At 41.2% G+C, this 144,179-nt stretch overlaps 3 protein-coding genes and 1 long non-coding RNA gene across 6 annotated transcripts; 1 reads left to right on the top strand and 3 right to left on the bottom strand.

The window, feature by feature from the left end:
- Positions 1-26,172: 26,172 nt before the first annotated feature.
- On the bottom strand, positions 26,173-54,631 carry zgc:162952 (PKc_LIMK_like_unk domain-containing protein). Of its 3 annotated transcripts, XM_042420182.1 has the most exons (10): positions 54,376-54,631; positions 52,683-52,755; positions 38,946-39,139; positions 38,357-38,478; positions 36,457-36,505; positions 35,947-36,096; positions 31,056-31,229; positions 30,637-30,720; positions 29,537-29,623; positions 26,173-27,925 (listed from the first exon to the last, which is right to left on the bottom strand). In XM_042420182.1, the coding sequence occupies exons 2-10, from the start codon at positions 52,711-52,713 to the stop codon at positions 27,821-27,823; spliced, it is 996 nt and encodes a 331-aa protein (XP_042276116.1). In that variant the 5' UTR covers positions 52,714-52,755; positions 54,376-54,631; the 3' UTR covers positions 26,173-27,820. The 3 variants fall into 3 exon arrangements, with proteins under 3 accessions (XP_042276116.1, XP_042276117.1, XP_042276118.1); XM_042420183.1 differs by lacking the exon at positions 52,683-52,755; XM_042420184.1 differs by lacking the exons at positions 52,683-52,755; positions 54,376-54,631 and adding an exon at positions 45,271-45,293.
- A 4,605-nt stretch (positions 54,632-59,236) lies between these two features.
- Positions 59,237-61,026, bottom strand: b3galt8 (beta-1,3-galactosyltransferase 8). Its single transcript, XM_042420185.1, has one exon. The coding sequence runs from the start codon at positions 60,832-60,834 to the stop codon at positions 59,854-59,856; it is 981 nt and encodes a 326-aa protein (XP_042276119.1). The 5' UTR covers positions 60,835-61,026; the 3' UTR covers positions 59,237-59,853.
- Positions 61,027-61,651: 625 nt separating this feature from the next.
- LOC121903303 lies at positions 61,652-64,506 on the top strand. Its single transcript, XR_006098015.1, has 3 exons — positions 61,652-61,742; positions 62,782-62,901; positions 64,418-64,506. It is a non-coding gene; the product is annotated as an uncharacterized LOC121903303 (long non-coding RNA).
- tncb (tenascin Cb) lies at positions 63,008-109,454 on the bottom strand. The gene is made up of 23 exons (XM_042420169.1): positions 109,368-109,454; positions 97,010-97,565; positions 94,606-95,826; positions 92,468-92,731; positions 92,256-92,371; positions 91,588-91,741; positions 86,804-87,073; positions 86,269-86,454; positions 83,568-83,657; positions 81,190-81,453; positions 76,205-76,480; positions 72,430-72,702; positions 70,856-70,978; positions 69,269-69,412; positions 69,011-69,130; positions 68,625-68,768; positions 68,295-68,425; positions 68,019-68,151; positions 67,531-67,682; positions 67,235-67,331; positions 66,527-66,688; positions 66,172-66,335; positions 63,008-64,501 (listed from the first exon to the last, which is right to left on the bottom strand). Exons 2-23 carry the CDS (start codon positions 97,491-97,493, stop codon positions 64,391-64,393), a joined length of 5,079 nt encoding a protein of 1,692 aa, XP_042276103.1. The 5' UTR covers positions 97,494-97,565; positions 109,368-109,454; the 3' UTR covers positions 63,008-64,390.
- Positions 109,455-144,179: the final 34,725 nt, after the last annotated feature.

The following is a 144,179-nucleotide window of genomic DNA, read 5'->3' as shown; positions in this document are numbered from 1 at the left end:
ACCTGATCTAAACCCAACAGGTCCCAAAAACCTGTGTGATAGGTAGGTAGGTACGCAATGCCCGCTGGGAAGTGGGAATAGAGACAGAGCATAACCAAAGCGTTAGCATTAGCCTGTCAAGCTAGTGGTCACTAATAGATTAAATCAGGAAGCTCCTTAAAATCCTCACTGATTCAGGAAAGGCCATTGAATTGTAGTAACATTCTGACCTTGTTGTGACAACAGATAAAAATCTCCAACCTTCCTCCACAACTCTTAAAGAGCATCACATTGCCTGTACAAAGGTCTGTTCTGGATTATAACTGTTTGGACTGTTGACAAGTTCAGCTGGGAAAGATGTTTTGAGTTTACCAGCCACATTCATCTGGCTGATAATGGGAAAGTGCAAATGTAGCCCAGTTAAAAATATGTATATAAATAGTTGTCTGTGATAGATAAATAGATAAATAGGGTTTGTTAAAAGAGTATGGTTAAAATACACATTTCTCATTGTGTTTAAAAAGGTCAAGTTCATGAGTAAACATGTTAAGGATGTTAAAAATGCATACATGTATTTTATTTTATTTCCTTTTGATAAAAAAGCTGCTAATTAAATAGAGTGGTATCTTTCTGGAGAGGTGAATAGGGTCAAATAGGTTTGTGTGTGGTACTTGGCTGACGTGTGTGTGTACGCAGACAGGGGGAGTAAGAGAGAAAGAGGGGAGAGACTAGAGGAGCGGAAGAAAAAGCAGCAGGAGGTAAACGAGCTAATGCGGGAGTTTTTCTGGTGGATATCCGAAGTTGTGCAGAAAAAAGTATAGATGTACCTGAGTCTTAGATTGTCAGCTCGATAATCTGTAAGAGGACATGTTTTGAGAGTAACAGATAACTTCTATCCGAAGTCTGCTGCACTGTAGCCAATTTGAAAGAGGCTGCTCGTTAATGAAGCGAGCGGTGAGTTAGCAATGTGAACGGACTGTAGGCTGCTGCTAGCTAACCCAGCTCGACAAAGTAGCTTCGTCTGGACTTATTCCGACCTGGAAACGAGAGACAACAACCAGATAGCGCTCTGAGCCACCCGGGGATGCTCAGAGTTCCTCTGGCAACGCTGGATAACCACCAAACTCCGTGAATATGCCCGAGTGCTGCCACCCTGCTCATGGACAGACACCTGTGGACTGTTAGCTTTCTCTGGAGGATGCCATAACTCTGAAAAAGGTACCGACCTGCTTATTTGTTTCATGCTCTAAACCTGAGTGAAGCGACCACTAAGTTTCTGGTCCCTACGATCACAAGCACCGCATCAGGCCTGCAACGCTTTTATTTTATTTTGTTATATCCTTTTTGCCGGCTTAGCATAGAGTGATAATGTGTGTGTGTTTGGTCACTAAAATAATTCAGTGGACAAGTAAAAGAACATAAGTTAAAGTTGGAAAGGTAAAAAGGGAAAACTACTGTGTGACTTGTGAAACAAAAGCAGTGAACACTCCTGGTGTTTAATTTAATATTAATTTCATTTAATTTTGTTTAGAATTAAAGGAGGAAATAATTGTTTCTAATTTTAAATGGTTTCTGAGTGTGTTTATTATTTCAGAGGTTAAAAGCTATATAGCCTTCATACTCTATACCAACTTATATTAGAGTGTGGTATTGTACTGTGTTAAAGGGTTAGCACACTCAATTGTTTGTTACACTGTGGTCTCACAATAAGGTATATTCAAGAGGTATAGGATTTCTAAAGTGACCCAAGCAAAAACATTAAATTAATCAGAGATAATATAACAAAGGAAATTAGGATAAAGAACTCAGGGCCCCATCTACATAATATAGAGGGTAGACGGGCTACATAAATGGAGGCACCGCTGGGATTTGTCTTGGGTCCCCAGTGAGGTTAGAGTAGTTAATTCAGGATACTGAAGCAGCAAACAATTCCAGAAGATGGCAAACAGAGCAGAGCTAGCTGCTGAGCTGAAGAGATGGTGCAGAGGGGAGGAGTTGGATGAGGCTCATGGACTTATGGTCCTTGTCCCTGAAGATGTGGAGATCCACCAAATCGAAGAGACTCTTGAAACTATCAAGTGCTTAGGTCGAGTACGTGTCAGAGGAAGGATCTTTAATGCAGGACTAAGCAGCCTGATGGTCTTGTGTGAATGTAAGGAAGCCTTAACTGGAGTAAGTGTTCCTCCAGAGGTGTTTCTTTCTGAGGGTGGAGGAGCCTGGCCTTTAGTCCTCATAGATAATGCCCCAGCTGCTGCTGATGACTTCAATAACAAATTGAAAGCGCTGTTGCTAGCTGAGGGAAGGACAGTGGAGGACCTCAAAGCTCTACTGCCCACTACACAACCCCCCACTAACTCTACTGAGTCCATTTTACAGGCGGTTGGTGACTTCTTGCAAAAGACCAACAAACCTCCATCTGAAAGTGGTTATCGTCGCCTACGCATCTTCTCAGGAACACAGCCTGTTCCAGCAGGAGAGGAGCAGTTCGACTACTGGCTCGAGCAGGCATGGCTCATGGTAGAGGAGAGTGAATGTTCTGAGAGAGAGAAAAAGCGAAGGCTAATGGAAAGCCTAAAGGGGCCAGCACTTGAAATAGTCAAAACCGTGCGAGCCACCAACCCTGATGCCAACCCGGCAGAGTACTTGGAAGCCCTTGAAAGTGCTTTTGGAACTGCAGAATCTGGAGATGATCTGTACTTCGCTTTCCGACTGATGCAGCAGCAACAGGGAGAGAAATTGTCAGATTTCCTTAGACGACTGGAGCGCTCTCTCTCTAAAGTCATTCAGAGAGGCGGCCTTCCTCCCAGCTGTATGGATAAAGCTCGTGTAGAGCAACTACTGAGAGGTGCAGTTGCGGCTGATTTAATGCTAATCCAGCTACGCTTAAGAGAGCGAAAGAATGCACCACCAACTTTTCTACAGCTCCTGAGTGAGATCCGTGCTGAAGAAGAATATGAGGCTTCAAGGATGAAGCTCAACACTTCAGTGCATCAGGTGCAAACAAAACAGACGATCGATGTAAAACAGGCAGAGATTCAAAGCCTAAAAGCTGAAGTCAAAGAGCTCAAGTCTATAGTTGCCTCTGTGGTAACTAAGCCATCGGACACTAAAGAGGAATATTCTAATACTGTACCTGCAACCCCATCACACCCCTGTGAAAAGTATCAAGACTCTGAGCTGACAGCTTTAAAGAAACAGGTTAAGCGATTACAGAAAAAATTAAATAAGAAAGTGACTGCATCTGATACGACAGCCAACCCAACAGTCAATGCAGTCTCGGCAGTGGAGGCTACCACTAGAGTTGCTAACGCTCCCACCAGACCATTAAGATCCCCTGCGGAACAGTTCTGCTACCGGTGTGGAGAGAATGGACACTTTGCAGCAAAGTGCCAGAATTCAGAGAATCAGAGCCAAGTTATCAAGAAACTGATTCAAGCTCTGAAGCTAGCAAAAGAGAACCAGTCTTCCACCAGTTTTGCAGGGGCTGAAGTTAACTGTGCTGTTAAGAGAAGTCTTGTGAGTACACAACAAGATACAGGAATCCCTGAGGGTTTAATTGGCCCACCCAGCATAGTACAGTTAAAAGTAAATGGACACCCTTGTGATGCTGTGTTTGACAGTGGCTCTCAAGCTACCATTATTTTTGAGTCCTGGTATCGAGAGTACCTACCTGATGTCCCAATACATCCTGTGTCTGGTCTTGCTCTCTGGGGTTTAAGTGAGTCCAATCTTAGCTATCCCTACCTTGGCTACATTGTGGTGGATCTTGAGTACCCAGCAGAGGTCACTGGAACCTGCCAGACTGTAACAGTTCTTGCCCTTATTTGCCCCAGTCCCCAACATGCAGAACAGATCCCTGTTATTGTAGGGACGAATACCAGTCATGTCAGAAATCTGGTGAAACGATGTAGAGAGAGTGGCTTTGATATCACGAGAACCCTACGCATTCAAGTTGACTGTGGGGATAAGTTTGTCACTCCTGACCATACATCACCCATCTGTGAGCAAGATGGCAATGTTGGCTGTGTGACATGGCAAGGCCCAGGCCCTCTGACTATACCACCTGGGGAAGACCTACAGGTTGTCTGCAAGGTTGACTTCACGCAGACCATTGGAAAAGAGATCCTGATGGTTGACTCATCTCCCTCAGCTCCACTCCCAGCCAGCGTACTGTTGCAGCCCATGGTAGTGCCAGGCCCTGCAGTGAACGTCAACAATTTCAGAATCCTGGTCCAGAACCAGTCCCTAAGAGAGACAGTTATACCAGTGGGAACAGTCATGGGACACATGTATCTCACTGAAAGCGTCACTGCTGTTCCGCTGGACAAGTCAGCATCATCAGACTTTGATGCCAACCTGATCAACTTTGGAGACTCACCTGTTCCACAGGAGTGGAAGGAGCGGCTTAGGCAGAAGCTGTCCCAACGATCTAATGTCTTCTCCCTGACGGAATGGGATGTTGGGTTAGCTAAAGGCGTAGAGCACACAATCCGCCTGTCTGACCCCAGACCCTTCCGACAGCGTTCCCGCCGTCTGACTCCTGCGGACATTGATGATGTGAGAAAGCACCTGCAGGAGCTCCTGTGTGCAGGCATCATTAAAGAGTCTCGCAGCCCCTACGCCTCACCCATTGTGATCGTCAGGAAGAAAAATGGAACCATAAGGATGTGTATTGATTACAGGCTACTGAACAGCCGGACAGTTCCTGATCAGTACACCACACCTTGCATTGATGACGTGCTGGACTCCCTGTCTGGAAGCTGTTGGTTCTCTGTCCTTGACTTGAGAAGTGGCTATTACCAAATAGCTATGGCCGAGGAGGACAAGGAAAAAACGGCATTCATTTGCCCCCTGGGGTTCTTCCAGTTCGAAAGGATGCCTCAGGGAATAACGGGAGCCCCAGCAACCTTCCAAAGATTAATGGAAAAAACTGTTGGTGACATGAACCTGCTCCAAGTCCTTGTTTACCTCGATGATTTGATTGTCTTTGGAAGGTCTTTGGAAGAACATGAGGAGAGACTTCTCAAAGTCCTCACCCGACTTGAAGAGGCTGGGTTGAAGATATCTCTCGACAAGTGCCAGTTTTGCCAGCCAAAGGTGAAATACCTGGGACACATTGTGTCAGCTGATGGTGTCTCGCCGGATCCAGAGAAAATCGCAGCAGTCACCAACTGGCCTCAGCCTACTGACTTGAAGACCCTGAAATCTTTTTTGGGCTTCTGTGGCTACTACCGCAGGTTTATAGCCAACTATGCTGCCATTGTCAGGCCGCTAACAGAGTTAACAAAAGGTTATGCTCCAACACAGAAGAGTAGGAAGCATAACAAAGACCTTACAAAGAGCTACTTGAGAGAATCAGAGCCCTTTGGAGAAAGATGGGACCGGTCCTGTACTGATGCATTCCACCAGATCATCTACTGTCTAACCCATGCACCCGTGCTAGCATTTGCCAACCCTGAGAAGCCATACATCCTGCATGTGGATGCAAGCTTAAAAGGAATTGGGGCTGTCCTCTGTCAGGAGTACTCTGAGGGATTAAGACCAGTTGCATTTGCCAGCCGGAAATTGAGCCAGTCTGAAAAGCGATACCCAATACACCAGTTGGAGTTTCTGTCACTCAAGTGGGCCGTTGTGGACAAGTTCCATGATTACCTTTATGGAGCTCGGTTCACAGTGCGTACTGACAACAACCCCTTGACATATGTGCTCACGACAGCAAAGCTCAATGCTGTTGGACACAGATGGCTCGCTGCTTTATCGACATATGATTTTGATGTTCAGTACAGACCAGGCAGGCACAACATAGATGCTGACCTTCTATCAAGGAACTTTGCTGATAATGACAACACTATGGAATGGGAGACCATACCTCAGGCTGGTGTAAGGTCCATCTGTCAACATGTCTACATCTCGAACTCTACAGACAGTCTGCCAAGGTATGTGGATCAGGTGGGAGGTTCTCCCGATTGTGTTCCAGACATCTACACTTTCCCAATTCGCATGGAGTTGAAGTCTCTGGAGCACATGGCAAAACCAGACCTTGTATGTGCTCAAAAGGAGGATGTGGCGATTGGATCAGCTGTCCAGGCAGTTCAGCAGAAAAAATGGCCTGAGGATGCTGACAACAACCCAGAGCTCTCTCAGCTAAAACGAGAAAAAGACAAACTGATCATGAAGGATGGACTTCTTCATCGTTTGAGCAAGCGGCCCTCAGGTGAAGAAATCACTCAACTTGTTTTACCCAAGGAGTTTCGTGAAGCCGTGCTAAAGTCATTGCACGATGACTTAGGACACCTTGGAATTGAAAGAACTACTGATCTACTAAGAAGTAGATTTTTCTGGCCCAAAATGTCTAAAGATGCTGAGCAACATGTAAAGAACTGTGGAGAGTGCATCACTCGCAAGTCCCCTTGTCAGAGAGCAGCTCCATTACATCAGATCATGAGCAGTGGACCAATGCATCTCGTATGTATTGATTTCCTTTCAATGGAGCCTGATTCTAGGGGCATGAGCAATGTGTTAGTGGTCACTGATCATTTTACACGTTATGCACAAGCTTTCCCTACAAAGAACCAGAAGGCTCAGACTGTGGCTAAGGTCTTGGTTGACAAGTTCTTTGTACATTATGGCCTGCCCGCCAGGATCCATTCAGATCAGGGAAGGGATTTCGAGAGTCGCCTGATCCGAGATCTCTTGAAGCTGATGGGAGTCCGTAAGTCGCGGACTACCCCATATCACCCACAGGGAGATCCTCAGCCGGAGAGGTTCAACCGAACCTTGCTCTCCATGCTTGGGACTCTGAGTCAGGAGAAGAAACGTCAGTGGAGCCAACATGTAGGATATCTGGTTCATGCCTACAACAGCACTAAGTGTGATGCCACCGGGTATTCACCTTATTTCCTGATGTTCGGTAGAGAAGCCAGGCTCCCGGTAGACTTGTGTTTTGGTACGTCTCCAGATGGGAAAACAGATAGTCATTCACACTATGTGGCAAAGTTGAAGGAAGACTTGCAGAGAGCCTACCAGCTAGCCTCTGAAACAGCCAACAAGACTCACCAAAGAAATAAGAAGGCATATGACAAAAGAGTTGGTTACCAGGCTCTGGAAGTTGGTGACAGAGTGTTACTCAAGAACTTGGGGTTGAAAGGCAAACACAAGTTGCAAACCAGATGGAGTCCAATTCCCTACCTTGTAGTGGGAAAGATGTCCAATCTACCTGTTTTTAAGGTCAGACAGGAAGATGGAAGAGGGGGCATTAAAACCATTCATAGAGACCATATATTGCCGATAGGACAACTGGTGAGACTGCCAAGGACAGAGTTGGATTGTGACTCACCCCGAAAACCAAAGACCAGAGCTATGACTTCCAGGAGGCGGAAGCAAACCTCACCTGAGATTCAGGAAGTCTTACAGGAGGCACAGGATTCAGACTCCTCCACTGATTTTGAGTATTACAGATCTCCAAGGCCCAACCAGATATGCTTGGAAAGCATGGAGCAAAGGACTCAGGATAATGCAGGGCCGCCAGCTGTTTTACAAGAGGATGAAAATGCCTCTCTGCAGTCCAATGAGGATCCTGAGGAAGATAGTTCTGAAGAAGAACTTCTGACTGTTGGAGATCAGGAAATTAACCAGAATTCTGCTGCTGAATCTGAAACTGGTACTGAACCAGAGGACATGGGACAAGAAGAAGACCAAAATACTAATGCTGCCATGACTACCAGAGAAGCAGACAATGTTAGTATATCAGAAGGCAGACTGGATAGGAAACCTGAGACCCGTCCCAAGAGAACAGTAAAACCAGTTGTTAGGTTAACATATGACGAGCCAGGTAAAGCCAGAGATCAGCCAATCACTATCATACATAGAGGTGTTGTTATAAAGATTGGAAAGGGCTAGAGGAATAGAGAACACTTAGCCACACTTCCCACTTCCTGTTGTAAAGTTAAAATGTTAAAAGTCTGTTGAGGACATCAGACATTTAGAAGGGGGAGGGTGTAGCCCAGTTAAAAATATGTATATAAATAGTTGTCTGTGATAGATAAATAGATAAATAGGGTTTGTTAAAAGAGTATGGTTAAAATACACATTTCTCATTGTGTTTAAAAAGGTCAAGTTCATGAGTAAACATGTTAAGGATGTTAAAAATGCATACATGTATTTTATTTTATTTCCCTTTGATAAAAAAGCTGCTAATTAAATAGAGTGGTATCTTTCTGGAGAGGTGAATAGGGTCAAATAGGTTTGTGTGTGTTACTTGGCTGACGTGTGTGTGTACGCAGACAGGGGGAGTAAGAGAGAAAGAGGGGAGAGACTAGAGGAGCGGAAGAAAAAGCAGCAGGAGGTAAACGAGCTAATGCGGGAGTTTTTCTGGTGGATATCCGAAGTTGTGCAGAAAAAAGTATAGATGTACCTGAGTCTTAGATTGTCAGCTCGATAATCTGTAAGAGGACATGTTTTGAGAGTAACAGATAACTTCTATCCGAAGTCTGCTGCACTGTAGCCAATTTGAAAGAGGCTGCTCGTTAATGAAGCGAGCGGTGAGTTAGCAATGTGAACGGACTGTAGGCTGCTGCTAGCTAACCCAGCTCGACAAAGTAGCTTCGTCTGGACTTATTCCGACCTGGAAACGAGAGACAACAACCAGATAGCGCTCTGAGCCACCCGGGGATGCTCAGAGTTCCTCTGGCAACGCTGGATAACCACCAAACTCCGTGAATATGCCCGAGTGCTGCCACCCTGCTCATGGACAGACACCTGTGGACTGTTAGCTTTCTCTGGAGGATGCCATAACTCTGAAAAAGGTACCGACCTGCTTATTTGTTTCATGCTCTAAACCTGAGTGAAGCGACCACTAAGTTTCTGGTCCCTACGATCACAAGCACCGCATCAGGCCTGCAACGCTTTTATTTTATTTTGTTATATCCTTTTTGCCGGCTTAGCATAGAGTGATAATGTGTGTGTGTTTGGTCACTAAAATAATTCAGTGGACAAGTAAAAGAACATAAGTTAAAGTTGGAAAGGTAAAAAGGGAAAACTACTGTGTGACTTGTGAAACAAAAGCAGTGAACACTCCTGGTGTTTAATTTAATATTAATTTCATTTAATTTTGTTTAGAATTAAAGGAGGAAATAATTGTTTCTAATTTTAAATGGTTTCTGAGTGTGTTTATTATTTCAGAGGTTAAAAGCTATATAGCCTTCATACTCTATACCAACTTATATTAGAGTGTGGTATTGTACTGTGTTAAAGGGTTAGCACACTCAATTGTTTGTTACACTGTGGTCTCACAATAAGGTATATTCAAGAGGTATAGGATTTCTAAAGTGACCCAAGCAAAAACATTAAATTAATCAGAGATAATATAACAAAGGAAATTAGGATAAAGAACTCAGGGCCCCATCTACATAATATAGAGGGTAGACGGGCTACACAAAGTTGATCTACTAACCAGTAAGGCGGATAATTTATCATTTTGATTTGCTACAGTGTGGTAGTCTGGCAGTTGACTGAAATGTGTGTGTTGCCACTCAACCTATGGCTATTTGCAAGTAGAAGTAGAAGAATTCTGTGTTGGTTTATTGCTGTTGTCAGATTATTTCTTATGTGTGAGAAAGCCTGTCTAGAGCAACATATTAATTTGTCTTAAGAAATAACAAAAGGTCAGGTTTAGGCCTCATATTCTGCACCAAGCCAGTTCAGTGGGGTTGGGTCTGAAAGGTACAATTATAGCCTGCGTTCAGGTCTCGGACTTAGGCCAATGCAGTCCTCCATGACACATAATATCAACAGCAACTTCCTCACACCTGCCAGAGCTGAGCTTCAGTGGTAGGGTTTACCAGCAGGAGTCATGAGTGTAGCGCAGACGTTAGCCTTCACTGGCTTCCCCCCTGTGAACACAGCCAGTAGTGTTGAAAGACACAAGTGCTGCTACTGGGAATCAAATCAATAAAACTCCCATCATAGACAAGAACTTTCCACACAGCCAGTGCCAATGCAGGAAATGTGCCCTTTATGTAACGAGGTGAGTAATAGTGTGGAGGTCAGGGTGGTGGATGTGCGTCCTGTCCAACTTTTATACAGGAGACCAGAGTTTGTGTCCTGAAATTAATGTTTTTAAATGTTTAAATTTTGTTCATCACAATTTACAAAGCAATACATTTGCATTGGACATAAAGAATATAATCACTGAATGTAAGGTTTACAGAATTGTCCCATAGTAATGTTCTGTCAAAAAGTTTTCCGGCCATTATGTGATGTGGTCCTTTTAAAGGGAAACTCCACCCTAAAACTGAATTTACACTGTGCTATTACAGTGACAATGACCGTGTGGTAAATCAGAGCATTAAGACCTGAATTTATGTTATCATCGTGCAGCACCTTTTCAAGTTTGTTTATTGCCCTGAATTACACTCTGAATCAGATCTGTGTCCCCATAAGATCACCACAGCCTCTGTCACTGTGTCTCTGGAGTCACTCTGTTATTCACTCTCTATGGATCAGGTCCAGGAATCGTCTCCGGATGACATCATCACTACGGTCTGTCTTTGCTGTCCGGTTAAAGGAGAGCCTTGTTCAAAATCACAAGTAAGATTTTGAACAAGACCGTGCATGTGCATGAATTCTTCGTCAGAATCAATTTCCCTTTACTAACTTTAAGACAGTGACATTGTGGATTATTGTGTGTGTGTGTGTGTGTGTTTGTATGTGGAATGTAAGGGCATCCACTAGATGCCACCATAACTGATGAACAACCAGCAAACTGCCTTTATCACTCTCACTCCCCCTCCATCTCCTTCCTGCTGCAGCCACTTTAAAATCCCTTCTTGCCTGCAGTTCATCACTGTTCGCTCACATTTCTTTCGGAGCACTCGTGCCAGCATCGAGCCGGCTCTGGCTAGTGGTCAGCAGATAACAAACAGCTCTGTCACCAAGGCCCAAAAACAATCTGCTGCCGCTCTGCCAGCCCTGATCTATCTTGATCTGATCTGCCCTGATCTGCCAGCATCAAGCCAACTTTGGCTAGTGGTCAGCGGATAACAAACAGCTCTGTCACTGAGACCCAACAACAATCTGCTGCCGCTCTGCCAGCCCTGATCTATCTTCAATCATCTGCTATTGGCACACCAGTAAATCCTCCGCCAGTGACCGCACTCCAATTACAGAAAACACCAGTAATGTACAGCCCTGTTTACACCTACTGAAAGCAGAAGGAGAGCTTTCCCAGAATACTGATGAAGCTCTTGTGGCGGGGGAGACCAGGGGGGGGGTGTCATCTGTACTGTATGACCTCCAGGATTGACCAGATTCCCTCTTTCCCTTCCCCTCCCTCCCTTACGCCATTGTGTGCTTTACAGATATCTCCTTCCAGCTATCCATTAACAGCACACCTCCACAGTCAAGCACGTTCACTCTGTCTTCCAGCTCTCTCAGCACTTTAAGGGTCAGTCATTTGCTAGAAGACAAATGAATAGCCTGGGCCCTCATGGGGCCCCTGAGCTTTTAATTGAATGGCTGGTCTGCTGAGGGGCTCAACACCAATGACTCTTCCCCAGCATGTTGGCTAGTTCCTGGAAAAACCTCACTTTAAGGAGTTCATCCACAATTAACTCTGATTTAATGGACAGGTGCTTAACACTTAAAACTGCAATGAGCGATTTGGTCACAAATTACACAGACGTGTGCTGAGAAAAGGTTGAAATCAACACACTGTATGGCCACAATTAGTTTGTTGGAATTACTATTTAATGTGTTTATTTAATGTGACCTTGAATCTCTAGATGAAGCGACGCAGCAGCCTCATGCGTTACACACGCTGCTCACGCATCCAGTGTGTCCAAGGCGTAACATCTTTTGGTGGAGGCAGTGTGATGGTGTGGGGCGGCATCTCCCTCACTGGAAAAATGAGGCTTGTCATCATCGGAGGCAATCTCAATGCAGAGAGATATCGAGATGAGATTCTGCAACCAGTGGCAATCCCATATCTCCAGAGTCTGGGACCGAACTCTATCCTCCAAGATGACAACGCTCGCCCCCACAGAGCGGGGTTCATCAGAGACCACCTCCAGAATTTGGGAGTGGAGAGGATGGAACGGCCTGCAAGCTGTCCTGACCTCAACCCCATTGAACACTTGTGGGATCAGCTTGGGCATGCTGTTCGTGCCAGAGTGACCAACACAACCACGTTGGCTGACTTGACAGATGCTGGTTGAAGAATGGGATGCCATCCCACAGCAGTGTGTGACCAGGCTGGTGACCAGCATGAGGAGGAGGTGCCAGGCTGTTGTGGCTGTGTATGGTTCTTCCACATGCTACTGAGGCTCCTGTTTGTTAAATGAATAAATTGTTAAATTGCCAATATGTCTTGTTTCTTCAAACTTCAATCATCCAATCCACCAAACACCAAACAAGAGTCAATGGCAGAATAAGCTGTTTGGCATTGGCAGAGAAGATTTGGCAAATTTTTCATGGGTGCAACCCACATACTCTGCTTTGCTGCTCATCTCACAAATGCATGTTCCTTACAAATGTGGCACCATTTAAAAGGGAAATAAACAGGCTTTCCAATGGTATAAGATTTACTGTTACAACAAAGAAATTATCTACCAAACAAAACATTTCCTTACTTTTTGTGCTAAGTTTATATAGAGGTAATTACTGAATGTAAATACATAGGATGGCTATTGTTGAAGAATAGTAAAAATTGAAGTTTTTAGTGTTTATACTCACTATATTTTCACTTCCATCTGGCAAAGGGAGCGCATGTTATAATCAGGCTCACAGGAACAGCTCTGGGCAGTGAGCTTAGTTTGATATTGTGGCCACAGTTGGTACTGCAGGATGGTGTAATGCACACTGGCCCTACTTTTACCAACACATAATTATTAAAAAAGGAACACCTCAAAATGAAAATTTGGAAAGTCTGGAAAAGCTGCATCATTAGATCATTTCATGCCATTCATGTGTGCTGGGAGTCAACAGGCTGTAACACACGGTCTCTCAGCCAGTGAAGAAGTCTAGTGTGCATTCTCTATAGGCCCAAAAACGTGTAAGCCTGCAGAGATGTTTTCAGCATATGCACTCAGTGAGAAAAGTTCATAATAATGAATGGGGTGCCATTTTGAAACTGAGTGCAGCATCTAGTTCTCTTGATAAAGCACATCCATTGCTGTGATTGCATTACATGACGCTTCTGCTCTTCAGACAGAACAGATTGATGGACAAACACAACTAACATCTCCTGTCTTTGTTTTCTTGTGTATAAAATAATAAAGTGTGTTATCCCATCAACTTACTCTTAAGGACGTGTAAAGCTTGTCTGATTTCATTTTGTGACTTTTTGTGACATTTTGAAGTTTTTTGTTAAAAATTGTATGGTATCAGGTATAAAAGTTGGTTTTAAAATAAATAAAATGGCGGCCTGAATATCTTTATTTCCAGAGACACCTGTCTTATTACAACTGTTAAGCAAAGAATGGTATTAAATGCAATGAGGGAGAGCATGTGTGAATTTTGTGGTTAGTGTTGCATTATATAAGATATTTCACCACAGTAAACTGGAAAACAAGTTGTAACAACATGTTTTTTCCTGTCAACAACAAGACACATCTCCTGTTCACAGGTAATTCATGCGTGAGGCCTGCTACATTTCTGATAGCCGATCGTGTTGTATTGGGGAATCTGTACTTGGTAGTTTGGAGAGATTCCAATCAGATTTCACATTCATGTGCAAAAAAATTGCTTGGGAGGTTTGGGACCGCATGCCTCAGTGCTTGGCACTTGCACATTTTAGGCGGGTAGGGAGTTGGCCCCCATGGTGGACTGGCTTCCTGTCCAGCGGGGTTTAGGGTTACACAAAAAAAGCACACACTGCTGGTATGACACAAATGTCCTTCCAAAAATCCATCCTCCAAAATCGATTTGCACTTCATTCTTTGATATTAGGTCACCTTTACCAGTCCCCTCTCTGCAGACCAGAGAGTCTCCTCCTGGCCTACTTTAGTCACACACACACACACACACACACACACACAGACAATAGCAAATTGTGACTCTTGACTTTGACCTGAAAATGAAAACTACTCAAAAACCTTCCGTCATGAAAGAAACTCTGCCATCTGGGCCTCAAACAGAAAATAGTGTGTGACATGTTCCTGTCACATATTATCATACTTATGAAACAAACAAAATAACCATCGCAAGACATTCAGTTATTGGTCACACTGCGCACATCACTGACATAACCCTCTGCTTTACCTCCAACTATTGATCTAAGGAGCCATCTCCCACAACACACCTTCATGCACTATTTCACTGACACCCTGTCTGACTGAATGATGCAGGTTATTCATTGTGAATCTGCAGGGAACTGATATGATGCCATGCCGAATCCCGCTGCATTCCTCTGGCCTGCTTTTTCCATGCCTGGGGTCTGACATTTCCAGGCTGTTCATCGATCAAAGGCTCCATGTGTTGGCTGATGTGTTGGAGGAGCCAAGCACATACTGGTAGAGTTGGACAGACTGCTAAAATATGTAAATGGAGGTATTCAGGTTGTACAATCTGTCATTCTGAAGTCAGATTGACATCTGCAAATTGTGTGCAAGGAATTCAGGAATATGTTAGTCAATATACATGCTAAAGCCAGATTTTGTCAATTTTGGCAGTGCTTGTTGGCAAGACTGGAAACTGGCTGAAAATGCCCATGGATATCTACAGATATGCCAACGATGACTGTATGTATGTATGTATGATCATAGAAACAAAGGAGGGGGACCTTAAAGAGACAGGAGCTAAAACCTTTTTGAACTGTAAATAATGCAAAGAAATCGCAGTAGAGCCCCAGATTAAAACTACAGATCTAAAAATGTGTAGAATATGTCCCTTTTATGACCCAGCCAGTCACGGTTTGAACCCAAAGGTTTCAAAAGAAGCCAGTATGTCAGATAGAATAAGGAAGTATGTATGAAATAAGGCACAAGATACAGTATCAAGAATATTTCCTCTTCGATATTTGACATTTGCTTATCTCAGATACATCGGTTCCTCTCAGCTCTACGAAGCGTTTTACTGTCTTTCAGCTTGTTGTTGTGATTTTTTTGGTTCCATTTCACTGCTCTCATCAGCCTGGTAGGGTGGAATCTGATTACTGACCAGCAGTGTGTGAACAGGTTATTGCAGTACATGTTAACTCATTCATGCATCATTTAGCTTTCCAGAACCTCATCAGCAGAAAAGTCTTTCTCAGAGGTTAGTTGTCCCGCAAAATACCTGCATAATTCCTGAAGGACATATTCCTGAGGGACTTTTTTGTAAGTGTCCTCCAGGAACGATATCATCTGCCCACCCTGCCAACCCCCCATCCAGACTCCCATTATCGCCTCCATTCTACACACAACATTAAACTGGAATACGTTCTGTCTGGCCTGCAGTGATTACTGCACTGATAATGTCCCAGAGCAGGAAGACTCATAAAAAACCTGAGCAGTGCCTTTTATATGGCAATCTAACTTCAATTCCAGGCTGTTATGACACACATTGATACACATTAATACACACACACACTCACAAAGTCAATCTATCGGGTGAGGAAAAGCATGCACTTATGCATATGAATATATATCACACACATACACTCTCATACAGTCATGCATGCACAAATAGCCCACACACAAGTTCAGGTCCACTCAGGTATCCTCACAAACAAACACACACACAAACCCCTCATATAGTGTGTGCACATCATTGAATGGCTTTTTGTGGCTTTTTGCGTTGAGCTCAGTGAGACAGAAGAGTGATTAATCTTTATAGTCTCATCCAGAAGTCCAGAAACTTATTACTTCGCCAGGTGTGGGCTCATCACATTTAAATCCATGTGTCATGGAGGCAGTGTACATGCATCTTTACCTTCACGTGCACACACACAAGGCAAGGCAAGTTTATTTATATAGCACATTTCAACAACAAGGCAATTCAAGGTGCTTTACATAAAACACAAAATCAAGACAGAATGTAAAAGCAACAAAAGGCAATAAAAAAAGATATTTAAATACAATTAAAAAGTGTTAAATTGGAAATTAAAAAAAGCTAAAATAGAATAAGACAGTTAAAACAGTAGAGTAAAAGTTACAGTGCAGTGTAAGATATTAATCAAAAGCCTCAAATTTGATTTAAAAAAAAGCCAGCGGGAGACCTGCAGTTTTCTGGGTGTTTGTTCCTGATATGTGGAGCATAAAAACTGAAAGCTGCTTCTCCATGTTTAGTTTTGACTCTGGGAACAGAAAGCAGACCTGAACCAGACGACCTGAGAGGTCTGGATGGTTCATAATGTAGCAGCAGATCAGAAATGTATTTTAGTCCTAAACCATCCAGTGCTTTATAAACCAACAGCAGTATTTTAAAATCAATTCTTTGATGACAGGAAGTCAGTGTAAAGATCTGAGAACTGAAGTGATATGATCCACTTTCTTGGTCTTAGTGACTCGAGCAGCAGCGTCTGGATCAGCTACAGATGTCTGATCAGTTTTTAGGGAGACCTGTGAAGACGCCGTTACAGTGGTCGAGTCTACTGGATATAAATGCATGGAAAAGTTTTTCCAAATCCTTCTGAGACATAAGTCCTTTAATCATTGATATATTCTTACAGTGATAGTAGGCTGACTTTGTAATTGTCTTAATGTGGCTGTTGAAATTCAGGTCTGAGTCCACGACTACACCAAGATTCCTGGCTTGGTTTGTGGTTTTTAACATTACCGATTGAAGCTGAGTGCTGATTTTTAATCATTCTTCCCTGGCTCCAAAAACAATTACATCAGTTTTGTCTTTGTTTAATTGAAGACTGGACCATAGTCTCCTGGTGATATAGTTGTGTAAATTTGTGTGTTGTCTGCATAATTATGGTAACATATTTTGTTGCTTTCCATAATCTGAGCCAGTGACAGCTTGTAGATGTTGAACAGAAGAGGCCCCAGAATGGAGCCTTGGGGAACTCCACGGGTCATTTTAGTCCACTCAGATGTGTAATTACCTATAGACACAAAGTAGTCCCTGTCCTTTAAGTAACCAGTTTAGTACTGTGCCAGAGAGTCCCACCCAGTTTTCCAGTCAGTCTAGTAATATGTTTTGCAGCACTGAGATCCAGTAATACTAAGACTGAAATTCTGCCACTGTCTGTCTTTAAGTGGATGTCATTGTAGACCTTAACAAGAGCAGTCTCAGTGCTGCGATGTGGTTGAAATCCTGACTGGAAGACATCAAAACAGTTGTTGAGTGCCAGGAAGTTGTTCAGCAGTTGAAAAACAGCTTTTTCAATGATTTTAATTAAAAACAAGAGGTTTAATATGGGCCTATTATTGTTCATTAGTGAAGTGTCTAGATTGTTCTTTTGTTTGTTCGTTCCCAAACAGACAAACACACACACACAAAGATATTTTGTTTTACAAACTTTAATTTCCTCAAACACCCAACTGGGACAAACACCAGACCCACTTGTAGGTAATAACTAGGACAGACTTCATAAAGGCTAAATGTAAGCAGTGCTTGTGTCTTACAATCAGAGTGGACACACACACACACGAACACACACTAAACTAAACTACACATAGACATTTATTCCCCATGGAAGACGTTGGCATTCAGTATCAGCAAATGAGAAACGAAGGCAACTGAAGGCTGTGATGTCAAAGAAAAAGGTTTTAATGTTTCAACTTTTTGTAAAAAGTCATTGATATGGCCTTTTACAGATAAACTAAGAAAAATATTTTATTTTAAACCATACTGTTTATTGTAAACATTACAATCTATGGGAAGTTGGGTTCAGATGAAAACTGGTGCACACTACATTGACATAAAAATGCTGTTTAAGGTTAAAGATGATATTGCAAATATATATTCACTGTCATTTTAGGTCTTTGTTGATCTCCATCAACTTCTCAGGAAAACGTCTAGATCTTTTGCTGCTGAATGCTCCAGTATGTTGCTGGGGAAGGTAGTGTAGTGATACTGGTGACAGTGTTGAGACTGAACAGAAACAGTAAGGGTGCAGGCTGGGAAACCAAAACAATGAGCTGAAAGAGGCTGAAATGCTCCACAGAGCTGAGGGGAACTGCATTGTCACATTAGTGTCCATAAGTTCTATATTACAAGCTTTTCATGTAACACAAAGTCATCTGACCTATTTTAAATATAGAAAGATTGATTAGTGCAGCTTTAATACTTTCTTCTGTAGAGACTCTGTCTACATGTAGTCCAGCATGTTACCAATACATTTGTTTCTTACCATAAACAAGTGCACTCTTCATTAATGGCCATCAGTGGGAAGCCTGCTGTTTTAGAGCATTAAATAAATTTTGCTGCTTGGAGCTTGTTGAAATTCAAAGTGTTCTCACAAAGTGGGTTTCTCCTCATTAAAACCAAAGACAAAAACTGGCCAGAAATATGAAGATGAAGCAACAGGAGGCAGGATTTGTGTCTTTAACACAGTGCTACAACACAATGTGGCTTCTCTTCAATTCCCTCTAATATCTTGACTTTGCAGGTACCACAGATTGACAATGATTTAAAAATCCTACACAAAGCACTGCTAAAAACACACGTAAAGGCCTGGATGGTTACAGAATGATAAAGCAGTTGGTTTAATGATGGAATAAGTCATTTACTGTGTGTTTTCATAAAGCAGCAGCCTCCATCCAGAGCAAGTCTTGGTTGAGTAAATACTTCCACTCTGTGGACAGTCAGTGTAACGTCACCCCTAAACACACAGTTTCCCTTTTCTCCACTTAATTAGCTTTAAAGAGCAAGTTGCGGGTTGAATTTCTTACTGGATTTACCGTCTATATATCATGAAAACTATCATGTGAAAGGTTAATGTATGATCTTATTAATTTAACGAGACATAAAGGCAGGATGTTAGAATCATCTTATTCCACCCTGTCTGCCCCAATCATATTTCTTGAAGCTATATAATGTACATCGAGTTCGTTTATGACTTCACCACTCAATCAAATAGTATTTGATACGTCCTGTGCATTATTTTATACACATTTTCTGGAAATTCAGACATGCAGCATTTGATATATTTGGAAACTTTGGGATCTCCACATGAATTTAGAATAAGTTTAAGTTCTGTAGGTTCTACCACATTTCTGCTGCACAGCGTGAGTTTCTTCTGACAGTCAGTGCACACTTTTATTTAAGAGGTTAATAACCCAAAGAGCAATTTGGTGCACAGCACAAATTATAACCATAAATAAAGCTTACAAACTATGTCGCTATGTAAAGAATGCTGTAAGACAGACTACACTTTTTGTGTAGCTCAAACTTCCCACATAATAAAATATAATTCAGACAGACACCAATGAGCTCGTGGCACGTTTTATACTTTTCCCCAGGTCAACCTGAGTTCACTATCATCTCAAATATAAGCACTGTTAACATTTACTCTTACAAATAGAATCCCTAACATAAGACCTTTTTATTCAGATGAGTTCAGTTCCTCTCTGGACAGTTTTGGACAACAACGTCCACTGACTCACCGCTGTCTGAAGGAGAGTCAGCAAAGTGGAAAATAAAGGGGCCGTCTTACCTCCTCCACACTTCCTGTAAGCTTTTTTACAGGTCACAGATTCAAAGCCTTGTAGGCTAAAAGGAACTGTTTTTAGAAAATATTTAAACTGATCGCAAAGAGCTCAGCTCAGTGCTACCGAGGGACAAAATGATGCACAGCAGGACCTTTCTCTTCCGGCAATGTCTTATTACATTTTAAACCTGATTTTAAAGGCTCTTTATTAATTGTTTCTTATTATACTTCTGCGCCCTTTTAATTGAAGTGAATAAACTTTATTTCAAACATAAAAAATATATTAGTAGAAATAAAAAAATGAAAATGAACAATAAACATATACAACAGACTCTCAATAAGCAACATAAATAACATTTCATGTCTGAAAGGGAGTAGTACCCCTGTTCTATATCAATCAACTTCAAGATTCACATAGTCCACTATCTGCCCCAGTGTTCATCATACACAACTAAACCTCTATGTTCATCTCTTCATACATAATCAAACACTAGCAAATCAAGAAAAAAACAAAACCAATAACAACAATGTCACCATCAGCGAGCGTTACATTCCCCTTCCTCATTTCTATACTTGGCAAAAATTGGGGTTTTTTTGTACATCTTTTTAAACTGTGTGATATTTTTACTCTGATTTCTTCATACAGACCATCCCACAAAGTCACCCCACAAATGAGTGGAGCATAATGATGGACCATAAATGAATTGCAGTGATGATCTCCCAACATTTTTGTAATTTCAAATTATTTTGGGAAGCAAACTGAGCCCATGATCCAGTGGCTTTATATCTGAAACCATCTCTTCTTCACTGTCTGAACTTCTGCAGACAGAGAGCCACTCAGCCTCCTCATCCTCCTCATCAGACAAAACACAGCACACAAAAAACAAATCAACGTTTGCATAATTCATCCTCATCAAGCCTATTCTTTATATTCTGATGTTGTGGAGGGCAGAAGAAGCATGTTGTGAAAACCCTAAATGGAGCCACTGAATCTTTCATGACCTTTTGATGTGTCTGTGCTGTGCCTTTATGTCAGGTAGGCTGTGTGTGTTTGGGAGTGAAAATCTGAACTACTAGGTGTTTCATAATGGCTCAAAAGGGACGCCTTGCTTTGGTCCATTAATTGGAAACATTTCCATTGTGTATCCACTGTAATTATGCTAAAAAGCTTAGCTTCAAAGACGTGTAATTAACATGGTCAACAGCTCCCAGGAGGGTACTAAGAGGCCCAGTACCCAGACATGAAAGCTGTTCGCCTGTAGCCACGGCAACAGATGTTTGTTAGATCCCAACTTTATTTAAAATCTGTGTGATAATCTGACAGTTTGAAAGCTTGTGTTGTTTTCTCAAATGTACTGAGAATAGAAAGCTCCACAACAGCTATGAAACAGCCTCTGTACAAATAATCAGGTCAGGAACGAACTTTGAACGTCAACCTTTAAGAGAAAATGGACAAGAAATCCTTAAGGAGCTCAGAAAAAATGGAAACTTGAACATTTACAATCTAATTGTCCAAACTCTATCTGCTGTTGAAGATCATGTGTACTGATCCGAATCTCCACAACAGCTATTAAACAACCAAACTATTTTAGTTTATATTGTGCTGAAAGGGTTTATATTCATTAATAAGCTGTGTCAAATAACTGACACACAGAAAACTTCTGTCACTGGTTTAGCCTCAAGCTAATTTTGTTCACACTGTCTTATTGTATTCTTCATCAGCAAATAGCATCGCTGGCAGACGAACAACGGGAATCCAAAGATTTTCCCCAAACATTTTATTGTCATTAACCTTTGTCTCTCTGTAGTAAAGCAACATCTCTCCTTCTCTGCTGCTTGTAGCCCATCTCTCTGTGAGGTTATAAAACAAGAATATTATCAGAGGTCAGTCCCACCCGTTCTTAAGCTTGACCCTCTCGGTTTTGCGCGTAAAAGGTCAATCAGACTGAACTTGCAGGTCAATTCAAAAGCAAACGTATCTCACCCCATTCCACATAGACAAGAATGGTCTGAGTGCTCTATTATTGTTAAAGCTGTTATCTCTGCCTGCCTGCTGGTGTTGAACCCAGGCTGCTCTCGGTTCCTTCCTGCTTGCTGCCTACTGTCATTTATTCCTACTTGGCCCTCCGAATAGGTTCAACCAGCCAAGGACTCTTTGTAGAGTTGTATCTAACGTTGCTGTGTCCCCACATCTCAGCCATGAAGTTAGTGATTAAATCGTTTCCTAACCAAAAGGTCATGATAGCCAAATCTATGTAAAGAGAAGACAATGCTAATTTCCCATGACCACCATCTTAGTTTAGCATGCTAACATTTCCAAATATAAAAAAAATAAATTACAGCTGAGGCTGAAGGAATGTTAGTTTTGCAGGTCATAAACCAAAGTACTGGACAAATAGAAATATTGACTTTTTGGTGGCGTAGATGAAAGGTCGGGGCATTAAACTCATTACAAGTTATCCTCTGGAAACCATGAGTGTGTGTCCCAAATCAGTCCAATAGTTGTTGAGACATTTACCTAAAAACAACAGATGTCAACGCCATGGTAGTGGTAGAGGAAAAGTCAGAGGAGATATTTCAGCCTGGACCGACAGATTGATTGATCGACAATCACTAATAAGACCCAGATTGTAAAAAGTCTACAAAGTCGCCCTTTTAAAAAGTATTTTCTGGTGTTGAGACCCCAAAAACCAGACTGTTTAGAGGCTGCGCAGATGCTGCAAGGAGACACTTGGAGGGTGAATTTACGAGTGCTCTCTACCCATTAGGAGGATTTCGGCCAGACGGATGCTATTTTACATCACATCTCAGTTGTTGTCAGTCTGTTGTTCCTGGTCCAGGTGACTCATCAAGATCAGGCTGAAACTACAACAAGCAGTTTCCTTCAGAGAAAAAAACCTCCAGAGATCACTGCTGTTTGTGACGGTCCATAAAACAGAGTTCATACAGGGAGTAACTGTTTGGAAAATGTGCTACAGCCTTCTGTTGTAGAACCAGGCTCCTCTCACTCTGGGACATGGGAATCAAACTTCATCACAAAATTAGTCCTGAAATGAACTGGAGATCACATATGGATGATATAACATTACAAGAGTATCAGAGGGAAGAACAGGTGCAAACTATTCACACAGATATCTACAGTCACAGTTGGGTTGTTGGATGCAGGGCCGCTGCTAACCATTTGGAGGCCCTAAGCATAATTGGTCATGGGGGCCCAGTTTTCTCTTCTTCCGTTTTTCAGCTTTTTCTCAGAGATTCATGTTGTCTCTTACTTGCCATTATGCCTCTTTCAGGGACGGAGTTCTGCACAGAGGGGGCGAAGCATTCTCAAGGGGCCTTTCTAAAACAGTCATTTTAAAATTTGCAACTGTAAAATAGCTGATATATCCTATTCATAATCACAAATTGTTATTGAGCCATGCAAGCCTATATCTCAGGAACAGCGAAGCCACTTTGTAACAAACTTGTTCTGAAGAACAAAAAAGAAAACAGGTTGCCAGCCGCGATCAAATGTTTCAGCACTGAGGACAGCAGGCGGCGCTCTACATACATCGACTGACTTACAGTTCAGCACCACCACCAATAGACAGAGACAAGCCAGGTGCTCTGTCTCCACAACACGGGAATAACATCAACATCAAATAGACACAGCGGTCTACAACACTACAACGTCTACTCAAATACAAAGAGGACAGTCTACAACACCACAGGCAGTGACACAGACAGGTGCTGAGATGCAGTAAACATGGAGTTAAACCACACATTAATCTAACATTATGACTCATTTCTTCATAACCAACTTTTAAGTTAATAAAGACTAATTATGGATGTTTCACTCATCAGTTGTTGTCCCTGCTTAGACTGCTGTAGTTTAGTGTAACGTTAGTCCATTTGTGTATTTCTCCATCCTCCATAGAACAAAATAATCCAAACAGTTTGACAAACTTTGTACATTTCACGGTCCCTTTTAAAACTTCTTCCTCCTCTCCTTCATGGTGTCAAACCTGCCAACCACTTAGTCCTTATCAGTGTTTATGTCCCGCTCAACACGCAGCAAAGTGAGGTTGGATAGTTTCATTCATGCACGAACGCAAACAGCTCTTAATGAGCCTCAAAAGGCTGAAACTTTTTCTGGCAAGTTTCATTCATCATAAACATAAAAAGACGCGAATATGTCATATTTTGGATAAAGTTTTAAGCAAAGTTAGTCATAAACTTTGAATCGCTGCTTCTGCGGTTTTCATTTCCCGCAGAGTTAACGGGCAGAAATACAGACAGCGCCACTCTGCCATTGCAACCCACATTGTGGTGGGAGGAGGTATTACACCCATAGCGATGAAAACTACCATAGAGAGTGAATTAATTCGAGAAAATTAAATACATAGAGTTTTTCACCCTTAGGGGTCTTCACATACAGTATTTCATATCTTTAAAAGAAATCCCTCTCCTCCTTCAGATCTTTGTGTGATGAACAGGAACTTGTTCATCACGTCTGAGTTGAGTCTGATTGTGTATAACCGCTTTTTGGTCTTTCTCTTCTTTGGTATGATTTAACCACTGGACATCATTCAATTTCAATAACATGAGCTAATACTTTCAAATAAGCAATAACAACTTGGAAGACTTCACACTTACAGGATAATGTACGGTGAGCAGGTCATTATTATCACAATAATGACCCGCTTACTGTATATTACCACTTATTACAGAAATACAGAATATAAAGAAATCAATATTCTGATACAAAATATTGATTTAAAAATGATTTTATTGATTTAAAAGTGATTTTATTGCTTTCGCTAAGTTAGAAGTTAGATTCTACAGTTGGAACTGCGTGCATACAACGTAAAATTTGCCTTATTAAGATTAGTCTATTTAGCATTATAATTCATGTTCAACTGAACATTTCCATTGATGGTGAAGTGAGACAAGGTGAATGTGACTTCTTTGGGAATATTGGTATTGATGTTTCCTTCTTGCTGAAGCTTTGCAGATGCATTTTATTTAATCTGGATTAGGCAATGGTCATTTGTATTTTGTATATGTAAATATAAGTGAGGGTAAATTGTAAATATGTGTTCTAAATTTATTGTGGGAGTGTTCATGTGCCCTTCACTGTGTAATGGTGCTGGTAGAGACTGTGGGTAGATATGCCAGGTGGGAAAGCAGGGTGGAGGGTGGCTGTAATCTCTGCTGCACCTGCAAGACTGCTTTTGTTGTTCACCAGTCTGTTACATGTGTGTTTTGGGACTTTTTTTATGGTCACAAGTAAAAAAAAACAGAGCTCTAAAAACAATCCCTGCTTGACTGTTGCTGATCATTCCTCCGTTACACTTTACACCTCAATCCTACTGGCTTTCATCCTGTTTGTAAGGGTTCACTATCACCAAAACTTTACTACCAGGAATTGAAAGTTTTGTGCTCTCCAGATATATTTAAATCAATATTACTGATGGAGTAATGGAAAATGTTTTTTGCCACAGGGTGTCGCGATTGAGCTGCAGTTGGTAATCTTTGCCGGACTTCTTTCTGAGGATTGATATGATTGGTCGTGGTCTTCCAGAGTCAATGAAAAGCCATGTAATAAATATAGTATATACAGTATATTTGTCACGCACCTGTACATTTATATAGCTATAGAAATAAATAAATTCAGGTGGATGACAAATTAAGGATAAAATGAGTAGAGAAACATAATGAATGTGGATGCTTCCATACAGGGGGTCACTGAACGGTTTCATGAGTATGAAAATGATGCTCATAAACATCAAATAAGCAAATATCTTTTAAAAAAATAGTAGAAGAGTTTATCTTCATCCCTTCAGTAGAGTTCCACATACACTGCTGCTGTTGGTTTTTCCTTTAATTTGTCATCTGTATGTTCCAAGAAACTCAATTTCTGGCCACATGTCATCATCCACAGACCCATCACAGTGTGGTGTGTTGATTCTGATGACAAGACATTAGTTTGTTTTACTACCGGCACTACAGCTCTTTCAATTCATAGCGGCCATGGTGAGTTTCCACCCAGTGGCAATGAGGAGGAGTCATCCCATCAGTGATTATACATATAGTATGTAATGTGTTAATGACATGCTAAATTCACTTGTAGAATAAAATAAAAGTTGCCTTTGGCTGGTTTATCTCTGATATGGACACAGTAAGGAATGAACTAAACAGATTAATTCTATTAAAAATTCACATTTTGGAGATTTTGTGACTGGACATGCTTTTCTCCTCTCTCAGTAGGAGGCACTGCTAAATCTGGTGGTAAAGTATATCCTCGCAACCCCTTTACCAACACTAACCCTTAATAAAATCTGCAGAATTTACCATGAAAGATGCTGAAATCCATGTGTGCAACAACATTTTTCTACAATTCCTTTCCTATAACTGTTTAGGGCCCCTGTCCAGTTCTAGGTCCCCTGATCTTTCAGAGTTATCCCATGTAGCGGTCCCTCTGGTTCCCCCCAAAATTCATCACTCAACACTCATAGAGCAAAGACCAGTTTGTGTAAACCAGATTTACAGAAATCCACCTAACAACCTGTTAGTCTGCCAGTGCAGCTCACAACACACAATACACACAGGTATTTATATGAAATATGGGACTGGAACTTTATTTTTCAGTTTTTTATTTAAGTAGATTAAAGAAAATTGCAATGAAAATGGTTCAATTAGTTTTCCATGATGGAATGTGAAAACTGACACAGCAACTTCTGAAAAGCACTCGGACTGCAGTATCTGTACAGTCACTCGGAGCAGATGACCTTCCTCGAGTGGAGAAAACTGTCTGCAAAATAGGACCTAAAGTTACAGATTAGCCTTTTCAGACATTCTCCTCTGTGGTGAATCTGTTTTACAATTCAGTTTTAGTTCTGTTTGTCTTTGTAAAAGCTTGTTGGGGTTTCTGGGTTTCAGCTGCAGTTTCTGTTTCATTATTCTTTTATATTTAGTTTCAAAACTTTTATCATTCATGTGCAAGAAAACTAAACCTGTATCTCTGAAATGTTATCTTTTATTCATCTGAAAGCCTGAAATATGGCTTTCGTGAGAGTTCCTTTTGTATTGTAGCTGCCTGAAAAATCATTGTGAGACCAGAAAGTAAATACTGGTAAACTTAAACCAATGTGGACTCCTTCAATCTCAAAAAGGTGTCAGTATTTTAAAAAGAGCAAAAGAGATAAGCATAAAATTTTTACACACACATTTTCAGCTCAAAGTAACTTGATGAGCTCAGACAAATAACGACAAAATATGACAACTACAAAGCAAAATGAGATGTGAACATTAAATTGTGCACACCGCTATTGAAAACAACCACTTTTTTGTGATTTAATTGTTAAGAAATGAATGGGTCGACTGGAGGACTCAAAATTGTCATTATGCCAAATAAAAGCTAGAGGGCTAGAAACTTTTTTCTTTGTTCCTGAAAAGCTTCAGTATTATTCAAGAAAAATATAGTTTTATGGAAATAATAAATAGCTTAGACTGACACCGACATGAACTGCGACTGTGAATATGAATTGTTTACCTGCACACAGAACAAATTAGGGGTTTGACCATGGCTTGTTTGAGGTTTCCACACTTCAAAGTCAACTTAAAATCTCTTCAGCCCCTGATTTATCAGCCCTGTATTTGTTGCTTGTATCCACAGGCTGTTTTCTGAAGTGGTTTTGTTTTGAGTCCCATCTTGTATGTCTGGTGGACTTGTTGAAGTCCCAGTATAGGGCAGGCTGTTCTCGCTCAGTCAGCAATTGCAATTTCCTGTTGGAGAGGCACTGAGTGAGAGTCTAGGCCTGCAGAGGCCGACCTGAATCACAAAGGGGACGGGTAAGCAGATACTGTAGAAGAGGCAGAAAATACATCAACAGACTTGATCATCTGTATCGTTGGTTACGAAACAAACCACTCACAAAGAACAGTAGGAACCAAGGAAGGAAGAGAGGATAAGACCTTTCAGTCAAGTAAGACGTGCGGCAAAGAAACAAAACATATTGTATATTCACTCCTATCAATCAAACCACTATTTATATGTACACAAATGTGTCAAAGCAAAATGTCCATGAGAAGTCAGCAGAGTGTCCACTGCTCTCTGAAAACACATCTAGTACATCTGCACCACCTCAGTTAAGACAAGTTCAACCATCGTCGTGCGTTGTGCAGTGGAGGAGAGTGATGCCACAGAGGGCTGAAATACTCAGGTTTCTTCCGCTCAGGTTCAGCTTCCTGTCCACACAGTGACAAATCCCAGAGCCAGACAGCTCAACTCGTGGTCAGATCAGATTTGGGCGGCAGCTCCAGACTCTCAGCAACCTCTCCTAACTCGTCCAACAACTCCGTGAACGCTGGCCGTCTGAAAGACTCCACCTTAGATCGGGAGAGTAAAAAGTACAATATTTTACTTTGAAATGTAGCGGAGTAAAAGTACAAAGGACCAGAAGATTATAACATTTCAAAATTAACACACTAAAGTAAAATTGCATTGAAGTACAGTAGTTGAGTAAATGTTCTTAATTATTGGTATCATTGGTAATGTTTTGAATGTATGCAGACTTGTTGGTGTACAATATATTTATTGATCTCAAGCATTAGCACTGATATGGAAATAACAATGTAGCTAATTGTTTTAGTTTTAAACATTTTGTAATTTATTAATAACATAAGGTCTAAATTATTGTCATTAATTTAGGTTTGCACTTTCATTCAGTAACTTTTAAGCTTTGGAGTTGCGACAATTTCTCATTTTCTATTGACAAGTAAACAATCTGCCTGGCTGAGGCACATTGTAAGTAGTGTCTAATTGTGTCCACCAGGGGGCCACAACAAGAGCACAATACAACTGCAGAGTCTATATATTTAATCAAGGAAATACCAGAGTTTTAGGGTGTTCACTGTCCCAATAGATCATCTGGCACTTTAACTTATACATGATGCAAACACTGGAACTGTACTGGTATAGTGTACTACACTCCACCATGGCCAGTTCAAGCTTAAGGCATTTTATTACATTTAAAGGTGTTTTGAGAGATAGAAAACTCAAACAACAGCTGTTTAGTACAGTTTTCTTTTAAAAGAAAATGCAAGAGCCTCACATCATTAACCTTGTTCTCCATTTATTTAGTCCATCCCAACCTTCACCGACCTCACATTTACTTAACATATCCTGTGATTTAAAGTGTAATTATATTCTTACATAATACATTTTTTTTTACCATTTTCTAACCATATCTAAACCATATTAAATTTTCAGCAATAAAGCTGTTATAGTACTATATTTGATATGATTCACAATAAAATGTAATTCACTTTAATAACACATAAACAACATACAACACTTACACACACAAACATAATAGTAATTTGCAGAACAGAACAGATCAATGCCATGACCCCATTTTTTTTGTGTTTTGTTTCCATGTTAAAGGTATAATATGGAACTTTTCTGCATTAAAATGTCTAAAAACCTCTAGACCTATGTAATATATATTTATTGAGTTGTGTGCTTACAGTATCCCAAATGCCTCCAACAATGTTCAAACCCAGAGAAATCCATTTTTTAAAATTAAAGTAACAGTCGGTCTCATTTGGTCACCTTTGGTCAATGGCGTCATATCCTCCCTGTGTATGTGCCAGAAGCAGCGTGCCAGAAGCTGTCACAAATGTACTTTTTATCCACTGTTAGGCCACATTTCTACAATATACTTTTAGATCTTGGTTGTTTTTAACTATATTTTTTAACCAGATAAAGGATTTTAGTCATCATATGTCTGGCTCTTAAGTTATCAGAGAAACAAGCTGTGCTCTGCAAATAATTTGACTCCGGTAAAAACCTCATGAACGATGAACACTGAAGGAATCCTAACCAGGAGAAGCTGACTGCAGTGACGCTACTACATGACGTTTATTTATGGTTTTGACTGAGAGACACCTTGCAGCCGAAGATTACATATTGTGCGTTTAACTCTTTTATCTACCTACCATACAGCAGCTGGCTGCTAACTCCAGAAGACGCTCAGGACAGTCAGTCACCAGCTCCTTGAATGCTTTCACATCCAGTCCATAGTCCTGAAATACATGAATGTCAACAGTCACTACAGTGACAGCACACTATGTACAGTAATATTACACATTTTACTAGACGCTTGTAAAGGATGTGTCACCTTCAACACATCCATGTGCTGCAACAATGAAGATTTGTGTCTCTTTCACAGAACACACATACTAACACAACATATGCTGCTATTCACATACTGTTTGGAAGTGAAACTTGTATTGGCTCATATATGATACATAAGGGTTTACACACCAGTACTTACAGTACAGTAGCAGTAAACACTGCTAATGGTTGATTTATACCAGTGCTGAATATTCATACATGTTATAATTTCCATATCCTTAAATCAAGTGCAATTCTGGTTTAAAGCAATAGTTTGACATTTTGGGAAGTATGCTTCACTTTCTTGCCGAGAGTGAAATGAGAAGATCAATAGAGACACCGAGAGAGACACAAGAGACAAGAGGTGATAAGCCGAGCTCAGCATAAAGACTGGAAACACCTCTCTCCAAAGTTCAACAACACCTCTGTAGCTCACTCATTAACACGTTGAATCTCGTTTCTTTAAGCTGTACACAAACAGAAATACAAACAAAAGTTGTGGTTTTACAGGGAGTCGCACAGACTGTTACAATTTTTTCTTTGTTTGTGTGCAAATTAAATCAGTGTTAATTAGTAAGATGTTGGTAGACAAATGTTGAACTTTGGGAGAGTCAGCTGTTTCCCCTGCTTCTGCTCTTTATGCTAAACTAGGCTAATAGCCTCCTGGCTATAACTCTGTACTTACTGCAGAGATAGGAGATTGGTATTCATCTTCTCATGTAACTCACAGCAGGAAAGCAAATAAAAGTATTTCCTCAAATGAAAAACTATTCCTTTAAGGCTTCCCCTGAAAAACTAACTAATATCACTGTAATGTAATATTTGAGTTAGAGCTTGAGGTTTAAAGTGCAGTTCTCCCTTTAGAAGCATCCTGACATGAGCTGATGTCTGCTGTGACGACGGGTTGCTTATTGAGCTCTACCTGTGTTCTGGGTAGTATCTCTGGGTCAGCAGGGATCCTGGCCAGGATTTCACAGAGCACAATGCCGAAGGAGAAAACATCCACCTGGAACAAGTAACAACATTAAGATACAATAATCTGTGTTGATCTCAGACAGATTTGTAGTGTAGACATTCCACCTGCAGCAATATTGTGTCCAAACACCTTGTATTAGACCTCGAATGCGTAAAAATATACTTATCTTACACTTATATTAAGAATTTTAAACAACATAAATATTAATAATATCTGCAACATTTGGTTTCACACCCATTCTTTTATATGGTAATGCCTCTCTTTCTGTCCTTGTCAAACATATGAAACACTGACTATGAATGAAGACTTTTGTGTTTCAGAAGTTTGCAATGAATGACATCAATACAACAAACTTCGTCTGGTACCTTGCGGTCGTACGGCTCTCCTCGGAGCATTTCTGGGGCCATCCAAAAGGCAGAGCCCACCAGTGAGAGCTTCCTGCCGGGGTCTTTAACCGGCAGCTCCACCACTTCTCTGGCCAGGCCGAAATCTGTCACCAGGGCCTCCCGACCTCGAGACGTCACCCGGATCAGACAGTTCTGGAGAAACACAAACAGGTGAGACAAGTTATTACAACTGCAGTGTGATATTCTGCCAGCAGAGGGCAGTGTAGGACTGATATCTGAAGCAGCAGGAGTCATGAACAGTTAGTTTTGTCAACTGTCTACTTTATCTCGTCTTTTAAAGTCTTGATCTTTGAATGTGCTTCCATTGAGTAAGCATGTGTTTCCTGGAACACCAGCTGCCAGACAAACAGTCTCTCTGTAGTCTCTTCACTTATCAATGGGCTCAATAGGATCTACTGTCAGCACCTTTCCAGCACACTAAATAATTCACCCCCACATGTGAGAGACTCAGTGAACAACAGAGACTCAGTTTGGCTGCTTGTGTGCTACAGAGGAGCCTCCATCACATCAGAGGCAGACCACACTGACTGAGTGACATCAGATAGATTTTAATAAAAAAGTTCATACTTTCTGTGGAAAAAAACAAACTGAGATTGTACAGAGCTGGAGGTGTGAGGAGAAGCAGACAGCGGGGGAGCACAGAGAGCTCAGAGCTGTGGTTGCATAACAACAGCGCCTGGCCCGAGGTGTGTGTATATGTTTGTGATGCTAATACATGTGTATAAATCACTTTTTTTTCTGTTTTTCTGTGCACAGGTTTCTGTTTTGTGTTTGACTGGGTGTGTGTGAATGTGACGTCTCAGCATCTGGCTTCCATTGCACCAGAAGCCTTTTCCGTCCGGCAGCCTGTCATTACGAGGCTCTCCTGGGAAAAACTTCAATCTCAGACATCACCTCTAAATTTAGCCCCGGTCCCTAATCTTTCTGCCAAGGAAAGCAACAGTGTGGGGAACAAAAATGGAAAGCGTTAGTAGAAAAGGAGAGAGAAGAAAAAAGCAGCTTGTAAGCACTAATTAAATGGGGCCTCGACTTCTCTAAGAGTGTAAACTGTGATTGAAGTTAACTTGTGGGGTTACTGAGGCGTATTCACAATGACTGCATTTTGGTTCGGGGGCTTTGGAATGTAATTTGCCTTTTGGACGTCCTTAGACTCTGGCGTCAGAAGCTTCTCATGTTCAGCCACTTAACTGGATTTGCTATGGATGACTTAATCCCAGCCAAACTTTCCTCACCCAAATTTAAAGCGTAAAAAACATTCTCCAAACTCCTGCTTTTCTGATCAGATTTATGTAATGTAAGTGTGGGTTTGCATTGCAATGATTACAGAGTGACAATCATTGTGACCATTTGTCATATTTCATCAGAACATGCCTTACTGTACCACAGACAAACCAGGGAATACATAAAATGACTAGTTAGCTAAGGTTTATTATGGTTTGATAAGATTCCAGGCACACATCTACATGTCAATATTGAGTCAGTCATAGCGCCACTTACTGACAACAGGAAGTCAGCCTTATATGACAAACAACATCCAATTTACATTTCATGCAACGTCCGATATTCATGAAAATGCATGTCAGGTGACCTCCACTACTGCTGCATTAAAGACACACGTGTAAAACCACCTACTGGCAACAGGAAGTCAGCCCTATGTTGCAAACTTTCTTCGACTGACATGAATTTTAAGCTGGGAGGCTAGGGGAGCGTTAGCTGCAGCATGGCTCCCATAGCCTCTGAGCTAGCCCCGGTTCTCCATCTGGATCCAAACGGAGCATCAAGTCCTGGTTTGTTATTCAGGTTAAAGAGGGAAAATGTGGATTTAATAAAATGAAATGGATTTGATTTTCTTGTATCAGTATACCTTTCACATATTCACTGGGAAATATGTCACAGTACAGAAGCTAAAGACGTTCTAACCTCCATTTAAGCTTTTTTTTTTGGTCTCCACCAATTTCTGAGAGAAACAAGAGGCTTTGAACAGCTGCATGTTTAACTCCCTTGTCTGCAGTTTGGTGCGGAGCAGGTAGGTATCAGCACTTTTTCACTGCAAACAGCTGCCTGCTGCTGATGTAAACAAGGTTGGTGAGAGTGGTCAAACTGAAGCAAAGTGTAAACTGTAAAACCAGAACAATAGCGATCCCTTTCACATTACACACAGTTACTGTTATATTTAGATAGTTTGAGATGAAAATATTGATTAGTGCAGCTTTAACTATATATTAATAATGCTGTAGTTACCAGGACATTGTGTGAATAAATAATTTAAAGAAAAACATTGGCTGCACCAGTTGCACCACCAAACAAAATTTTATGTCATCAGGATAATTTCAGAGATGCTATAATCACATAACATTTATAAACATAGTGGCTTAAAACTTAATCTGAAGTTTGGGGGCCAGGAAACCAAAACAATAAGCTTAAAAAAGGCTGAAATGCTCTGTAGAGCTGAGAGAACTTATGTGTTATTTGATCTACTGTTTGATAAAAAAGATTGATTAGTGCAGCTTTAACTACCTCAAAGATTCATTCAATTATCACCATTCATGGATCCACATTACGGATGGATCAATCCCATTTATGCAGCCAGAGCGTGACGTAAATCAACTATGGTCACCATGTGAATAAAGAGAATTGGGACAAAGCCAAATGAGTTGCCTCGGGGTGACGTGCATGGTGAGAAGGTTTCGTGGCCCCTCTTCTCATACAAATCCTGTGCGCATGTGAGTGTGGACAAGTTATGTGTGTAGCAACAGCACTTAGTTAGCAACAGTCTATTAGCATGACAATAGAGTGACTGTCATGTTGCCTTGTCCCTTTGCATTACTGACTGTTTCTTCTGTGAAGCCTGGCAACCATGAGAGACAGACATGCACCTACACAGTGTATTCACACACACACACACACACGCACACACATGCATAAGTGTGTGGATGAGGATGTCTTCAGATGATTTTTCACATGAGTTAATGAATAAGAAAACTGTGTTTGATTTTACAGAATGTTTGAGGTTTACCACACGCACAGTGTGTCGGCTAAATTGTAGAGAAGCATAGTACTTTTTTTTTCCTTATTTTACTGTGACAGTGTTCCCTCTGGCACTCATTTGTCTTTCCTTTGGGACAAGCCCGAGACATTTGGTAGTTAAAGAGACTACAAACAAACCTCAAATTACATTTGTGGGAAAAAGCAGGTTCTGGGATGGAGGCATGCCAGAGTCCTCTGGGCCTCGTAAACCCCCCACGGCCTGTCAGGCTTTTCAAGTCTATAACGAGAAGTTGGTCGCTTCATTTACACGACAAATGATCTTTTTTAAAAAGAAAACTGTTACAGGTGAGGAGATAAAGGTAATGCGAGTGTATAAAAGAGACTGGTTAAGCTACTTGTTTTGCCATTCGGCTAGCAATGATGCACAAAACATTTGTTGCTGATTTGCTCTGACATTTCACTGCAACTTTCAGGTCTGAATGAACAAGCATAGAGTAAATAGGATACGATGCTGCTGAATTTATCTGACAACACAGCAAATGCCGTGCAAACTAGACTCCTGCTAGGAAATTGAACAAAGGAGGGCACTGAGGTAATTCAGGCAAAGTGATATACGGCGGAGATCCTGCACCTCCCAGATGGTGAGAAAAAACTCATTAGATGAAAAGAAGCAGGGGAAACTGAGGAGTCCTTGCCAAATGACAAAAAGCACGACCAACATTTGTGTCAGTGTAATGTGTAGTGTATCAGAATTTTTTAGCAACGATAGCAGCACAGACTGAAATATCTCCACATCTAGGAGATGGATTGTTATGACATTTGGGACAAACATTCATGATCCTAAGAGGATGAATCCCCTGAATTTTCCTCTAACACCACCTCCAGGTGAACTTTTTTGTTCTTTATTGAAACACCTCAACAACTATTGGCTGGATTGCTGTGACATTCATGTTCCCCAGAGCATGAACTGTAATAACTTTTTATCTAGTGGCATCATCTGGTCAAAATACTCTGCTTTGTGACCAAATACCTGCAAAACTAATGACATTCCCATCAGCATCAGCTTTACTTTGTGAATAGTGCTATTTAGAAAATGTTTGCATGCTAGAACAATACGGTGAACACAGCAAACATTGTACCTGCTAAACATCAGCTAACGCTAGCATTATCATTGTGAACATAATGTCACATGGTGTTAGCATGATGATGTTAGCATTTAGCTCAGGTACAGCCTCAAAGAGTTGTTAGCATGGCTGTACACTCTTGGTTTTGTTGTTACAGATGTTATTCGAGCAAAGGTCACACATCCCATAAAATAACTTAAAATTTGCTCAGTTTTCAGATTATTCTATACAGGAAAAAAACATTTTGATGGTGTATTTTGTTGATAATCTGTCCCTGTGGTCAGTGTACAGAATACTCAGGGGTTCTGGGGTCCCTTAGTTGACAACTTGGACCCCCTGAAAATCTCAACAATGGGCCTAATTGTTTTCTATTTATCTACACAGTAAGGTTTATTTTTATGTAACTATTGAAATCTTTGATTGTTTTCATGATAACACAGTAAGACTATATTGCAGTATTTGCTCCGCCTCCGCATAGTTAAAACGTCCATGGATCCATTTGTGTCCGGGACCCCCCCGATCGTCACACAGTATTTTGCACACTGCCTGTGGTGTTATATTTTAGTTGTTGAGCTGTGGTAGTGCATCCCCCCCTGTGAGGTCTCTGTGGTGGAGCAGTAGTGATAGCAGCTGATGAGAGATGAGGTGAAACTTTAATGATCCCTGTGGGGACGCGTACTGGACCGCCGCAGCAGCGAAATAACAGGACAGAGTGAAAGACGGACTGAGGGTCTTGCCTTAGAGTTGAGGTCTCTGTGGTAAATGTTCTTGTAGTGCAGGTAGATCATCCCTCTGCTTATATCACAGGCCAGGTCCACCTTCTCTCTCCAGCACAGGGGAACATCTTTCCTGGCCAGAAGCTCCTCCAGACATCCACCATTCACATACTGGAGTTAGGATGATATGATATGAATATAGTTGGATTATTTCAGATTATATAAATAGGAGGTTGATGCAGGTGGACAATATAAAAATATAAGATTATCATATATTATACGAGTCAGCCTTATTACTCTGAAGTAATGACTAAGATCTGATAAGACTGTAGATTTATGATCATTGCAAATACTGCTGGACCCACGTCTGGTTATACAATAAATATCTGACTCAACTTGTCAAGCATTTCATTATCACTATCAACTCATATCAGTGTAATCTGTTGTGTTTTTCACTCAGAACAAAGCCTGATTGTGAACAAACACAGCAACGATGACTCACAAGTGTCAAAAAAAAAGTGTTTGACTCACCTCTAAGATAGGATAGAGTTTATCTTCCTTCACACAGATTCCCAGATATCTAGAAAATGATGAAATACATTTGTTATTACTTTTTTATTAAAGTTACATGTTCCAAGAAAATCTATTAGTGTAAGATTTGTTTTAAATGAATTTGCATGTCTTTTTATTAATTAGATTATTGATATATAAAGTACTTTTTCCCTTAACAGAGATCTGTATTATAGGCCGCTTGATTAACAGAGTACTAATAATAACCATATTTTAAACGCTTAAAGTTAATAAAAAGAAAAGGCTAGCAATATTCTACAACAAATCAAATATTTATTAGTCCGTCAGTACAGAACTGTGTCCTTCCTCTTTCTGTAGCCCCAGGCCTGTTCTACTGCAGACTTAAATATTTAAAGCAGTTCATAAACACACTTTAAAAAAAACAAAACTGGTTCCATAATGTCGCAGCTGGTCACTGTAGTTGTTAGTAAATATTAGTCAAACGGGAGGAAATAGTGCATTTGTTGGGGACTATTTTTACAGGTGGATTAATACACATTTGGTGCTCTAGTGAGTATTTCTTGCAGCAGTGTGTGTGTGTGTGTGTGTGTGTGTGTGTGTGTGTGTGTGTGTGTGACATACACTGCAGGTGTCGTGCAGGGATACAACTGATAACATTAGTAAGAAACCTAGACGTACTGAGCCGAAATAACAAAAAATGAGTATTGAGTATATCCTTTAACAGTTTTATCCTTCAGACATGAATTTTACACTTGATCACAGTTTATTATCAAAGCTGATATTTAAAAAAAGACAGAGCAGTTGAGCAACAGCATTGTGTTCGGTCCTGGGAATAATGGCCTCAACAAACATCATTAACACGCACTTTGTGTTTGGTTTCAGTCCACACAGAGTGCGCAGGTTTGTGTGTACCAGGTACTAACAGTGTGGACTGCTTTCATCACAGTCTGCTGTACTGTAAGCCGTGACCTCAGCAGATAAGCTGCTCTCTGATAACCTTTCCGCTGTGACCTTGCTAAATGGCTAAAATAAGATTGCTTAGGCAAACATTATGTCTGCCTGGCTTCACACTTTATGTAACTGCTGTAGACAACAGGGACAGTGTTAAATAGCACCAAAGTCTAATTTTATTTGTGTTGACTGCAGCTGCAGCATCTGAGTCTCAGCCACGGCTAGACTGATTTTTTTTCATTCTCACACTTGTAGTTTTCATCATGTGAGGCAATTTATCAGATTTCACATAGCTCCCTTTGGAGCCACGAAAGGCTTTATACTACGTTTTACTCAGTAGCACTCCTAGAAACAAACTGTAAAATCAATGGAGTTCTGCTTTAATAGTGCCGCTAGTGGTTGTATTATCGCAGTGGAGTAAAGCAGTGAAAACCTCACTTCAAACGGCAGCTCGCTTCATTACCATTCAACAACTATTATGTAACTTTTAGCATTTAGACAGACGTAATGGTCACTGTGATACAGTACACGAGTCAGTCAAGTCAGGAAAAGTCCATAGTGAAGTGTCAGTTACACAAAAATGGTTTAGCTGTGATGTAATGAATGTTTAATTTGAAGTAAATAGACTAAAACCTACAGAAAACACTGGTACAGTCCTTTAAAGTGATTATGGCCATAAAGCTCTGAATGCAGTAATGAATATTTCCTCTTATTGAAATACATTTAGACCATCGTATAATGGAATATAAATGCATTTACCATTGTACTACTGCTGTCATATTCCAGATTGTGAAGTTGAGATGTGGGGAAAAAAAGAGTGACATTGAGAGTGTGATGTGTGGGAGGGATGAGAGGCCTATATAAGTCACACTGAGAAGCTCTCTCGCTTTAGATTAACCATGAAGGCTTCAGGACAGAGTGGAACTAAATGGGACATGAACAGTTGTACCTGACGATGTTGGGGTGGGAAAGCTTCTGCAGCAGGCTGATCTCACGTACGATGCTGTCCTGGTCCACGTCGTTTTTGTAGATCTTCACCACCATCACCTTCCGACTGGTACTGTGCATCACCTGAGGGACAGACAGAGTGGTGGTGGTGTCTGTTAGTAGCACTGACTGTGGAAGCAGAAGCAGTAGTTGTAGCAGGACTGGTGGATAGGCTAGCAGAGATACTGTGGTGACAACAGTTTCCAAGAAGATCCTCACTATTTCATTCAATCCAGTCACATGATAGCTTTGACTTCCCCAATTACTCATCATCCTGTGGCCTCTTTCTAGCTCATTTCATCAGGGACAAAGCCTAAATGTACAGAAATCAGCTCTCCTTGTTGCTCTGCTCCAGCACTGGTTTTATTAGGAGTTATGTAAGGTCTCAGCTGGGGATGAGTATTGCGCCCCCATGGTCTTCAAGCTGGTGGGCCAATCAAGGAATGGCAAGAATGTCCCAATTAGTGGCTGGAACAAAGCGAGCTTTGATGGTAGCACACACGTAGGCCGGCAACAAGGCAGAAAGTGGGGGAGGACACTAGAAGGAATACCTTATAGACTTTGGAGAAGAAGCCGCTCCCGATTAGCTCAGCGGTGAAGTTTTCCCAGAACTCCAGTTTGCGGACGGCGGTGCGGAGTTTCTGCCAGCGGTCCACATGGTAGTACTTGTCTGAAGACTCACCACACAGGGTGGGACTGGTGGGCTCTGAGGACACGTCCACATCACACATCCTGGAGATGTCAGCTGGGACAAAGTAGAGACACATGTTAGCCTTTGAAAGCTGATATCATGACTCTTTCAATGAACCTGCGACATGCAGATGTAGAACTGTAGAGAAGCAAATACCACAGACAGGCACAATATCAAAGGGCTAGTTCACCAAAGCTACAAAAAAAAACACATTTTCTCACTTACTGTACCTCTAGTGATATCTGTAGTTAATTTTTTACAATGGAGGTGAATAGAATTTGGTTTGTGGCGCTAAATCAGCAGCGACATCTCTTTCAGAAACAGTCTTCAAAGGTCCTTGCCTGGTAACCAAGACCCAACCCAGGACTCATGCTGGGCCAGTGGGGTCCCAATGTTTTGCCTTGGGTCTGTGTCAGCTCTGATAACATGGTGAGTCATGATCACACATTTTGCTTTTTGGATGTGGTTTTTGGTCCTCTCTGTATTTGGGACTGTATGGTCTACTTGTCCTCAGTAGACCTGGTCCAAAATGGATTTTTGGACCCAACCTGTGAACCACAGTATGTGCCTTGAACAGTTCATAGGGACCATTTCTTTAGTAGAAATTAGCTCCACTGGACATGTTCATGGTGTAACTGGGAGTGAGAGGGACATAATTATGTAATCTTTTATTCTAATCTAATCAAAGTTCCTTCCACCTCCATTGTACTGGAGGTGTGGCATAGATCGGAGACAAATATTTCAAAATTCATAATTATCTGCATAGCTAGGTAGTAGGGCTGTCTCTCATTATATGAAATAAGAGCTACTGTTTGACGCAGGAAAATAATTGCACTGTGTTTAATCTGACCCACTGCATGCCCTGTTGTTCTATCAGTGACCATTGTTGCTCCATTAGCTAATGCAAAATTGAGAAAATGAGCAAGTCTTGCTGAACAGATAATCATCTGGGAAGTAATGTGAGGAGCGTTTTGAATTCTACACCATGTATGGAAAAATTGTGGATAAATGTAAGAATATTATTATTGTCAACATGTCACACAAGTGACAAGCGAACAATAGTGACAAGCTTTTGTAATTTGATAAACCATCCTTTTATATCAAAGGGATAATGAGGTGCTACACTGAGTGAAAAATGTTCCAAATTTAATCAGATCAAAACATCATGTATTCAAGTGATTGACTGTTATTCACTCACAGTTTTAAGCTCCTGTATCTCAAAGACTTGCAACACTATTCATATTCTATGACTATATCTGCTACACACAGTTGCTCAGCCCAACTATATCTAAAATAATAAATGCACTCTGCTGCTAAACCCATCACACCAACGCAAAAACACTGTGTGACAACCAAAAGGGTGATTTATGCATTTAAATGTATGAAAGCAACCCTGGATGAAAGGGAGGCTTACAAAAGGTCTAATCTCACTCTCCTACTTATTAGCTGCATGGACGAGGGAAAGTGCTTCCACTTTACACAGTGAAACAAAGACGGTGAATAATGTGAAGCTTAAAATAGAGGTAGGACCAACGGATAACAGACACTGTCCAGAGGGGTCAAGTGAGCTGTTTGTCCTCAATGTAGGTATAATCTCATTTATGACAAGGGCTCATAGAAAACACATATTGTGTATATGGCATCAAAGATGTGTCAGTAAATGTGCTGCATTGATTGGTGTACACTTTGGATGGTTATGAGAGAGCTTGCTTTCAATGTTAATTATATTTCTTAAATTATTTCTATAACAAATCTCATTATTTCTCATATAACTCATTCTTTTTAATATACTCTACAGTAGTGAATCCCAACAAGAGGTACTTGTACCCCAGTGGCTACTTCTGCAGTTGCCAGAGGCTACATGGAAAGATTGTGGAGCAGCTGAGCTAATTTGAAAAATAGAAATTACAATTTAATTATATATAAATTGAGTGAACTGTAACACCTGAACACCAAGTGTCGAGATTCAGAGGGTATGAAAACCAATTAACTAGCAAGCAGATGTCTAAATAGTTAGCTGAAAGTAACAGAAAAATAGTTGAAATAGGAACAATAAATGGATAAATGGTTGAAATATTTCCACTTGTGGTTCCATATACTGAGACTGTTCTTTTCAATGTGTCCAAGAAGTTAAACTTTTGAAATGATCAATATTTGTATGTTCATAGATTCTGGATTTTTCAGTGAGGGAGAAGGATTAGATGTAATTTCTGACTAGATAACTGAACTTTTTGTGTTTTGTATCTGTTTTAAAACATGTTTGGAGGATCTTTTATTATACTATTGGATAACTAATACATGTAACATGTAAGCAGTATTTTAATGTTGTAGCTGGTTGCTGTAGAGGAAATTTTAACAATTTTATATTTATTGGATAGTTTAATTTATTCTATAATCTCATTTACTTGCATAAGTTCTATGCTCTGAAAAATGTAACGTCCCCCTCCACTCAGAAAGATGTTTTTCTTCTTGTTCCTACAGTTGGATGTTTGAGCTTCAGTTGCCACCAGAAGGCTGTTTTCACATCCATCTGCTGAAAGTGGAAAAGTTTCTCTGCGCTCACTGAAACTCTGAGTTTAAGGGGCGGGCCTACGAGTATGATTTGTGACATCACAGCTAGCTTGGAAGCCAATCCTGTGTGATGTGGAAACTTTAAGCCTCCAGCGCACAAACACTGAGAATATACAGTATATCTGGAGGGGATCTTTAAGTATAGTGCAAGTACCTCAGAACTGTATTTAAGTAAGTACTTAAATAATGCTTTGTTAAATGCAAATATTCAATAAAGTATATTCCCCAAGACACTGATTCCAGACAAACAAGCTTCTTCTGTCAACTGAATAAACCCAAAAAATATTCAATTAAAAAGAGAAAACTGGACAAATCAAACACAAAATAACAGAATCTGGGCAGACATCATCAATTCAAACTGGCACTTCCTCTTACAATCAGACAGTTACTGACTAAATGAATGTACCTAAGCATCCTGTCTTAGAATTGCTACAAACTTCCATTTTTTTTCTCACAACAAGGGTAGTCCTGACCTAATTTCAGCCACAAAGGACTGGTGTGATAACACTGAAGGTCAGAGTTTGTTTTTTCCACAACAACAGTCTCTTTCGCCTTTACACTGACGCCGGTGGAAAGCACACGCTGACACGCTAACACAATTGGCAGGGTTTTGTCAATCAAGCCGCAGGGAATCAACCCCGGCTATTCATGCTGCTTTTGTTCATTCGGCTCCGGACCAAACAATCATCACAGTCTCAGCTCCAGCGCTGTCATAGAGAAACGCTTACAGTGCAGCCCTATCATCTAGCTGTCACTGTCTCTGTCTCTGTTTTCTACTGTCTCAATCCTTCACCTCTCCTTCCTTTCCCTCTGCACCGTAGAAAACAGGCCTTTATTCCTAAACTCTTTCTGTCGTACTCCCCCTTTGGAAGTGTGACTTTGGAGGGGACTAAAATGTTGGAGTAGCAAAAAGAGCTCTGTTAAATTGAATAAAAATAACATTACAGTATTAAGAATGTTTCTTTTGATGCATGTTTCTGTTTTGCTGATGAAAAATGCAAGTTAAACTTTGCCCAAATTGCTAAAAAAAACTTTACACACAAAAGACAGAAGTTTCTCATATATTGGCAAGATGGGCTTCTTCCTATTTTGGACTTGACTGATGTGTTGCTTGATAAGGATCACATGGTCTTAAATCTGTCCATCTTGCAGTCACATGATCCTTTTTGCTGTCTGAATCAGTGTCATTGGGTTTCCCAGCATCACTTCATACATCACTTCATACATCACCTGCAAAGCTGATTAAAACAAATCTACCCCTACGTTGTTTACATTTGCTAGCTAGCTTCTTCTTCTTCTAGCTTCTTCTTCAGCATAAAATCTTTGTCACATGCATGCCTGTATACATGCAGAAGAAGAACAGAATCAGCTGGAACTTGCACAAAATGTCTTTAACTTTTTTTCTGCTGAAGGTGGAAATGGGCAACTGTTTGCTAACAGACTGACTACATCGACTTTTGAAGGTGATAATATGTCAGTGTCGTGTTTACAGCTTGTTTCGCTGCTGCCACGTGGTCAAAATTTCAATCATGCAGGTTGAAGCTTTATCAGTGACAGAAAATGGAAGTGAGCTCGTTTCAACTGCCTAATATGCTAATAAAAGATATGTCAGTGAAAACAAACACTAATGTCAGATAGTTAGGGTTAGGGTTTGACGACTGAAGTTAGCAATTTGTTTCTCCTTTCCTGTTTCTCGCCTTAGATTTTGTTATTCCAGGATTTGTTTCTTACTCCATCTCTCTCTTTTTCCCATCCGCTGTTAGTACACGAGTCCCATCGTGACCACACACTGCAGAAAAGCATGGATATCCCATCTGTGACATCATGCAAAGGTTTCTGAACATTTTGAAGCCTGCAGTTTGGGTTTACCACTAGTCATGATCTTTCTGGAGCCAGAAACTCCACATTTAGGCAACGTAATAAGAATCTAGCCACACATATAACATCTTTACACAACTGCATGGATGTAATGTGGTATATGTACCAGCAGCACAGACTCATCTAGCTGCTCTGTTGTCAGTTCTGACACATTAGCCAAGAAGTGATTTGTCAGCAGCCCTGGTTTTGTGTTTTTTCACACATGGGATGGGAAGGTTATATCAGCAACATCCAGGAAACGTGTCTGTCTCTGGTGAAGGGCAGTTATCACAACCCGCTGTGAGTTTGACCTGCGGCAGACCACCAGAAATATCAGGGCTGACCATCGCCACGCTGACGTCCTGCCAGCTGATAAGGAATGCTGTTCATGAAAGTTTCACAGTAAAAATCAGTTCACACCAAAGCGAGATTTTTTCCCCAGAGAACCGTTCTCTAACACAAGGCCTCTCTCGGGGAATGTCCAAAACATCAGACTAGGATGTGATGTTAGCTCAAAGCAGAGGCTGTGTTTGTATTTGTATTTGTGTGTGTTTGTGCACTTACACCAATGACTTCTGAGCAGCGATGAAGGCTCGCATCACTTCCCAAACAGGGAGACTTGCGTCATTAGGTGACGTCAAGGTGGTGACTCACTCAGGAGTTCACACTGAAGTGATACACATCACAGCATCAATGGCTCAATCTGCTCTCTCCTTTTTACACCAAATATGTGTTAATGAACTCGATGAGGTGCTACTCTCCCAGAGGACATACACTACTTAAGACTGGTAATCTCCAGGTGCAATAATGAGGCAAATGAATGCTAACCAAGTCTCTTACTGAGATTCTAGACGGAGTTTGGGTGTGGATAACAGCATCCTCAGAGTCCCGGTGACTTCAGGGATAAAGTATGTGGACGACGCGGGCAACTGCACCACAGCAGAACATTAATCTGCCTTTAACAGCCCTCTAGTCATGACATTTTTGGCGGCAGCCTAATGCTTTAAAGCCAAGCACTTAAACTGGCCTGAGCCAAGCCACACTAGCTGTTAATTGCTTCATGGATTTTCCAAAGCGAGGTGACGCTCAATTCAGAGCCACAGCAGCCCCACAGCTCTGCTTTCGTCTGCAGGTTTGTGAAGGCAGCGATGGCGGAAGGGGATCTGTGATATGTCGGATGGGTTGACACCAGATCAATCAAGGACAGCCAGAGCCGGACCACACATAGCTGTGGCTCCTCGCTGGCGTCAACCACACTCGGTGGTCGACAAAGCAGTGATCTAGAATAACGTCACTATTGCAGAACATTAACCATGTATTTACACATTAGGGCACAAATAGTACAATGCTGCTTTTGAGTTATATCACCTTCCCTGTCAAGGGAAAGGTAAAGACATTACAGATCTTGCAGGGCATATTTGTGGTTGTTTAAAAACTGAATTGAACTCATTCTCATAAGGCATGAAGCATCTGTGAGCTCTCACTAAATTACAATGATTATCATTGTAGTATTTACAGGGTCAGAGGGCGGGAATGTTTTTGAAATGTTTTCATTCATGAAAATAAATCAGAACCACAGTGGGCCTCTGTAGACTATGAAGCATATTAGGCTATTTCTGTAACAGTAACATTTATAAAACAATATTTAACTTTAATAAAACAATTACGAAACTTGAACTTGACCGCTGCATTTGCAGGAATATTTTAATCCATTTTTTAAAATTTAACTCATCAAGAAGAACGATGTTTTCACTCACAGCGATGAGATGTCAGGTTGTCCTTTTCTCCTCATCGAGAGACATAGCAGATGTGATCATATGTAACCAAACAAAAGGCTAAATGCTAATTTAACACGCCAGAATGAAGTCCCCCAACATTCCTTTCATTACTGCGGTTAGTTCGGCCAGACGTGCCAATACTCTTAATGTCATTCTAGCAAGTCACTCTTTAATTCAGCTCTACGTGTAGCGCGCAGCAAACTTCAATACTGAATAGAAAATAATCACAACATGCTGTCATCATAAAAATAAACAGGCCTCACTACATGCCTACTTGACAGACCGAGAAAACAGTCTTTGATGACAGACTTCCGTCTTCATTTCACGCTTTCCTGTGGAGGCGTCATCTGCGGCATCTCTGCAAATCTCCGAGCAGGGAAGGAGGCGACCCCTGCTCCATTTACTGCGTCATCACGTAGCCTAGACACCGTGTCATCTCTATTGTCACACGAGTGCTGACAGTAAACATCCATTTTTGATTTTATTGTTGTTTGCACTAATGACTGTTCTCATGTTGCAATGCTTTATTTTTAATAGCCTATTTTATGGTATATGGGTAAAGCAGCATAAATCACTATGAGGGGATACATTTTTGTCCCCACTGGGATAAAAATAACTCAGCAGAGGCTGCGATATTTAGACCAGAGAGGGGGGAAATCCCCACCACCCCGCCCCACTGAGTATTTAGCACCATAAATAAAGTTTTATGTACTGCACCATAATGTGAAACAAACCTGAGCAGTGCAGACCAGGACAGAGTCTGTGTCTGTCATTAACGTCTTTCCAGGTTTGAAACTCTGTACTGTATCAACATGAGCCTGAAGGTGGTGCAACAGCTTATCAGTGACACACAACATTACGTAGGAGATGCCATTTCGCACGCTAGACCTTCATGCTGGTGTCATCCAAAAATCAGACTGCATTACTAATTTGTATGACAGCTTTAAAAATAGCAATCCTCCTGCTCTGTGCTATGAGCCTGAGGCTGTATCCAACTGTATGTGTAAGGATCCATGCAGATCAATCATTTTACATCCCATCCCAACAAGTGTGATACTGACCCGGTTGTGTTGACAGTATGGCGAGTGATCACCCTGGTCTACTATGTGCAGGAGATCACAGTGCTGTTCCTGTTCTTCCACAAAACTCCAGTGAGGTCAGTGTTTTGTAATTTAGAGCTTCATTTCAGTTAATGAATAGGGCATGATGCAGGTCACAGGTAATGCAATCACTTCTCACCATGACTGAAATACTGTAGGTTAAGATATACTGTCCCAAAGGCTGCTGCTCTAATGAGCAACCCGCCAGAACATACTATAACAAACCTTAATGGGTAAATCATTTAAGGTCCTTCACATAGATTAGAAACAAACATGTACAGTCTAAAAATGGCTTAAAACATCCACAATACTGTTTCAAGCTTGTGTTTGTCCTGTACTTGATTTATCAGCCGGGGTGCAAAAGTGCTGTTAGATATTTTTGGATGTGCTCAAATATGCATTAAAGTTGGCTTTAGAGGGGAATATGTGAACAAGGTTTGCTTGAAGATATAAGTAACTGACTTATTGTCCTTATAAGACAGAAGAAAGCACCGTGACTAGAGAGATATCCATATGGGATGAACAAATCTAATGTGTTTTTATAGACAAAGATCAACATTTTTATGTTAAGTGGAGCCATGTTTTCTAAGAGTAAAGAACAGATGCCTGATGACATATGGAGTTAACCAAAGAAGCAACATTCAGGATTATGCGGTACATCATTTATCTTTTCATTTATCAAAGAAGCACAAATATTTATGTGTCCTGTTGAAAATCTCGTATTTAAACACTCACTCACTTTTTACAAGGGACACTGCAATATATTGTTTTGTAAAATAAAAACAAATAGTTAAAAAAAAAACATGCATAATGCACAAAGACTGATTGGCTACATATGAAACATTTTTAAGCTAGCAGGTTAGTCGTAGGAAGTCTGGAATCTGAGCCTTTCTTTCCTTTCTCCTCAGTTTCATGCACAATTTATTAGATATTTCAAGTGTTTTATATGTTACTAAAACTCCAACAGTGACACTTTTTTTTCAAAGAAATTGTTGGAATAATGCTTCACATTAGAAATGATATTTTTGCTACATGGATTCATGTACACATTAAGGGTTAGGGTCTCTAAGAGGAGATATTTCTTGAGTCTGGTAGCATACAGTCTGAGCCTGGGTCTGCTGCTGTACATATTCACTGTGAAGTTTCATGTCTTCAATAACTATATTAATTTGTTGCAAAAGTTTTTTTTTAAGTAGCAGTTTAGATTATACAAATAAATATCATCCAGGTCATCAAAGCTTTTTAATTATTCTGAACTCTGGCTCTCTTGTTTGTCTTTCCTTCGGAAAAACCCCCTTGCCTCAGGAAGTGGTACATTATATATTTCTTCTTCTGTGTTTTTCCGCTCCGCTGACCTCATTCACGATCTTCGTTTACCACGCTTAAGCTCAAGTTACTCTATTTTGTTTTTGTTCTTACCTGGAAACAGTTTCTGTGGTCATATCAGCTAACTTACACTGTCTGTTTGTCTTCTTTCTCTGTGTACTGGAACATCTGAGCGTCAAATCAAACAAGTAGGATAATTAAGGGAACAAATAGCGAACAGTGTTTACTGTTTTTATTGCACGATGCCTAAGCTATAACTGTCATGACGATGGAAACACTTTCAGAGACAATAAACAAGCTGTTATTGCTGTAATGTGCTCTGCCCTGCGGTACACCTCCTAATACTATGGTGAAGTGGAAATGTGGTTATTGTTGCAACTCGAGCCCTGAGGAACAAGACGTCACAGTTTTGGACATACTGAGTTAAGGCTGATCTCTTTGTGCTAAGGGACTGTACAAAAATTATTAGACGGGGAAGGTGTGATGGGGAGTCATAAAAGACGACAGACATTTTCTAAACCTGGATTTATATTTGACTTCATTCTTTTTTGTGTTTAATTAATTAATAATTAAATGTTTTTTTCATCATAAATATATTTTTGGTGCCTATTTCACTGTTTCAGTTCTGTTCATCTAGTTGCTCTTGGTTAAAAAAAATAGAGAATGTCTGGCTGTAATGTTTATTAAACAAGACAAACCATTTTGTTGTGTTTATCATAATTTTGCCATTTGCTAATTCTACTTTGAACATAGGATTTGGTGGATATTACTAAATTATATTATATATAATATAATATATTATTATATTTTTTTACATAAGGTTTAAAAAGGAGTATACCATCTTAAAATTTTAATTGGACAAACAAATTGTAATAATTCAAAAGGTATTGGGACAAAAGAATTAACAATGTTAGGGAGAGCCTTGCTGTTTCACACACTAATAATTTTTTGACAGTCCCTAAAAAACACAGCACTGTTGGACACGAAATAAAATATGAGGATCTTTGTATAAAGTACAACAACATGACAGTATTAAAGAGGGAGACGTAGATGCATTACTGTCCAGGAGACGGTAATCAGCGCTTCAATATTTTGCTGAGCTACCAGAACAGCACTGGAAATACCAAAGTACAGTATAACATCCAAAAGTCTACATGTATATTAATATGACATCTTAAAATAGGACTGCTCAGCTAAAACCAGCTTGGCACTGAGGTTGCTCAAGCTTGCTCACGCTTTTGAACACCCTCAATGCTCGACTGTAACCATATATCCACTGGGCCCCTTCACTGGCACATGTGACACAAGAGACCAAGCACCGACTGCATGGTTACCATGCAGGCGGGGGCTGCTCTGTAAAGGGATTACACACCACATACATTGAAAACTCATGTTAAGAACTTAAATCATTGGATTTTTTCAGATGCATTCAGGGCATCTGGGAATTCTCCCCCATATCAGCCAGTATATCCGTCTGTGGTTATGTGTGGCATCCAAACAAAGTGACACTCTGACCACTTGTGGAAATGTTAGCAACTCTATATTTTTTCTGAGGAGAAAAATCCCATCTGAGAACAACATACCATTTGTAGAGATGGGCGAGTGGGCTGGAAACAGTGTTGGAGGTCATACAAAATGTGGAAACAGCACAATGTATCTCTGTCCCTTTCTGCTGCCTCCCACCACCACAACACTGAACTCATCCAGTGTCTGAGCCGACTCAACGATGTTTGTCAAGTTCATGCTATGTGAGAAAAATTTGAACCTATGAACCCAAAGAACCAACATTCCTGAATGCAGCGTTTGAAGCAAATCAACATCCAGTGACAGGTAGTTCAGTAGTAGCTGTTAGATGTTGTTAGCTCTGTTAGCTGTAGCCAGTCATTATAATTAGCTACTGGAAGCTTCCGCAGAAGTATCCAGAAGTTCACTGAGAAAGAGTTTCAGCACATAATTTCCCCTAAAACCACAATTCATGTTTAACCTTCTCTTTATGTAAGGGTTAAACAAACAAAGTTTTAAATTACTTACATTTACATATGTAAACATGTGCATCTTTAGACTTTATGCTAAGCTAGGCTAGCCAGCTAGCCATTTGGGTATTTTCCAGCCTGGGTATTATTCACATAGAGTTGCCAACTCTCACACATTAACCGTGAGACTCATGCAAATGACACTTTTCACACACTCTCACGCCACACATCCATTTACTCTTGCAGTGAAAAACATATTATTCATAGCTGATAACATTGCAGCGCGAACAGAGGACACTGACAGCACATGGACAGACAAGACAGAGCAGCACAGTGCAACAGCAGCGGGGGAAAGCGAGAAACATACACAAATCTATTATATTGTAATTTATTCCCATGCATGCTGCTCAGAGTAACCTCAGTCAGCAGCTCTTCGGACAGAGACACAGCACCTAGTCTGGGAGTGGAACCGAACCCGAATACTTGTCTCTGAGTCCGGCCAAGAGTAAATTCAGAAATTTGCCCCCTCAATTAGCTGTTGTAGCTAACTGCATAGGGATATACAGTGCCAGTCAAAAGTCACTTGAATATCTAAACTTTTGACTGGTGCTGATACTGACTACAAATGAGTAAACAGCTACTGTAGTTTAGTTAGTTGGCAAGTTGAATATCTTTGGACAACACAAGAAATTTGATGACATCACCTTGTCACATTGGTTAATTGATTAATTGAGAAAATGTTCTTCAGATTAATCAATAATGGAAATAATCATTAATTGCAGCCCTAGAGGAGATTCCTATGAAGCTAGCTAAAACAGCTAATCCACTATTCTGTGTTTACTTTCTGCTATTTCAGAAATAATTTATGTAAAATTATAATGATGTTTATTTGGAAAGCTTTAGTAGGCTATATGTTTTGCCGGAAATATCTTTCCTTTTCCTTGAAAAATACTGGACTCATCCTTTAAGGCACAGATGTGAGCTTTGATATTTATCTCCTCATCTTCACTCTTGAAAAGAAAGTCAGTGTATATCCCCAAAATGTTGAACTACTCCTTTAAGCTACAGTATGTGAGTCTTTGATGAGTGTGGTTTGTAAATAGGAAGGAACTGCCCTGTAACAGCATGCTGTCAGCGAGGGTTACGCCCAAACTCCTGATGGAAAACACAGAACACAGACGGCACACAGCAAGAAATCACAAAGATGCTAAGATGTGAAGTTCACAGGAATGATCTGTGTTTTGCGGTGAGATTATTCTCAGCTTTTACCATCTGCGAGGTGAGGGCTTAGAGATGCGAGGACATGACGCTGGTGATGATAAGTATGATCCCCGGCCAGAGGGAATCCCTGATTAATCCCTCACATCAGCATCAAAAGCGGGAGAAGTGTATAGAGGATTCATCAGGATTCCCTCTCTATCCCTCCCTCCATCTACCACACAGACTCCCACAACAAGTCTGCATAGAAATCCGACCGCCCGTCCTCAGCGAGGAGTGGAGGCAGACGACACAGATGGCTCGCTAAGAGTTTTCAAAGGCCTGGTGCAACCTACACAGCCAGTCAAACACGAATCTTGTAGCTAAGGAGCCGAGCTTTATAGGCAACAGTACCAGTATGAAGGTAAATCAAAACTCAAAGATGAATTACAACTTTGAGTCATTGCTCAAACATAAAAATCTAATATCTTTTCAGGAAAACATGAAATTTTCTCACAGCTTGTTATTACTTAAAGTCTCCCCTCCACTAAAAATATATTTTGCTTATTGTTGTTTGACTTGGATGTTTGAGCTTCACTGTGCAGAATGACATACACGCAGAGTTTTACACTAGAAGGCTGTTTAAACATTCATTCGTGCAAAGTGGAAAGTTTCTCTTCGCTCACCTTAATTCTGTGGTCCGGTACGCAACTTACACGTGTGATGTGGAAACTTCCAGTGCACATGCATTGAATATAGACTTGTTGAAGTAGGAGACAACTTTTGAAATGAAAAATATTTGAATATTCCTGGATTCTGGATTTTTCAATGTGGGAAGAGGAGACATCATTTTACAGGAAGGATTTTATCGAGATAGTTGAGCTTTTTGTGGTAAAACCATATTAGACACAGATTATTATTCGAAGCAGAGTATTTATATATATTAAAACATATCTGAAGGGGATCTTTTATACTATACATATTTTAAATTTACTTCATTTGACCCACACAATATTATGAACTACTGATCTGGAGCACAAACACAGAAAAACACACAAGCCTGGTAAACTCAGATATGTCTTCTTCAGTCAGCTTTGAGTAAACAAGCACTAAAAGATCATATTGTCTTTTTTTTACATTTACATGTGGTTCTCGGTGTCAAATGGAAATTCTCAGATGCAGGTGTTTGTTTTGGCCTCTGATCAACACCATCTTTTGTACCACTGCTGCGGCTGTATTTCTAGTTAATCAAACAGCAGGAGAGAACAACAATCTATGCATTTATCTACTACAAAGAAATGTTCTCTATAGATTCTCTGAACAAGAAGACATTTGTAAGAGGTAAAAAGAAAGAAAGAACACAATAGCCTAAGCCTGTAGAGGCTGTGTTTCCCATGGAGGGCAGGTAACAGGACACTCATCAGGATGCTGAGAGACAGTCTTTCTATTTCAGAACAATGCAGACCTACGCACAATTACTGTACAGCAGATTCACCTGCTTAAAGCCCCAGTATAACATACAGGAGACACAATGATTTACCAAATAACGCTGTAATGGAGGTGAGACACTGACGTCAAGCGATGCACACACAGCTCAAGCCAAGTGAAGAAGTTGTGGTTTCTCAGTTCAGTGTCAGATAACTTACTTTTGAGTGAGTGAACATATCTTATACAGATATAAGACATCAACATCTTTTCCTCTTGGTTGTGTGTAATTGTATGCATTTACTGACAGATATACAATTTAAACGCTATGAAGAAGAGCTGAAAAATATCAGAATCTCTCAATACTTACTCCATTGATTTAATAAGCTATTCATATGCATCTTGTGGACGCTGGAACAAACCCAGAGGTCTCTGTGCAGAAACTGAGGAGGAACCACATACATGCAACAGCAAATGAGCAAAAGCACAGACAGGACTTTCCACAACAACAACAACAACACATGTGCTGTCAAGCAAGCAACACTGAAAACTAGCATGAAGACAACAAACAATGTTTATTTCAAGTAAGTCACAGGTTAGTTTGTTTATCTCCAGGTGACAGATGACAGTAGTAATGTGAGACAGCTGTTGCCTGTTACAGGAAGAAGAGCATTCTCCCAAAGCTTTCTGCAGTCAAACTAAGTTGATGTCTTCAAGGAAAGACAACGCAGATCAACAATCTGATCTTCTCCTGTCAAAACTGCATACAGCATAATAAAATAATCTCTCTGTGACCGTGGTTCCCAACTTTGGTTTCCTCATGACAGGTTTGTGAGGAGGAATTTTACCTCTCAGATAGTTTCGTTGGAGGGATTTTAAACATTTTTTGACACAGTCCCTCCACATGTTCCCGCAATTAATTTTGATCATAGTTTTCAGAAACTGACGAGTGTTTCTACGCTGGAATACCTACGCTGTGTCCTGTGTCTCCTATTTGTCAACTAATTAAACACAAATTTGTTTTAACATGCATTCATGTATTTTTCTTGGCCACTTGGTGGCAGTGCAACAAGCTCTAGTATCGTAGATAATAGAGATACTGACATAGCGAACAGTTGCTTATTTACATATCCAGCAGATGTGGAGTAACGTTATCATGCATTTCACATCGTGTTTCTGACCACTCCACAAATATAAGTCCAATGTTCTCTCTCTTATAAACTACTGAGAAAAATCGTTTTCCCGATCTTTAGCTGCTGAATGATCCACTATGTGCACGGGGTTTATAAGACTCCTGGCTGTGGCTGGAAATCAGGTTGATGACAGTGGCGAGAATCTACTAAAACAAGGAAGTAACAGGCCATGAAAACAAAGATGATTAGAGAGATGCCAAAAAGCTTTAAAACAAAAAGAAATCAATAGAACTGCAATAACAATTATTATAATTAACAATTATTTTCATTATCGATTAATCTGTCAATCTGACGTTTGGCCTATAAAATGTCAGTTTCCCAAAGTCCAGGATGCAACCTCAATAGTCCACAACCCAAAGATATTTAGAAAATATTCATATCTGAGAAACTGGACTCATAGAATTTGGATTTTTCTTAAAAATTACTCAAAATGATTAATCGATTATCAATTAATTTTCTGTCGATCGACTTATCGATTTATCGACTAATCGTTGCAGCTCTAATAATTAATTGAATTACCACAAAGTAATTGAGCCCCTGGAGATCTGGATCGTCTGCTATGAAATATATTCTTTTTCTGCTGTTCTTATCCCTGTAATCAGCTGGGACCCCTCAGAATTATCTTGCGACGCCTTTGGGAGTCCCGATCCCTAGGTTGGGAACCACTGCACAGCTGCACAGTAACACTACAATATTTGTCGTCAACCGTGAGTTTGTACTGACTCTGCTGAGCCTTATTTACCATATGTGCAGTAATATCACTAAACATACGTATATAATATCTGTCAATCATTTTCTATGAAGCAGTTGTAGTTTTTAAACTTTCCACCAACATAGTGACAACAATGAGCAAGACTGTGGTTTACTCACATGGATTCTGTCCCGGCGCCGTTTGCAGTAAAAAAGGGCAGATCAGGTTTATATTGTCGATGAAATATTATTCATCATAGATCCGTTCCAGTAAGTTGTCTGTGCAGGAAGTACCAGTGGTTTCAACACTTTTGCCCACACAGTTAACGCGTCTGTTGCAGCGTTCAGGCGGTGCAATGAGCCTCCTGCAGCCCACCTCACTGTTGATGTGGTGAAACAAGCCTCGCTATTGCAAATGCATGTTTTTATGGGTTGTCTTAGGAACCAGCTTCACCAGCACGTCGGTGGATGTGACTCCACCCACGATGAGAGGAGGCTGGCCGGAGCTGAGCAGCAGGCAGCCGGAGAGATTTTCACACAGGGCTGTTTTGTTTTTATTTGTGTATAAATATATGTATATATTTTTATTTATTTATAACAGATGTTTTATGATGTTATCTGTTTGTACACAGTTATTTTTGAACCACTTGATTCCCAACCCTCTCTTGCCCCCAGCCCCACTTTGGGGACCACCGCTTCACAATAAGAGCACTGAGTCAAAACATTTGTATATAATGACTTATAATGACAACATGAAATGTATTCTGAAAGCTGTGTGTGTTGATCAGAAGTATCTCGATAAAGCACAGCGCAGAGGTGGGAGTGTTTTGAACAATGGGGAGCTCTGGCCCAGAGCACAAACTCCCACTCAGTCAGTGTGGGAAATGAATAGACTGGAACAGAAGGCACACAAATAACAGACAGAATGGACACTGTATGGAGAATGGAGCGGAGCTTTACATGGTGAAATGGGAAGAGGAACACAACAGTACATGCTAATTTAAGGCCTTGTGAGAACTCCTGTGCAGTCAGTTTCAAAAGTTTAGATTTGAACATATTTTGTACATTGCATGCTAACATACAGTAGATTGCATGCATATCATTATTTAAGGACAGCCCTGGAAACATTAGAGTAAAATGTAAACTCAATGACCCTGACGTGGCTTTTGTCTATTCCTGCAAAGCACACACCGTGAGCCCTGCAGTGCATAATGCAACATTGTGTCATATAAATGTTGTTGGTGCCCCAAACAAACCCTGATGAAATCTGTTTCTACAGGCTGACTTCAGAAGTCAGTTGTTAACCCACATTTGTTCATTTTCATCCCACAAACTTAAAAGTATTTCGAGTTTCCTTTGAAGCTTATAGTGAAAAAAGGTTTCTGAAACAGCATTTAAACCATTATGGTCAATTAGTTTGCAGATGTCCACCAAAACCATTTATTCTTTAAGAAGAACTACACGTAATGTCGGCTTGAGTTTGAAGACAACATTTTATTTTCAAAAAAAGCCTACGTTACAAACGGAAGGTATGGAGTTAAAAAGTTGAGTTGCATTATGGGAAATGTGGGATCAGCATCTTTGCTTGCCCCACAGGTACGACACAGTTAGGATATCTCAGCCTCTGCTGCTTCCATTTTGACCTTTCTTTTTTTAGGAGACCTCAAACTTTATGAAAGTGTAATACTTAATCATTGGAGTGCTCTTTAAATATCATATGTATTACTCTTCATGTAAACAATGTGATCAGTAAGTCGCATTAAGGCTCCATAGTAGAAGAAAAACTGCTGTGCATCTCATTCACTTCTGCTGGACTCTTCTGATTAATACACAGCGGTGGAGAACTGGCTGTGCATAAATTATGTCCAGATACAAACTACAAAAAGACAACAATAGGGTTGTCATGGCGCCGGTGTAGGTCAGTTCAGTAGCATCAGAGAAGTCTCTTTACTGCCATAGACTCTCTACATACTCTGTAGCTCATGAGTCAGTTCAGTTAGGAATGTGTTAGATTTTTGTTTTGTCAAATTTATCAAACAGCAATAAAGGTGTAATTATTCTGTTTTTGATGAGATTTTTTTCCAGATGCTTCTGGTCTTAGGACCTCTAGTTACATGAGAGCAGATGACCAGATGATATGATTACTCATACCTAAACTTACGAACTTTGGTAACCAAGTTGTGCACTTTGACTTGACCACAAAGAGACCAAATATATCACAATATCACAATATCAGAATAACTAAAATCCTTGCTGTTGTCTAGTGTTATATCATAACAGTATACTGATACAATGGATATCTCTAAAGTAAATCATCTGTTATGTTTGTGAAAAGGCTCTATTCATCCAGCTCCTCTTTTTGCCACATGGTGACAATAAAACACAATTTTGTTATTTGCCAGCAGCCATTAAAGCTGCACTAATCTGTATTATATATATATATATATATATATAAACAATGGATCAAATGACTGTGCGTAATGAGAAAGTCATCACTTGTAGTATTATCACCCAACAGTGCACTTCCTCTTAGCTCTACAGAGCATTTTAGCATCTTTCAGTTCATTGTTTTGGTTTTACAACCTGCAAATTTACAGCTTTGGTTGAGTCTCATCACTCTCATCAACTTTGCTTCAAGTCAAGGGACAGTTATAAAAAAAACAGATAAACCTGCCTCACACTACTTTGGGAGCACCAGACAGCTGACAGACAAAACTAGTAGCTAGCTTGTGAACATAGCGGAGCATTTAGCAGCTAAAGAGTCGGATATTTTTCTCGGGAGTTGGTGGAGACCAAGACAGAGCTAAAAGGAAAGTGATATTGACCTTATATTGGTAAGATGGATAGAGACACAACTAAAAATGAATGCTAATGTCATCCTGTGTCTGCTGGATATAAAAATACACGACTGTTTGCTAACACGTTAGCTATAACACCAGTTAATGCTGCTTTAAAGTAAAAGAAGCAGAACATTTCACCCTGTTTTAACACTTTGGTCATTGTAGTGTGCACAGTTTGACACAAGGGCTAAAAATCTATTTTTAAAGGAAACATTTGGCACTTAAAATGTATTCACAGTGAATTTAGAAACTCCACTTGTTCACAGCCTCATTGCCCAAGAACTGAGGAATATTGACATGACCGCAGGAGGGTGTGTTGTGTTTCCTGAAAGGGTTTGATCTGATTTATGATAAAACACTATCAGGCTTCTCCTCCCCTGTGATTAAGACGCAGTGATCAGTTTAGGTAACACCAAACCAGAAGAAGAAAAACCCCAGCTGTGGTTTGGTTTCTGCAGAGCTGTAAGGCTGCTGCAGGTGTTGCAGGTCGCTATCTGCTGACGCTCGGCCACACTGGTGAATCATGAAGCATCAGCCGTCTATTTCTGTGCCCACTCACTGGCTCTGCTGCAGTCATCATCCAGCAGGCCAGTCATTACACAGCAACTAATGCTATTACCTTCTGCTCTCTCCAGCTCGCCATCATCCAATCTGTTGATTTAATATGCAACATGCATCCTCAATCTCATGCCACACTGTTATAAAAGAAGACGATTTATACTTATATATACATTTTTATCCTTTAAATGTCCATGTTGTCATTTTTGCATTGTAATGTCCCATAGTGCTCCATGTTTTATATCTATACATACTGCACTGTCAATACTTTGCTTTCACTCCTTGTTTTTCTATTTTCTTTTACCTAATTTTACCGATTTACCATTTTCTCTTTACATTGTTCTTATTTGAAAAGAAAACATCTTTGTATTTTTCTCTATTTTATGATCTTTATTATTTGAATCTTTAAAAAAAATGAATCAATCTCATGGGGAAAAAAATCCATGTGTTTAATGTTTGCCCAAGAATTTTGTTTTATTTTATTTTTTCAGGACGGAAACAGTTCAGCATGGTACACTAAAAATTCTCAAGTGATACCAAGTTAGCAGAAGTAGTGACAGCAAAACAATAACAGCAATAATCAAATAGTAATGGCAAAATTTCACAGAATTGCACTGGAAAATTGTGAGGAATAAACTCACTGACAAACACAAATATATTTTCTCACCAATATGCAGTAAAAATATAGCTTTAATATCCAGAGATGAGGTAAAAATCTAAGAGGCATTTTGGTGTCATCAATGTGAAACTTACATGAAAACAAAGTATAAGAAAAAAAAAAAGTTATGTTTTTATGAAAACAGAATTGCTTACATATAGATACATCACCAGCACCAGCAGTATCAGTCTATGGTTTGCACTATGAAGTGTGAACTATATTTGCTGTCAGCTGGTGCATACTGCCACCAGCTGGTTATGAGTTGCAACTACAACACAGACGTAAATAAACAGACACACCGTCATGAGATACATCCATAAATAGGCACAGTAACCTGACAAATAAGCTGCAGGTTCTTTATAAAGTCATTATGCAAAGCTTTTTACATCATGACGCAGCAAGTGTAACATACTACGTCTATTTTTTTCATCTTTATTTTTTACATAATATTTTGCTGGGTAATGCGGATCCATGTACTATACTTAACAGTACATGTGGAGCCCTAACCCAGCAGGCACTGACTGAAGATTAAGTACAATGGCAGTAAAATTGACCTATTTTTAAATAGTCTTTGGTGTAAACTGCAAATCCTGATAATATATTATATTAATTAAACACCTTTGGTACAGACCTTCAACAGGTTTCCTTTCAATGCACTTGTCCAGCACTTTGGATAAAGAGGTTGAAGCACCTTCACTTTGACTAATCGATGAATCCAATAATTGTCTTAATACATTCTTTTACATCTCTTTAAAGTGACCCAATAGTCACGTTTCCTGACATTAAAACAGAGATGAAATCAATAATTGATTAACTGAGTAGTCAAACGACTAATCGTTCAAGTCATTTTTCAAGCAAAAAATCCAAATATTCTCTCGTTTCAGCTTCTCAAATGTAACAATAAGCTTTTTTTCTTTGATTTGCAAGACATCTGAAGACGTCACCAACAAAATAATCAGCAAATTAATCAATAATGAGAATAATGGATAGTTGAAGCCCTCATTTTATTATTGATTAATGTGACAATTGTCTTTTTAGTTAATTGTTTGGTCTATTTCCAAAGAGCGTAAGGTGACAACTTCAAATTCCTTGTTTTATTCCACCAACTGTCCAAAACTGAAAAATATTCAATTTATGATATTAAAGAGACGACAGCAGCATTTTCTCACATTTGAGGAGGATTTCTGCTTGTGGAATAACTTAAACCAGCAGATATACTCACAGTTCCATGAAACAGGTAGTCTACAATTTGTGAGCAGTTTAATTTGAGTGATGTTACCTTTTCTTATAGTTTTATTTGAAGAGATTTTAGCTACTTAAGAATTTATCGATTATCAAACTTTTTTTTGTCGATTAACTAAGCAATTAATGAACTCTTTAAAGTGACCCATTTGTTAAGTTCCCTGATATTGATCAGATCTAATTTCCTGTCCAACCCTTGAGTACATCTCTCCATAATTACCAATCACCCTTTAACCTGAACAGCTATACTTCCACACCGATGGCTGAGTCTCTAATGGCTTTGTTCCTTTACAAAAGTGTCCTTTTTTATTTTTTCCAACCTTGTTTCAGGCTCTCATGCCTGTCCTAACTGTGAAGCACTTAGTGCTGTAGTATATAGCAGCTAGTATGGCCTTGTGAGAAGTCCTGCCAAGCATGCAGCAGTTGTGACGGATTAAATCCGTTAACAAGGACCAGTTTGGCAAAAGTGCACCTGTCATACTTCAGGTTTTGGATTTCGAACAGGTTCCTCAGGGTCAGCAGACTTCTGGAGTACACCGGCCGGACGCCGAGCACGTTCAGACACAACCCCACGTAGACATCCTCAAGAGGGATCATCCGGACAAACCTGGATGCCCAGGAGATTCTGGCGGCCAGGTCTGTGGAGAAGACATACCCAGCTCCTGACACATACGGAGGGAAGCTGTCCTCAGGGTACAGCTCCTCTGTTATTTGCCATTTGCTGTTGCTGTCCCTCCTGGGTTTTCCATCGCTGATCACTGATCCTGTGATGTAGCCCTGCTGAGGGGAGCTACTCAGCCGCCTGATGAGGTAGAAGACGTTCACAAAAATGTCAGCATCCACCTTCATGGTGTATGAGGCATTGGGGCAGTGGGTCGCCAGCCAGTTCATCATCATCATGGTTTTGATTGTCAGATTCTTGTAACTGTCCACAAAGTTCATCTGGATGATGTCTGCGTGTTTCCTACTCTCCTCCTCCAGCTTCTCCTGGATGTTTGATACTTGCCCCCCCTCAGGGAGACCCACATAGAACAGAGTTAGAGTGTCCTGAGCTGGAGCACCCCATGTTTTCCTGATGGCCTCCCTCGCTGCAGCCTCCGGAGGGGCAACCGGGACCATAAAAACCAGGAAGGGGCTTCTGTCTTTGCATACTGCAGGCTGATTGAGAATATACTTGTAGGTTTCAGGGGACAGGACCCTGTACTCCTCGTCAGGGAGGGGACTCGGCTTTGGGCGGTGTTTACTAAATGTTACTCTACTTACTAAGACCTGAGCAGACAGGACAAGCACAGCAGAAACGGCGAGTAACTTCACTAACCTCCAGGAGAAAGTTATCCTCATTGCCTCAGAGTCTCCTGTTCAGTCCTGGTTTAAGTCCGAAATGAAACCAAGAAATCCAGGAAGTCACGTTGTCACGTTGTTTTCTTATCGCAGAGCAGCAGCAGCGGCCACTCCCAGCAGGGCGAACCAGGAAATATAAATCAGCCTGCCGAAGACCGTGGATTCATGCCGGAGACTGCCGACCGAGCGAGGGGCAGGTCTGCCGGCGTGTGCACTGCTATCAGAGGCTTCACTGTGATTGGGGGATTGTACTGTACATGTTTATAATAGAAGGCGTGCCCGTCAGATTATTATTCCCCTGCAAAAAAAGTCATTAGATATAATTACAATGACCTTTTTTAATGATTGATTTTGTGGTGATATCATAATTAAATAATAAGAATAAAATAATAACAATATTAATCATTAGTATCGTTATAACATGTTCAATTTGAGTGGAATAAGTGTGTGTGTGTTGATAGCCAAGCACAGCTGTTGTTATTGTTATTGTGTTATTGCTGAATGTCTGTTAACAAATAACATTTTTCTGTCTTGAAATATACCAAAAGGTTGTATACAGTCAAATCAGATTTAAAGGAATTTAAGGTTAAATGAGACAATACTTGAAAGCATAAAAACTATTTAAAATAAAATATAAAAACCTGCATTCTGATTTTTGGCCACTTGATGGCAGCAGATACATGTAGTGAACACAACATGACCTCATCAGCTTTTAAGTTGACATGTTGAAACAGTTGCTTATTTCCACATCCAGCAGTTACGGAGCAACATTATCATTCATGTGGAGTCGTGTTTCTGTCCACCTGGTGAATCTAAGTCCAATAATCTCTCTCTTTTAGCTCTGTTTTTGCTCTCTACCATTTCCTGAGGGGAATATCTGGCTCTTTAGCGGCTTTAAGGAAAGCCAGGTACAGGCAAGAAGGAAAATATATCCATGGAGGAATAGATACAATAACAGGAGCTGTAAGAGTAGCAAGAACAAATGGAGAAAGGGCTCTGTCCAATGTCCAAAGATATACTATGAAGGCAATTAAAGAAGTCATTCTATTACTCTTTTAAATCACTTTTTATTGTTGAATGTCTACAGTATGTCCTCCAGTCATGTTGACTTCATTGTATTCAGTAGTCAATTTACTGAAAACTGTGAATCAAGTAAATGTACATATGGATGCAATTTGGATTCAACAGAAATATCTCAATAAATATGTTTGTGAAGAGAAGTGTTAATGCTAAAGTAGGCCAAAGTATTATCAATACTAGTGTCAAGATACTCAGAGGCCCCGGAAGCCCCATATTCACTGCATGTCAAATTGTTTTTTGGGGGGGAGTTGCAAGTTTGTTATTAATGTTATGTATTAATCAATGTATGCACCACTAACATACCTGCACTATTATTACCTGATCCTGTGGCCCTGTGCTTAAATCTATTTTTAAGTATATGTATATATATATATATATATTTTTTTTTTTTTAAAGATCCCCTCCAGACATGTTTTAAGATGTATATAAAATACTGTATTTTGAATAATAATTGTGTCTGATATGGTTTTTTCACAAAAAAGATCTATTAAAATCCTTAAAATTACATCTTCTCCCAAAATTCCAAATTCCAAAATCTATGAATATGCACAGATATTTCATGTCAGAAGTTTAACTGCTTCACAGAAGATGTCTTTTACTTCACTGTAAAGTCCATTCTCAGTGTTTGTTCACTGGAGGCTTCACGTTTCCACATCACACACTCACTGAATGTAAGTTGAACGTTGGACCAGGATTGCCTTCCAAATTATTTGTGAACACAGAGAAACTGCACAGTGAAGCTCAAATATCCAACTGTAGGAACAAGAAGGAAAACACATACATACACATGTATATACACACATATATTTTTGAGTGTATAAATATTTTGGTTTATATTGTGCTAACAAGTTCCATCCACATCAACAGGGACCCACTGACACAACCCAACACTTCAACGTCTAAGCAGGTGCTGATTCCTTGTGACTTGAAGAGTCAACTGAGCTGAGGAAGACCATAAGATGTGGTTGAAAGCTCTGGAAAAAGCTTGTAAGTTAAGTTTTTATTTGTCCGGTTTTTTGTGTATCAAAAAATAAGACACCTGAACATCTTCCTTTTAAACAAACTGTTTTATTGTAATACAGTTTACAGAGAAACACCTGTTGTTCACCCAGTTATAAACAATCAAAACAATAAAAACAAACTTAATTTAAACAGGCATTCTCTAGAGGGTCAGTGGTTTAGTATCCTGCCAGAGCAGGGGACGGGGAGGGTTGGGATTGGGTGGGGTTGAAAACAGTTACTAGCTCTCTAATTTTGGCCTGTCCAAACACTAGTTTCATCAACATAATCATAGTGACCTTACTATGTCCACTGGAATTCATATGGAGTTGGCCTTTTTTATGTTCTGAGCATCAACATCTTTTGTGTCAACAACACATAACATTCTCTTGTTCCACATATACTGTATGTACTGTATTCACATTTTGCAAAAAAAGAAAGAAAGAAAATGTAATCACCGCATTTCATTATATACTGAATAATAGGTCCTGCCTCGGATTCATCGAACAAACAAAACAAATGAAAACACATCAGCTTTTCTTTTCTCTGTTCTTTTAGCTTTTTAAAACACAATACTGTGGCTGTAGCATGATGCCTTCAGGGGCTCACATAATGAATGGAAAACACTGCCATCCACATGGACATGGGATGTGGTGGGTAAAAATACTTTTCCATAGGATTTTTTTTTTCTCTTTTCATTTCCATCTCTATCACTTCAGATGTTGGCTTGTGTTGAGGGAGATGAGGGAACCCGGGGAGGATAAAGTGACACTGAGACGAGTTAAGTTGCACAAAGACAAACAAATGGCAAGTTAGATGGAGATATCTGACATCTGAGCAGTGCCATCTGAGAAATATCCCTTTTCAAATCTTTCAATCAGATGTATACATGTACAGTACTGTACAGGGAATAGGATTTCTATGATAATCCAGTTGGATTATCACTGTATTGTTGGTTTTTAGGCCCTAAATAAGACCACATTGTACTATAAATAGCCTGTCCTTTCTGTGAAACCCCAAAACTAAACGTGGCTTGGGTGTGAAATAGGGAATTGTATTAATTACTGTACACAACATAATGCCCAAGCTGCACACACGCCTCTCCACAAATGCTGCAAGACAAGAGATCAGGATCATAATCAGGTGTGATGGAGTTGTTTTTGCTCTCTTTGGTGCGTGAGTAGAATCTGTGTGGGCTTGGTTTAAGTCCAGTTTGTAACATGCACTTCAATTTCCGCACTAGCAGCATTTCCACAACCGCATCACAGGAGAGAGGGGGGCAGGGAGTGGAGGCTGATCTGTGAGCAAATGGGAGGAAAGATGGTGTGTTGGTCTGCGCGGAGACAGCAGGGCTCTTGGCAGTGGCTTTGGTCGCTGCAGGGTGGGAGGGTGGGTGGGGTTGTGGGAGTCCAGATGGTTTATGGGGAGTCCAGACAGAATAGTAGCAGAGTTGTTGTTGTTGGTGGCGGTGGAGCGTTTATGATCGTTTCCTCCTTCCTTCCAGGTTTCTGAAGTTGGATGGTCGAATCTTCATCTCGGCAAACTCGATTGAGTGCTCGTGGCCTTTCCAGTGGAACCAGTTCACGCCCTGGAGTAGAGGATGTAGACAGATGATGTTAGTCAGTCAAAAGAGACGTACTGTAAATAGTCAAGTCACATATAATGTAGAGATGTCCCAACCCAAACCTAAGGATCAATATCAGGGCCAATCGGTATGGGCAAAGATAAACCTTTGTTTTGTTTTGTCCACCTCAGCCTGTTGTTGCAGCGCTGCTCTTCTTTACAAACATTTTGCTGCGCATATGAGCATAAACTAGTTTGTGAGTGTCCACAGGTGAAGTGACATAATATTTTACTCAAGATGATGACAACTCTTGTTACCATATGAGCAATAAAACCTTGCAAGTAAAAAGATGCAAAAACGTCTGTTGAACAAGCAGAAACTTGTAGAAAAAATATACTTATATAATAAATATATTTGAAACTGCTTTGCCCACAGTCTTTTACCTACACTGGTATGTTTTAGTGTGCTTGTTACACTAACAGCAAGTTGTTATGAACAAGCTAAAACAATCTTATAGACTCTCTGGCTGAAATGATAGCTTCTGTTGGCAGAATTTCAGTAGTAGGGGAAGGATTACAGGACAGTATGAATGAGTGATTGTGACTGATTTCAGTGTTCTTCACTATTTTACTTCAACCAGTGTTTTGATGTCCGAAATATTATTTTTATTTTATTGAGATTTTAGATTTGTTTTTGGGGAGATATCAAGTCTGTAAAGTCAGTGTTCTATTGAAAGTTTAAATAAGTTGTAATCCTTCTCTAAACTTACTCTGTAACACCCATAAGTGTATTGCTAAAGTACTGGACCGATAAGGAGTATCAATAAGAGTATCGATAAAATCCGAATACACATTCCTAATTAGCAAAGATCATTGTAGCCTACAAAACATTCATCTAGCAGCATTTTTAGTTGGGGCTGGCCATCGCCTTTGTTGGTCAAAAAGACAAACGTTGCAGCCAGCAGGTTATATCATATCAGCTGTCACTAATGAACATTAATCCTGTGAGTAACTTGATGACAGACCAAAATAACATTTGGCTGTTATTGTGTGCTCTCTGCAGCTGCTGTCGTCAACCAAAGATCTTTTTGAAGGGAAGATACTTCAGTCTGTCTAAAATGCATGAGTGCAGTTAAAAAACTAGTGGCTAGCTAATTGCACACACACACACACACACAACTACAAATATGAAGCCAACACACCAAAGCACGTTATTAAACCTCATCAAAAGGAAAAATCTGTCTCACAACTACACCAACAACAGCCACATTCTACAGGGTGTGCACCTGTATAGTTGCGTTCATCTCATACATGCTTGTTGCCATTTTCTGTAGCTATATTTCACAATTGTTGCTAGCTAGGTAGCTAGTTATGTAGGAAAATGACAAAGTTAGCATTCCTAAGACACAGGAACCAGGATAGGAATACCCTCAAGGACTCCTAGAAACCCGTGAACTTCCCCTCAGAATCCTCTCAAGGACTCAAGAGCCTCATCAAGGACCATTGTAAGCCTGTTAGTTGCCCCTAAGACCCCATCAAACTCAGTTGAACCCTGTTTAGCAATTCTCAAACACCCTCTCAGGAACTCAAAATCCCCCCAAGGACTCAATGAACCCTGCTAGGGATCCCCAGAGGCCCCTCAAAGACCTTAATTTAAGAATCACTCTTCATTCTCATAAAAATTCAGTACAGTACCTTGCTGTGACTGTTATCGCCATATCGTCCCATGAGGTTGACACGGTGGCAGTTTTTATACCAGAAGGCGCCCTTATAGGACAGGGCACAGTTGGTGACAGCGATGTCATTGTCGTGGTCATAAGTGGAGAATGGACGACCATGGTGGTAGGTCATAGAGTCACCTACAAAGACACAAAAGGAGGAGAGTTAAGTAAGTAACGTGGTAGTTTAAGAAAATACTGAAAGACTGGATTTGGTCTTTTGATGGGGTTTGTTGACAGTAAGAAATACGTAGAATAACTCCGGCTTTATCCTTCCAGGTGTGTTGACCTCAGTGTATATGTGTGGCTGCGGGCTACAGAGTCAACTTTACCTGCTGTTCCACTGTATCCTCCTACGTGGACCTTGTAGCGTGTCCGAGGTTCAGAAACGGAGAACTTGTCGTACTGAGCGTAGGCTGTTTCTCCCTTATCTCTCAGGTCGACTCGCAGCTCATATTGACCTCCAGCTGTGATCTTATGCAGGTTGGACAGACCTGAGTGAGAGATGAGATTATTCAGCTTGCAGAGCACCAACCAGGAAGATGTTAGAGGACAAAAATGCTGATGGTGACGGCTTTGACAAGATGAGATTCTTATAAGATTTGACACTATTTAATATAAATATATAATAATAATGTTTGATGGGTGATCACACAATATGCAACAATGCATTACACTGAAAACTGGATGCTATCCAATTGTGTATAAATTACCTTAATTACTCACTAAGCATATTGATGTATGATGACATCTTAATATTCTGTGGAATACTGTGTTGTGTCTTGTCTTGTGTTGTGTTGTGTCTTCAGGACAAAGTTGACTAATCTCAATTTTACCAATATATTCTGTCCATGTCAACAAGATTCAATTGGTGAAATTGAGATTGGTTAACTTTGTCCTGAAGATCTGTGTGTGCCACCTTTTTACCTTTGGGACATTGGAACTATGTGACTTTGGTTCGGCACCACAAACATACGAAGGCACATCCTCTCAAAGATCTAATGAATACTATATCATGTTTCATGTTTATTGGAAATTACCCAGCCAGAATTCATCATTCATGTCCCCGAAGCCAGCAGTGTAATTCTTCCAGTTGCGGAAGAACTCCAGTCTTCCACTCTGGCGTCTGAGGAAAATCTGCAAACAAAAAAGCAGCAACAGATAAATGATATGAGATTCTGTCGAGCCCCAGACATTCCCACTGCAAATTAGTACGATGTGAAAAGGTATAACAATCACCACTTTTATAAAAGGGTTTGCAAAGGACAATTATATTCCCATAGAAGCCAAAGACTCTGTCCCGTATAATATATGTCCAGATAAACCAGTGACTTACGATCCATCCACCTCCGTCTGTGCTCATGTCGCAGTAGACCTGGAGGGGCTGGCTCTCATCTCCACCCAGATAGATGGTGTACAAGCCTGACGAGGTGTCGCCATTCAGCAGAGCCTGGGAGCAGTCCTTGGGGTGTTTGTACAGAACACCAGCTACACACACAAACACACACAAAACACATGATGCAATGGAATAAAGTGGACAAGACAGACTTCAAGTTTTGTACCAGTACACAAAAAATACATAAACTGCTAATATGGATCTTTACTCCAAGCTGAGACTTAGAGTTTTGTGGAAATACCAAACTCAGGAAAATGCCACTTCTCTGCTGCACAATGACAGAGCCACTGTCAGAGTTTACTTAGTTAAGGAGTTATGAATATAAATTAGTTGTAAAATTCCCCTACTGAATTCTATTTGATACTTTTCGAGATATCTTCCAACAGCCCACCAGGGGTGCAACCTGCCACGTGTATTAATCCACTCACTGGTGGTGAAGACAGTGGTGATGACTCTGCTTCTCTTGGGACCAGCGATGGCCTGCAGCTTGACTGAGTACTCTGTGGAGGCGCTGAGCTGAGCCATGTTATAGGAGACAGCAGTGGGACTCAGGACCACCTCCTGAGGGAGGAAACAAGTCAAACCACCAGTTACAGCAATTAATTGTGTTGATGTACTGTAGATTACAGGTAAAATTAAAAATCTGATATTTCTCAGTCAATGTGTCTACTTCAGTATCTGCCTGAGTCCTGGTGTCCACTCACCCGGACAGTGCCATCTGCAGACTCAAAGCTGAGGATGTACCCGGTGATGTCAGCGCGAGGCGGCCTCCAGGTCAGCATGCTGGTCTCCGTCTGGATGTTACTGGCTGCCAGGTCCTGAGGGGCATCCACATCTGAACACACAACAGCTGTCAGCAGCTAGATATCTGGAAGTCTTCATCTAGTTCATCCACTGTATTACAAGTTTATTAGACTTCAATTGTATTTCAACTAGTGAAGCTATCAATTCAGGTTTCTGGAAACAAACAGATCAACTTGTAGGCAGCGATTGAAAACAAAGACTTTGGTCAGTGCCATGAGTCGAAAGCTCACCGGTGGTAAACTCAGTTGTAGTGGCTGCGCTCTTGGCCAAGTCTCTCACAGCGTAGACCTTCACGGTGTAGTGTGTGGCTGGCGTCAGAGAGCCCATCTCAAACTCCACCACGTTTCCTGACACACGCTCCATCACTGGAGCCACTGTGAGACACATACAAGCAGCTCTTCTTTTATTAAATGCTGAATATTTGCTGGTCATGTTTTCTAACTCTATTATTACCACTAGAGAAAACACAATTTTTTTAACATTTCAACCAATTCTTTGCACTAAAAAGTAATCCACATTCATTTAAAAGCAGTAAAAACATTTAAATAATTGTTTTTTAACATATGTATTGTATGTTGTGGGTTTATATATATTACCTGGTGTATACACTACATACCTGAGTCTGCACTGTAGGTGATGACGTAGCCATCAACAGTAGCGATGGCGGGCTGCCAGAGCAACAGAGCTTCAGTGTCTGTGATGTTGACTGCAGTCAGACCGCGGGGTTTATCCAGAGCTGTAACACACACACAGGCAAATTATTGCTGTACCACAAAACCGAAGAATCCAGACAGAATATACATCTTTCTATCTAGTTTAAGATAACGATTATGTTTGTGTGTGCATTCTAGTTGTCGTCCCATATGTGTCTTACCTGTGGTGACGCTGTCAGACCCAGGCTCACTCTCCCTTTGACCCTTGAGAGCAACAACAGTGACCTCGTAGGTGACCCCGGGCGTCAGGTTGGACAGCACAGTCTGAGACTCAGAGCCGTCCACGGTCAGAGTCTTAGCGTTTCCTGAGTCCAAACAACGCATAACATTTGGATGAACAAACTTGAGATATCAGAAGTTTGGCTGAAGTGGTTTTTGTTTCACTATTAACCTGATGATATAAATCACATGCTATAGAAATATGCACCGATCAGTCAAAACATTAAAACCACTGACAGGCGAAGTGAATAACATTGATTATCTCATTAAAATGGCACCTGTCAAGGGGCGGGATACATTAGGTGACAAGTGAACAGTCTTTTGAGTTGATGTGTTGGAAGCAGGAAAAATGGGCAAGTGTGAGGATCTGAACGACTTTGACAAGGGGCAAATTCGGGCACCCGAGGCTCACTGATGCACATGGGAAGTGAAGGCTAGCCCATCTGGTCTGATCCCACAGAAGAGCTACTGTAGCACAAATAGCTGAAAAAGTTAATGCTGGCTCTATGACAGACAGGTGTCAGAACACACAGTGCATTGTAGCTTGCTGCGTTTGGGGCTAAACATTGTTACAGACCAAGTACACCCCTTCATGGCAACAGTATTCCCTGATGGCAGTGGCCTCTTTCATAATGCACCCTGCCACCATGCAAAAATTGTTCAAGAATGGTTTAAGGAACGTGACAAAGAGTTCAAGGTGTTGCCTTGGCCTCCAAACTCCCCAGATCTCAATCTGATCGAGTTCGGATCCCTGGAGGCCCCCAACTCACAGGACTTAAAGGATCTGCTGCTAACTTCTCGCCGCCAGATACCAGAGGACCCCTTCAGAGGTCTTTTGGAGTCCATGCATCGACGGGTCAGAGCTGTTTTGGTGGCACAAGGGGGAGCTACACAATAGTAGGCAGGTGGTTTTAATGTTATGGCTGATCAGTGTATACAGCAATCATATTTAATTATAGAAATCCAATTAATTTTCATTACACTATAGGAATTTTCTGTAGAGAGCTGTTTTTGTTTTGTTTTTTAAATGCAAATACATAAAAAGACTATTATACAACAAAAGATACAATTTCAAACTGACAACTACCTCTCAGTGCTGCAATAAATAGAGGTAACTATAACAAGTCACTAGGGGGCAGAATCAGTCTATCATTGGATCAGCATCATAGAGGATTTCACTCGTCGATGGTGCAGCAGTGATAGTGCAGTGATAGAGCAGTGAGAATTTTCATATTGCCTATAATGTCATAAATAATCTGGAATATATAGCAATGTTAGTTTCAAATCGGTCACACAGGAAAAATTTGTTCACTGGGAGAAATCTACGCACTGGATCTTAAAATTTCATTTTCTTAATAGCATGGATGGAAACCTGGAGCCCTGAGCTTGTTTAATCCAAAGGGTTAAAAATGTTTGTTTTGGGTTTTTCCTCCAGTTTAGATCAACTTTGGGGAACTTTCTTGAATCGAGTGATATGACACACAGCACATGGCCAGATCAGAATACAGTCCCAACATAATGACACTGACCTCCATGAGCGGGCACATAAGTGACCCGGTAGCTGTCCACCCGAGCTCTTGGAACCACCCAGTGAACGGTGGCAGATGTGTCGGTGACATCAGAGAAGCGAATGCCCTTGGGTGATCCCAGGTCTGGCACAAAGAAGACAGAAACCGCACGTAGGGACAAAAAACAGAAGATTTAGTCAATATGTGCTCTGCTTTCTTAGACTGGTGAGGACTGGAAAACAGAACAGTATGTGTGTCACTGAACATCAGCAAATGGACTGAATCAACATTTTCTCTGCATTAGCAAACTTCTCTATCCCACATCATTAAGTAGCAGACAAGAAAAGACACACACAAATTCTGTTATTGTATCCAGGTCAGATCCACCACTGAAAGGCACTCGTTTTAGAACAGAGCGAAAGAGAGAGTGTGTGTAATAGAGAGCAAGGCAGACAGACAAAGGGGACCTGGGGAGGCTCGGGCTCACGGAGAGACCCTTTCCAGCAACAGCCAGCCACAGTATCTTGCGTGACAGACCTGAGGAGATTAACTTGCCCCCATTTCATGGAGATACAAAAGTGAAACATGCGCCACGCAACCCAAGAGTAAAGCCTTACCCCCAGGGAGGACAGGGGACACAGCCATACACACCCGTTCTATGTGACAGACAACTGCCCCCCTGTTCCCTTTACAAAGAGAGACACTGACACATGGGGCCAGCCAGTCAAAGAAAACATTTGGTGGGACAACCGGACGGAGACGACACTACGAAAGCAACAGAGTAAAGAGGCTGAGTAAATGTCCTGAGTGGAGGTTGGCTGATTTCTAAAGGCCCTTTCTGATACTTTCAGGTTGAAGCAGCTATGTTAATATGCTAATTTTGTGTCAATATTCAGCTTCTTTATTTATTTTTTTTTCACCAACAAGAATATTCATTAAAAAGTGGAAAACCATCCAAAAGCTTTTAGGGATGGAATATAAGATTTTTCATTAAAACTGGGATGATACTTCAATACTAACGCATCAGACTGGCCAAGACCTGTTTTTAATAGAAGGCTGATATCAGTGAACCCATATATCATTCTGATTGAGCAGCAGTCTGACGCGTTGAGAGAAGCAGCCTGTAAGCCACCATGTGGTCCGTTTGAACCCGGAGTGTGTGTTGTTGGATGCTGCTGTAGACTTTGGTTGATGATGAATGGCACGCTGCCGCTATCTGCTGGAACCACTCAGGAGCATTAACAGATAGACACTGAACACCCCAACACACAGCTGCAACACAAGGCACACAACGCAACCAAAGCTGGTCCTGATCGAAAAATCATTATTGTTAAAATTAATTATTTTCTACAGAAAACCTTTTTCAATTTGTCAAATTGCAGCGTCGAGTGCCTTGTGAATGCCATGACACTTTGTGATCAGGTTAATAGACAAAAACATCTGTGATATACAAGACAAATGTTAGAACGCAGGTATTAATGACCACGTTTTCATGCTGTTACCATAAAGGACAAAACTGACAACACCGACTATGCTGACAAGACAAGTCCCGAATTCCAGATCTGATTTCCCATCTCCATCCTTTCACCATATACCTGTTCTCACCCCCTCCATTACAGACTTGGAGCGTCTTCCCAAAATGAGCCCAAAGATTTCAATTTTGTACTCCGTGTCCTCAGTGAGATCTGTCATTGCTGTGCTTCGCTCCTCGCCACCCAGCACCAGCTCTTGTGATTGGCCTGGGCCCTCAGCCTGGCTGACCATTATGACGAACGTGTCGAAGGCGTCCTCTTCAGCCTCCCAGGCCAGCCTAAAGCTCTCAGGGGTGATGTCGGAGACTAGGAGAGCCTGCACCTCTGGTTCGGCCTCTGAGTGACAGGGGAAAGTCAGTTTTCCTCCTCTGTGAAACTTAAGAGTGCTTTGACATTTGAAGAACATGGCAGCGAAAGAGAGTGTATCAGTCTATGTTCAAATGCCAGCATTGGTTATATGGAAACCCAGCAGTCAACAAACAAAGGGCCTGAGATTGCAGAGCAGAAAGAGAAGAGTTTTTCCTCAATGTAGTGAAAAACAGAGAAGAAAGAAATGAACTTCAGGCAACAGGGGTGAAAAACTATCCATTTGCATTCTTTGTAGGCGTACTTAACAGACCTATCACAGCCACTGTGGTTAGTAATTAGTCAATGATTTTAGCGAGAGAATGCATTAATCTGACCAATGACCAATCACTTTTATTCAAAATTCAAACTACTGTTTTGTACTTTAGCAGAGGCTTTCTTTTGTCAGACCCACTGCATGCACTGTTGTCCTATCAATAAATTAAGCTATAGTCATTCTCTCTGCTAACGCAAAAATAGTGAAAACTAGTGAGCTATACTGATGGAATAATGAAAAAGATACCAAGCCATCCTGTCAGTATTGAGAGGAAGCTTTTTGGATACAACATCACAGATGGAAAAATCTTAGAATAAGGAGGCTGTCTTCGTAAAAACCTTGTAAAAATGCAACTAGCTAAGTAATGTTAGCTAGGCATAGCAACTAAAAACTAAACAGTTTTAGTGTAATTCTCCTAAAAATTTTACAACAAGCTACATATGTGTTAATTAGACTAAGTACACGTTAGTTTGAATTTGTCAGAATTTGATCATTTTGGTTTTTGAAATGACAGGTCAATGTGATCCTAACTCATTTTTACACAACTCCTACAGATTTAAAAGGAAAAAAAGCTTGTCAAACAACAGCTGCCTCTCTCAAAATAGTGCTCAAATACAGTACAGTGCAGATATTAACGACTGCATGTGCATACAGATGGAAGTGTGTGCATGTGGGGCTGTAAAAGCTGGTAGTTAAGCAGTCATTAGCAGCAGCTAATAATGGCAGTGATAGGAAGATAGGCTGAGAGACAGCAGGAGTCTACAGCTGCTGGAGAAAAAGCTCTGTTTCTCCAGAGGATGAGTCCGCTGCAGCTAATTAGCCGGAGAAACTTCCGGTCGCAGCACAGATGGATACATGGACCGGACAGAGCTTTTAGAGCTGCCTGGATAGAAGCAGATATAAGTGGGCTCAGAAAAGCCTACAATAAAGCCTAGCGCCAGTGCTCATTAAAACACTACACCAAATGTGAGGGTCTCAGGGGTCCTTGAACCAGCCTGAAACCCTTTTTTTATTGTGAGGAAAAACGCATGAGGCATTTGTTGTGAGAAGAAGCAGTGGAAATGAGAAGCAGAGCAGACAAATCCCAGGGAGCTGTCACTCTTCATTAGCCGCCGGGCAGCTTTAACTGGTCAGTGGAAGAGAGGGAGGGCCACATCCATCAGCTAACATGTGCTAGCTCACTACTGATTTCACCCTCTAACCACCACCACTTTTACCCTTCTACCCCATATCCCTCCACACCCCCCAAGACCTGAGGGAATACAATCCCTGCTCACAAAAGGGAGCCTGTTATTGCAGGAGGTATGCAGCGGCGCCAGCTAACCTGCTGAAAAGGGGGTCTGCAAGCAGAAGCCCAGCGCTGGTTCCAGTCTCATCTGATAACTTTACACGAGCAGCTAGTGGTGATATGAATCACAACTGAGTCGAGCTTGTTCTGGGCGCTGTCCACATCTCTTTGTGGTTCCATCAATCATTTGTTGTATAAAACACTCTCTCGGTTAATCAAAGTTTCCTCACTCCCTTTTCAGTGGAGGACTTTATTTTCCCTGCGACGTCCTCCTCCACCCAGCTGACGATGACCACCGTGCATAACATAATCAAATTAGTCAGCGCCTGCATTCACAACTTGGAATGTTTTATGGATTAAGTGATGCTAATGAAAAATGTTAAGATGGTTTCACCAGTCATTAGCATGCAGACAATAGGCCTTGTTGAGCGCCTGCCATATTCTGCGTGGCCCCAGAAGCCCCTGGCACCCTAGCACCAGAGCCCAGGGGCAGTGGCAGCATGAGAATGAAGAACGGTCCAGGCTTGGGGGAACTGGGGATGCATACAGACGAGAGGCCTCACACAAAGTGACAAAAGCGCCTCAGGGTTTTTTTTTTCCCTCTGTCAGTCCACCCATCTTTCTTTCACTTGACTGATCCTCATCAGTAAAATGCTGAATGATAATGCTGACATAAAAAAAATTGTCAACCAACCCGAAACTGGTTATTTTTGACCCTGTAGTCTAGACAAAATGTTTTTACATGGTATGGATGTTAGTCCTCAAAAGGTATTTTGTTGTGGTTATGCTTTATTTGAAAAGGTGCTCTGGCACCATTACAAGGCGTCATTAGCAGATTTAGGTTTCACTGTTTACAGCCCACTTATTAGGCACGTAGTGCAATTCACAGCATGTTAATCACTGATAATGACTGTGATTGGTGTAGTGGGTGGGTAAACCAGCGCACCTGTTGTGCCCCAGTTAAACAGTCCACTGACCTTTTTTTTATGTGTTTTTTGCTTGTTCACATAACAGACCAGGTGCTGTTTCAGGCTGGACTCGTACCAACAGGCAGACTGACAGCTTAAAGGTGGATCAAACACAGCTCTGTGGCTGGGCTGATATAAATTGAATGGGTTTTTGTGTGGGTGATGCGGCGTGAGTGTTAGCCCATTTCACAATCCCTGCATCAAAGGCAGGGATACGTGCATGATGGATGGCTGATGAGGGGGTGTTGTTTGGGGATTTGGATTGTGCACACCGCCTGAATGGCAAGGAGACGTTTGTTTACCCCGTGAAGAATAACCTCCACCACAGTGGCTGATAGGTAGATTGTCTTTATATACCTCTTTTTGAAATGTACTTCCAACGCTGAAGGTAAAGAGTTTGTGCTCAGAATATGGAAGCTGAGTTGTTGCCTTAAAATATGTTAATAAAGATGAATGAAAAAAGCTATCCTCATCTGTACAGGTCCAGTATTAAGAAGGTTTCAGTCTCAAAGATATTCATATTAAGGTCTTTGTGATCACATATAAGAAATGCTACACTTGTTTAATCATTTCGCCTCCAATTATTGTGTTTCCACTTTTGCAGGATCACTTTTTTCTAGAATATTCTTAAATTAATTGAACTTCTGTTGAAGCCGATGAAAGTGGCAGATTTTTTCCAAACTTATTAGGACTGACATTTTTTGAGGTGAATGGAAAAACTGACAGTGCTAATTAAAGTCTGACAGTGCAAAACAAACATGAACAAGTGCTTCAATAACACCCATCATAGTCAATTTAACACTTAAAGACAGTGCTGAACACACCAGAGAAACACCACAGCTGCAAGTAACTGTCATTTGGAAAGTCCACACAGATGAACACTGGTTAATTCACAGTGTGCAGCAGAAGAAGAAGGAAGCAAAGGAAAGAGCGAGGCCCCAGCGTTGACGGCGTTGATACCTGTGATAGTGTCTGCAAACACGGGGTCTAAGAAGGCCCCCCTGTACATCCCGTACAGATTGGCCCTGTACCAGGTGCTGGGCATGAGGCCAGAGATGGCGAGGCTGCGCGCATCGGCGGCCACCGTGTGGTTTTGCCACTCAGTGCCCGTCTCTGCGTCGGTAACCTCGATCAGAAAGGCCTCAAACGCCTCGTCCTCAGAAGACCAGGACAGGGTGAAGCTGTCCCATGACACGTCGGTGATGGTGATGTTATTCACCACGGGTTTCTCCTCCTCTGGGTGATGACAAACATATCAACATGGAGTTACAGGACTGGGACAGACATAAAGAATGAATGTGGAAGGTTAGACCAATATAGCTTTTCAAAGCCGATACTGGACTTTTGGGCCTGAAAATCTGAAGCACTGGGCCATGAGATTGGAGATGGACAGCGATGACAGACACCAGTTTTTTAAACAAAATCCAGTATTGGCTCCTTATATTGGTGTAACCTTCTGAACACAATCATACACACATCCAGAAACGCTTGCTCTTGTGAAGGATGTACAACATGAAACATATAAAACAAACGGAGATTGAGCTTTTGCTCAACAGTGGATGACTCTTTCTTGACAACAGCTGCAAAAAATGGGTTGACATTGATTATCTCTCATTTGTATTTCAATCATTTCATTTTGCTGTCAGGAGAAAAAAAAGAGTAAAAGGCCTTCACTTTGTCTGGTGTGGAAATCTTCCCTTATTTCCACTACAAAAGGCCAGAGGGAACAAACAGCCTCATTATCAATGGCTGCCTATGGCCATCTCCTCTATATTACCACATAAGTGGGAAGACTTGAAGATAGAAAGCAGCAGGCAGACATGCTGATGCAGCTTGTGCGCATTAATGGCTGTGAATGAGCCATTAACATTTGAAGGTGCAGCGTAGCCCGGCCAGTGTGGCAGAAGTACGCCGTCCACTTCAAACCTATGGGGAGGCCATGCAGAGCCTCGTGCAGCAGCCTGCAATCGAGTCCATTGTGTGTGCAAGCATTAGATTAGAAAGAGACAGAGATAGATGGCACAGGTAAACATCAAGGCTCCCATTATTCTCTTTTCACTACGTGGCAGAGTGGAGAGCAAATGGGATGGAAAAAAATAGGTATGTGATGGGATGGGGGGGTGGGGCATTTACTGGAATCAGCTGATCATTGCTCATGAGAGCTCACGTGAACAAGGAAAACATGACATGTCTAATGAGTTTCTGGCCCTGCAGGAGGATTTGAGTCATCATTGTGTTCATATCTATAAACTTTTCTCCTGAAGTTGCAACAAAGTTTCTCTGATCTGAGACCTGAACTTGAAAAATTAATCTAGCTAAAATTCTTTTGAAGAGACCTCTTACATTATTGATGTAATTCTCTCTTATCTAGCAGCATCTTGCCTGGTCGATGGACTTTGTTTTATTAGCCCAGGTTTAGCAATGTCCAACTCTGAGACTTCAGCTTCTGTGCTGATACAATGGAGGTAAGTGGAATTCAGTTTGTGGTATATACAATCTTTAAAAAATACAGCAGCAAACTCTCTTTTGAAGGCTTAACTCTCAGAGAACGAGGTCAAAATCTGACCAAATTAAACCAAAACTGTCTACATGGCTGGACACAGCTAGGGATAATAATATTTTTTTGTAATTTGAGTGAACAAACCCTTTAAGCGCCTCAGTTCTGGTTGTCACATGCAGTTGAAGACGTGCGCCATGACTAAATCAAATGGTCCCCTGAGATATCAAGTCATCAGTCTGATATCTACCATTTGATATGCACTCATTCATATCATACTACAGCGTTACAAGCCGCTAACCAAAGCAGTGTTGATATCTTTGCACACTGCAGCACAGATCATGTCAGTGCATGCAGGACAATGATCTTGCTTTTTTCATGCTTACTGTTCTCCATTTTTTTCTGCAGAGAACCAGCTGCTCATGCACGATCATGTTAAGTAAAACACCCCAGTGGATTGCAATAGATGCATAAATTGACCATTGTATTTCCAGTGGTCATAGATCTTTAAGACAGCTCTGATGCTTTGTGTAGATACAACATACTGTGTGTACGACTTTTCGGACAACTGATATCAGCGTAACACTCTCCTGGCTTTGATTTCACTCTGTGTGTTTCAACAATATAATGTACGATGGCAGTCCAACATGTTTGAGCAATTATTGGGCATTGAATGCTGGGACTACCGCTTAAGTCATTATCATTTCCACGTCTGTTGTCATTGTTCCCTCAGCGTGACTCAACCACTCTGTGATTCTCTTCCAGTCAGCTGATTAGTGTTAATTATGATAATCCTGGCTTTTGTTTCCTGTTTTAATTACACTGGTTCGTTTCAATGTCTTCCATTCTGCTCCTAAAAGTAACTGGATTTCTAGAAGCACATTTTGGTTTGGTACTGCCTCTCAGCAGGTCACTCCAGTGGCTCCTCTGAGACACTCGAAATCAAATTCTTGTAATCCTTGCTATGATTGTCAGGCACAAGTAGAGCCCCCCCCCCTCCCCAACCTCCCTCCAACCCTCGTCTCACCTCCGCCCCTCCCCTTTCCTTCAATCCCTCCTGTAAAACGAATGTGATCTGTGTTTGCGCTACGTGTCTGGAGACGATAAAGGCTGCGGATCGGCCTGAGCTGTGGATTAGAGAGCTGCTGATTTCGGAGACAATGTTTTAACAGGAGTCCCAGCATGTGGCCTTTTATCTGACAGACCCACAGTTCATCGTGGTCAAATCGCACAAAACCAGAGGGGAGCGGGGCTCACGCCAACAATTATCACATGAATGAACATTGTGCAAGGCAAACACCTCCCACACACGCACACACACACCCTCAGGTTCACTCTATCTCAGTCTTTTTAGGCTCTCAATCATATGCGCCACACATGAGCACGCAGACAAGTGGACATAAAGAGTAGACACATGCACTCACCCACCCACGTCCACACACACACACACACACACACACACACAGAAGTCTGTATTCTGTTCTTCTTGGCAGCGTACAGTCCAAAAAAATGTAACAAAAGTTATTCCGAAGCTCACCAACTTTTCCCTCATGCCATATTGATTTTTGCCCGTAGTCATGCATTTAATGGGCATTCGTTGCATAACTAGAAGATTTACTTGTGAAATGTTTGGCTTGGAGGCACCCTGACCGCAGCACGAAAAATATGCCACAATCACCTCATTTGTCTTTCCTTGTTTTGGTTATTAAAAAAACAGGGGAAAAAAGAAAAATAATCCCACATGCCATAAATGAGTCTTGGGGGAGGAGGGGTAGAGACAGACTGACTTACATTGAGAAGCTAACAATGAATTCAATTCATTGCCTCGGTTTGGCTGCAGTACTGAGGGACAAAAAATGATCCTATGGTTAATGAGAACTTCTCTTATTCTCTAACCCTGCACCACCAGCTCGAAATCTCATGGAAACAGTCTGCTATATTCAGAGGAGCCTCTGTCTCAGACACATTTTGCAGATACTGAATATCCTGCAGCTCTTAGCTAAGTTGTAGTTACTAATATAATCAAAAGGAAGTCAGTCCACCCATATGATTAAAAAAAGATCTCTCTTACTTCTAGTGGTATCTAGTCATGCAGAAAGTTTTGTTTTTATCTGCCCAAATTTTGAGCTATTTTTACATGACAATGCATTCAAAAGGAATTGCAGTGAATTCTGGACCACAGTGCTCAGGACTAATGGTGATTATGGTAGCACTGTCTATGAGATTTTAGATGCCACCACAATGCAATCAAATTGAATAGATTTAATTTATGGAGCTCACAGCGTTGAAAAATGAAAAGAACTCCACAAAAAGCTAAAAACTACATGTGTTTTATTGCCTTATGAAATTGACATGGCATATATGTTAGCAAATAGTAATTTCATAGTTACACAACCATCACACACAGGACAACTTTAGCATTTATTGCACTGTGTGACACCTGGCAAAGTCCAATATTCACGCTCCCTTTATCTGTGTTTTGGTCTCCACCAACTCCTGACAAAAATATCTGGCTCTTTAGCTGCTAAATGCTCCAAAATGTTCAGAAGCTAGCACGTAACTTTGTCTGACTGCTGTTCGGTGCTGGGCAGGTATTGTACACTGGGTTTATCAGAGCTTTGTAACTGAAAACAGCTGCTGAGGAGAGCGCTGAGACTGATCTAAAAAAGTACAGTTGTCGACCAAAAAACCAAAACAATGAGCTAAAAGAGGATAAAATGCATTACATCAAATTACACACAGTCAATTGACCCATTGTTTATATAAAAATAATGAATAGTGCAACTTTTAATAAAGGAAACTGCAACCTTTCTTATTCAGGAATTTATTCTCAAAGGCTTCTCCTTGATCACCTCATTTTTACGTCACTTTGGACAAGAACGTTTGCCAAATTAATAAATGTCTTTCTAAAAAGATTGTCCTTATTAATCTAGATAATCCACAGGACACACTGTTGACACTTTTCTTTGGGACCATTTCTTCATCAGGGAACAGTTCCATTGAAAACTGCCAACAGTAAGGTATTTGGGTTTTCCAGGGCAGAGTGTCTGGAAATCCCAAACTATCTGCATGGCTATTCGACATAAGTGAGGAAATAAATATTTTGGGTGAAGCAACCCTTTAAGATGAAGGACTTTGTGAAGTACGCACATTGACTTGCAAGGGCTGAGATTATGGGAAAAATACCTCTGACTGAAATCTTATCTGGGTAACAATAATAATGATGTGAAATGACTGGAATAAATGGCATCATAACTATAAACATCCAAACATTTGTACAGGTTTTGTCCTTCAACCTTACTGGATATACTGCTGCTTAAACTCCAGATTTCCTCTGTCCTCCACTGTTTCCTAACAGACATTTCCAACACTGACAACTCCTAAACAAGGCACTAAGGCTGAGTCAGGAACATTTAAAGCTTGAAAGTGAGTTTTTTGCAGCACTGACCTGTGGGTGCTGAGATGGTGGCTGGTGCGCTGGTCCTGCGGCCCCTCTCAGCGATGATGCTGATGGTGTACAGCATGCCGGGTGTCAGGCCTCTCAGGGTGTGAGACTCAGAGCTGCCTGGGATCACTTCCTCAGCCCTGTGGCCATCGGCGGAAACGTAGACCAGCCTGTAGGAGTCCATTTTGGCTAGGGGGCGCTTCCACTCTAGGATCATGGTGGTCTCTGTCACCTCTACAACAGTCAAGTCTTTGGGAGCATCCAAGGCTGATGAATCAGAGCGGAGGAGAGGTTGATTCTTCAGAGCAATGTGTCCCAGCGAGCAAATAAGACAAAACTTTTAACCTTTGCAGATTAATATGTTTTGCTACTTGATGATAGTATTCAATAAATACAATATAAATTTATGAAAACATGAATGTTGCCTTTCTAAACAGCAAGTGGAAAAATCTTTTTGCACACATGAAGTGATCAGGGTTTGCTTTAAATACAGAGAGGAAAAACTGTGTAGGTAGCATGAGTAGCAGAAGCAACCATGACAGAAGAGTAGTACACTAGTCGTCACACAAGACAAGACAACATGACATTGGACATAACATTTCACTGAGCAGATATTCTGGAAAGATAAAGTTCAGTGGAAACTACACCTGAACAATGAGCTCCTAACACCACAGAGGAACATCAAGTATAGAGCTGGAGCCAGTGGATGATTAGCCCAGATTAGCATAAAGACTGGAAACAATGGGGAACAGCCAGCCTGGCTCGGTCCAAAGTTAAAAAATCTGCCTACCGACACCTTTACAGCTCAATATTTTTTGCTGGACTGTCACTGCCTCATCTGGACCGGAGGGACCAGCCCTAGAAATGGAATTGTCCATGCATGACTGAGTCCCTGACTGAGTGATGAAGTTACACCATTGGTCGGACAGCTGAGTATTGGAGTTTCCACGTTGGCCGTTGCTCTTTCAGAATGATTCAACGCGAACAGTTTTCTCTTACGTTCTGAGGGGGCGTTTACAGTTCTTCCACAGTCATGTCTGCAGGCACTCAGCCTCTCAGCGGGACTGAGCACAGCCCCGAAATAAGTTTTAAAAACACACATTTACCGACCGAAGCATCTCACACAGAGGCTCCGACACTGAGAGCACCAACCAGCAGAAGGTCCACGGACAAAGTTGCATTTCACGTGTGCATACTAGTAAACAGGGCGCTGTAGAACTGTTAATATGTCAGTTTAGTTTTAATATTTTGTTCAGGTGAGGAAGTAACCATTTAGATTTCCAACATGTTGTCAGTTATCCAAATAATGCCTATTTGTGTCGTGTGATGTTTTCATGAGAAGAGGATCTGTGCGCCGTCTTCCTGTCATTTTCCACATGTTACATGTGTCCAGTATCTTTTCAAAATAAAGCACTTCCGTGTTCATGGTAAATAAAATAAAAGCAATATAACAAATACATTTACGAAAGCAAACACACGTGAAACACACTGTACTGGGTCCATTTACACTCAGCATTAATGATTAACTTGATAGTTACTGCATTAAAACTATTTTCTGGTTGTGGGTAAGTGAAATAACATAAAAAACATATTTAAAAAAATAGCTTAAATCTTCTTATAACAGCACAATATTGTCTACATCCAAAATCTGGTGCAATGCATGTTAAGCATTTTTAATGTTTTTCTTATGTGTACAGCACCTTGAGTTACAACTACTGTATGAAAACTGCTATGCAAACAAATAAACTTACATGAAAACAAACACCTTAAAAATGCAGTCCATGTCTGATGGTAACCAGGCGACGTACAACGTAAAAGCCCTCTAGCGTTTCATACACGGACCAGCCGTATACTAGTCTCATTTAACTTTAGATAGAGCCAGGCTAGCTGCTTCCCTTGCCCTCAGTCTTTATGCTAAGCTAAGCTAACCATGTCCTGGCTCTAACGCCATAATTAGCCTACATACATTAGAGCGTTCAGCTCTAACCCCACTGAAAAGACCAATAGAGATGAATGAACGGCTGATTAACTTTTAAACATTTGATCCTCAAGAGAAATTTGATTGTTGCAGCACCAAAATGGCTAAAGCAAAGAAATTTGTAAGTACAAAAATGCAAAAATGAATCACAGTATTATGAGAATCTACAAAAAACCCCAAAAGTATTCCAGAGAAAATTAAAAGGAAATTAAATATTTTCTGAGGTAAAAAGGTAAAATACTATTAAAATATTCAGATATTCAAGATACTATGAAGATATGTACCAATGTCAAATAAATACAGTATATGTCATGCCAAATGTGAATTTACAGACATGTACAGTATGTTAAATAGTGTTCATGTAATGAGGTATGTAGGCACTACATCAGTGAAAACATCTTACCAGTCACTGCGTTGGTGGTCGTCGGCAGACTCTCCCGTTCGTCTTTCACTGCTGTCACTCCCATCCCGTACTCTGTGCCGGGTCTCAGGCCTACGTAACAGGACCAAATAAAACACTGTGATACGGAAATAAAAAGCAATGTCATGTTTTGTTTGTACAAATCCACTGAGGTGTCACCGAATGAACGACGGGGAAGCTCTGTAGTCAAGTGGCCAGCTGTTTCAGCTAATGGCTCTAGTGCCCACGGCAAACACAAAAACGCTCTCATGTGGCTTGATTGCACAATAGATTGTAGCCTAATTGCATTTCATGGTCAGCCTGTGCTCACCGTAGAACATCAGTGTTGTATTTGCATTGATGGATCTATAGGGCCCTTGTCGTGGAGCAGAAACACTACTGGCTATGATACAGCGGGCTTCGGAGGCCCTTTGGTATCTACAATTAAGCCCTCTCTCAGCCTGATCGCCTCTAATTCCTTTATTAACTCCCACAGAGGTCATCACACACAGAGTCTTGCAGCATGAAATTACACCTAATGCCCAGGAAACTCATTATCAATAAAATCACGAGCGTGAAGGCAATTACAGATAATAACTGTGTGAAAGAACTGCTGAGGTGTGTGTGGAGTTGAGGGGGACGTCTGCTGAATGGACACAGTGCTTTATTTCCATGGGATGGGCCTCCCAAGGACAAAGAATTGGGCCAGACAAAGAGACTATTAGCCCATTTTTGGAAGCTTTTTTTGTTGTTTCTCATGCTGTCTAATCTAGAAACAAACAGAAAAAAACACATCCGCCTCAAAGCATGGCTTTATAATGTCAGCGATAGATGAAAACGCACCCGATTCTCTTAGTTGAGCAAGATCTCAGAGCGGCACAAACGGCAGTGTTATTCCATTTAAAGTCTGAATGCCAAACCCCCCTGGGTGGTTTTCTAATAAAGTGGGCCTTTTGTAGACGGGCAAACATTTCACGACACAAAACAAAGGCAACCCATTTTGGAAATGAGCAGGCTGAATATAACAGTGGCCATTTAATGGGGAGCACCACAAACACTTGCCTGAAGAATTAGGAGAATAAACACTTCACACTGTATAATTTTTTTTTCACAGAAGCTTTTCCGCTGTGTGATTTGGATGCAAAGTGGCAATGAGCTAATGTGAACTCAGAGCAGACAAAAGAATGAAAACAGAGTATGTACACAGTGAAACTGCCCATTCCTTTTGCTGAGCACAACTGTTTTTTTTTTTTTTACTGTAGCTGTGATCAATACCAGTCTTGGCCTAATTGCTCTGACATGGTGAGTGGGTGCAGGGTCATAAATTAATTAAATTAATTTGAACATGCCCAAAATTGTTCACATTCTGGTCAGAGATTTTTAACACATTCTCCTACATATGTAAAATTTAAAAAAAAAAAAAAAAAAAAAAAAGGTTGACCCAGATCCTGTTATCACAACATTTGGGGTTGTCCCTAGCAACAGTGGGTTATCCAGACATCAATCAGATCTAATGGCATTCTCAACATTATGAGCCCGCCAGTTTATTTTTCCAGGCTGGAAATCTCCCACCCTCAGATGCACAGTCCAGAGCTCTTTGAAAAGGTTCCAACAAACTTGGCACCCCTTTCTAGACTATTATGCAAGCGAATATGATGTTTACACTTTAGTTCAGTAGCCCCCCCACATCTCTACCCCAAAGAGGGTAAAGAGGGTGACAAAATAAACAAAATTTAAAAAAAAAAATCTAAAATAATATTTAAATAAAGTTTTGCAGTGTTTAAAATGTGTGGTATTGTCATGAGTGACAACTCTGTGCTGCCAGTGTAGTTATCTTGATGGCTTAAGTGCACTTCTTCAGCAGGCCCTTATTATACTCACAGTGTATAGCTCAACATAAGTGCTGCCAAGATGTGATTTACAACACTGTAAAGACCCCATACTGTGCTTTTTTCGTTGACGTGTAATAGGATCTAATAACATTTCAATTTATTGTTCGAGTGAACCCCCTCTACTGAAAACATGTTCCCATGGCTATGACAGTTAGACTTACCAACTGGAAAAAAGCTACAGAGCATCTGGACCAACATTAAGAACCACCTAATGAAACAGACAAAGCTATGTCTTGCTGGGGTCAATAACACCAGCCAAATAGATTTTTCACAACCTGGCAACCCAAAAGTTGTTAATGGCTTTTATAACTGATCAATAAAGCTTTAACCAATGATTAATTAACTGTTAATAAGAGGTATTAGTCACAACTAATTAACCCATGATAAAAGGTTTTTCATTAGAGAGTGGTACCAATATAATAATATGCACAATCTGCACATGACAGTATGTCTGTGTACTTAAAAAATGTTAAGACTGATGCCTGATTCTGCACGTTGATAGGGGTGAATTTAATCTGGATGGTGTTAGCGTGTGTGCATATATGTGTGTGTGTGTGTGTGTGTGTGTGCATGTTTTTGTTTCCTCTTGGGGACCTTTTCCAGTAAAACACCGACCTTGTCAGCACCAGTATTCTTTGAGGGGACTAAAGCCTGGTCCTAACCCTAATCCTGGTTAAGGTTAGGGTTAGGGTTTGGGTTAGGTTGTCCACAATGAATGGAAGTCAATGCAATGTCCTAACAAGGATAACTGTGCACACTTTTTTGTGTGTGTATGTGTGTTTGTGTGTGTGTGAATGTCTGAGATACAGTACCAGTGATCTTGGCCTGTGTAGTCTCTTTGGGTCCTGGGGGGAAAAGCAGCTCTCCGTGCTCGCCTCCAGACAGAGGTCCGTACTTGATGCGATAGTTGTCCACCCGAGCTTTGCTGTTCTTCCACTCAAGAGTGATGCTCTCGTCTGTCAGCTCAACTGTCTGAAGGTCTCTGGGGGCATCCAGGTCTATCAGACACAAGCAAAAATTGACTTTTGATAGACGTAACATAAAACCTTGACATACCCTATTTGGACTTCTAATCTAGTTCTAAACCTTGAGCGGTTCCCTTTGGTGGTCAAGGCTGAAAAATCGCCACTTTGGAGGATTTTCCTCATTGTTCTGTAGTTAAGTGGACATTTGGGCTTTCAAAGAACACACCCATCAACCTGCCTCATAACAATAAAGCCATAGTAAAGTATATGTGGTCCCCCCCAAGGCTGAGAAAAATAGCATGATGAAGGTAAGATCATATTTTTAAAAACTGTAGTTAAAGGACTGAAAACACAGCACATCATATTGTCATTACAGCCTTACCTGTGAGGAAGGACTCGTAGACAGGAATGCTGGTCTGTTCTCCCCTCCGAGCCGTCAGAGACACCTCATACTGAGTGTCGGGGGCGAGGCCTCCCAGGTGGTACTGGGTGTCAGTGGAGGACAGCTCAACCACGGTGCGATCAGCAGGACTGGAGCTGGGCCCGTACGACACACTGACCCCGTCCACCTCGGCCACGGGCTGGAACCAGGTCACCAATGCTGTAGTGTCGGTCACGTCACGCACGTCCACCCGGCTGGGGGCATCAATCCCTGGAGGGGTAAAAGGTACATAGCGAAGGGTGTTAAAGGACCCTCATTGGAAAAATTCAGATCTTTGCATTTTGATGCATTTTGCTGACAGATATTAGAGGAGATGCAGTTGTTGTCAGCAAATTCAAATCTACTTGAAGAACAACATGAAGAACAGTTGTTCTTATTGTGAGCTATGAAATGAAATGAAATGAAATACTTGAAAACAAATCCTGTTACTGTGAAGCCAGTGATGCTTACGAGAATACTATACCATTTAGCTTTGCACTCCGATAACATCGTCACGACATTCAGTTTTTTTAAAAAGTCAATTCAGCAGAAACAGAGATATCGTCTCCTTCCTTGTCAAAACCTGACACCTACATTACCCACAACGCAACTCGACTGCTAACAGTTCTGTTAGAGATATGGGTTTGTTGTGCTAGTAGCAGCTAATGTAGCTGCTAGAATCAAGCAGAGATGAGGAGTCTGGTAACCTCACTTCTTTCTAACTCCACACTCCAGAATTTTTTCATTTCTTCAGCCCGAACCAACACAATTTCCTCAAGTAAAATCACTTAAGGCAATTTATCAGATTTCACAGAGCTCCCTCTGCAGCCACCAAAGGCTTAAGTAGTACAGATAGTACATATAAGTATATAAGATATAAGTACAGATAGTAGTACTCCCCAACACCTGGAAACAGACTTTGATGTTTAAAATCCCCTTACTGTGAGGGTATACACATTCACAGTTCCTGTCAAGATAAACCTTATTTATTGATTGATTGATTGATTTAATTTATCTTTAATTTTAATGAACTGTAAGGCAGTTGTTCTCAAAGCTGTATAGACTGGCCAGAGAAGAATTTGTAAAGGCCTGTAAAAGTCTTTTAACATAATGTTTGAGCACGTCTAAAGGTGGGATTCCCAACAGCCACACTAAAAGGTTGGGCTAAAAGCCTCATAGCCTGGTCCTCGCTACATCCCGCTGCAACCCTGATTTCTCTCCAATAATTCTGTGTCTTTGGAGTCTCAGTGCAATAAACTCTACAACAGGATTAGGACAGTCTCTTCTCGAAGGCATTCATGGTGTTGTGATTGCTTATACACATAAGCATACTGAGGCCTTTAGGAAGCAAATGGATACATAGAACATCTATGGTGCAGTAAAGACCACTGGAGGACTGGGTTTACCCACTGCAACTATTAGAAAATTCCAAATAAACATTTACTTGTTCTTATGTCACAAACTCAATCTGAAAATATAATGAATGAGTTGTCCAACAGAACTCATTAATGATACAGCTATGGCTCAGGAGGCAGAGTTAGTCATCCATTAATTGCATGGTTGGAGATTAGTTTCCTGGCTCCTGCTGTCCACAGAACTTAAACACTATTAAGTTCACAAAACCAAAGTTGCATTCCAGTGGCACCATGTGAAGTCAACCTAAGAACAGCGTGTGGGTGCAGGGTCACAACCTAAGCTATAATTTATGGAAACATCCCTGAATACCTGAACTTTGAACCATACAGACATCCACAAACTTTCTGGATTCCCATATGCTCTTCTCATGTAAGAAATTGCTTCTACATAACTCTCCAACATTAAGAACATTAAGAACATGTTCTAAATTGGCAGATCTTTTAGCACACATAATAATGCTTTGCTCTGCTTAGTACAGTGCAAAAGGGGCTAGTTTGAAGCTACTGTCAGACATTGTGTTTGCATCTTAATTCTACTTGATTTCAGTTAGAATTTGAGTTCGAGCAGAAGTAAATATTTTTCATCATAGTTATATCACTGGTAGGGTTGGTAGCTTACTCTTCCCATGGACCACAGACCATGAAGGCAGGAAGCACAGAACTGAGTAAGGAGGGTCGGTGCTAAGGTGGTATATGCATAAATACATTTCAGCAACACAGGTGCTGAAAAATATGACAGCTCTCTTGCATTTATGAGGTATTCAAACTATTTACAGATCAAACCCCTGCGCCATGAAGGGCGCCTGTTCATCAGTGCTGAAATTGATTTGTCACACGCAGGCAACTTTAGGAAAGTCAACCCTCTGTGCTGGGCTGATAAAATGAAGGATCTGCATTTGAGCTGAACACAGATTTGTCTTCTGAGGGAGCTGTGAGTGTGTCGTTCTGGTGTCACGATATCATTCTCCTGGGAGGCCGGCATCCCTCTGAGCCTGACTGCTTGACTGACTGGTGCCTCCCACACATGGTGGGTTGGGTTGAAGGGGTTGCAGAGAGGGGCAAGCGGGGGGACTCGCTTCACGCAATTAGCCCCCTCAGCATGCAAATCCCACAATACGCACTGCAAGCCGGTGTAATGGAAGACATTAAGAGAGCCTGAGTGACACAAAGAACTCTGAACCTCATAATCCAAGTCGTGCTGACACGTGGGTATATTTGTGTGCGCAAGTGCATGCATGCATAAACAGTGGCTAAAAAAAAATATTCATCCTCTTTTTTAACTTTTTAACTTCGACTTGTATTACAAGGTTTGTTCCAGGTTTGTTAGGAATATTTGGCCAACAAGTTTTCAAATTCAATGATAGCATACATTCTGCGTGCAGAATTTTAGCCATGCTAGCACCACGGCTCTAAGGGATGTCGCTGTCAGTTGGTCGGTCCACCACTTGATCCAGACTCCTCTGTGCCACCGGATGTTTGGTTCAGAGTCAAATATCTACTATTGAAACTAACTATTGGAAGGATTTCATTAAACAGTCATTCACAGTCCCCTCAGGATTAATTGTAACAAATTTCCCTCAACTATCAGGTCAAAATTGTAATCTTTCCAATATGATTATGACCAAAAACCTGCATAACTAATGACATTCCCGTTAGCTTCAGAATATTATATGATAAAAATGATCCCTGCTTAAAATCAGCATGTTACTATTGCCATTGTGAGCATGTTAGCTTTTCTTTGGTTAAACTATAGATGTTACTAATGAAATCTGACAAAAAAAACCCCACCAAATTGTGCACTACAACCAGTTATTGCTGTAATTTATCAGGCCTTCTCTTACTCTGAATAGGAGGAAGGGTGTATAAGAAAAGGTTATGATAGGCCTCTAATGGCATTTCCATGCATACCTCCCTCTGTTTATTCTGGCAAGGTGCAGACCATTTTCACACCATAAATAAGCAAAGAAGTGGCCTGTCCCATTGCTAGATGGAGCTGCCATTTATTAAATTTAGTGCTGAATGTGACGAACATTGCTGCGCCTGTTGAATCTGCCTTGTTGAAACAGAAGTCTCCCAGGGGTACAAGCTAGCACCGTTTAAGTCCAGAATTAAGTTTCAGGCTGGGAAGCCAGCCATGAAGCCTCACTTTTAAAGAAAATACACATTTAACAACTTCAACAAGAGTTGGAGCACTGTTTTAACCTACCCCCAAGTCAAGACACCTAAAAATAGCCTGGTGGTTGGTGGTTGGTCTGGCAGGTGAAGTCAGGAATTCAAGACGTTTTTTTTTCTCTCTCTATTGATCCCCAGCTTCTAGTTCCTCTGAGTGTTACAAGCCATTGGGCTTTATAGCGACAGCCTGGTGGAGCTATGGAGATATCTCATAACTTGCCAACAGGGCTGGAAATCCATAGCTCTTTTTACTACCGTCGCTAAATCAGAACAATGCAATGAAATCTAATGAGCTAATCACTCAGGGTTGACATGTCAGGCTGTTTTCAATACTCTGTTGGAGGGCTGCAGAATGGATAACCCAGGTATAGAAACCAATGATCCTGCACAAAGTATGAAGGTAACAGCCAGTTTTTGCATCTAACTCTGACAGGTCTAAGTGACAATTTATTCCACAATAACCTCTATTTCTGGAAAATCACACCCCCTCTATCTGCAGCACTGGGTCAGAATGGTGAGAAGTAAGTGTTTAGCCTTATTCTCCTGCAAATGCATTTGAATACAAAGGTTAGGCTTCATACTGAGAGGTTAAGATCACAATTTTTTGATATATATCTTTAATTTTTCTTGAATCCATCAGTCAAAAGTGTATCTCTCTCCACTGTATGAATACGGTACTGAGAATCCCGTGTTTGTAAGGGTCACAAAGAGCAAAGTATGTATCAACACTGATAAGCTAGGGTTGATATATGTGGAGCAGACCAGCTTTTATTCACAATGTTGTGGGTTCAAATCATTCCTATTATCTCATCCCCCATCTCTTTTCCTTCTAAAGAAAATACTTCCACTACAAACTATTTTATAAAACTGAATTTTAAGAGTATTTTCTGACCCATACAAGTTTACATTTTTAGATCTTGTAATATCTGATGGTATGTTTCTGATGAATCAAATGAAGATTCATTATGTCAATTAAAATACTTGTTACTTCCAAAAATGGGGATGATTTTTTTTTTTACATAATTCATGTAGTAGAGTATTAAGTTCAGAGAAACCACTGCAAAGAGTAAATGTACACCCAGCTGGAATAGAACCTTTCTAGTAAATCTAAAACAAAAGAACGATAAGCCAGTTAGTAGTGTGAATATGAACACTTACTTGTGACGACGTTCTTGGTGGCAGGCGGTCCATGCTTGTTGTTCTTCACCACCTCCAGTTTGACCTCGTACTCCAGGCCAGGGCCCAGGCCCGACTGCTCAAAGGTGGTCTCTGGACGGCCGAGGGAGTTCAGAATCTCACCATCGTCCTCTTTCTGCCAGCACCGAAAAACACAGTCATCAACCACTACAAAGACTAGTCCTGGCTTAATGTGTGGAGCAAAAGGGGGAAAAAAAAAACAGCCAAATCATACATAATGGCACTCTGGGTGGCGTTTGGACTTAAGAGTTGACAGATTTGAATAGATCCCAGTAGCACTGTTTATTAAGACTTCTATGAGCTCTCAAAAAGAAAAATAAAGCATTAAACAAAGTAACGTTTGCTTGATGCTGTACGGTTATTGAAGCTGTCATGATATGCTCACAGTTTTAACTGCTGTGTTTTTGCATTCTGGCTTGGCTAGGCTATTTTCCACAGGATACTCACTATGATGTTCATGTTTGCACATTAGGCAATAGCTGAATTTAAAGTAGGGGGTCCGCAGCGGGTCGTTTATGGTTTCTACCAGAGGAAAATGTGGATAATGATAGAGGCTGTGGTAAACCCTAGAGTTCAACCACCCCCTGGAATAAGTAAGCTCCATTAACATCTTGGGTAGCTAAACTCACAGTGTTTCTGAAGATGAGGTTCCAGCCATCAAAGGGAATGTCCAATGGGTCCCACTGCACCTCCACCGATGTCTCTCGAACTGATTTGAACTTGAGTCCCTCAGGCTCCGGAAGATCTGACGGGATTAGAACAAATTTCTGACTTCAATTACTCTAGATTCACATGGTGATTTTTGTAAACAGTTAGATTGTAAAAAGTTGGATTCACATACGCGTCGCCACTCTAGCACTGACAGGAATGCTCCTCTTGTTGTTCAGAATAGCATAGACGCTGATTAGGTACTCCACACCAGGTTCAAGCTCCCGAAGAGTGGCCATCTTCTGGTCCCCAGGCACCCGCATGTCCAGCTCCAGACCTCCAGTGGCTGTGGGCACGTAGGTGACCAGGTACTCTGTCACACGCATCTCATTCTCCCAGGACAGGTCCACCGACTCTGGGGTGACCTCCACCACCGTTAGGTCTTTGGGTGGTGACACTGTGGAGAGACACTGGAAGTCAATAATGTGTTCTATGGGTTTTAAAATGTTAATAACACTGCAAATGTCTCTGTCTTACATAAAGGCTTAAAATGTGAGTTTTCTTTAAGTACCATATGTTAAAAAAATACACCAATAGGTAGATAAATTGACTTGCTGAGTGATTTTGAGTGTGGGTGACTGGGTGACATTTTGAAAGAAGAAATAAGATGACATTAAAATATGCTTCTAGAAATCTAGAGTTGGGTAACTTTGATTTTCTGTTGAAACACGTGGCATTATATCAGCTCACATTTTTCAGAAAATATAAATATAATCTCAAGACTAAGTGCAGGATTCAAAGCCATGTTGGCATTATTTGGAGAAAAAAATCATGCAAACATTCAACCCATGAATCATGTTCATTGATACACTAAGTTGTATGTTATGCATCACATTTCATATGTGACACATGTTGTTTTCATGAATATGTTCATGCATTGCTTGATCTGAACCCTGGTTATGTTGCATGCCATCAGTTTCCTTTAAGCCGTAGCGCAACCTGAGATCTTCTGAACTTTCAATAACTTTTAAGTTAGAGCTGCACTAATGATTATTTTTATATGAGCAGTGGGTCAAATGACTATGTGTAATGTGAAGGTATCGCTCATACAGGTGTGTCACAGCTGTGGGTGTTACCCATACATGAAAACTGATTGGTTAAGTTAGATCCAGCCAATCACAGCCAGCCCAGGGAAGAGTAAACAGCTGCAGTATTGTAAAGTTAATGCGTGCATTCAGAAACGGTGCTTCTGTCACTTACTGCTGGCTGTGACGACAGATTAGGGAATAACAGATCAGAGGTATGAAACGCCTACTTACAGTATATGGTCTCACTGATTATTTTATGGTAAGTTGAAGCAGCGGTTACAACTATAGTAGTAGAAAAAATTGTAGAAATGCATGGCTGATTTTGATTTGGCATGTTGTGGAGACTGGAACGGGGGCCGGAGGCGGGAGGTGGCAATGCGCATGTCCCACCCCTAGAGCCCCCCACACTTTTAAAATCACTTCTCCACCCCCCTGCACTTATAGTTACGATAATATCCTCAGAGAGTCATCACCAACTATACAGTTCCCCTCAGCCCTGTAGAGAGTTTTAGCATCTTTCTCTGTTTTGGGTTTACGGCCCACAACTTTACTGTTTTGGATCAGACTCACCACTCTCATCAGGCTTGTTCCAAATGTGTGCAACTAGCCCAGCACCAAATCTGCAGGTCTTGAAAAGTCTTAAACATTGATTTGATGTTTCCCCTCAAAAACTGGCCTTAGGGGGTATTAAAAAGTCTTAAATTTCATGTACTGATGATGGTTATAAAACGTTTTTGTATCCGATTGCTGGCTGTAGGGAAACTTCACACACTTATAAATTAAAAGTGGGATTGTTTTCAACAGTGGATTTTTTGCGCAGGAGACTGTTCTGTATTTTTTTGTGGCGTTTCAGTCAGCACTATCACAACTATTGCAACATAACGGGCGGTCTCCTAATAGGCAGGTGTTGGTTTTAGCAAAAACAAAATGAATGCTACTGTTTCTTTGTGTCTGCTGCTGGTTGTAGAAACAGATAATAAGTTTGCTAACACATTAGCTGTATAAACATTACCAGGAGATAATGTCAAATGTGATTTTTTAGCTTATTTAATAAACAGATGAATGCAATTTTAAAGCCACTATGTGTAGAATAGTGAATATTTCTGACTTTGCACCCCTCCCACTGGTAGTATAATAACAAAATCACTGTAGTACACAGCATGATATACAATCTTGTAGACTTTAGAGCCTGAAAAAGCACGTCTGAGAATTATTGCTATCAAATCACTGTGATCAGTCTTACCCTCAGAGCAGTCCTCCCCAATGAAGCCCTCATCACAGACACACGCTCCGTTCTCACAGCGTCCCTGGTTCTGGCAGTCCCCTGGGCAGGTCAGTACGGAGCAGTCTGGCCCGGTGAAACCGTCATAACACACACAGTTGCCATCGACACAGTAACCTCTGTCTAGACAGTTTTTGGGACATGTCTTCTCGCTGCAGTCTTCTCCAGTGAAACCCTTATGACAAACGCATTGTCCGTTGACACAGTGGCCGCGGTCCAGACAGTCATTGGGGCAGGTCAGCTCACCGCAGTCCTTACCCGTGAAGCCAACGAAGCACACGCACTTGCCGTCCACACACTCCCCACGTCCCATGCAGTCTTTTGGACAGGTCTTGATGCTGCAGTCTTCCCCGGCATAGCCTTTGTTGCATACGCACTGCCCATCAACACAGCGACCACGGTCTTGGCAATTGTTAGGGCAGGAGAGCTCGCTACAGTCCTCGCCTTGGTATCCTATGTCGCATACACATTCTCCGTTGATGCACTGGCCCCTGTTGCTGCAGTTGTCAGGGCATGAGAGAATGGAGCAATCTTCACCCTCAAATCCTGGATCACAGATGCACTTCCCGTTGAAGCAATGGCCTCTCTCGTTGCAGTTTTTGGGACAGGTGATCTTTGAGCAGTCCTCTCCACTGTAGCCGGTCTGACAAACACACTGGCCATTCACACACATGCCACGACTGTTACAGTTGCCAGGACAAGTGAGCTCACCACAGTCTTCTCCAGTGTAGCCGTCCTCACAGTAGCAGGTGCCATTGATGCAGCGTCCGCGGTCATAGCAGTCGTTTGGACAGATGAGTTCAGAGCAGTCAAAGCCTGTCCACGGCTCATCGCAAACACACTCATCGTCCATGCAGCGTCCACGGCCCAGGCAGTTATTGAGGCAGTTGGTCTGGGTGCAGTCCTCACCGATGAAGCCCTCCTCACAGATGCAGGACCCTTCGACGCAGTGGCCGTAGTCGCCGCAGTCCAGCAGGCAAAGCTCAATACCACAGTCGTCCCCACCAAAGCCCTCAAAGCATTCACATTTTCCATCAACACAGCGGCCCTGGTCCTGGCAGTCATTGGGGCACTCAGGTTCGGTACAGTTGGGGCCCTTCCATCCAGGCTCGCATACACAGCTGCAGGTGTCAGTGCTCCAGTTCCCACGACCATTACAGTAGGGCTTTGTGGACACTTCACCTGAAAGAAGGCAAGAAAGCAGCAGGAAGTATTTTAAAACAATTCCAACCTGATCACAAATCTGTCGGTAAAACAGTGCACATAAATGGTAAACGGACTGTACTTGTATAGCGCCTTTCTAGTCTTCTGACCACTCAAAGCGCTTTTACACTATGAATCACATTCACCCATTCACACACATTCATACGCTGAATGGGTGCAGCGGCTACCGTGCAAGGTCCCAATCTGCTATCAGAGGAAATCTAATCATTCTCACACTGATAGCACAGCCATCAGGAGCAATTAGGGGTGAAGTATCTTGCTCAAGGACACATCGACATGCGAACTGGAGGAGCCGGGAATCAAACCGCTGATCTTCTGATTAGTAGACGACCCGCTCTACCACAGCCGCCCCCCCATACATACATACAAACCTGAGATTTATGCAAACTGGGTGAATCCATAGTGTTTCAATTAGTGAAGATGTTGCACTATTCAGTTCTCTCCAGCTTTACTTTGTAATTTATGTTCATATGTTTAGTTTTTATGTTTTAGTTACAGGAATGAACCAGTAATTTATAATGTCTTAGCCCATTAACTACAAATTGTCTGAAAGTATAAAAAAGTTTCTTGAGTGAACTTCCAGACGGCCATTGGTTTCAGTCCATTTCAACAAACTATGAAAATGCACTTACAGAGAAATGTTTTTAATAGAGTGAATGCAGTTTATTACAGTGAGCACTTTGTCTCCTTTATCTTTTGGCAGTTACATTATTATCATGAGGTATTGCAGTTGGAATTTTCAAAACTACTAAAAGAGCTTTGTATAGACAATGTTCAAAATCCGAAAATCTAAAAATCTAAAAGTTGTTAGCATGAAAAAGTTTGCTACTCAACTTTGTTTTTGTTTTTTTTAAAATCAGATGTCAGGTCTTATAATGCAAATGTCTACACTCATAACTGCATTGCTATTTGACAAAAATGTGGCTGGCTAGAATGTAAAATACTGTCAGCAGAGGTTAATTGACTCAAAGATACAAAGCCATTGCTACACCAAAATTGTGATGTATTTGTTCTGTCCTTTGAAATGTGCATTCATGTCTTGTACTCTAAGACATATTTGCTGGGAGCACTTTAAAACAGATCTGACTTGATTTGATTGCATGTATACTAACAGCACATACAGCATATGGTGGAGACCAACCTGTAACCTGAGCTCCACAGCAGCCTGCCCCACTGCCGCACTGCTCTCTCAGACTAGACAGCTCTGACTCCAGCATCTCCAGCCTGTTCAGGATATCTTTGATGTCTGGCAGCTGGTTGTCGCAGCCACACGCCTGCTTGGGGATATTGATGCGGTGGGTGAAAACGATCTGATTGTCACCGTCCACCGTGTGCTCCATGTGCTCAGTGTTCTGCATGTCCACTGGGCTGCTCTTGTGTTTGAGCTCGGTGTCTCCAGGTGAGTCGAGGTCCACTGAGCAGAGGGACGTGGAGGGGACGTTGATGTTGTAGACATGGTTAAACACTACCGGCTGGTCAGGGTGGGGCAGTGTGAGGTTCTCCTGGGTTTTCTTAGGCATCAGAGCCTCTCTGCGGTGGCGGATGACCTTCTTGACCAGGCCAGCAGAGGACAGCTGAATGAGCAAGGCCACGGTCACGCAGCCTAAGAGGAAGCCTTTCCCCATGATGAAACCCTGTCACTTGGACTGGTAGTGGATTCTATGCAGGTATCAAATCTGGTGTTCTTGTTTTGAGACCTAGAATTGAAGAAAGTACAGGCAGAATGGAAAAGTGAGACAAAACAAGAATTTATTTTCTAGGCACATATCTTTGTCACAAAGTTCATCTTTATGTGAACCCACAGAGCAATCCACACAGAATTCTGTTGGATGTTCACTTTTATGGTGTGCCCTTGCCATTGGGGATAAATTCAACAACATGGTCCCACCGCACACACATACATCCACACTAGGGACCATAGCTGGTGTGAAATATTATAGTATCCCACTAAAAAGCAATTAACCTTCCTCTGTTGCCCCTAACAAAAGACTACCTCCAATCCTGTTGGTGCCTGTGACCCATTTTAGCCCCTCTGCTCTCAGTGGAGGAGACACACACTTAGCGGATGACTTGGGGCATTCTTTTCACAATTCCTCCAGGACCAAGAGCGGCAATTACTGCAGGAGTGGCATGTGACCTTGGACAGGTTGCCACGAACAGCCCCGCAACACCTGCATGAAAGGGAGCCTCCTCTTTTCTCCACAGCCAAGACCACAACCCAAGCTGACAGATTAATACCAGTGTATGGTTTAGACCATCTGTGGGCTTTCTGTAAAGCACAAAGGTCTGCAACTTCCCTGCTACCCGCAAACTGGCAGGTCAGCATTCCCAGACTGCTCTCCTGACAGCGACTGGGTTTTCTTTTAGTTCTGTAACATAATTCTTATTGCTTTCACCAAACACTTCGAAGACATGGTTCTTTTAAAAGGTCTGCTGGAAAAAATGTGCTGAGCTTGTGGCGTGAAAGCCGACCTTAAAACCTGATGTTTTTTGTTGTTCTTTGATCTTAGCGTTAAATTAAATATACAGGTTGGTTAAAGGTATGCTGTTGCTGCATGCAACGTTAGGTGTTTTTTTATGAGCAACAGGAGTGGTTCTTGAAGCATTTTGTTCCTCTAATAATCAGGTCTCCAGTTATTTATATGGAGAAAGGTGATGAGAGGCATAAATTAAGCTCTTGGTCTGTCAGTACTGGAACCAAATGGGAGGACAAACTTATGTATATAGATTCCATGCACAGCAATAGGCTTCCTTTTTTAAAAAAAAAAAAGGTCTGGCTCAGGCAGAGTTTAGATAATTGCACTTTTTTAGCCCACCTTGTCAGAGATGCTGACACCAATCATTTCCTACCTCTAATAAAACCAATGTGTGCCTTGGCTGCTCTAAAGGTTAATGGCAGCTGTTAGCAGCCAACATGAATATGTCTGGATAATGCATGATTCCAGGCATACAAAGCGTATACCAACCCTGTGGTGGAATATGTATGAAGGGGTTTAATTTTCTGTGCTACAGCTGATGTGGGATACAATGAAAACACAGGGCATCTTCGCCAGTCATTTTAATGTGTACAGAAACAGGGAGGCTGACAGTCAGCAGGTAATATTCCAGGAAGTGTTCGGCCTCCTCATCCTGGCCTGACGTGTGATTAGGCGAGCTGACAGATGAGCTCAGCTTGCAGGGATCCCACGGCTTCACCTCCTCCACCCTCACCCTCCCTGCACCCTCCCCAGCCCCCTGATTAGACAGGCAGGGATGAGCGCCTCCATGATGGGTAGACTGTAAAAGTGCTAATGTAGCTTGCTGATGGGAGCGTTGAGGATCTGGGCCCTCAGGGGTCCTAAAGAGCTTCACCCCCTCCTGTCTCACTTGCTAACACACTATGTCACACATGCACGTCCACTCACACACTCCAATACAGTCACACCGCTGTGCCCAAGCATCACAAACTAGGGATTAAATCAACAAAATAGCCAGAAAATTGCTTTGAGTTGCTGCTAAGGTTTTAGTTCTGGGCGGATGGTTGGCTTTCTCACTTTGAAGGCTGGCTGCTCTCCACATGGACCTCTGAACAAGGCAACCCTGAGAGACCAAAGCAGGCTTTGTGTGAAAATCTGTGGCTCTGGCAAAACCCAGCTTTATTCAGAAATAGATGAAGAGAAGAAACTTCCACAGAGTCTGAGAAATATTTTGATTTGGCTTTTTCTCCGCTTAGCTGCCATCTATTACTCTTAAATACGCAGCAAGACAATGACAAAAAGAGAATCTGAGTGTGACCCTGAGAAACACAGAACTGATCCCTCTGTTTGGACTTCCTTCATGAGCACCCTGTGGCCCTGGCACTATGCTAATGCAGCTGGTTGTTGGCACTGCAGACACGGACTTGATACAATCTGACTGCTGCTGCTTTGTTATTCCCTCACTTGGTTTTGCTCAATAGTTAGCTTCTCAAACAGCAACAAAGCTTGTTGCCCGCCTTGTGGTCAAATGTGAGCCGAATTTTACCAGGGAAAACCTGCTGGCACACACACATTTGTCGCAACTGGTCTAAATTACCCTGTTCTGAATGAGTGCTAAGGAAACACTTGAAGTTTTATATCTCACACAGGAGTGCTGGAAATGCTTTAAAGATCCAACTGGGGTCCATTTCAAAACTGATTAGGTCTCTCACTGTCAGGAGTGTTAAATTCATTTTATGGTATTGTTGTTTTGGGATTAAAGTGAATGCGTGCGTCAATCAGGCGCCTATCGGGACACCCACTAACCCTAAACCCTAAGCTGGACCCTAAACCTAAAAATAATGCATTGTGGTCTTCATATCTAGAAGGGTTTATAACCAACAAATTCAAAATTGGCACTCCTATTGCCAAGGCAACATTGTTTGTCAGTGCCTTCCAGAATTCATATAACCTTTACAGAAATGAATCATTATTTGTTTTCATATTTGCCACTTCTAAGGTTTGCTTTAGTTTAAGCTGGGCAGACAGCAGAGTTAACGGCCTTTCTGCACAGTCAGAACCTGCGACTTTTCTGCTGACGCTGTACCGATCAATTGACCGGACACAATGTTTTTGCTCAAAACATAAGCATGAAACCCCAGGTTAGTTTTCTCCAGTGACAATTCCAATAAAGTGTATTCAAACAAGATGACCTCATCCTCAATAATATTGACAAAAATGGAGAAAGGTAACATTACTTAGGAAAAAAGATCTGGAGCCACAGATGGCTAGAAGATGTAGACAAGAACCACAAGACGGCCGACCAAAGTTTCTGACGTGCCAGAAATCCAACCAATCATCCAAGAGCCAGATTGTTGATTGTTCTTACATCTTACTACAACCAATGTGGCAGGAGTTAATATTTCTAACAACCAGTTGGGTCAACCAATTTGGGTTATAATCCGTACATTGAATGCCCAGCGATAGACAACTAAAACTACTTGGTGAAGTTTAGGGAAAGATTTTAAAAAATAAATTTAGATCTATAATCTCGCCCCCCAAAGACCCCTGAACACGTTGGCTTATGTGCAGCCCAGTGAAGCAAGTCATTTTTCCAGGAGAACTTTAGGTTGCTTCAAGTGTGTGACCAAACAACCGGTGCTATCTTTCTTCTAATCAAAACATGTATATCATATCAACATATCTATGTACATTACTACAAATGCATTTCAAAGGTGTGCACACCCCTGTCTCAGCAAGAGTTAATACTCTTGACATGTGTGTAGTCAAGATGAAACAGTGACATTCAAAGAGTCTAGAATTTACAATCCACAGAAGTGTCTCGTTACATAAGTCTGCCTCTCATACATCCCTGACTTTGCCATTAGTGTAATGTAAAAAACACTGCACCTCCATCAAGTTCAAGCTGCAATAACTCCATCTGTCCTTACAGGAAACAGCGTTTTCCAGCATGTCCCTAGATGTTTCTTCTTTTTTCGCAGCCATGTTGTGTAAGTCTAGAACCTTAATCCTTCAGTAAATCAAGGGAATGCATTTATTTCACACAAAGGAGGAAAAAGAGGATAAAGATAAGAGTAAAACCAGCATGGTCCAGTCAGCACAAATCCCCAAAAGCTACTGGATACCCAGAGCCCAACGTGGCATGCAAAGATCTGTCTTATTATAGTGGTCTATCAATATGAGCATTGATCTTGTTTCCATTTGGACAGTGCTGTTTCAATGGAAACGGACAAATCCCCGGTGGATGATTACTTTACCAGTGTTATCATTTCCTCCTACTGTCTCCCATCTTTTAAAGTTGTACTTTCACTTGGTTTAAAGATGAGTAGACTTTCTGTCGGGGGAGGATTGCAGACATCATATGCAAAACTCAGGATTTATTTCAAACTCAGCCAGGGCCCCGTGCTCACAAACTTAAATGTCACTGTAGTTCACCTTTGCTGAGACTCTACCATATGGCAGCTCCAAGATAAATCAGAACAGAAAAACTATTTCTCTGCAAGCGTTAAGCGGTAGTTATCTGTGTAGTCACTCTGAAGAGAAAATGCAATTTGTTTTGGCACAATAGAAAGGCAAAATATTATCAGTTTGTGCAACTGCAATGTGTGTTAGGTTATCTAAAAGCAGACCAACATGGAAGTGCTGTCTGCGCTTTTTGTATGAAAAGAGAAATAGAAAAGAGAGATTTGCTAACTATCAGCGGTTAATGGAAGCAGTGTGAAAAGACGACACGGCATCCGTCTGATAACTTGACAACAAACAAACTGAATAATGAAGTAGCGTGCCCCACTTGGTGTGTAAAAGCTGTAAATATTCAATGACTATAACTACAACTCAAGTCCCAGGACTGTATATTAAACAGGTCTGATAGGATGCACATGCTTTCTTTTCATTTCTTAAGAATTTATCAAGCTTGCATAGTTTTGTAGGTCACCCATGACAAAAACTCAGCTTGCCTTCTTTGGTACAGAATCCAAATGTGGGTCGCTGGTATATGGACTGAATGAAGGGTTATTGTCTGGGGCTCTTTTCACCTTAAGATACTGTCACAGTGCAACAGGGAAGTGACCGGGGAATGGGCCGCAGTCACGGACACTCACTGCCGTGCCAAGAATAATCAAATAAACTTCTTCCTCTAATCTCACTTTAAAACGCAATCTCATATCCCAAAGAGCCACAGATCCACCAATATTGAAATCTGCTGATAAACATTTATCACAATCAACCTGCCTGCAAGGTGAAAGAAAGAAAGCTCAGCCAGAGCAGGTGAATATTGATTTGGGTCCTGTATCTCCACCAAGGTCATAGCTAGAGAGATAGCAAGTTGCTGAGGACAGCACTACGGCTGTGAGTTATAATCATCAAACACAGAAATGAATTTCCAGAAAGAAGCGTGGCTTGAGTTGACTGCTCGATGCGCGATCAATGGTACAATTGTTGCTGCTTCTCAGAAAAGGTTTTTCAAATTTTATCACCTCACGCTCTGCGAGACACGCACCATCTTTCTCTTCCCGCCTTTTATGACTGATACGGCCAACGCTGTTGTGCTGAACTCCATAAAAAAAAAACAGGCCCCAGAATAAAGAGCAAACTGCTCGGTTAACAGCCGAAGAGGTGCAGTGTTAGAAAACAAGACTATGAAGTAATCGGTTTCATGTGAGGCTATTGGCTGAATTCAGGATTTGATTCAAATGTGGCTGTGAAATGGTCAGGCCATGACATTAGGACGCAGCTAATTGGCTAAAGACGAGCCTCCTCTCAGTTTGCTCCACCGGAGAGTCCTCCAGCATCTGTCATCTTGTCTGACGTGAGCAGGTTAGCACACGTTTCACAGAGCAACACGAACAAAAATGATCTGAGCTCTATTCTTTAATGTCTATGGGAACGGAGCCAGCTTCATAGATGAATTGATATGCTTTAAATATAGAAGTATAGCTGATGTGCGATCTTCATCACCACACCTTTTTGTCTTTAAAGCTGCACTAATCAATATTTTATATTAACAATGAATCAAATCATTAAGTGTTAAGTTAGTGACTAGCCTGTAGAGAATTATTGAGCAACTCTGCAGTTCTGCACATTAAATTCATCCGTTTTGGGTTTCAAGAAAAAAAAGGAGAATGAATATGGGACTTTTGTTCATCAGGTGGCCAGAAACACAACTCTAACTGGATGCTTATGTTGGTGTGTGTCTGCTGGATGTGTAAATAGGCAAATTGTTTGCTAAACTGTGTGTCTGCAGCTTGTTCTGCTGCCACCAAGTTGCCAAAAAAAGAATCAATTATTGTAGTTTTAATGTGTAATTTTCTTAAAACAAGCAACATATTCTCATTGTACTGTCAGATTTTTGTTCAAAGAAAAGGGTTTTATAACTTAATTATAGATAGAAATGACTTTAAGATGTCGAGTGCTGTACAATCACAACTTGTAATGACTAGTCGTACCCACATAGACTGTTTTCACTGTGGTCCTGATGGCACTTAAGATAACCAGGCAAATGTGTTTGTTTTAGATGTGAAACTGTGTAATAACTATAATTTAATATATGTAACAGTTACATTCAACCACCGACAGAGGTTTTGCTCAGTTCTTTCTCTTTGAAGAATAAAATCTTCCTATCCCCTACCCCATACCCGACAAATCTGACTGAAGGCACTGACATGAAATCAATAAAGCATATCAATATTTTCACTCCAACACTCGCTGCTATCATTATTTCCCTTATGGTAGAAATAAAATAATAATGATTTGACTTGCTAAAGAGAAATAAAATGGGGAATACAGTGTTTTTGATGGATGAAAAGAAGACTGGTTTCATCAAACCGAGGCTGCGCTCATTGGCTCTCCGCTGTGACCCCATTGGATCTGATGACACAGATAGCGGGGGAGTGGTGGAGGTTAGTGTGTTTGTGGCTGATAAGGCGGACGCGGGGAGGCTGGATCTAAGATACCAGCGGAAACACTTATCTGGATACTCAGAGAGAGCGCACTGCCATGGCTGAGCCCTATCATGCTCACAGAACCGACAGAGTGATTTGGAGCCAGAGTTGACATGTCTGACTGATACCGCCCCAAAAAAGTCTATTTCTTCAACCGAAACCAATTTCCGACCTTGACACTAAGATACGGAGAAACGGATGTTAAGCGAACAAGGGTGCTCATTGGGTCAATCGTGCAGCAGACAGTCAGATCTCAATTTTAGTTTTTACTGCATTGTGATTTGACTCGTGGCTCGCCATGAGGCCCATCAATATTCTTTATGGCTCTTCCCCTGCGGTGCCTCCGTCTTGCGCTGCTGTTCGCGCTGGGTCCAGATGGAGAGGTTGGATGGTAGTCATTGTTCATGAGCTTTTTAACATGCAGGGTGCTGGTGACCTACTGTTTATTAGCCTAACCCCTGTGTGGTGCGGAGGCTTGGCAGCCTCGTGTGCAGCCTTTACAGCACATCCACCTGCTGTTTTCTCCAGACACTTGTAATTGCGTAGCAGTCCGTTCTACCTACTTCCTCTCCTCAGCTTTCACACTGAACTGCAATTACTATAAAAATCTGGCTTGTACCTGGCTGTCTGTGTCGTAATGTTACACGGAGGTATTGATGTCGGCTTCTGGGGCTCATCTAAACTTACCATGTAACTAACACCTTCCCTCTCAGGTAATCAGCTGCAAGGTGAGAGTGCAATCTCCTTGCAATCTCAAAAGAGCTTTTGACTGGCTTATTTTGCATGATCGTCCCCTCTTGTGAGCTTTTGAACATGTAATCGTTACCAGTGTATTTGTGGTATAAATGGCATCAACACCAGACGCAACACAGTGAGTGTGGAGCTCTCAGACAGCATTACTCAGCTGACCTACAGGCTGAGAGATACCATCAACTTAGTGACCCAGAACCATCTGGTTTCTTATTTCATCTCTTATTTACCAAAGGAAACTATTTTAATCAAGATGACGATAGAAAATCCCCCTTCTATGTGGAATTTATCTCAGACGTTCAAATTGTAGAGTGGCTAGAATGGTAAAGTCAGACATTGGAGGGAGAGATTTTTTTTCAACAAAGTCCAAAGAATGCTGAGTAAACATGCTAGAGGAGTTTTCAAGGCCTTTCAAAGACTGCATATTTCAGCACTTTACACTGGAGGTTTATTGGTTACTTCCATTCAAACAGGATAGAGGGGATTTTTTTCTCTCCACTAGAAATGGAAGCAAGCGTGTTGGCTGTGATACCCAGACATCTGTTTGTCCTTGTCTGTGATGAAAGCCTGAAGCGTGTTGCATGTCCAAATTGGGAGTGCCTTCCATTCAGACACTTGTATGAGCCTAATGACCCCGGTCCCCGGGGTCGGCTCTTCATTGGCTTCTCCGTTTTTTGCCATTTTCCCCAATTTAAATTGTCTGCCCCTCTCGAAAAGGGCCCCCATCTTGTTCCAAGAACATTATGGCTCATGCATTCCAATGTGCGAGGTCACTGGTAGAGGCAAAGTGTCAGAGCGAAGTGTCTACCACATGTATTTGTCTATTGGCTGCCTCCAATGGAGGGCTGTGCGATTCAAAGGCATCCTGGATCCCACAACCCCAAGACTTCCACTTCTTTTCCCGTTGCACATTAGCATTAGAGGAACATTAAAAACCATCTGGGATGCTTAAAACACTGGATTTCTTTGAGGGGGGTTTTTGTTCTGTGTTGATGACTAATCTGACAGGGCCAGGCAGAGGAAAAGACTGCAGTGACTTCTGTGAGGATAATACACTCATTGGTGTAAATCCCAAAGCCTTACATATATTTATTTAAACACAAAACCAATGGAGAAAAGAAGGCAGAGTACTCTTTAATGCAGCCTCTCAACCTCTCAAGTCCAGCCCAGAATCTTGGATCTGAGAAAATAGGATTCCTCTTCTAAAATCGGATTTTACTCAAATGAGCTTAAATCAGAAACTAAGTCAATAAAGTGACATCTTCTTTCATAAAATGAGTAATATTTCAAATATGATTTACACTCTTTTGTAAAAGACAGAAGATACCCCAAGTAATTGGTTGAAATGATAATAATGATACTTTGGATCCACAATATACTAAAATTGAGTTTATGATGCAATGATTTCCTTTTACCATTTGACCAAAATTACAAATGCCAACCTCTCCTCTCTGAACATTATATCTTCAGTTTTACGGAGCTGTATGTGTCTTGGAGTTTACTAGATTCAGGTATTGAGAACCATCTGGAGCACAGGTGGTCATATCCACAGGGCAGCTTAGTCCAGGTGAAATTATCCAAACATGTACCCATAAATTATGTCGACTCTGGCTAAAATTTCAAGGAACACCACAACATTTAGAGACAGCAAGACATTTTTACCAGAAACCAACAATGACGGTGAAGAAGAGGGACAATGGGAAGGGTAAGAGAGGAGGCAGCAAAGGGAGTCTGCATCAGCCTGAATTAAAGATGACGTTCGTTTAGACCAACCAAAACATCTCTCCTGAGTCTTGCCCAGCGTGGGTCATCATGAATACACACAATTATTGTTTGCTCTCAATCACCAGTGGAGGAGCTAAGTGGGGTTAAAGACAGTCACCCTCTCATAGAGCTTTGTAGGGCACGGAGCGTTGGGAGCTAACAGCTGTCCAAACAAAGGCCTGTTTCCCACTCATCGTTATGCCGAGTGTCACTGTCAGTGGCTACTCATATGCGTAGCCAAAGCATCATAAAACATTAATGCACCAAGCCTGCGCGGCCAACTATGAGCAGATAGCACGCCTATTATGCAGAGGTAGGCAGTATGTGAGCAGAATCCCAACATGGTGTCATGTTTTGTAAAAGACAAGTTTGTTAATCAGAAAGTTGTAAAATTAAACTACAATTACACAAAATGCTTACAAGAGGTTTTTCAGATGGATGAATTCAACTTGACAAGCCCACAGTGAACCTGAAGTTGCAGCCATGCTCTTTCATTGTGTTTGCATCTCCTCATCATACACAATTACCATCCAGCAGACGCTGCCCTGGTATCCTGTGGGTCTCCTCCATCGCAGCCCACCTCATATCTCCATACACACCCACTTCTCTCTCTTCTCACTGACTCACCCGTTTACCACTCTCCCCCTCTCTCTGAGACGTACCTAGGGGTTTTCCAATATCAAGTACCATGCAGATGCGATTTTCTTCAAACAGCCTCAGGGTTTTGCAGTGTAAATCTGTGAAACCTGCAATTGATCCTGCCGCAAAGAACTACTAATGCACCTTAAAGAATTTTATTAGCTTCAAGGGAAGACTTTTGGAGTCCCACTGTGGTCTAAATACAGTTTCCGAGGCTTGTTAAATATGTTTGAGGCTAAAAACTTTAAAGTGAGACTGTAAATTTTGAAAGCAGAAATAGCACATTCATTTTCTTACAATTTGAAAGTTGAAACCATAAACAGTAAAACGCACCTTTTCTCAATTTGCTGTTACAACTTGGCCTGTTATGACCAGTAGTTTAAAGTGAGTTAGCAAACATATAGATATTGCTGTCAATCTGATAGCGCTGAGTCAGTTTGCTAACTCACTGATGTTAGTCATGACTCTTCTCTACTTGTGCTACTGTTACACTATATTTAATGTTTTATCCCATAATTGCTACTTGTGGCCACAGTGGCCGCTGTTCAGCAAAGATTACATAGGCTCGATTTCATTTTTAAATTTTTCCAAGTAAAATCAAGAACACTGATGGACAGAAAAAAAATGTGAGTAATTGCATTTCAATCCAGAAATATCTGCTGTCAAACATCCATGTCAATGAATACCAGCTTATTTACTAATCCATCAAACATCCTCTCCTTCATATTATCTCCCCGTGGGACTCAACTGACAAAGAAATGAAGTTGACCTGGAGATGGGAGACTGGGAAGCACATGGAGATGAACAGCTAGTGTGTGTGTGTGTGTGTGTGTGTGTCAGTGAGGCTGCCAGTTTACAGCTGGCAGTGTCTATGCTGGAGATCTGGGAGAGGAACCAACCAGCAGCATCTAATACAGAGCAGCTGTCTGTCTCCTGGGTTACACAAGCCTACTGTCTGCTGGCAACCATAAAGTGTACAGCTGGACCTACTCTGGCTAGCAGCGTACACACACACATATACATGCATTCGGACACACACATACACACTAACCCTACCCATCTCTCCTCTGCTGCTCCACCAGCCTTAATGCAAGCAGAATCATTCAGTAGATCATTACAGACTTACATCTTTGAAGACGTTACTCTTTTTTTTACCTGCTGTGGTAATAAATTGAAAATAGCCAGCAAGAGGAAAAACTTTGGGAGTAAAACATAATTGGCACCCAGGTGTATGCAGTAAAGAGCAAAATTAAGCCTGTCTCTGAAGTCCTCGCTACTAAAACATGAGGATGAATTACAGACGCTGCTTTGATGAATGGAAATAAGCTTTTTATTACAAACGTTGGCCGCACTCTTCATTGGAGGTGAGAATATAGCATTCAGTGCTGAAGCAATTGGTCGATTAATTGATTTACAGTACTCCATTGACAGACAATTAAACTACAGCAATTTTGATAATTGATTATCATTCAAGCCATTTATCAAGCAGAAATGTCAAACATTTGTCGGTTTCAGCTTCTCAAATTTTGACGATTTGCAGCTTTCTTCAGGTTTATATAATTATAACCTGCATGATTTGGGGTTTTGGACTGTTGGTCGGATAAAAAGAGTCATCTGAAGATGTCACTTCAGGCTCTCATAACTTGTAATTAGCATTTTGATACTCTTTTTACTGACTAAAAAATAAGTAAAAAAGATAATTACTTGATAATAAGAATAATTATGCAGTACAAATCACCACAAAAAGAGACTAAAACAGGAAATAATTCCTCTAGAAAGTTTTAATATTAACTTATATAAAAGTGGAATAAAGCTGAGAGAATGTGGTCGAAGCTGTAAAGTTGTCCAGCTTCAATTTTCTCAAGTATCTTAATTAGACAAAGCAGTCAGCCCATTCATTCTGCTCCTATTCAAATACACTAGCTCCATGCAGGTAAAGAAGGTGACTTACCTCACACACAATGCCAGCAGCCTCTCCACTGATTAGAAAATCTAAGCAGAAGCAGTGTTGAAGAGAGTCTTATCAGCCAGCCCTGACAAATGTTCTCACCAGTCTGTATCTCTCAGAGCGCTGACAGCTCTGTCATCTTCCCTCTCCTCTCTGTTCTCTTAGAGTGTTTACTCCAGCCTACCTAGAGAGCCGGCTGATGTTGTGCAGCCAGTGAGAAGAGAGCGAGAGAGAGAGGGTGAGAGAGGTAGAGAGCAGCGGAGTGAGAGAGGGAGAGAGTGAGTGAATGAGAGAATTCCCTTTCTCTTAAACAGTAGACCCTCTGCGGTCAGACTCCACTCCCACCTACTGCTCTCTTAAATGCCCCCCACCCATTCACCCTCTCCACAGCATTGTGACTCAAAGCGAAGGAGCTGAAACGGGACGCCTCAAGGCTGGAAAGAGAGAGAGAGAGTGACTGAGAGAAAGAGAATAGGAGAGGAAAATGGGGGGGAAAGGGTAGGGGGGTGGTGGGTGAAGGGGGGGTGGTGGACCATTAGCTGCAAATTGCAGCAGGCAAGCCAATGGAAAGCGAGGTATGAGTGAATGCAGGGCCTGCATTAACATAGCATTTAAGAACTTGAAAGCAGGGAGTGAAATGGGACTGCCTCGGCTCAATTTTGTGAGATTGATGAGGAGAGCAATTCAGATCCCAGCATACTCTAAAAATATACTAAAGTTATGTACTGGAGCAACCTTAAAAACATGGAACCAAACTGAAAGTTTTCATGTTGTTGAGTTATCTGTGCTGCTATTTTTGATTGTTTGCATAAAAGCCTGTCAAACCAGAAAGCGTCACACTAAAATTCATTCATGTGTCTCCATTGAATATGTGGCTCTAGAAGCTTGGCAACCTAGTGACTACTCACCGGTGAACAACTGTAACAACATGCGAGCCAGCTGCAAACATGCTAGTACTAGTCAGTTATAGTCAACACATCTCATAACTGTCTGCAAACCTTTCCTCTTTGTAGAACACTTTATACTCTGACAGACAAGGATATGGTGCAAAACAGTTTAAAAGAATGACAGCTTCCTCTATTTTGGACTCTCTGGCTCTCATTTCCCTAAAAGGTTAGCACTATTAAAATGGTTTGTTATAAGTCAATGGCATGAATTTGCATGTCAGTGTTCACAAAGGTTCAACTCAGCAAAAATATTCACACAGATGTAGCAAATCCAGTGATTGCACCATTTAATTGAAATACATTTTTACTGTTTTGAAAACTGGTGTGACCTTAATAAACACCTTAAAGTTATAATCTTACGATGACCTTACCCTAACTCAAGTACTGGTTTCAGTTTCTAGGAACTGAGTGGGCGTGTGAAGACCTGTATAATACAGATATCAAGAGTTTTGTCAGGAACGGCGCACGTATTGATCACTGGGGGCAGCAAAAACACCTCGAGGCCACTCTATCAGAAATGCATCAGAGGAAGATTCAAAAACAGAATATGCAGGAGTGCACATTGGACTTCGGCCAGTAGCTTGCTGTCCTTCATGAGCTTGCATAACATTCTGCACAGAGGTGATCAGGACATGGTACCTGCTGGGACAAACTTAAAAAATCTGACACACTAGTCTTTTTCATTTGGACTGTGTGAGGCTTCCCAGATGTTTCATTACAGTAAAGACCCATTGAATGCGGTACCCACCGCATGGAGTTTGCCCCTATTAATTTTCTATGGTAAGTGAGCAAGTTGCTTTACAAGGCACTGGAGGATTCCAGTCTATGCAGGACTGACCACCACACACTAAAATATGTAATTTGCAAAAAGTTGATTTTTTTTTAACTTCATGCAAATGAGAGCGTCTGGAAACTCTGCAGTGATTTGCCAAGTAACTGACAAAGAGAAAGTGACTTACTGGTGGGATAAGAAGTTTAGTCTTTACTTATCCAGTCTCTGGTCATTGGAAATCGTTGCCATAGTTTCTAAGATTCATGTTTTGTATGTCCCTTGTATCCAAAACTACAAATACAACTAAAAAACAAAGTGCTGCTTGGCGCAATCTCACAAAGAATTGTTGGAAAATGTCATCGGTTGTTTCGTACACAATATTTACACACAAATAGAAGTTCTGACGCGCCAACAGGATGAGCGAGAAGTGGAAGAGCCGATGACACGCTAAATGGGATAAGATCGCTAAATATAATAGCAATCACTGCCTCTGATGCTCAGTTGTTGTTCCCTTGTGTTCATGTCATTATTGGGCAGTATTCTAATTCCAGCATAGAGAAGACAGTCACTGTGACCTCCTTTTCCCAACGCCCGGCGCCGGCTGTGGCCTTCAGCGTAACGTTCCAGTTCATGCACAAATCGTTTCTTGCAAATCCTTTGTGTGCGGGTACGCAAAGTGAATCCTAGTGTACACGGGAAAGGCTGCCAGTGCTGATAAAATGACTTAAGAGAAGCAGTTAGAGAATGCAAATGCATAAATAATGTTAAAAATGGTGTTTGATGTAATGAAAATATTAAGGATTATTGCTGTAATTTCTTTGAGTTTGAGTGATATTCTGGAAATTGCACACCTGTTTGGCCACCATTAACCTTAGTCACCTCTTGAATGTCAAAGTCTAACAGATTTATATGTTATTGTGATGATTATGTTGATAGAATACTTCTATGGTGGCTTTTTTGCCACCAACTCATCCATACAAACGCTCAGGCAATGACCACTGAGGGGGAACCCGACACGCTGGATCAGTCATGTCTGTAACCATCTCTTGATCACAGTTTTTGCTCCAGGAACTAAACGTATGCTGGTTGCAATTACCAAGTCGTTCTGCGTTCTGTTGTAAACAGGCAGAACCGCCTCAAATAAACACAGGAACAAAGAGCTCGGGAGGATCCAGCGCCACACAGCTCCTCGTTCTGAGGGGGGAAAAAACCCCTGCAGACTTCAAAAGCCGATGAAATGTGCATCAAAAGATCTTCCATGAGAGGCAGTGTGGAAGATGGCGTGACACTCATTAAGTCAGAATATGACCCCTCAATCTGATCATACAGGGCTGATGATGGCGGTGGAGCGATGAGACCTTCACAAATATAGGTTTCCTTTATGCTTGTTGTCATAAAACAGCTGCTCAGTACAAGTGGAATTTCTCGAGCAAACTTTGAAAGCTGCTAATGGTGCAAGTCCATGGGATGTCATTTTGAAGCTAAATAAATATATCTTTTTCTAACTTTTCTGAAACACCCTTCAGGGAAATATACTCTTCCAATCTCAAATTCCCCACTTGTTGATAAAGATTGGTGGTGTGCTGAGGATTTCGTCCAGGCTGAGTGGAGCTTTTCTCAGCAGGGGAAATGATCCTCATCTTGTTGCTGAGAGCTGGTAGCCAGTCAGGCAGAAAAGATCCTCTCTAATCCTATATACAGCACAATGGCACATATGTAGCACAGCTATTGGGTGATAAAAAAGCAAATTCAATGACTTGAGGGGCCCTAAATTCATTTTCATCCCCGCTCTCCAGGGAGAGGGAGGAAATCTATACAGTCTGGGGAAAAAGATCTTTTTTTAATGACTTCTGGCTGTAATGATATCATTTAGTTGAGATGATGGGTTGAAAGCTTGGCTATGTATAGCACCTGTTTTGAATGACTGTGACTGTAAATGTAGATTCCCTGCATCTCTCCATCTGTTCCTGTTCTCACCTTCCTGTCGCACTCTCTTTCTCTCTCCTTCCTTCACAGCCTCGCCAGGCTTCGCAGGGAATTGCTGTGGGAGTTCTCCACCTCCCTGTTTGCGAAGGCGTACCTGTTCACCGACTTTCAGAGCAACTGAACTGAGCGGGATTGATTTCCCAGATGACACCCCCGTTCGTGCATCCTCGCCTGTCAACCAATTTCTGCCACTGCGGAACCAGACGTCTGCTTGTGGGAGCCCATTTTAGTTCCATTAGAGCGCAACAATGTTCAGTTTTATCGGCTGTCATTTAATATATACACAGACGGAAAAAATGCTATAATAGCATGCCAGGCAAACAGAGAGAACACTACCTGCACTGAGTGTTACAGGGTTGATGTTGCATAAGGTTGGAAATACCGCCAGGGACTGCAAAAGGACAGGCTATTTTCAAAAACAGGTTTCCAATACATAACCTATTTAAAATTCAATTTATGAGCTGCAAAGTGCAATGAAATCAATTATGAAAGAATATACAAAAACTTAATTGTGGCGGCAGTATTCACAGTGTATAACTCATTGCTAGAAAACTTAATCTAGCGGCAGCAAGACGAAAACTGAGGCAAAGGTTGCCTGGAGCACTTATAATAAGGTCTTTTTGACACTGTATAATTGGTGGCATCTAACTTGAAGGAAAGGGACTCTGTGGGAAGTGAGACACATTCTGTCAATGACAGTGAGACCTAATTATACTATGGAGCCCCTGCAGCCATGGAGGATGTCAAAGCCGGCAGCAATAAGGCAGCCAATAGGGAAGACACGCCACCTGCCATGGGTGTGTGTGAGCTTGCAGGTGACCTGGAAAGACCTGTTTACCTCATTAAAAATGAATCACAAGGTAATAAGGGCCCCGCTCCCATTCCTCCTCCTCCTTCCCAATGTCTGTCCTTCATCCATTATGCAGCAGCGAGGTGGGACGGTGTGGGTTAAGTCCTCAGGGAGGGTCACTTGGACAGAGAACCAGTCTGTATCTTCCTCCCCGAGCTACTGATTCTCCTGCCTTTCAAATGCAATAATGAGACAATAAGTCAGTGATGGGAGATATAATGTTGGTGATGAGCACTGAGGTAGGGAGTCCAAGTGGAGGCAGCCATCAGACATAAGCCTGTGGCCACAGTAAGTTAAACAAGGGAGAAACAGCCTATTAGCAGTGATCCATAATTCATACCACGGGGCCTCATGATAGCTTTCATGAGGCACAGAGGCACAGAGAAGCCAAGTGTTTCTGTTTTTCTTCTCTGCAGCTGTTTGTATAGCTGGTTGCATGATATTTGTAATAGAAATTGCTTAATATAAGAAGGATTGTAGTTTAGAGGTCAGAGAAACAGGCTTGAGATCTCTGACTGGAGAAACCTGAAAGAGGTGGAAATCAAGCAACCAAGAATTCAAGGAATTTTTCAACTTCTTGTAAAATATCCTAATTTGCCATCTTTCAGAGAGAAATATCACTGTCATGTCATTAAGTAAATGATTTTATATTAGTAATGGAACAAGATTAAGAATCTACAGCCAAGCTAGCAACTCTGAGGCATGCTAACATGCTCACAATGACAATGCTTATATGCTGTTTAGCAGCAAATTATTGACTATGGCCACCATCTCAGCATGTTAACAAGCTAACATTTGCTAATAAGTACTAAACATGTTGGGAATGTCATTAATATTGTGAGTATAAAGAGGCAAAGTGAAAGCAAAACTTTTGGGTTCTGTCCTAGAAGTAAGAAAACCTCATTCAAATCCCGTTGACGTTTGCACTAACATAAATAAAAAATCCAGCCTTGGAACATGAACCTACTCAACAGTATGTCAAAATATATTTTTCGTGGCTTTTGACAAGTTACATGTTCCATCAGCTCTAGACCATCACAGGTTTATGGTCTGTGGGGTCGTCTAGTCTAGTTCAGTCATGCTTGTACAGAAGACAGACATCAGGAGATAGTGGGTGAATTTTATGGATATGAACAAAACCATGTTACAATGATGTGAGTACCTGCACAGCCTTGCTTGTAAATGTTAATGGGAGCACCAAATTTCATGAGATTTTACTCAAAGCCATAAATGTGGCTCACCTCATGGTGACACTTGAGGAAAATCCAAGGAAGTTAAGACACATCTGTTTGCAGATTCCTGAAATCTCAAAAATAGCCCTATGGCTGACTGTTTATCAAGAAAAAACTCCAACATACAGATGGGTGACAAATTAATGCTTGACCCCTACAGTGAGGGGATCTGGTGGTTCTGTTATGCTTTGGGGGGCATTTTGCTGGCATGGTTTGGGTCCACTTGTCACTGCTATGGCCTTCGCAGCCACCAGATCTCAACCCAGTTGAACACCTATGGAAGATTTTGGATCAACGTACTAGACAGTGCTCTCCACCATCATCAAAACACCAAATGAGGAAATATCTTTTTGAAGAAGGGTGTTCCTCAGCCTTGACATTGATTCTACAGTCTCTGGACTCTTCTGGAGGGATGAACACCGTTCTTCAAAAAGATATTCCCTCATCTGGTGTTTTGATGATGGTGGTGGAGAACGCTGTCTAACACGTCAGTCCAGAATCTCCCATAATTGTTCAATTGGGTTGAGATCTGGTGACTGTGAAGACCACAGCATATGATTCACATCATTTTCATATTCATCAAACCATTCAGTGACCCCTCATGACCTGTGAATGGGGGCATTGTCATCCTGGAAGAGACTCTCATCACGATAGAAATGTTTCATCATAGGATAAAGATGATGACTCAGATTTGCAGTGACCCTTCCCTCTAAGGGGACAAGTGGACCTAAACCATGCCAGCAAAATGCCCCCCGCAGCATAACAGAGCCACCAGATCCCATCACTGTAGGGGTCAAGCATTCAGACCTGGACCAGTTTTTCCTTAAATTTGTCACCCATCTGTATATTCTTTTAACTTTTTTTTTCATGTAAAGGGAAAACAAACAAGATACATCATGTAAATAAGACGAAGCAAGAAGCTTTTGTTTCCCCCTACCGCTACTCCAGCTAATGCTAAGCTAGGTTAACTGCTTCCTGACTCCAGCTTTGTACTAAATGCAAAAACATGAGAGTACTATCAATCTTCCCATCTCCTGGGAAGAAAACAAAAAAGAGGTGTATTTCGCAAAATGAAAGAATACCTGCCATAAATATGTGCATATAAGAAGCTTTACACTGTGCTCATTAAATGTAGAGCCTGTTCAGCTCTTTGTTCATACTGTAACTAAAACAAACAGTGCACTGCTAAGGCAGAGGAGCCATAGATTTAGGACCACACACAGTCACAACTGCTGCACCTATTACAAGTGACCAGTAAACGTCCTCAACACAATGTCAAGACCTTGTATCTGTGCTGTGGTCCCTGACCTCTGACCCTATAACCATTCTCCTCCCAGTAGTCACTTTTGTGCTGCTACATTTGGCACCCTGTTCCCCCTGACTGCAGATTTGACAACTGCTGCAGTCATTTAAGCTGACAGAGCACATGCGGTACTTTAACTCTCTGGATCAGACAATTAATGCTACAAGATGACATAGAATATAAGCAACGCTATCAGACTACAGACTGATTTACCGACCACATGTCACGCCAAAAACACCAACCCCTCAATTGTTCCACTCTCGCACAATTATGTATATTTGTCTTTTCATAATAAATGGCCCATTTTAAGCGCTGAACGCCACCGTACCTCTATAAACAAACGGAGGTCTGACAGAAAATGTCAAGACAAGTAAACCCTTTCCTCCAGACTGTCTGTCCACAGAGACTCAAGGTTTCAGGGTGTAAATATAGCAGCGATGTATAGCAATTTTATTACCAGTGACCTAACTAAGCAACAGAAAGCCAATGTTAAATGTTTTGATGATCCAAATGATGAAGATGGAAGCGAAAGACTGCATGAAGGAAGAGCGTTAACGAGTAATGACGAATAAGACTTGAAATAAAGTAAAATGACCAAATATTCTGATTTGATTTAGAGGAGCGATGATTCATGTGTTGGCAGGAAATCATTTGTAGGATGAATTTGACAGCTAGTGTATCTGACTGAAAAAAGCTGCTGTTTCTTGTCCGTTCCCAGACAGCACACACTGGAATGTGTCTAGTAAGAGCTGAGGACCTCCTAGGTGAAATGACCCCCTGACACCTGACCTCACCCAGGAGTGACAGCAATGCCACACAAACCCACAGGGACCCACAGGGACCCACAGGGACACCCAAGTGAGCCAAAGTTACAAGACTCTTGTCATTCAACTCCTCCGTCCTCCTGCAGGGTTACACTGGGCCAGGAGACCTGAGAGGTGCATCATACAGTGACAGACTCTAAACAAACTGTTTATCTTTTAGACAGTATGTCATTCAATAAAGTTCAATAAAGTTAGTTAGTTAGCAACTGGTAGATCGACAGTATGTCATTTGTGTACCAGATGTTATATATCGGATACAGATAAATACATTAAATTTAATTTTGATACCTGATAGCTCAAAATCTGATCATAACTAGATTTATAAAACAAATTACTTTTTTCAAGCTGTGTGCATCAGTGCATGTAGATCATTGTTACGATACTCCTGCATCATGGATATCTTATATGGATAGACAGTCTACACACTCTGCCCCCCTAATATGCATATTGTAATCTGATAACAGTGCAGGCAGAATTGAGATAACAAGTTCATTACCAGATGTCATAATCTAGACAATTTTCTATATTGATATGCATGTTAATATGAGGTGAAAGTGAGGTCTTTGTCACAATATGCAAACGCAATAACTTCAATTCAGTTAGTCAAACTAGGATTAACTTGTCAGGATTTTGAGGCATTCATGCATTTTTGTTTCAATTACCTGGATGGATTTCCATTTTAAACACTGTATTTTGGAAAAGTTTCGAAGCACTGGCAGTAAAAATATTTGGCATTCAATAACAAGATTAAATGTATAATTAACTGGAAATGCTGAGCTGTAAACTGCAAGGCATGCAAAGCAGGACCGACTTTCATTTGAATTTTAAATGTCATGTTTTACAGCTGAGCTGTGAGTTGTGCTACCTTTTCTGATGTTTATCCACACTGAAGGTGTAAGGATGGAGGATGTCATATGTTGTATAGACTGTTTGATTTTACATTTTGTCATTTGGCTTTTATCCAAAGCGACTTGCAAGTGAGGAGTACGATCAAACTTTAAAGGGCAGTGACTCAAAAGAGCTATGCTTTGCTTCAGCAGCATGTCAGCCTTCACTATGCATCAAGATGGAACCATCCATAAAATATCCAGAATTCCTGCTTCCTGTAAACACATATACATGTTTTCTCTGATGCTATATTAATCTCATGTAACATTTACTGTACAAACTGTCAGCTGGGAGAAATCTGTCTCCCACTGGCATTAAGTGTGGGAAAGGTATGAGGATCACTTGATCATCATCAGTGTTGAGTGTCAACATACAGTACAGTAAGCAGCGAACTGCAGGGATGCACCAGCGTCTATCACACCACTGTAAGCAGGTCCCAGTAGAAAAGGCAGGGGGATGCAGTTTGTTTATGCAATGCATAAGTAAAAACGGTGATGGGGAATTTGTCATATGTGGGAGGACAATTTACTTCACTAGTTTATGAAACAGCTTATTATCTCACTTGTGAGTTTGTTATTTCCTGTGGGCAGACTTTCAGCCACTTGTCATGCCTGACTGCACTGGGAATTCATTGCATACTGCTGATATGCGAATTTCCCCTCACATCACTTTGAGTTAAGGCGCTGTGTATCAGGAAAATGCTACAGTGGATCTTTAATGGTAAACCAGGATGTTATTTACTTATTGATGTTTACTCTCACGCGAACATCACTTTCTATGTGCAGACATCATCTTTAGGAGATAATGGGTATCTTATTTCAAAACCTCTCATTCTGCACGCCTCATTTCTACATGGAACACATATCAGCCCATAGTTGTTGTTTTTTTTGTAATACTATGTAACAGCATGGATGCCTCCAGAGACACGGTCCTTATCTCTTCTATTTTAAGCCGTGCAGAGAAGCCCCTATAGAACAGTATGGCAGATCCCACCCGTTGTCTCCTAGCTGAACCCGAGCTCATATTTAACATCACACAGGTGGAGACAGATACACAGCCACTGTATATGTCAGGCTTTATTGCTTTGTAGATTAACGTGTCGGGGAGTTCAGAGTATTCATACAAGCCTATAAAGCCTAAGCTACAGTAATATAGCTTATGGTTTAAATATGATGTGATTTGTGCCGCGAACCATAACAGAAGCGTAAGCTGCAGGATTCAATCTGACAACACGGATTCCAGAGTTGATATTTTACCATCAGAAGCAAGTTGCACCGCTGCAAAAATAATTTAAATTCCTGTATCTTGCTTTTTCAGCATACTAACACGGGGTTCACACACTAGTCACTGTTTTCTACAGCGGCCCTGAGAGCTCAACACATGCAAATGAAGAGAATATGTTCACTAATTCAACAACACACGAGCTTTTTAGAAAAGAAAAAAGAAAAACATGGCAAAGAAATAAAACAAAGGCAAGTTGAGAAACACATGAAGAATAAAGGAATGCACTTCAAATCCAAACAAAACAACCAAACAACAGTAACACAAACACCAGCGACAAACCATGACAACAACTCACATGTCTGTGTGTTCTCATAACTGTTTAGTGGCCCCTGGAAACTTTCTCTTGTCTTTTTTTTCTGTACAAAATGTGTTTCCAGATTTGCTTGTGCTGTCTGTATTTGTGGCGTGTTTCTGTATTTTCTCTGAATTTGCTTGTGTTTTCCATATGTGGTTGTTTTATATGCGTTTGCTTGTGCTGCCTGAAGTTGGTTATGTTTTCCATATTTTGTAGTGTGTTTCTGTATTCGCTTGTTTTGTCTGTTATTTGTAGCGCGTCTTCTGTATTTAGTTGTGTTATCTATACTGTATTTACAGCACATCTCTGTATTTGCTTATATAGTCTGTATTTGCAGCATGTTTCCTGCATTCTCTTCAACTCACATCATGGTTACGGACAGGGGAGGACATCTTCACAAACAGAGGCTATAGTTAAAGCTTGGGAGTGCCCCGTCACAGCGCAGCTCCATTCAAGCTCAGCATCTCTTTATGGTCGCTTTACCACAGTCTGTCTGGGCAAAGGGTTCAGGCCTGTGTCTTTTCCTCTTTTGTCTGCTCTCCTGGGGGACATGAATGGGAGGTTGGGGCCCGAACAAAAGGCAGATCATGGGTCTATTGGGGGGGACAAATGAGCTTAGTTTGGGTAATGGCAGCCAAAAGGAAAGGGAGGTCTGGGGAAGTATTGAGGCTCACCTAGAACCGGAATGGGAGGGGAGATGAGTTCTCCAGGATGAACAGCTGAGATCCTCCTTCCCACACTGCACATGCTCTGTCACTATCTGACAACAACAGGGCCCATACTGTCTACAGGCGGAGGAAGGGACAGAGTTGGAGGGTATGGGTGTTGAAAGGGAGAGGAACACCAGCTGATTGCATGTTTCTCCATGGCAACAGTTAGCTCTGATCAGTGATGTAGTTCAAATAAAAAGGAGGGTGAACTATGACCCCTGGCTGTGATCATCACAACAAACTTTATTACACAGTACGTATTTGTGACTTTTACACAACCTAAAACCTTAAAAACTTAAACTATGCTTATTAATTGCTTCTTTTACCAAATAAATGATCCAGAATTGAAAAATGACTCACACACCGCTGTATATTCCATCACTATTACAACTTGTGAGCAACAGCCAGACCTTTTTTTCTGGGATCAAGATAAGACCTTTTCGTTCAAAGGAGATGGAGTTGAGATTTCTCTAAATGTCACCTTATCACAAATGCCATTTCAATTCCACCCTTCCACCCACCTTTGCTGCTTCACACTTTCATTTTTTTTTTTTTTTTTTTGTAAAAAACATTTCTATGTGCACACACCAACCCCCCCCCAAACCCCCCCTCCCCGAACACCGTCTCGTCTCCGTCCCCATGCTCAACTTAAACATATTTTAATGAAGCATTCTGAGCAGGAAGTACCCTTTCATATATTTCATTAAAGTAAATGTATAATTCAGAGTGCTGAGAATATTCGCATCAGAATAATGACCACATACGTTGTTTTTTAAATGCTTAAAACAAAAACAAAAAAATTTAAAAAAACAACAACAAAAAACAGACATTTCATTTACACTTCACAGTCTTCATCAGTACAGTTTTTTTTTATGTGGTCAAAAACAAACTTTCATGCTCAACCTAGTTATGTTTTTCCTGACAACCAAAATTTTGTAGGTCGTCCAAATAATGAAAGGCGTCTTTCAGGAGCAAAGGGGGAAGTAGCCACAAAACCTTTTAGGGAGGGGGTAGGAGTAATTCGTCAGGAGTAAAAGTGTCAAAATTAATAAAAATAATCAAAATATTTTATCTCGCAATATGTTTCTGCATTTATATCAATCCTTTACAGTGACCATGATCAACCTTAAAGCTGCACTAGTCAATATTTTTTCTATTTACAATGGATGAAATGACAATATGTTTGTAATGTGAAAGGGTTAGCTCGTAATGACAAGCTGCAGTTCTTCTAAACTCTATGAGGCGATTTAGTGTCTTTCAGCTCATGGTTTTGGTTTTACGGCAACTTTACTGTTTTGGTTTAACTCTACCCAAACTCATTAATGTTTCCAGCATCAGCAGGCAGCTGTTTTCAGTGAAAAAGCTCTGATAAACCTACTGAACACTACCTGCCCAAAGAGTAAGTTAATATTGGACTTACATTCGTCAAATGGACACAAGCATGACTCCAAAAAATTGTTAATGTGGCTCTGTGTCTGCTAGACATTTAAATAGGCAACTGTTGGCATGTTCATAATAAAAGCTTGATATCATATATCATTAAGCCTTCAAGTGGCCAAAATGTTAGAAAGAAAAGTCCTATTTCAAAAGAAAAATGTTTTATATTTTATTGAAACGCCTATAAAATCTGTTGAGTTTATTGATACTGTCCTGCACTCCAGGGTGACATCTAACAGCACCTTGTTAAACAGATGAAAACACAGTCTATAGCTAGCTGTAATGATGTGATTTCTGACGTTAGTGACATGACTGATGTCCGACGGCGACCTCTGGGTACGAGGCCAGCCGACAGGCTGACAGGTGATGTGTGAAGCGACAGGAGATGAGCTGCTGAATAATGGGCCCTTGTCAAAGCCTTTTCCTCTGCTTTAGAAGAGTTAGCACACAAGGCAGCTTGGCCCGAGCTCCCATGATTGATGCCCACCTCGGGACTCGGCTCTGATAGGCTGTTGGTGGTCCCTGAATGTGAATGAAAATGTACCTCTTGTTTCAGTCATGTCACAATGCCACAGCCGTCCACAATATCTTCATTTGCTTTAGTGATGAGGGCATTAAAAAATGCCATGTTTTGCAAAGCTATTAAAGCTCTGTGAGGATATCTGATAGAGAAACTGTGGCGCAATGAATTTTAATGAGCCCCATTCTCTTAGAAATACAATGAAAGAGGTGTTTCTAATGGAAACTGAGGTATGGGGATGTTAACTTTTATAGCTTATCTCTGCTGTTTATATTACCCAGCAGTAGAGCTAGAGGCAGACACACTGCGAGGAGGGCTTGTCTGTTTTTATTCTCTACCTCTTTTTCTTCAGTCTCCATCCTTATTTCCTCCTTTCTTACCTTTACATAACCATCTTTATACCCGTCTCTTCTCTCTTTGCTTTTGTCAAACAATGAAAAAACCCAGCACGTGTCAGACTTGAGGATTTAAAGGCAGCACTGTATTATTTACCCTGTATTATCTGTTTCAGCATAATCACCTGCGAGCGAAAGAGGGGAGTCTATACCTCTGGAGAAAACACCCGTCTATCATAACGGCAGCAGCTGTGATGGATAGAGGTGAGGGGGTGAGGGCAGGCGGGTCAGCAGAGAGCAGAAGGTTCACCGGACAATAGAGTGGAGAGTGTGGCCTTAAGAGGCAGCTTTGGACAAATCACATTAAGCAGCTGCAGAGAAGTCCAAGTGATGTTCTCCTCTCCACATCCATTATATTTTCCCAATCAGCTTCAAAGATGAACCATTAGCACACTATTCTGTGCGTCATCATTGTGCTGTACAGGAAAAATGCCTGAGTGATGCTTTCTAAATGGTGGTGATTATCCTCTCGTGATGCTTCATTCTTGCTCTAAATTACATATTATATGTTCATCTGGTAAAACATTTCTACATTCCAACTTTTGTATTTTTGCTAATCAGCATATATGTCCATGGTGCTTGTTTTGCTTATTTGGTCAAAGATGTAATAACGAAAAACACATCTAGATTAAACTACATTTGGCACATCTGTACTGTTAATATCTGTATGGTTAGGCACTAAAATAGCTAGTTAGTCAGTTAATAACAATTTGTCACTTAATATCAATATCACTTAATATTAATAATGTCGTTTTCCCACGGTGTTTGGGGTAGTCATTCGGGTCAAGCTGGCACACTCCTAGTGTTTTTCCATTACACAGCACAGCAAGGTAAAGAAGTTGTTTACCTGCTGGAGGTGTGCTGTTTGCAGAAAATGCAGTAAGAGCCTGTTGTCTACCGCTCTTCATCAAACATCTCTCTGTGGCTGTTCCCTCCCTGCAGTATTTATAATTGATTCACTGACCAAATAGCTCCAAATATCTCCAGATGTTGTTGTTTTTATTGAAGAATAGTGCCACTAACGAGGCTCCACTAATTTGGTGATGAACACGTTTCATTTCCTATAAATTCTTCACAATAAAAATCTCCCGTTATTTTGTCATTTAAAAGCTTTTAAAATGAAGCAGCTGAAGAAGTTGGGTTTTCATCAGCAGTAACTTAACATGACTCCTATACAGCTGAACAGGAAACAGCAAATTAAGGCAGATGTCTAAAAGTACAAACAGGCACAAAGGAGAGAAACTAGACCACAGAGACTGAGAGCTGAACACAGAGACCGTGGAAAGAGGCCTGGTCTCCAGCACAGACACAAGTTGAGTCTTGCAACACACCTTTTGTTTGAAGGGGCGGAGGGGGGGGGGTCGTGATAGGTTAGCCATGGTTGGCCCTGCCAGTGAGCAGGACCGCAGCAGGGCAACGCGTCACAGTTATCCCCTGCTGTGAGGCTGCAATGCATTGCAATGCAGATGCATTTTATCTAGGGTTGGCTTGGCACAGCATGGCTAAAGCGGACTAATCCAAGATAGCGGAAAAGTCCTATGATGTTACTTCCAATTCCAACAGCAATACCAGCAGTTAACCAGCTGTGGGGCCGGCGTTGTTAGTCTTTGTTTCGGCCATCTGTGACTTGAGCACGCCCTACATTACTCCGTGTTGTGATTCCAGTCATGAGGTAACGAACAGGACTCACATGCACTGGACCAGATTTGAAGAGTTGCAGCATATGGTTGGTGCTATCTTTTCCGTTTGGGGGCAGGATCTTCCAAATAAGGAGTGCATGGGTGTTGTCTTTCACACCCTGGAAACATGCCCCACTACCTCGGACTGAGGATAATGCTAGCTTACTGGGAACACACTAACATTAGCTTAAGATAAACTGTGCTAACAGGGCAGGCATCACAATCAAGTAACATTACACTTACTGAAATATTGTGACAAAAGTCAGCAGGTGAGCCAACTGTCAATCACAGCTGTCAATCAATGCCCATATGGCAGACTACTTCTATAAGTCTTCAGATCTTATTAACGGAGTAGTAATTTCCAAAATGACCACTAGCAGACTAATTAGAGGGCCCTAATTTAGCGATTGAAAAACTGAATACTAAAATTGAGTATTTCCAGAGAGAAGATGACACTTACTGAATGGGAGTCAATTGAAGCCGGCATCTAGCAGCGTTGACGTTGGTGGCATTGCACTTCCACATTGGCTTCTGTTCCATAAAAAAAACAAAAAAAAAAACCTATAGACATTTGTAGTAAAAAAGTCCAGCCTTGGAACATAACTGTTCTCAACAGTATGTTTCAACAAGGATGGTTTTTTTCAGAAGATGATCTAATATTGTTGTTAATCCCAGATTTCAGAATGCTGTTTGATGAACAGCACTTCCCATAAACCCTACATTCACGGGTTAAACATCATGGCCCACATCCTGCGACCATGAAGAAGTTAAGGGTTAGCAATTAAATCAGACATGTCTGCCATAATAGCAAGACATAGAGGGTTGCACGGTGTAGACATTTTTAGACAGCTGAGGTTACAGCTAAAAAGTTGAAAAAATTACATCAGAAAACAGTGTTGGTGAATTTTATTGATATAGAGAAAAACTAGTTACATTTACGCAGGCCTAGCCCCAGGTAATAAAGGCTACCCAAGGTATTACATCATGTCTTCAGGTTTCTATAAAATGTGGGATTGATAGCAGAAGGCAGTGTTTATGCTCTATTGAAGGAATATATAGAGGGCACTCATAACTCAGATACTAAAATAAAATGGTAGAGGGTTCATATTGTGCATGATAGGGAGCAATTTCAGAAATAGCCCAAGTCTGGGAGCTGCCAATTACACAGCAGGTGGTAAAATAAACATGAATGTAAAGTACAGTAACATCTAGTGGGAATGAGTGCTAACATTAGCAAGCTAGACTAAGCTTCCACTTTCCAAGTGAAATGCAAACTCCACATCACGATGGTTTTTCCCACATGTGGACTATTGAAAAGAGATTGCCACCATGTGGGTTGTTGAAAACATGAGGAAAAACACAATGTATGTAGACCATGCAGGGCTATGACATGCTTCTGTCAGTAGCACACTACGGACGTTGACAGTACATCTTCTACATAGCAACACCAACCCTGACATGTCAGTCAACCACTACCATAACCAGAGGCATGAAGCGTTCTTTTACTCACACGAAATTGAAGAAAAAACAAATTTCTGTCTGATTCTAAAATGTAACTCTAATTCTAAAAAGGATTTTTTTCAGCATCTCTTGTTTCAGTGATTTAACTCATGATATTGGCACTGATGGAACCGTCTTTGTTCTGCTTTGGCTCAGGATTTTACTGTAATGCTTGTTTGAGGGAGATTAACCTCACTGCTTTAGAAGCAACTGAAGTTATTTTAGCCCACTGGCAGTCATGGCACACTTTTGAGCCAAAATAATTTCCATGCAAATAATATGGCATATGTAGCAACAGACTGGCTGTAGACACAATTGTGCAGCTGAGTAGTAACAGTTTCAGTCTTTACAGCAGCCAAACTACTGTGAAGTCAACTGCCAAAGTGTCCCTGAGCAAGATACTACCTGACAGATAGCATCACATGTGGCAAATACTGTTTAAAATGTCTATTTTTTGCAGATAAATGGAGACTTGATATCTTTTTTAGGACTGTAATGTGGGTTAAAATAATAACCTTCACAAATGGCTTACACGCTGCAAAAATGTATATCTTCAGTTAATGTATTCTAACATGAAATATTAAAGGTAGCGAGAGGCATGGGAAAATTTTAAATGTCTCTTTATATATATATATATATATATATATATATATATATATATATATATGTATATATATGAGGGTTTTTTCCTTTTTTTCAATAGGGAGATAGGATGACATGCATTAAAGCCAGAATCAAACCAGGGACGTAGCAGTTATACGGTGTGTGTCTTAACAGCTGTAGGCCACCATGGCACCCCGGTCACAAGTGTGACAAATGTGATACAGACTCACACGTTGTGAGAATTGTCAGCTAATTGCTATTCAGCTGGTATTATTCATTAAAACCAGGCTTTTAAACTTGTTTAGGATATCTGAGGCTCAGTGCTAAAACCTACGCTCTGTCCTCGAAAACCCAAAATCAAGTCAGAAATCTTGCTGTAACCGTTGACTTTAACAGTCTTAAAAACAGAAAACTTTCATTCTTGGCAGCTTAGATTACTGTAACACTCTCCTCTCCGGTCGCCCCCCGGCATCCTTTGACTAATTCAGATCAACCCTCTCATCCTCAGGTCTGGTAGTGGTCTGCTGGATTGTTCCCAGATTCCAGGCAGAGCTGGAACAAATGTCCAGAAGCTATGACTGGTCCCACCTTTGTCTACTTTTAACATTCATCATTACCTACCTTGCACTTGTATCTTACGCTATAGCACTTATACATCAGTTTTTAATGTTTTGATTTCTGTTTTAATTTGCCTTGCCATATTGTATTTCCTTTTTTTTAATGTTTGTAATGTATTATGTAAATCATTTTGCCTTTCTGTATAAAATGTGCTCTGCAAATGAACTTGCTTTACCTTGCCTTGCTTAAATGACTTGTTAAAATATGATATTTTTGTAATTAGTATTGTCCCTAATATACAATAGGTTGTGAAAATGTTGCCCTGCAGTTTAGAAGTATACAGCACTGCCTTTTCTTTCTCAGCTCGAAGGCATGTTCGTCTGTAAAAAAAAAAAAACACTGTTATTGATTCATCTTCTCCCGTGCAGGAATGGAGGAATGGAGGAACGGAGGAACGGAAGCAGAGATGGAGAGAAATGGGGACTACTAAGTGTTTATTAATGATAAACTAGCTTCAGAGACTCCAGAGGGCTCAGCGATCTCCGGAGGTGTAGACTCTGCTCTATTTATTCTCACAACCTGTCAGCCATTTGAAACAAAGAGAAAATATATCTGAGGCCCTGCTGTGCTCACTTATGGAGTCTTGCAAATGTCTCGCAAACATGAATTACACCCAAATTTACCCCAGAGCTTTTCTTTTATGATGGGAGGTCTGTTTGAATTCTAATGGATTCAAATTATGGATGGAAACACAGAGCGAAGGAGAAGAGGAAGAAAGCAGGCGTTCAGTTATAATGGTGGAGTTACTAGTTATAAAAATACAAATATTAGAAAAGTCAACAACTAAATCACTTGTGTCCTCAGTAGACTGTTATAAACCCACCTGCCCCTCATGACCCAAAGTACCACTGATTTTCTATCCCAACAGGTAATCAATTACATTCACCTTGTTCCAAGCATAAATCAGCCCTTGATTACACAGCTACAATGAAAACCAGCGGGAGTGTGCCCTGAGGATCAGGACTGACATTAACTGATCCAGAGTAATGACACTGACCTTTTAGGAAATAAAGAAAATCAGTAGTTGGTGTTTTTGTGTTCTTGTGTTCCTGACAAGCGATCTCATGTGGTTACGAGAGCGTTTACTGTTGTGTCTAAGTAGCGAAGGCAGAAGTAGCGTGACTTTGTTATCCTGTTGCAAAAAGATTTTGGAAGCCTGTTGGGACGGATGGTTATAGAAGACTGTGGTTCACATGCTGTCTCACAAAGAAACAATGTTTTCTTTTAACAATGATCATCATCTCTCCCTAATCTTCTCCCTAAAAGTCTTTTTATTGCTAAAATGACTGGAGGTCTGCAAGCTAGTTCAGCCGATCATATGCAGTATATCCGGTGCACCCTTTTGATTATGGTAGTGTACTTATGCCGTCAGTATTACTGTCACTCCCCGATCCTTACTGTGCTGAGCTTGGTGCTTCTTTTTGGGGAGTGAAAAGGTCAAAGCCTTTAGATGTCAAATGCTGCATCAACTCTGTACATATTCTACATTCACATAATTAGCCATTCCACATGAGTCGGCTGACTAAATCGAACCAAAGAAAAGAAAATGCTCATATGAATCATTTTTCTAACATCATATACAGTAGGTCATTTAAATGTGAGGAGTTCTCATTTTCTCCCTTTTTTCTTCTTTTCACCTTCTATCAGTGGAAGTTTAAACAAGGATCCTTGTTACTAATAACTGTGGTGATCAGTGTCCCCATATTGCAGGAAAGTGAACAAGAAATTCCAACACAGGAATACCAAACTTAAATTTGAGGTCATGAAGAAAGTGTGTCCATTACACTGACAAGTTTATTATTACACTGTCAAATCTCCCACTCAGGAAACATCTTCACCACAATTCTGGGTGTGCATCACCGTCATTGTTGGCACGACAGTGATGCGTTCAGGAACGAGGCACTTGCGCTGAGCTCCGTAAACATCACTGAAGTAATGAGGCGTTTTTCATTTGAGCATGGCGAGGTGCGCTGTCATGCTGATCTGAGCATATTCTAAATGTCTAGTTGACCAATCAGATTGCTTGGTCAGAACTACGTGTTGTATAATATTGAATATTATCCAACTCTCAGATCTGACTATATTGGCCTAAACAATGCAGTGTTGGTCAATGACAATTTAAGAGTAAAAATTGGTCAAAGCCTGTGAGATTTAACGGGTTTAATGTACAGATTCTTACCTTTTTAGATTTAGTGCTGTAATAGACTTACTCTAAAATCATGAAAGCTGCTGTTTCATAGGAGTCTTGAATATTTTGTCCCTGCTGCCTTGCAGAGGTCTGATGATGGAACCGACAGCAGGATTTCTGGGTACTTGAGTCTTAAGAAATTGAACAGTTACCTTCTTCAGTCATTTGGCATCATGTGTGCGCAAAATATGCTCAATGAAGTTTAAATTAGGCAACCTACATAACTGACTGATAATCTGACAATTCAAATGAAGCAACCAAGTGTTCATTTACAATTAAACAGTTAGATTAAAGTCGTTTTACAAGGCAAATATAACCGCAAATATGGATAGAAAGATCTCTACATGTCACATCAGTTCGATACTAGTTTTGTCTAATGTGCTAGTGTTGCTCTGTGCTTGTTAACCTCTCTGAATGTCCTCCAAAAAAAATCATTGTTTTATTCCTCTCACAGCTCACCCTTGTCTGACCTGGATCTCAGCAGCTATCCTGCACATCTGTATGCCACCAGCACTGCCAGCCTGAAACACAGTGAATGCAGCCTGGAGGGAACAGAGAGAATCGCTGAAGGCTTCTGTGCTGCCCGGTCAGAGTAATAATCACACACTGCAGAGACACACACTGGAACAGTAGCAGGGGAATGTAATGGCTTCCATGTGCATGTTTAACATATAACGCCGCTGATGCTGCTGCTGCTGCTGCTGTCTGAACACACTGAGCAGTCATCAGTCTCAGCCATGTTTTTTTCTTCTTTATGTTCACACTTGAAGCTAACAGACTTGCTCACATTACTTCCAGACACATGTGTATGGTGTATCCATAGTTTCTGCAAATTCCTCAACTCTGTGTGTGTGTGTGTGTGCATGGACACATGTGTGTGTGTGTTCACGTCTATGTTGCTTACATAAGTCTGGTCTGCTGAGAGGTGAAGCTATAGCCTCAATACCAGCAGCCTATAATTACAGAGGCAGCTTCAGTGTGAGAGCAGAGAGCCTGCTGGGTAATTGCCACTAAGAGCACCAGAGGAAGTATGGCTCCTTTACGTCCAGCACTTATTCAAATGGATCAGTTCAAGCCATTCCAGAAATTGAGCAGGGCTGAAAAACTTGTACGCCAGCAGCCCTGCGAGGATGATTGCATCTAAGTGGCTGAAAAAAATCAGCAAGAGTAACCTTTATAAGTACTTAATCATAATTACTCAATTAACTCTAAATCTAGACACAGACTGTATGACAGACTGCATTGTCATGACAACATGCAGTGAGAAATGGAATATAGATCCCAGGTATCTGTAAGATTTATCAGAAAAATTTACAGCAATTTGTACAGTTTACACAAAACTCTGCCAGCAGCTCTGTGAGGCTGACAATGACAATGCTAACATGCTAATGTTTAGAAGGTACAGTGTTTCATCTTAGTTTACCATGTTAGCATACTAATGTTGATATATATAGATATTCTAGATTTGAGTTGTTAGTATACTGGAGGTCGAGCTCAAAAACTGTTAAATCCTACATTTCCTACAATGCAGCCAAGTTTTTCTTCTTAGACCCTCACTACATCTTTCAAGTATTAACAATGATAGAAAACACATTGTAGTTAAAATATATGACCGGGAAACAAATGAGGATGAATGACAAGTGAATTTTACCCATAGTTTGACTTCCCTTTATGTTAGTGACATTCTGACCGAGCAACACAAATCAGACTGCCTTGTCCGTCTAGCGCGGCCTCTTCAAAGCATGCTGGATGGCTAATTACAGCACAAGGCGATAAATACACACACTCAGACACACACACATGCCTTGACAAGTCAGTAAAATCTGAGACATCCCTTAGGATCCCAGCAGCTAGCAGAGGGTTGCAGCCGTGTCTGAAGGAACTGACAATTTACTGCGAGTGAAGACCAGCTCAAACAGCCAACAGCTCATTGTTGCAAATATGAGGGGCTATCAGAGCTGAGCTAGCCATAAAGCAACAACACAGCTATCTGTACGATGTTTCAGAGGAGCATCCAGCTGAAATAGGTCATGTTGGCGCTGCCTCTTCTGATACTCAAATTTCCTTTCTAGAATATCTCTATATGCCTCTATACATTTCACAAAATATTTGTATAGGCTGTATTTTTTTCTTTTTTCAGTTGTTCTTGGTCATTCATTCAGAAGTCTGGCTGAACGATGCATTCAAATGCAGTCGTTTTGATTGGAACAGATACTTCTCTAATCTGATGTATGTGAATGCACTGCAGTTTTGCAGTAAATACAAATTCTATATGTGTTACACTGTTATTAAAGGAGTACCTCTGCGATTTAGTATTGCATGTTCACAAAGTTTGGGGACTTGTGAGAGACAGATTTAAAAAAGCCACAACATCCTGACTTTTAGTCCTTGATATGAGAAAAGTTCTAGAAGTGCTGGATCCTACGATTCTCATAATGGAAACTCTGCCCACAACACACAGTTTGTAACCCAAACTTTCTGTTTTAAATTTGTGATCTTCAAGCCGAGATGACCCTGGTGACGTCATCATGGTTATTTTCTCAGACTTGACAAAGCTCCTCCTGGGGCACCCCAGTAGCCTCCTGGTTAACATGCATACCACATAACCGCAAAGTCTGGGGTTCAATTTGGCTGCGTACCTCTATTGCACACCATACCTCTCTGTCCTGTCTCTCTGCACTTTCAAATCACAAATAAAGACAAAAAATAATCCTCACAAAAAGTTCCTCCAGGCTCAATAGTGATCCTAAGTAAACTGTAAACCAATCTTGGTAGTTAAGTAAATGTTTGCTAATATGTTCCAAACCTTCCAGAAACTGTCCAAAGCACATGTCCACCTATAAAAAAAGTCCTGAGATGAAATACACCGTGGTTCCTCAAGCTGATTTATGGTCTTTATTCCTGTGTGAGAGTATTTATGAGAGCTGTGTATGGGGCATGTTTCATAAAATATATATAGAACACACATGAACTCACACACACACACACACACACCTGGAGGAAACCCCTCCTGGGTGCTGGCTTTGTCTTGAGTTACAAGCAGAAGCCTTTGAGCTGTGCGCAATAAAGCAGACAGTGACCTCGATCCTTCCCGTTCTGACCCTGGACCATTTCACCAACCCAGCACAAAACTGGTTATACATCAGGATCCTTGGTCTGTACGGCAATAAATTGTATTCTATTGCTCTGCCCCAAAAAGACAAGGAGGCCACTCAAACAATGATCCCCACAGGTCTAGCCGAAGCCTTGTGAGGATGAAGGAGATCGGGTTCAGCACTTTTATGAGGGATTTATGAGAGACACTGATGTGAAAGTAAAACACTGAAGGCAGCCCAATGGCTCGTCTCAGCTTTCAGCAGTGTTCTTGTTTGTCCAGGGCTAAAGCCCAGCTGTAGACACAACTCCCCGCCTCTCCTGACGCTTCTCACTGTCTTTATCCAGAAGGTCCACACTGATCAATTACTGTATGTAGTAGAGTCTGTGGGCCCACACTCACTCACAGAGTCACTTGTGTTTGTGCATGTATTTGTGCCCTCTATAATGCACTTTGGGATGAACATGTAAACAAACACGTTGCAAATAAATATGGCTTTGACCTGACTTGCTTCTTTCGAAAAAGCTCTGTATCAATATGTCAATCACTATGACTACTGCTCGCAATGAAACTGTGGACAGGGCTTGAAAACCAGAACACTACAGAAAAATTGGGTATAACATGAAACCAGCAGGGATTTGAATCCAAATATTTTCAGGAGTTCAGTTTGGCAAACTCGGTTTGCGATGGGCTTTGGAGCCTTTGCAGCGTGATCTCACCCCACTGGGCCACAGCAACAGTTGAAAGCGTAAACTTGAGCGAACTTCTGCCAGCCCCGCAGAGGCAAAACACAACTTTCCCCTCAACTTTAATACATTAAAAGATAGCACAGTGCTGCATGTTGATCTTTGCTTTCCAAACTGCTGCCCTTAGATGACCAAGCTTGTGCTCGAATCATCCTTTAATATTCATGCCTTCCTGTGTGTGTGTTCCGAGGTATACGCTTCAACTAGTATGCATATTTCATTGAAATGTGGAGAAACACATTTTGCCTTTTCATCACTCGGAGCCCAGGAGGGTAGGGTATCACTGCGGTTCCTGTTGTGTGATTGACAAGCGCTGCCGCTTCTGTAATCTCATTGCATGGCTGACTGGCGTGATCTGTGGAGTCAAACAGAATAAGGCCTTTACATTGACATGCTAGGAGAGTCCCGGCACTGAATGGACGGAGAGCAGTAGTTTCCTCGCTGTGATTTCCCCTTCTAAACTATACAACCGTGCTACTGCTTGCTGGGGACTCATACAAAGAGTTCTGTGTGTGAATGTCTAGGTGAAGAAAAGAGGGACAGGAGTGGTCTCGGTGTATACAGTAGGTCCGTGTCAAACCCAAACACAGACACTCTAAACACAAGGACACATGACTGAACAGATGGTGAAAAGACTCCACACTGCATAACACAATCTCAGCTACTGGCTTTTTTTAGAATTTGGAGATTTCTGTCATGCGGCAGCGTTGGATTTCAAGGCTGTTGGATTTAGGGAACACACACTTGATGATTAGTTGCATTTGAGGATTACATAACTACCAGAGTTTTGACCCCGTGCAACATGCAAATCTCTCCGAAAACAAATCCTCGCGCTTAACCAAACCAAAACAAACCAATTTCAGTGTGTGACCAGCTTACACTACAGATAGACAGCCAGACAAGTTGTGAAAACCAACACTACAAGATCAACAAGATGAGCTGAATGATTGCCAGACTTGTCTTCAGGGTCAGATGTTTTTCTAAAATAAACTTGTGCAGTTTTTCCAGATAAATTCAGCTATCTTCACTCTTAGCTTAAAGCTGATCAAATTAATATTTCTATAATAAGAGTGGCTCAAAGATTTATCACCCAACTCTGCAGTTTCCCTCAGCTCTACAGAGTGTTTTTAGCATCTTTCAGCTCACTGTTTTGGTTTTATAACCTGCAACTTTACTGTTTTGGTTGAGTCTCACAGCTCTCACCAGCCTCATAGCAGCAGGCAGCTGTTTTCAGCAAAAAAAAGCTCTGATAAACCCATTTTACACTACCCGTCCACCAACAGCAGTTGGTTAAAATAAATAATATTGCTCAGTGCAGCTTTAAGTCCTGATTCTTTGATTTGAAATCATTTTGCCACATTAATGTATAAGAATCTCATGGAAGTCTAGAGACATACTCTTTGACTGCAACGAGTCCCAAGTGGAGCTCTGCCAACACGTCTCCACAGCAGCTGGATGAAAGTAGAATCTCCAGTCAAATTGCTGTGAGCACCGAGCCATAGCCTGATTGAAGGGCTCTTCTCTGACTAAGCGAAGAGCCTTTTCCGGGGACCGATCCTCTGTGATGACATGTCAACCCGAGCCTCAATGGATCACCCCAGCCCCAGACTCAAACAATCCCCGCTCGTTGGGAAAGCATTTATAAAAGGTACCAATCTGAAGTGTGGCACAGGAGCTAAAATATGGTCCTGCTCTGTGTGTTTGCTTTCTCCTCACATCATCTTTTCCTTCACCATGAAAAGAAGAGAGATGATGAAGCACCAGTCCCACTGCCTTTCTCCTGACTCTCAGACACATTTATACCAGAGGAACTCCCTCCGGAGTGGCACATGGCGGTAATATACCACCTGTCTGGACTCTGAGCATTTGTGGAAACATAAAGCTTTTGAGTCCCTTAAGTTATTATTGTATCAGTGCTTCTCTCACCATTTGTCCAACTAAAATCAAATAAACAGTCTGACTACAGCCCTGTGACTGCTTTTTGGTGCATAGTTGGTGTGTATACATGTGTTAATAATTCCAAGAATTTTGCATAGCCAATGTCCACCTACAAACATGCCAAACTAAGCTATAAATTCCAACCTATTCTACTAGAAATAGAAATATTTACATTTGCATGTATTAGCCTATGGAATGTATTTTACATATTAAACTTAGCTTATATAATGCTCCTTTGAGAATAGAAGGCATAAGGATATATGGCATGAAAACCAATGATCCATCTCAGAGCAGTAGGCCTTAGCCAAAGAAATAGCATGTTTCCCGGCAGAGGTACCACTTAGGACTCCTTAAATATTCACATATGGTTGTGATGCATGTTGTGAGCCTTTAGAAGCAAGATCACAGGACAGCATCGTGCATATCTGCTCAGGGATGAACCCAAGTTCAATACTAATATGAACAAACGATCAGGGAAACAGTATGAAAAACAAGTTAGAGTTTTTCTCTAAATACCAATCGGGCTGTCCATTTGTCTTTAAATGGTTAGGCTGAGGGCAATGAAAATTATTGTAAGTAATTTGCTTGCTAAATGCTTGTAAATGTCTCTGAAGAACAATTTGTTCATTGTTAACAAAGATTAACACAATCTCCATATTACATAATTCAAGCTGCATGACCATCAATTGTAGGTTTCATACCTCAGCATCTGATAACATAATCACACGGTCCAAACCAAGTTTTTCAATAATATTTTTCAAATCTTTTGGCTAAACACACAAAATTATAGACCCATTACACCTGGTATAAACATGCAATTTGTATCTGGATATCTTGTCTGGATCAGGAAAGGAGAATGTTAATGCAGTGTGTAAATGCACTCAGAGAAGTATTGTAATCTGTTGCTAGTAGATTGGCGAGACTGCATGCGGAGGTCTGGCTCGCACCTCAGATCAGATCTCAGCCAGCTCTAAATGACATCTGGACAGTGTGACCGTGAACATTTTCTCAATAACATTAAATTTTCCTGATTAAATTAGCAATAAATTAGAAAAAAAAAAGTTAATCTGCTCCACCAGGACTGAGTGACTTTCTTCTTCTGCAGCAGACTTCCTGTCTGTTAGCTGTAGATTAGTCCAGAGCAACACTACAGTGTCAGAGAGCAACGGGAACTCCCACGTGGACGAGAGTGAGCGTGTACACGTTAATTGTTGCAGACGGTACACACACCTGAGGAGCAGATCTTGCACAATCTAAAGTGAACCTCTTCCTGCTATCTCAATTTGCCCATCAAATAGTTACAGGCGACTTGATAAGAAGTGCCCATACTGCAGCATCGCTTTGGGAGACTCTTGACGGGCTGCTACAGCGTGTGTGACAAAGGTCTTTGGCGTACTGTAGCACTCATACTAGAAAGCTTTTCCACTGCCTCTGATATCACATGACCCTCACCTTGCATGTCATAGCAATCCCTCAAGGGTATACTATTTTTTTTCCTCCTCCTATTCGGCTATTCAGATGTATATGCAAATTATTAGATATCATTATCCAGATACAGATCCCATGTTATAACTAATTCTTGTCTGAAACAATTCAGAGGTGGATGTCTAAATACCCAGGACACTTTCTACTGCAGTATTAATGTAGCGTTGAATATAGGAAGGCCTGCTGCAAAAATTCACACCAGGTCAACAGATCTCAAAACACATAACCTCTTCATTCATTCTTTGCCTCCTCATCTTGTTCCAACTGATGAAAGAGTGGTTATATCATGCTCCTAAATTACACACAGAGGTGCCCATAACTGTCTTTGTAATTGATACTTCTACACTTGGTGGAGATGTACAAGGAAATGATCAGTAACAGCTCCTTAAGGCAAAATCATTATACAGTGTGACACACTCGCAGTCTATAAACACTCTGGATTTAGATGAGCTTTAAAGAGGTCTGTGTGACAGGCGCTGTAAATTACAATTACAACAACAACCTGATGTTACGCTGCAGGTATGCGGAGGCACAGAGATCCTTTCCTGCCTCCTGCAATGATTATAACACAAAGTTATTATATTGCAGGACCACAAGGATATAAACACATGGCGGCTCTGCTTTCTGCCAGTAAATGAGGCTGGATTCTAACAGCATCTCTCCACACATCCAAGTTGGACTTAATGATGACATCAGAAGATTTAATGGTAGATTCAGATTTGGACTCTGAGAGTGAGTCATGAATCTGCAGAAGAGACACATCTGTATGTAGTCTGATGAGACCGCAGTATTGTCATTATCAAAGCCAGGTTTGAGCTCACTCACTAAGTTTGGTTAATAAAATAGACAGTTCTAAAAAAAAAAACGTGTGTATTGAAGCGTGGATTCACAGACACTGAAACTATGTCTGAATCTAGAAGTTAGCAGTCTTAATCTTGTTATATGACCTGACCTGTCACACCAATTAAAAGCAGCCCTCAAGGATAATGACCTCATCAATGAAGTTTGCCAGCAGCTAGGAGCCATTCTGACTGCTTTGTTAGTACAGCAGAACCAAGGCAAAATCCTATTTGGCCTTTGGAGCAACAGACACTCTGATTACATCTTGGAGTGCTGCACTTCCCCCAACATTATAGTGCTGATGGTGATACAACAGCGGATGGAATGACACTAAGCAGCAGGCAGGCAGGCAGGTCGCATTGACACACTGGGCCACTGGCATGGCAGCCTACCGTCTGACCTTCCGCACATCATCACTTGGCCATTAACCAAGCAGAGGGGAGGAGGAAGGGAATGTTTTAACAGCCACTTAGTGAGAGTGCACCGTGGAGCCGAGCGTGCTATGTAAACACATTTATCCTGGGATGTGTGGAGTGTGGACATGCTTAAATCTACTTCGCCAGTGGTCAGCTGGTGCTGGTGGTAAAGTGCATCAACCATTCACAGCACTCAGATATCAGTGGGGCTCGTTGCTGTCTAATAAATCAACAGAAAACACTGCACAATACTGCGATTTAAGCTCTGAGTGGTCTTCTGGAATGCATTCTGCCACATGCGTAGAAACACCGCGCCCGAAATGGACTCAGCTAAAAACATACATCGTATAACTTGGACAGTAAACATATCTGTTGGTAAGTATGTAGCCCAGCAGTCTGGCAGAGCGATAGGCGATCCATTCTAGAGAGATGGAAGACTGAATAATGCAGGCGTTTGTTCTGTTTGAATGAAAAGGAGTTGGCACTGGGGCAGCTCTGCTGGCAGATGATCCCATGGCAGAGTGCCGCCCTCTCTCAGGGAGAGGAGATGGGGTAAAAAAAATAGAGGTCCCCAACAGAATCAGCCGCCCTCTCTCAGGGAGAGGAGATGGGGTAAGAAAAATAGAGGTCCCCAACAGAATCAGCCTTCACATAACTGCCAGACGAGAGGGGAGAAGGAGAAATCACACATTCCAGTAGTCTTCAGGTCGCAAAGTTTGTGGCTGATAGGTGAAAAAAAAAAACCCTACAAAGATGTAATTGAGCTCAGAGGAGGTCGCACTGTGGTGTAGCTACCTGTTATGATGCAACATCAGCCCCCCTGGAGAGCTTGTGCCCATGGAAACAGGAGCCTGAGAAAAGCGCTGTGCAAGGTGCTTTTTCCTACCCTTCTTTTCCCCTTTTGCTACCATTAATTGGTTGCCAACAGCACTTGACTGTAGCGAGTTGAAGCCTCCCTCTCGGCAGGTCTTTAGCTCAGTCCAGAGAAAGCCGGAGGCCAGATGAGCAGAGGGTTTTGCCAGCTCCCAGCGCCAAGCTGCCAGGGAGCCGGATTGTTTGCATTCGGTGTGATTAGATAGCCGTTATGTGTCACACAAGCCTGGTCTAAGCCCGGGTCCGCTCTTTCTTTGGAGGAAAGCTCTGTTTAGAGCGCCGTGTATAGGAGGAAATTATTTCATCCGTTAGTCTCAGGCCACTGATGACAAGGTGGTGGAGATTGTCGTCTTTCTCCTAACTAGGTCACTGTGTTATTCAAGTCCAGCAGGAGACTGGAGGCAAGAGAAGGCTGACTATTTAAACTCCCCCTCACCCACTGCTGGAGATCTTGTTAAAAGATGTCACAGAAAACTAAGAAAGGAAAAATGGAATAATGTTAATTTCATTTCTAGAATAAGACACAAGAAATTCTGGCTGATTTACAACTTCCCCATTTTGCCTGAGTACAGTTTGTCTACGGGTTTGACAATGTGATGTAATTGTCCCTGTAAGGGTGGTGGGAATGAGAGGGAATAAAAACTGTCAACTCCACTATTATATGAATCTTTAAACTGATATGCTGTTCAGGCTCTGTGTCACTTTTAAGCTTAGTATTCTCCTGACACACTGTCGTCAAGCTGAGGATCATTTCACAGAAATATACCCCGTGGCTGCCACTGCTGAGAGTCTCATCTGGAGACGGGAGCCACTCCCATTTTTTTCATTTGAAACGTTCACAACAGAAAATGTATCTCTACAGAAACAGCTGACTCAGCTTCGGACAACCTCAGTCAGCGGCTGCTGCTTCAAGGTGCCGCTGGCCCTGAAAAGAATTGTTGAATTGCCTGTAATAAGGTCCCTCTCAAGTTAAATACTGTGACTAGCAACGACTTCTACAATGATCATTTTACACCACAATGGCTTGAGGTTAGAATGAGAGACTCCAGCTGAAAATGTGAGCACCTGCAGAGCCATTAAACTTTCAAAATCATTCTGGTAAGAAGTACAAGTGCAGCACAGTGAAAGGATGTTTGTTACGTTGTTAAAGGCTTTATGTGGTAAATCTTTCAAGATTCAAAATTTAGTTTATTGTCATTTTCTTGTGTTTTTGCATACACAAAAAAAAAACAAATGCTGTTCCTCCCAGCCCGCAGCAGCGCAACAACAACAGAAATGATAAAGATATAATGTGTAGCTAAAAATTCCCTTTACAAAAATGATAAAAGCATATAAATCCCAAGAGAAAAAACAAAACAAAAAGAGAACGAGCAGTTAGCAGCAGCACAGTCTCAGTACATGTCTCAGTTTGATATAGACAGCTCTTGCATGTCAACGAGTGACCAGCACTGATGGGGGGTTATGTAATCCATTTTGCTGCCCAGAGATTCATTGATATGAAAGATAAGGCAGCTCTGCTTGAGCATTTTCTATTCTAATATATATTTAAAGAAAGACTATTAAAGTTTTCAGAAAAAGAAATAACACATTCTCCCTCTTAAAAATTGAATTCAAACACTAAAACTCACCCTTATGAATTCAATACACAATACACAATACAGGTTTTGTCACTCTAGCCGTACTTAGTCTGGTATGACCACTAGCTTATGGTGGCTAATGTAAGCTAACGTTAGCAAACTTTAGCTAGATTTTGCTTTGTGACTGACATTACTGAGTCAGTTTTGTAATGTTATTACTCTTATCTCATAAGTGTCACACTTGCTTTAAGTGAGGTAAAGAAACAAACCTGTGTCAGATATTACATTATATGGTATCTACCAAAAGGGTAGGCGTTAGCTAACATTAGCCACCATAAGCTACTGGTGTAAATGATGAATTCTGCTTTTCATTTGTCAGTGGAATGGGTTTTTCTACTTAGTTAAAAAGTTAAATAGTCTCACTTTTCAAATGTTCTTTTATCCTAACCTTTCTTAATGGCAGGAGGTTGATATTTACTACATCAGGACAAATTTAGTATTGATACGTTACATCAGTGGTGGTCAAAGTGGGGTCTGGGGGCTTCCAGGGTTCCCCAGCAAAAAGGGGAATGCTTTATTTTCACTATGATTCCATCCATAAGTAACACAATGACAGAGTGTCTGGTCATGGGTTTCATACACTTTCTGTAATAAAACATCTAAAAGCCAAAATCTTATCAGATGGGGGTCCCTGGTCTAATTTGTGTCAGTTTAGGGGTCCTAGACATGAAAGATTTTGAGAACCACTGCATTACATTTATGCATATATGTATAAGTATTATGTGCTGTAGTATATATTTCACTCAGGTCTGCAAAGACAATCACTTCTAAAAAGTCAGAAGTCATATCTTTAAAAACATGTCTATTCAGCATTAAAGTGAGACCCCACATGGTGTAAATTGTACAAGTAGAAGTTACAACGTGGTACCATTAATGATACTATTATACAATGTAAGTAAATAGCAAATATCTAAATCTTAATCACATATACAACACATATCATAAATCTACCTGCTGAGCTATGTGGCTCTTCAGTTTATTAGACGCCTTGCTGTGATCAAAGCTGAGTTGATGGAAAGCAGAGCTTAGCAGTTATGTCCTATACTCTAAAGACTTCTAAAAACACAATGTTAGCTAATGCTTTGTTGCCTCCCAAGCCAACACAGCCTCCCCCAAGGCCGCCTACCCCCAAAAGTGGAGCGCAGCCTGGAGGCATGCAAAGGTAATGTGGGGGGTATTCTCCAATCAAATAGCTGTGAGGGGTTAGCGCTGCTGAGCGGCGAGGGCTTCCTCTGCCTGCAGCAATCTCCCTAGCTTTGTTCTGCCCGTTATCTTTGGTGGCAGATAATCCTGAATGTGCTGCATGGATCACAGCTGCTTCGCCAGAAATCAACCACCAGCTCATCATGCATGTTAAACTCATTACATATTCAAAAGGGAACTAAATCTCCTGCATATCTGCCTGCTGGAGGGGCGTGTGCATGTGTGTTTGCACTTGTGGGTGTGTGTGTGTGTGTGTGTGTGTGTGTGTGTGTGCGTCGGCCTCCTCCTCCATCCTCAAACAGGCTTTGCTAACAGTATTTTTCTCCCCCCATTTAACCTTCCCCTTTCATCCTTCCCCTTGTTCACATCCTCTCATGCTCAAAGACTTGGAAAACAGTTTGACTCAAAACTTCACTTGGTGGATTCTTTGTTGATGAAGTAGTTGTTGACACACACCGAGAGGTGTGTCCAGATAGATAGATGTGTGTGGGGGTGACTGTGTTACACTAGGTCAAGGCTCTAGCCACTGTGTGTTCCCAAAGGAGTATGAACAGATCGGCGAGTGAGATAACTGATCCTACAGGGGTCAAAGGTCAAACTGAGGAACCTCTGGAGTGACACGTCATCTGATTTTAGAAATTTCCTGGCGTGCAGTGTGTGAAGGGCAGTTCCAGTGCCCTTAATGGGACTTTTAGACATGAACTGATAAACAAAATTGAATTACAGCTGCACTTATTATTATTTTAGTATAAAAAATGAATCAAACAACAACATGTAATGTGAAAGTCGCACGTAGTGATGAAACCACAGGAAATAATCAGGCAACACTGCACTTCTCCTCAATTCTATTGAGCGCTTTAGCATCTTTACTGCTTGATATTTTGGTTTTGCCCCATTTTCTGTTGCAGCAGGAAGATGTTTTCAGCTAAAAAGTTCTGATAAAACGCACTAAAAACTTCCTGCTCAGCACCAAATGGCTGACAGACAAAGTTACGTGTGAACATAGTGGAGCATTTATCAGCTAAAGCGCCACATATTTCCCACAGGAGTTGGTGGAGACCAAAACAGAGCTAAAAGGACAATGAATATTTGCAGTAGATTTATTGTGTGGCTAGGAACATTGCTCCGTGTCTGCTGGATGTGTAAATGTGTTAGGCTGTGTTTACAGCTTGTTCCACTGCCCCAAGTGGTCAAATAAATCAATTAATGCTGCTTTAATATTTGAGACAACAGAGTAAATTAGATGTTTTCTAGGAGCTCCAGAAATTCTAATTATTTTCAATTCATTTAATTGTATTTACTTATAGGTTTTATCACTGAATGGGAAGACAAACAGCTTGTCAACAGCAAATATTACTGAAATTGGCATCAAATGTTGCAGTCTGAACTTTATTATCAGAATCACCAACACAACAACCAGTGATCTCTTAATCAAAAGCTAGTTTAGACTGTAAAAAATAAAACTTTACATATCTGACTACATAACCAACACAGTGTTACATACATCACAGGGAGGTACAATGGAGACAACAGTCTTCAGAGACACAACATTTATTTCTTATAGTTAATTAGTTCGTAACGAGCTTTACAGATATGAGTACTTCCACAGAAGCTCAATTAGCAAAGACAGTAAAATCCTGCACTAAATGGGTTGTGGTGTATACATGCCCAGTATCCCATCTAATTACACTATATCCCAGCTATCTTATGTAGGTTCTTTATAAGCAGGATAAGAGCTAATCTGGGCTTTTGTAACAACAAAATGATAATGACATAGGCTAACTCTAAAATACAATAACTGGCTGTTTTACACAATCACATAATACCATGTGGAATAAACAAAGTGTATTGAGTTAAACAGGAAAGAACTTGAATATATCCCCTACAGTATTGACCAAATCTGGTTACAGAGATTAAGTAAATTGCTATATAATACAATCTCCACAGAGAGAGCTCATCTGTTTATTGCTGCACATGACATGTATGGTTTACCGATCGCTCATACATATCGTGTGTATGTTTCATGTGTTTTTTGTAATCGCATCGTATTCTAGGATCTGCATCGAGGGGATTAAGCAACAGATTGATCTACAGTGGACATGTGTTCAGCAATGTTAGGTAAATTAGTCCTGTTGATAATACGCTTGTTTGCTTGTGTGGCTCAGTCAGTGGTCGTTGATCTATCTGCAAGTCCTCACCTCCACGCTCACCCCCTAATCCTGTCCCCAGACAGGCTGATGCCAGATCAGCAGTGACTTCAGGCTGGAGGATCCCCGGTCTCCACAAATAAGCCCACTGGTCTGAGGACCAGCCTCCACAAGTCACAGCTGAAACATTTATACCTGTGCATCATCAAGCTAAACATTTTTATACACGTCTGCTATTTATTAAGCATTGTCCCGTAAATTGATCTCTCTCAAATTCTATCCCTAAATAGGTATGAATCTTCATATTAAATATTTTTAACTAAGTCCAAAAATCCTCCTTTCAAATGTAAATAATCCTGTAGTGACCGTATCTTAGATTTGGCAACACTTTATTTTATGTGTCCA

The sequence above is a fragment of the Thunnus maccoyii genome, chromosome 9, assembly GCF_910596095.1.
Source record: "Thunnus maccoyii chromosome 9, fThuMac1.1, whole genome shotgun sequence".
In the NCBI taxonomy this organism is placed as follows: Eukaryota; Metazoa; Chordata; class Actinopteri; order Scombriformes; family Scombridae; genus Thunnus; species Thunnus maccoyii.
The sequence above is the reverse complement of the archived record's forward strand: the minus strand, read 5'-3'. Positions and strand labels throughout refer to the sequence as shown.

What these genes read in the sequence shown, in the direction of transcription:
- zgc:162952 (XM_042420182.1), bottom strand. Translation starts at nt 52,713, where the DNA reads ATGCATATGAATAGCTTATTAAATCAATGGA. An exon ending in TAGCTTATTAAATCAATGGA is followed by an intron (nt 39,140 to 52,682) that starts GTAAGTATTGAG and finishes ACTTTGTCCCAG; the next exon opens with CTGACATCTCCAGGATGTGT. An exon ending in AACTCTATCCTATCTTAGAG is followed by an intron (nt 36,097 to 36,456) that starts GTGAGTCAAACA and finishes TCCTAACTCCAG; the next exon opens with TATGTGAATGGTGGATGTCT.
- b3galt8 (XM_042420185.1), bottom strand. Translation starts at nt 60,834, where the DNA reads ATGAGGATAACTTTCTCCTGGAGGTTAGTGAAGTTACTCGCCGTTTCT.
- tncb (XM_042420169.1), bottom strand. Translation starts at nt 97,493, where the DNA reads ATGGGGAAAGGCTTCCTCTTAGGCTGCGTGACCGTGGCCTTGCTCATT. An exon ending in GTTTGCAGACACTATCACAG is followed by an intron (nt 72,703 to 76,204) that starts GTATCAACGCCG and finishes CCTGTCACTCAG; the next exon opens with AGGCCGAACCAGAGGTGCAG. An exon ending in CACCACTGTCTTCACCACCA is followed by an intron (nt 67,683 to 68,018) that starts GTGAGTGGATTA and finishes TTGTGTGTGTAG; the next exon opens with CTGGTGTTCTGTACAAACAC.